Source organism: Melospiza melodia, chromosome 29 (assembly GCF_035770615.1).
Source record: "Melospiza melodia melodia isolate bMelMel2 chromosome 29, bMelMel2.pri, whole genome shotgun sequence".
Lineage (NCBI taxonomy): Eukaryota > Metazoa > Chordata > Aves > Passeriformes > Passerellidae > Melospiza > Melospiza melodia.
In genome coordinates, this window is record NC_086222.1 from 2,552,829 (window position 1) to 2,694,516 (window position 141,688).

General features: G+C 45.1%; 3 protein-coding genes across 6 annotated transcripts; all 3 read left to right on the plus strand.

Annotated features, from left to right (window-relative positions):
- The first annotated feature begins 2,851 nt into the window (after nucleotides 1-2,851).
- On the plus strand, nucleotides 2,852-6,634 carry LOC134430654 (TLC domain-containing protein 5-like). The gene is made up of 3 exons (XM_063178474.1): nucleotides 2,852-2,895; nucleotides 3,176-3,372; nucleotides 4,775-6,634. The coding sequence occupies exons 2-3, from the start codon at nucleotides 3,177-3,179 to the stop codon at nucleotides 5,275-5,277; spliced, it is 699 nt and encodes a 232-aa protein (XP_063034544.1). The 5' UTR covers nucleotides 2,852-2,895; nucleotide 3,176; the 3' UTR covers nucleotides 5,278-6,634.
- Nucleotides 6,635-11,275: 4,641 nt separating this feature from the next.
- On the plus strand, nucleotides 11,276-17,457 carry LOC134430619 (TLC domain-containing protein 5-like). 2 transcript variants are annotated; one of them, XM_063178411.1, is made up of 4 exons: nucleotides 11,276-12,505; nucleotides 13,737-14,524; nucleotides 14,591-14,661; nucleotides 14,732-17,457. In XM_063178411.1, the coding sequence occupies exons 1-2, from the start codon at nucleotides 12,307-12,309 to the stop codon at nucleotides 14,273-14,275; spliced, it is 738 nt and encodes a 245-aa protein (XP_063034481.1). In that variant the 5' UTR covers nucleotides 11,276-12,306; the 3' UTR covers nucleotides 14,276-14,524; nucleotides 14,591-14,661; nucleotides 14,732-17,457. The 2 variants fall into 2 exon arrangements, with proteins under 2 accessions (XP_063034481.1, XP_063034480.1); XM_063178410.1 differs by having other exon boundaries at nucleotides 13,737-14,661.
- A 5,914-nt stretch (nucleotides 17,458-23,371) lies between these two features.
- ARHGEF12 (Rho guanine nucleotide exchange factor 12) lies at nucleotides 23,372-109,645 on the plus strand. Of its 3 annotated transcripts, none has more exons than XM_063178476.1 (41): nucleotides 23,372-23,851; nucleotides 61,859-61,882; nucleotides 62,531-62,619; nucleotides 64,025-64,081; nucleotides 70,849-70,947; nucleotides 72,408-72,457; nucleotides 73,173-73,230; nucleotides 74,430-74,608; nucleotides 75,550-75,627; nucleotides 75,844-75,963; nucleotides 77,127-77,261; nucleotides 78,440-78,511; nucleotides 79,250-79,342; nucleotides 81,084-81,194; nucleotides 81,981-82,079; nucleotides 82,751-82,793; nucleotides 82,914-83,019; nucleotides 84,028-84,165; nucleotides 85,107-85,139; nucleotides 86,045-86,159; nucleotides 86,861-86,966; nucleotides 87,878-88,093; nucleotides 88,472-88,601; nucleotides 88,909-88,944; nucleotides 89,533-89,687; nucleotides 90,910-91,056; nucleotides 92,042-92,127; nucleotides 92,881-93,006; nucleotides 94,172-94,286; nucleotides 95,511-95,611; nucleotides 95,943-96,020; nucleotides 97,199-97,274; nucleotides 97,683-97,850; nucleotides 98,324-98,411; nucleotides 99,162-99,251; nucleotides 99,396-99,472; nucleotides 99,786-99,995; nucleotides 102,894-103,382; nucleotides 106,470-106,789; nucleotides 108,086-108,158; nucleotides 108,822-109,645. In XM_063178476.1, exons 1-41 carry the CDS (start codon nucleotides 23,820-23,822, stop codon nucleotides 108,830-108,832), a joined length of 4,629 nt encoding a protein of 1,542 aa, XP_063034546.1. In that variant the 5' UTR covers nucleotides 23,372-23,819; the 3' UTR covers nucleotides 108,833-109,645. The 3 variants fall into 3 exon arrangements, with proteins under 3 accessions (XP_063034546.1, XP_063034547.1, XP_063034548.1); XM_063178478.1 differs by lacking the exon at nucleotides 23,372-23,851 and adding an exon at nucleotides 47,450-47,577; XM_063178477.1 differs by lacking the exon at nucleotides 64,025-64,081.
- The last annotated feature ends 32,043 nt before the right edge of the window (nucleotides 109,646-141,688 follow it).

The window sequence follows — 141,688 nt, forward strand, 5'->3', positions numbered from 1 at the left end:
AAAACAAACTGGGAGGGAAACCACCAATGTGTTAAAAGCTGAATAACAGCACCTGCACGTGAATATTTCCGCTGAGATCAAGGCCAAGCTGTGCCAGGCGTTGTACAAAAACATCCTGAGGGTTCATCTCCTCCCCAAAGTTTACAAACACAATGACAAATCCCTGGGATTTATTGATAAACTGGCCCCGAGTGGGAAAACAAACAGCAGCAGTTTGTTTGCTCCGCACAAAGCTCCAGCTGGAAGGGGAAGAGCTTCGTTCCCCTGGCACCCAGGAATGATTCCAGAGAGCATCTGAGGGATTCCAGAGCAGCAGAGCAGGAAATTCCAGCTTTCCAGGAGCTGGAGTCACCTCCCACAGCCACAGGAACATTGCAGGGAGCAGATGGTGCCTGTGGGAACTCAGTGACCTCCTGAGCTGAGCCTGGAGCTTCTGCCCCTCTCCAAGGCTGGGCTGCCTCATAAATTGACACTCAGCAGTGCCCAAGTCCAAGCAAGGCTGGGGAGAATTGGAAAATGAACAAAGTTTTTGTTGGCATTTAATTTTTTTTATTGTCCATTTATTTCTTTCCACCTGTGAGGGGAGGGAGTGCAAGCTGGGGGAATATTCCCCATGGAATGTGCCTGGAGCATCCCCGTGCCTGCCCCTCTCCAAGGAGAGATGCTGTGGCTCATAAATTGACATTCAGCGCTTCCCAAGTCCAAGCAAGGCTGGGGAGAACTGGAAAATGAACAAATTTTTGTTGGTATTTAATTTATTTTATTGTTCATTTATTTCTTTCCTCTTCTGATTTCCACCTGTGAGGAGAGGGAGCGCAAGCTGGGGGGATATTCCTTGTCCTTCCCAGATTTCCCTGTGGCCTGAAGGGAGATTTTGAGCATTTCTCAGCGCCCAAATGATGCCACCAAGGTCCCTCATCATTCCTGATGCTCACAGCCTCGGGATTTCCAGCTCTGGTAGAATTGGAATGGATCCTAACAGTCCAATAAACATTTTAGCTTAAATTCAGGCTCAGCTTTACAGAAGCTGAAACTGCTGTGGGATCCCCTTCCCCCTGCTTCAAAATGGTAGAAAAGGAGGCAAAAATCAGCAAGTTTTAGCTCAAATATAAGAACAACCTATAAGCTACAATCCAATTAAAAGGATATTTGTGTGTATAACTCACAGGAGCATCCTGTGCAGCACACATGGCAGATCTCACTGGGAAGGGCTCTTGTGCTCTCAGTTGTTTCACTCCCATTTTCACTTCAAAATGCCAGAAAAGGAGATAAAAATCAGCAAGTTTTAGCTCAAATATAAGAACAACCTATAATCTATGATCTAATTAAAAGGATATTTGAGTGTGTAACTCCCAGGAGCATCCTGCGGAGTGCAGCACACAGGAGATCTCACTGGGAAAGGCTCTTGTGCTCTCAGTGGTTTCACTCCCATTTTCAATTCAAAATTGTAGACAAAAATCAGCAAGTTTTAGCTCAAATATAAGAACAACCTATAATCTATGATCTAATTAAAAGGATATTTGAGTGTGTAACTCACAGGAGCATCCTGTGCAGCACACAGGAGATCTCATTCTTGTGCTCTCAGTGGTTTCACTCCCAGTGCAGAGCTCTGGCTGCAGGGGAAATTTGGGTTGTTTTGGGGACACAGCATCAGATTTTAAAGCCACCTGAGTCAGGGATGACACAGTGCTGACACCGAGTCCTGTTACTCACTGCCAGCCACGAACTTGGCCCCAGCTCAGCTCCTGCCTCACTCGTCCTGTTCTGCACGTTCTGTGTCACATCACCCGAGTGTCCAGCGCCACTCCCAGCCCGGCCTGAACCCTCCTCATCCTCCTCATCCTCCCCTCCCTGCAATCCGCACAAAGGGAGAGAGGTTGGAAGAAGACTCCAGGACACTCAGCAAAACAATAGAAAAACAAACAAAAGGAAGAAAAGAAGATAAAGAGCACCAGCACCTCCCATCCAGCCTCATCCAGCTTTATTTTCCATCACCTCTGAGTCCCTCCTCACCCTCCTCATCCTCCCCTCCCTGCAATCCGCACAAAGGTGCTCCCTGTACTCCCAGCTGAGAGAAAGATTGGAAGAAGACTCCAGGACACTCAGCAAAACAATAGAAAAAAATAGAAGTAAAGAAGATAAAGAACGCCAGCACCTCCCATCCAGCCTCATTCAGCTTTATTTATGTGCAATCTGCACAAAGGTGCTCCCTGTACTCCCAGCTGAGAGAAAGATTAGAAGAAGACTCCAGGACGCTCGGCAAAACAATAGAAAAAATAAAAATAAAAAGAAGATAAAGAGCACCAGCACCTCCCATCCAGCCTCATCCAACTTTATTTATGTGCAATTCGCACAAAGGTGCTCCCTGTACTCCCAGCTGAAAGATTGGAAGAAGACTCCAGGACGCTCGGCAAAACAATAGAAAAATAAATAAAAGGAAGAGAAGAAGATAAAGAGCACCAGCACCTCCCACCCAGCCTCATCCAGCTTCATTCCCCATCCCCAGGGAGGAACACGCCCAGCCAAAATAAAGTCTGGGCTCTCCGGGACGGCTCCAGCCGGGGCTGGGCGGAGGTACCGAGCGCCTGTTCCCGCTTCCCCCGCCCCGTTCCCCTTCCCTGCCCGGCCCTGGTGCTGCCCCGGGGCGGACAGGGATGCTCGGAGCGGAGCTGCGAGCCCCGGGGCAGGGACAGCGGGGCAGGGACGGCGGGGATGCGGCGGAGCATCCTCGGGGGATGCGGCGGGGCGGGGCCGGGCCGGGCTGGGTGGGCAGGGCCGGGCAGGGCTGGGAAGGGCCGGGCAGGACGATAAAAAGCTCCCGGAGCTCCGGCACCGCCTCCCCGCCCGGGCAGCCCCAGCCGGGCGCAGGTGCCGGGAGCGCGGAGCCGGAGCGGGGTGAGGATTTGGGGTTTTGGGGGATCCCCGTGCTGGGATGGGGATGGGGTCTGGTCCCTCCCGCTGCCAAAGCGCCTCTGCCCTCGGAGGGAGGGTTGGGGTTGTGGTTTGTTTTCCCGCTGGGGAAATTTGGAGACGGCGCTCGCGGCAGGGGGACCGGGTTTGTTCTGCTTTTTGCGGGGTTTTTCCCCACGCTATCCGGGATTTCCGTGGGTGGGCTGGGTGCTCGGCATGGGCACGGCTCTCTGCCCTGCTGACGCTGTCCCTCCGTGCCCAGCAGGATGGTGCCCATCGCCCTGGAGGTGAGCTGCAGCTTTGCCGCCTGGCTGTGTCTCTACAGCTGCCTCTGCCGCTGGAACGGGCAGCGCTCCTGCAAGTGGAGCTGCCGCCTGGTGACCCTCCTGCACGGGCTCCTTGTCACCTGCCTCTCGGGCTACGTCCTGTTCCTGGATGGCCCCTGGCCCCTGACCCACGCAGGTATGGCTGGAATCTCACCCTCACCTGTGCTCACCTGCCACAGGTGCAGGAAGGGGATGATTTCCTCTCCTCTCACCGCTGTGTGTTTGGGGCCAAATTTTAATTCCATTGCTTCTTTTTCCACCACTTCTCACTGTTAATCCTTTTATTATTTTTTTTTTTTTTTGGCTAGTCCACGTACAAATTGAAAGTTTCCAGGTTGGCAGCTTGAGGTTATCGCAGCATCAGGTGTAGCGAGGCATGGAGAACAAAGTGCTCTCACATCTTGAAGGGTCCAATAACTCCTGAAATTCATCTGCAGGGTTTTGCTGTCCTTAAATCTCAGCTGCGGATGGAGATCTGGCTGTCCTCAAAGGCTGGAAGGAGAAAGGAAGCAGCGGTGGGGCAGGATGGGATGGGTGTGAAGGGGAAGCAGAACCAAATATTGGCACCTAATTCCTGGCACTACTTGGATAATGTTGGAAATTCAGGAGGAGAGAAGCACAGTCGACCTGTACTGATCTATAAAGCAGAAAAATAGAAAAAAGACTTAAATAAAACCCCAGGCTTATGCACACTTTCCATTCCAAGTTCACCAAACACCCCTCTCCAGATCCACGTGCAGGGCAGGATGGGGTGTGAAGGGGAAGCAGAACCAAATATTGGCACCTAATTCCTGGCACTACTTGGATAATGTTGGAAATTCAGGAGGAGAGAAGCACGATTGACCTGTACTGATCTATAAAGCAGAAAAATAGAAAATCTTAAAATAGAAAAATCTTAAATAAAACCCCCAAGCTTATGCACACCTTCCCTTGCAGGTTCACTGAATACCCCTCTCCAGATCCACGTGTGGGGCAGGCTGGGGCGTGAAGGGGAAGCAGAACCAAATAGTGCCACCTAATAGTGCCACCTGATTCAGGAAATTCAGGAGGATAAACACACAATCAACCTGTACTGATCTATAAAGCAGAAAAATAGAAAACCTTAAAACAGCCTGGGGTTTTATTTAAGATTTGTCTTTTACACACCTTCCATTGCAGGCTCACCAAACACCCCTCTCCAGATCCACCTAATAGTGCCAAATAATTCCTGGCACTTGGATAAGGCTGGAAATTCAGGGGGAGAGAAGCACAATTGACCTGTACTGGTTTATAAAGCAGAAAAATAGAAAATCTTAAAATAGAAAAATATTAAATAAAACCCTGAGCTTATGCACATCTTCCATTCCAGGTTCACCAAACACCCCTCTCCAGATCCACCTAACAGTGCCACCTAATTCCTGGCACTTGGATAAGGCTGGAAATTCAGGGGGAGAGAAGCACAATCGACCTGTACTGATCTATAAAGCAGAAAACTAGAAAACCTTAAAACAGCCTGGGGTTTTATTTAAGATTTTTCTTTTACACACCTTCCATTGCAGGCTCACCAAACACCCCTCTCCAGATCCACGTGCTCTCCCTGACCTTGGGCTACTTCATCTTTGACCTGGGCTGGTGCCTGTACTTCCAGACCGAGGGGGACCTGATGCTGCTCCACCACACGCTGAGCATCTGCGGCATGATCCTGGTGCTGGGGCTGGGCAAATCGGCCACGGAGGTGAACGCCGTGGTGTTTGTCAGCGAAATCACCAACCCCCTGCTCCAGACCCGCTGGTTCCTGCGGGAGATGGGCTCCTACCACACCGCCCTGGGCAAGCTGGTGGATTTCCTCTTCGTGCTGCTCTTCCTGGCGCTGCGCATCGGGGCGGGCGCGTGGATCGCGTACGGCATGGTGACGTCCCCAGAGCCCAACTGGCTGCTCAAGGCTGGGTGCCTGGCCATGTACGTGGTGTCCTTGGGGTTCATGGTTGAAATCTGTCGCTTTGTGAGGAGGAAATTGTGGAAAAAAGCCCCTTCTGTGGATGCACCATCCCGTCAGGAGTAGGAGCGCGCCTGTGGAAACTGCTTGGCTGCTCGTTAATGGGCTGTAGAGGATGATCCCCTGGCTGCTGGAGCTTGTTCCTGTGAAAAGAGCTCCTAAAATGACACAGAACTGACTTTCTGCTGCCCCTGGAGGAGATGGATCAGTGCTAGGAACGTGGACAAGCTGAGAGATTTGAGTGGGAACTGAGGAGCCTGGCACTGATTCCCTGAGTTCTCCAGCAACACCAGAGATTATCAACCTGCAACCAATAATTGCACAGTTTGTATGTTCTGTCCTCATTTCCAATGCAGAATAGAGAAAAATATGAAAAAAATCCCATTTTCCTGCCAGTGGGACTGGGTAAGGGGCAAAGGTTTACTGAACCTCACCCTCCTTAATAATCCTGGATTTGGACAATGTGTAAATACTCGAGCGAAAGATTCTGAACAAGACTGAAGTGCTTGCAGGGTGTAGTGGAGTTGTCCTTTGAGTGTGAAGTGATGGTACTTGAGGTGAGGCAGTGTTTTACCTCCTGTTGTTTTTAATGACACATTTCCTTTACTGCTTTTTTAACACTTCCACTGGGTGCTGATCTCAGAGCAGAGGGATTTCTCTGGGACTGACTCAGGCCCTCACAAACAAGAGTCAGGAATTAGAATTGTGCCAATAAACTCCACGAACAGGTGCTGGCCTGGGCTGGGATTGCTTAAGAAGAATAAAAGAATAATCAGGGTTTTTGTGGGAGAGGGAGGATAGTGAAGGTCCCCCTGGATGCTCTTTCTGTTCTGGGGTTGGCTCATTTTTAAGCCATTTCAGCTGAATTCATGGCAAATGAGTCAAAAGTGTGATTATTTCCAAGAATGTTTAGGCACCAGCAGGTCTCAGTGCATGGAACAGTTCTCTCATTTTCTTTACCTCTCAGAATCGTGTTCTGACCTTTTCCCTGGGGTTTTAATGTGAATTTCCCTCTGTTCAAGGCCACAGTTCAGATTTAGCTCCTCCAAAAGCCTCGCTGAGAGCTGAGAAGCGAAAGCAGAGGTGAGGCAGGGCAGCAGTGGGGACGCGGCTCCTGCACTGCCTTTATCTCGCTGAATTTGGCTCTGTTCAGGGCAGATACCAGCCTCTGGCTGGGGCTCCTCAAGGTGCCTGGAGAGATTAAAAAACAACCTGAAATAACCTCGCTTTGGGCACGTCCCCTGAAGGCACTGCCGCTGTGAACCCGGGCAAGTTCCTGGGCCGATGTTTTTTTTGGGACAGCAGGAGCCAGAGTGGCCTCCTGAGGTGTGGGCACCTGCCAGGCTCTCTCTGTTCCTTCCAAAACCTCCCCTGAGTCGTGGAACTTTATTCTAATAAAGTCATGTCTTCCTTTGAAAAAGAACCGATGGCCACGATGTTCTTTTGTTCTGGGTCTTGAGGGGAGGCTGAGGATGCCAAAGCCACTGGAGCGTTCTCTGTTCCCAGCTCAGGAACAGAGAGGGGCTGAGGAAATGAGCCCAGGCTGGAGCTGTGGGGCTCAGCTGGAGCTCAGGTTTGTGAGAAAGGCACCCACAACCTGCTTTGCCAATTAATCAGTGATGCAGAGGGATTGGGAGCCCCCAAACTGAGGGGTTTGTTCCCCATAAATTATAAAAATAATAATTTAAATTCTGGCCATGGCTTCTCCATCCCAGGGTGCTTCTGGTTTTTTCCCTGCCTCTCTGGTTTCACTGGGGCAGTGCCCAGTTCATAAGAATTGCAGGGTAATTGTGTTTTTTTTTTTTGAGAAGCAATCAAAAGCATCTTGGGGGTTATAAGATGCCCTAACTCACCACTGAGTGGCGGTTTCTGGTAGTTTCTGCTCCTGCTGGGCCAGGGCTCTGCTGTGTGGAGTTGAGGAGAGCCTGGATTGGCTTCCAATGAGAAAAAAACCTCTTCTTTCAACTCAAAAACAGTGCTGGAGAGTATCCCAGGGCACCCAGACTGCTTGTGTACAACCAGAGTTACCTGGGGAGGGTTGGTGTAAAATAAGTGCCCTGAGGTTCTCATCTGCCACATCTCACCTAAGGATAAGTTTAGTGCTGAACCCTCTAATGTGATGGTAGAAAATCACCCAGCTCCACTAGCCCACTGTATTTCTTATTTCAAATAATGTGATTTTTCATGCTTTTAATCTGTCAGATATCCCTGAGGGCTTTTATAGCCACAAAAGCTGAGTTTTAGTAACGTGCTGTTGAACTCCCAGGTGTCCAGCTCTTGTTTATTCCCAGTTTAATTGTGGACAAGGAGCTTCCCAGTGTGGGTAAGACAATAAATACATTCTGATAAGATAATAAGTACATCCTGTGATGCTTTTCAGTGCTGTGAGCTCTGGTTACAGCTCCAGGAGGGCAGAGGGAGGCTGTGGCTGCACTAAATGAGGCAGCAGCGTGCAAACAACCATCTGCAGAGGCTCCTGCCCTGAGCTGTTTTGCTGAACTCTGTTCATCCAGTGCAGCCCATTGAAATGGCTGACTCTGCACAAAGCAAACAGGAAATTTGGTGTATGAAGCTGCACCTCACTTCTGGTACAATCCACAGGGAGAGGGTTTCACTTGCTGCCTTGCACCTCACCGTGCAAAGTTTACAAAAAAAAAAAAAAAAAAAAATCCTGCACAATTTCTGTGTGTCCCGCGTCCTGCATGAAATGATCTGTGCCTTGGTAAAACTCTGAGTGCTCCTCTGTGAACATCTCTGGTTTTCTTCCTGGCTGCTCACAGGATCCCACGGTGCTTTGGGTTGGAAGGGACCTTAAAGATCATCTCATTTAATCCCAAAAATCCTGTTTCTAACCCAGGTTGCTCCCATCCATGGCCTTGGGCACTTCCAGAGCAGGCACAGCTTCTCTGGGAGTTCCCTCCTAGCTCCTCATCACCCTCACAGCCAAGAACTTTATTTTCCTAATATTCCACCTACCCATGCTCCTAATGTGAAAATGCCCTATAATCTCCTGTCTGTCCACGCTTTTCTTTTTCCTAAGCTAAATATCAAAGCAGCTCCATCTCAGGTGTTACTGAGGCTGCTGGAGGCCCAGCAAAGGTGAGGGAGGCACGATGAGACCTCAGATTTGTCAGAGAGGCAAATGCACTGTAAATGGTCACCAGGATGTGCTGAAATAGCAGGAGGATGAGCGTTTTGGAGCAGCAGGAGCCTGCACCCAGCCTGAACTGGAAAAGTAAGATCTGTATCTTGGTGAATACCCAGCTGAAAGCACTAATTATGAGAGCTGTAAAAGGCAGGTCAAACCACTCCCACCCTGTGCATTTCAAAAGGTAAAACTTGACGGGATGAAGGAAAAAACCAACCCTGCGTTTTTGGGCGTGAGAGGTTGTTTTGACTGTAACTCATGAAAGGCGGAGGAACTTTTGTAGCTGCTTTAGTGTCCCGCTTAAAGCCTGAGTCTGGGAATTTGGGATGTGGAAGGCAGCGGAGAGAATGGGCAGTGCTGAGTGCCTGCAGTGAGGAGAAGCACCAGGATGTGAATGGAGATGCCTGCCCTGCCAGGGAGCTCTGCAGAGGTTCTGTTCCCATCGGCAGTGAGGAGAGCCAAGGCTGGGCGTGCTCTGTGCTGCATCTCTGGGGCACACACAGGTGATTGCAGCGGGTGTGGCACCGGCTTCTGTGTCCCCGGGCTGCCCCGTGGGGACACGACCTGGGGTGGCAGCTGGGCTGAGTACCCAGGCTCTGGGTATTTTCACCTGGAGGAGACAATCTGGGGTCTGCAGCTTCCTCTGTGATCAGGGACAGGCTGGAGCTGTGCCAGTGGAGATTTAGGCTGGAAATCGGGAAAAGAGGGTGCTGTGTGACCGTGTTCACAGGGGTCTTAGGTTGAGGGAAGAGATGACAATCTGGCTCCATGTTTCAGAAAGCTGATTTATTATTTTATTATATATATTACATTAAAACTATACTAGAAGAATAGAAGAAAGGATTTCATCAGAAGGCTGGCTAAGAATAGAATAGGAAAGAATGATAATAAAAGCTTGTGTCTCGGACAGAGAGTCCGAGCCAGCTGACTGTGATTGGCCATTAATTAGAAACAACCACATGAGACCAATCCCAGATGCACCTGTTGCATTCCACAGCAGCAGATAACCATTGTTTACATTTTGTTCCTGAGGCCTCCCAGCTTCTCAGGAGGAAAAATCCCAAGGAAAGGGTTTTCCATAAAAGATGTCTGCGACAGTGCTGGGCACTGCCCAGGCTCCCCAGGGAATGGGCACTGCCCCAAGAGCCCCGGGAGCTTTGGGACACCGCTCCGAGGGACAGAGTGGGGTTGTCGGGGCGCAGGAGCAGGAGCTGGGCTTGGTGGATCCCTTCTAGCTGAGGGCACCGCAGGATGCAGCAGGGACGGCAGGGATGCGCGGCTTCCCCAGGGATGTGGGGATTCTCTGGGGTGTGCCCCTTCCCAGGGATGTGCGGGTTCCAGAGAATGCGCCCCTTTCCAGAGGTATGCGAGTTCCCAGGGATGCCCCTTCCCAGGGATGTTGTGTCGTCCCGGGAATGTGCGGATTCCCAGGGATGTGCCCCTTCCCAGGGATGCTCTGCGCTGCCGCGGGTCGCCTTCCCTGCCATCGTGCCGCCCCTATTCCCTCCTCCCGTCCCTCCTCCTCCTCCTCCTCCCCATCCCCGTCCCTGCGCTCCCTCCTCCCGGCCGCCAGGTGCCCCTCGGCCGCCGCCGCTCGCTCCGTGATCCGGGGCGGCTCCGGCGGCGCGGCCCGGCAGGTGGGTGCTGGGCAAGGGTCCTGTCCCCGTCCCCGTCCCTGTCCAGGTGCCATGGATGGGGCCGGGGCCGCTGCATCCCGCGGGTCCGGGGACGGGCCGGGAGTGCGCAGGCGGTGCCCGGGGCTGCGGTTCTGCTCTCGGTGCCGTCCGGGAGCTCCTCCATCTTCCCGCCGGGACTGAAAAAGATGTGGATAACGGGATAACGGGGCTGGGCTGGAGGTGCCCGTGTGGGTTTTAATCGTTTTCAGGGTGTTCTGCACACAGGGTTTTTAGGCATGTGTGTTTATTGTAGAGGCTGCTTTCATTCAGGGCCTCATTGCTGCCGGTGATACAAATTATATATATAGATATGTGGATATTAGATACATGGATACATAGATAATATAGATATTATATAATAGATATAGTATTATAATAATAATTGTATAGTGCATATATATAAAATTATATATGCATCTGTATTATAAATTATAATATAGATAGATATCTATATTATAATTTATAATTATAATATAGAGATATAATATTATAATATAATATAGATATTAGATAGGTGGATACCTAGATAATATAGATATTATATAATAGATATAGTATAATTATAATTATATATAATATATATTATATAATGTATATATTATGCATTATATATTATACATTATACATTATATATAATATATAATATATTATGTATAATATATTATATAGTATATATTATATATTATATATTATATATTATATATTATATATTATATATCATATATCATATGATATATATTATATATTATATAAATATTATATATCTAATATAAATATATTATGTATTATATAAATATATAAAATATATTATATATTATATATGTTATAATTATATGTTATATATAAAATTATATATCTATCTATATTATAAATTATAATATAGATAGATGTATAAATAATACATATTAGATACATAGATAATATAGGTATCATATAATAGATATTGTATAATATATACATATAATTATATATGTATCTGTCTATATTATAAATTATAATATAGATAGATACATAGATAAAAGATATTAGATACATAGCTACATAGATAATATAGATATTATATAATAGCTATAGTATATCTTATAATAGATATTATAGATAGTATCACATATTTTATTATGTATAGATACATAATAATATATGAGATAATACAAAATAATATATAGGGAAATACATAATTTTATGTGTGATTGCATGTTGTTCGTTAATTTATTGTGTCTATGTATATTATATAGAATTATTTGTTATTTATTATGTATGATTTTTTGTTATTTATTGTTCTATAATTATTGCTGCTTTTTAAATTATATTGGCCTTCCTAGCATCAGTCCCTTTTGTCACTTTTCCCTTCCTCATCTGCTCTGAGTCTGGAGCTGGAGCAGCAGGGATGTGAATGGCAATGCCTGCTCAGAGCAGTGATCCCATCCCTGTTTCACCTCCCCGTGTTCCCAAGGCCCATTGAAACATGATGGATTTGTTTACCCAGCCTGCAGTCATGCCTGGGAATGCTCCAACAGGCCCGACAGGAAGGTTGGGCTCTGCAGCTCTGACTCCTCATCCCGTGCAGTCCCTCTGGTGCTCCCCAGAGCTGGGCAGCAGCTTTGGCACGACTGGAAACTCCTGTACCCCAAAGCCTGACTCAGCTGCACTGCCCTGACTGCTCATTTCATGGGAAGGCATTGTATGAACACACTTCATGGGAAGGCACTGTATGAACGAGGTGTAGAATAGAGTAATGTGTATTTGGAAACTCCTGTATCCCAAAGCCTGACTCAGCTGCACTGCCCTGACTGCTCATTTCATGGGAAGGCATTGTATGAACAAATTTCGTGGGAAGGCATCGTATGAACGAGGTGTAGATTTAAGTAATGTGTGTTTGGAGGGTTTCAGCAACATCCACAAGTGTTTATGTGCTGTAGTTTTGTTCTGGCAATTTGTCTTTTGCTTGTTTGAGAGATTATTGCATAAAGGGAAGATGTATAAAAGAAATACTGCTGAAAAAGTGAATCTTTATAGGCATAGGTTCTTATTCTTTTGTATCCAAAAGATTGGAGGTTTTGGTGCTAGTAAGGATGAAATGAACCCCGCAGTGAGGAGAATAAAGTGGTTTTCACACAGAGAAAATGAGCCAGGAGCAAGCAGCTCCCTCAGGAGCAGCTCTGCACACTCAGGGCCGGGATGGTTATGGAGCAAAGCTGACACTGGCACAGGCTCTTCCTCCTGCTCACTCTGTCCTTCTGATCCCTCGTGTCCCGCTGTTCCCAGGCCAGGATGCTGTTCCCGCTGCCCCTGCGTGCAGCCTGCAGCCTGCTGGCCTGGTTCTGCCTCTACAAGTGGTTCTGCCACCGCTGCCGGCACCGGAGCCTCGAGTGGAGCTGCAGGCTGGTCACCCTGACCCACGGCATCCTGGCCACCTGCCTGTCCGCCTACATCGGCTTCATCGACGGCCCCTGGCCCCTCAGCCACCCAGGTGAGTGAGGAAATCAGTGATCCCACCTCCCCTGGGCCTCTCCTCAGTCCCCAGCCTGCTGGAGGGTTGGTGCCTGCAGTGATATCTCAGCCCCAAAGCAATGGAGAGCCTGGTACTGCATCTTGCTGTAGTAATGTTCCTCACTCAGGGTCACCAAATGTGGAATTTGCAGGCAGCCCCGACAAGGGAAGTGATGAGGAATCTTGACTCTATGTTTCAGAAGGATGATCTATTATTTTATTATATATATTATGTTAAAAGAAAATTATGTATTAAGAGTATGCTAAAAGAAAAGAGAAAGGAGATATCAGAAGGCTAGCAAGGAAAAGAATTGAATGATAATAAAATCTTGTGACTGACCAGAGAGTCCGAGACAACTGGACTGTGATTGGCCATTAATTAAAAACAACCACATGAGACCAATCACAGATCCGCCTGTTGCATCCCACAGCAGCAGATAACCATTGTTTACATTTCATTTCTGAGGTCTCTCAGCTTCTCAGGAGAAAATCCTAGCAAAAGGATTTTTCATAAAATCTGTCCATGACACTGCCCTTCCCCAGCTGCAGTTTGGCAGAGCGTGTGACCTCGTGTGTGGCCATTACGTGTGTGCAGCTGCCAGACTAACAACTGTGGCATTGTCACAGGGAGGTGACACCCCTGCCCCGTCTCACATCCTGCTGCCTCTGATTTATTAAAAATATGGATATCGATCTAGTACCAATATCCAAATGTGACAGACAAAAACTCTCTAACAATTTAGAGTTAGAAAGTGTGTGTTTATTGTGGGATAGCTCTCAAATACATGCCGCAATTTACAGGTGATTACAGAGTCCTTTTATCTATAAAAGTATTGAATACCCAAAATACAAATGCATATTCATAACTTTGGTACATCCCATTCTCAATATGGATATTGATCTATGGATTTTGATATCCAAAATCTATGGATTTTGATATCCATAGGTATCAATTCAATTCAAGTATTAAATACCCAAAATACAAATACATATTCATACCTTTGGTACACCAATATAAATTAGAAACAACCAACATGAGCCAATCACAGATGCACCTATTGCATTCCACAGCAGCAGATAACCATTGTTTGCATTTTGTTCCTGAGGCATCTCAGATTCTCTCAGGAGGAAAAATCCTAAGGAAAGGATTTTCCATAAAAGATGTCTGCGACACACCTCCACGCTTTAAATCTCTATTTTTTACCTTTCAGGCTCACCCAACACGACCCTTCAGGTGCACGGGCTGTGCCTTAGCTTGGGCTACTTCATTTTTGACCTGTGCTGGTGTGTGTACTTCCAGACGGAGGGTGCCCTGATGCTGGCCCACCACCTGGTCAGCATCGTGGGCATCGCCGCCTCCTTGGCGCTGGGCGAGTCGGCCGGCGACGTCAACGCCGTCATCTTCGGCAGCGAGATCACCAACCCGCTGCTGCAGGCCCGCTGGTTCCTCAAGGAGCTGGGCCGCTACCACACCTTGGCGGGCGACCTGGTGGATTTCCTCTTCGTGGTGCTCTTCACGGGCGTGCGCATCGGCGTGGGGGCCTGGCTGATGTACTGCGAGCTGGCCTCGCCCCGGCCCCGCTGGTACATCAAGCTGGGCGGGGTGGTCATGTACGTGGTGTCCTGGGTGTTCATGGTCAGCATCTGCCGCTTCGCCAGGAGGAAGAGCATCAGCAAGTACCAGGCCTGGAGGAGCCGCAGGAGCCGCGAGCTGGGCTGGAAAACCAACGGGCACCTCAAAGGGCACTGATGGAGGATGAGCAGAATTGCTCGAGTTCACGGGCTGGCAAGGAGGGGTTCGTGCCTGAAATGCTGCTGGAGGGAGAGGAGCCAACGCACGTTAGCAGATCTGGAGCCAAATTTATCCCTGGCCTAACTCCACTGAAAGCCATGGAGCTATGCCATGGATTCACTGGGCAGAGCTGGCACGGTGTGCACAGCCTGAACGAGGAGGGAAAGAAGAATTTATAGACTAACCATGGCTAGTCCAGCAGTTCAGGTGTAAATGGTGATGTGGAGGGAAAGAAGAATTTATAGACTAACCATAGCTAGTCCAGCAGTTCAGGTGTAAATGGTGATGTGGAGGGAAAGAAGGGCTAATTTTATAGACTAACCATGGCCAGTCCAGCACTGCAGGTGTAAATGGTGATGTGGAGGGAAAGAAGGGCTAATTTAATAGATTAATATGGCTAGTCCAGCAGTGCAGGTGTAAATAGTGATGTGTGTAGCCAGCTCCTTCAAATCTTGGAAGAGAGGAGGAGGTAACACTAGGTCTCCGTGTCCTGTGCAGTCTAGGCAGCTAGAGTTCTAGAGTTCTCACCAGAGTTTCATGCTGGTGGAGGAAGTGTTCTAGTGTTGCATCCAAGCTGGGATTCCTGGCTCTTCCACCATCTCGTTGGTGTGCACAGCCTGAACGAGGAGGGAAAGAAGGGCTAATTTATAGGTTAAACATGGCAAGTCCAGTAGTGCAGGTGTAAATAGTGATGTGCGTAGCCAGCTCCTTCAGGATCTTGGAAGAGAGAAGGAGGTAATGCTGGATTCTCCATGTCCTGTGCAGTGTAGGCAGCTAGAGTGGCTCTTCATGCTGGTAGAAGTGTTCCAGTGTTGCATCCAAGCTGGGATTCCTGGCTCTTCCACCACCTCGTTGTGTGACCTTGGGCAAGTCTCACAACTGGAACTCTGTGCCTCATTCCCCCTCTGTGACTTGGGGGAGATGGAGCTGCTCCATCTCTTATGCACTTTCAGATTTTTACTCGAGAGGTGCTATATGAAAAAAGTGATGGTTGTTATCTGTACTTGGTTCATCATTCCCGTGTTTCCCTTGGGAGAAACGACTTTGGTGGTCGAGCTAGAGCGAGACTCTAGAAAAATCAGTATTTTAGGTAGGTTGTTGTTTCCTACCCTTTCTAACTCCTTTCAATAACTTATTCATTAACTTATTAATAACTTATTTTCTGTAGTGTCCAGAACCTAGCTCTAATCAGCACTGCCTAATTACAGGACTAGGTGCTCTGTGAATACACCCAAAGACACAGACCCAGAAGGTAAAATTTTTCCTGATTTTTCCCTCTTCTTCCCTGACTGTTAAAACTCCCCTACAAACACTGCTTTTAGCTCCTTGGGTAACCAGCACACTCCACTTTGAGAAGCCCCATCAGGATTTGCCAGTCAGGGGTTTTCTTGCTGATGAGCCAAGCCCTGATTTTGTCTCCAGAACACCAAATTCTGGAGAATTCCCTCTGCCATGCCCCAAATCCAAATTGGGATTTCTGGTTGCCCAGAATCTGCCCTGTGGAAGCCACAGACTGACCTTGGCTCTCCTTCATCTGAACTGATGCCTTGACCCCTGGGCTTTGATTTCCCTCTGACTGGGTCTGAGTCACTTTATAAAAGTGAACATTTAGAGGGTCAGAGAGAATTATTTTACAGCTCAGTGAAGAAATGAGAGGCCCAGAATCTGATCTTTTTAAAGCAAAAAATTAACCTGCCTGTGAGAAAAATAAGCAATACTTATCCAGTCCCATTTGTAGGGAAAAACCATGCCCAGCTGGCAGCTCCTGGAGTTGATTTCATTGCACGTCCTTAAGCTGTTCCTTTGTTTTTGCTGCGATTTTGAGCATTTCCTTTGAGCCTCCAGTGCAGCTCAGGTGCCCCCTTTTGCTTGAGCCTTGCTTGCTGCAGCCAAAGACCTGAAGAAGCCCCAAAAAACCCCTTTAGATGAGCAGGGCCAACTGATGAGCTGGTCCTGGAGAGCAAATTTGACCCATCCAGCACTCTCAAGCCTTGGAAGGAGACCAGAAGGGCTGGTTGGGGCTTGCTTCTTTTTCCCAGCTCTGCTGCTCGGTTGAGCACATCCAGGAGCCTTTTTGCCTCAACTTAACCCACTTTGGGAAGTGGGTGCAGTCTTACCTACCTCATGGGGTGTTTCCATTCAGCACCAAGCCACCTTTGATGGATTCTGGGTGGTTTGTGTATAAAAGTTGCTTTGAGTGTTGTCACCTGAGCTGGGCACTTCCCAACATCCCAAAAGCAGGAGTGAGGTGTTTGGCAAAGGTGTTAAAGGGCAGGAGTCACAGGGAGTGAGCTGGACGTGCTCATAAAGGTCAGAAAAATATTATTTTAGTCTGCTTCATCCTCACAGGGAGCCCCAAGCTGAGGAAAAGGGGTTTGCTGGCTTTTCCCTGGTCAGGATTGCAGGAATCTGGAGCCAAAAGTGTCTCAGCCACTGGCCTGAGCAGGGAATGAGGGCTTGCAGCAGCATCTCCTGCAGAAATGCAGGGGAAAACAGGTCCTGGGGGTGAAAACAAACAGGTCCTGAGGGTGAAAGCAAACAGGTCCTGGGGGTGAAAACAGCCTGGTCCTTGCTGCTGAGCTGCCCACCATGAAGAGTTTCCACCAGCCCTGGTGGTTTGGGCTCTGAGTTTTGCTGAGGGTTGGGGTGCAGCTTTTTGGGGTCGCCTGCCCAGGTGGGTGAGGATGGCAGTGAATCTGTGAATCAACTGTTTGAAGAGATTTTGAAATACAATGGTTTGAGTTTGGGAAAGCAGAAAAGGTTTCCCCCCTTTTCTGAATGTGGTTGGAAGAAGGAGAGCACTGCTCAGCTCTGAGGCTTTGGGAAGTAAGCAAGGAAACAAAAGGACAATTAGAAATGGCTTTATGAGGCACAGCAAGGCCTCACAGCCCATTTAGTGGGCTCCAGCATAGATTTACAGGCCCAAAAGTACAAATTCCAAGCTGTGGAGCACAGGGTGGGACCTGTCCTCAGGCTAGTCCATAGTGGCTAGAGCAAACTGTGAGAGGAAACTGCAGAACTAGTGTGAAATAATAACTTGTGTCTGAATTACTGTGTAATAGCAACTAATGTTCCACCAGTGAATGGTGTAGATGCTTTGTATAATGTTTTATAAAAATAAAGATTATTTAACTACATGAGGAATTGGCTTTCTCTGCTTGGGTGCTGCTCTTAAGTCACGGGTTGCACTGGATGGTTCTGGAGGGCTTTTCAGAAAATCTTTTCAGCTTGAATCAAATATTCACTGGTTCAGAGGGATGGAGCAAAAATATTCCCTTTGTTTTCCATGCCCTGGATGCCATGGGAGAAGAATCTCCTGTGTTTCCACACTGTGATCCCTTCCCCAACCATAAATTAATATTATTGCCTAGCAAAGCCCTGTGCTGGTGTGTTGGTAAACAGCTTCTCTGCTTGCTGATGGCCACAGATCCAGCACACCAAAAGTCCTGGCTTCTATAAATAGTTAAGCCAATTTAGTTGTTTGCATGTAACCCTTAAGTCCAGCTTAAACCCCTCCAGCACTGGGGAGCAGCTGTGAGCAGCACTGAGCCCTCTGGAGGTGTTTTTTGTCTCAGAACCTCCAAGAATTTGTGCTGGGATTTTGTTGAACCTCTGAGGTGGCTCCAGAAGCAGAGAAGAAAGTACAGCAGAGTTCTGGAGCTTTGCTTCAGAGCTTCAATGTCTCACAGGTCTGGTGTCCTCAGAAGTGACGAGATCTGGCATTGTCAGTGGTCAGATGTGCTTTGTCTGTGGAAAGTGAGATCTGCCCCTCTACACCCAATTAATTTCATTCTTTATCATCCTTTTATTTCTTTACAGGCAACCCTGTGCCTGCCTTTTGCTTCTCCTGCTGGCCCTGCAGTCGAGCTTTGTAAAATTAACCTCCCTTATCAGTCCTCTGCCTTCTCTTTGTAGCTGAACTCCCTATTTCTACTTGAAAAAAATGGATTTTTTTGATATTCACAGCTTTATTCCCTTGCAGCAGTAGTCCAGGCACTGATGTAAGAGCAGCATTTTAAGTCTTTGAAATCTGCTTTTTCATTAATACCAGGGGGTTTGCCATGTCCAAAGAAGTCAATGCCCTCAAGTTCCAGGGGCAGCTGGTAAGTCAACAATGTAAAAGATCCTTAGAAAATGACTAAAAGAAGGAATATAACAGATCAAAGTGCATGGAAAAGCTTCTGTAAAGTAATAAAGGTTTACAGGTAGATATTTTTTGTTTGCCATGCCCAAAGAAGTCAATGCCCTGTTTGCCTCAAATTCCAGGAGCAGCTTGGCAGCTGGTAAGTCAACAATGTAGAAGATCCTTAGAAAATTGCTAAAAGAAGGAATATAACAGATCAAAGTGCATGGAAAAGCTTCTGTAAAGTAATAAAGGTTTGCAGGTAGATAATTCTGTATGGGAAGAAGGAAGTTTCAGCTTCTGCAGCTTCTCAAATGTTACAGAACACAGATTTTCAGCAGTGCTGTTTGAACCGTGTCTTGTGTCAGAATGAGATCTCTCCAGTGCCACAATCCTCGAATTATATTCTCTATTTCTTTAGATTTTACCTCATTCTTTTTAACCCCAGACAGAGGATGGAGAAAGAGAAGGAGACTCAGGGCAGGATGTGCAGCAGATTCCTCTGTCCTTGCTGCTTTCCTTATGCTGATGTGCAATGAAAGCTCAGTGCTATAAAAATGCTGACTGCCCCGTGGATTATCCAGGTTTAGGAGCTGTAATAAGCTGTCACTCCAGAAGCTTTGCTAGATTAGGCTCTCTGTGTCTCAAAATCAGCAAAGCCTTGTGTCCCACAGCCAGCATTTCCAGAGTGCAGGATTGTAGGGAGAAAAATCTGGTGCCCATTTTAAGGGGGGAGATGAAATTGCGCAGAAACGTGGAACGCAGCACAAATTTATTTGTGTTTTCTGGATTAGGTCCTGTGTTCCTTAGGAGTCACAAATTTCTGGGAATATTTGGGAAATGAACTTGGGAATTGTTTCCTCTGTGCTTTTCCCCTCCAAGGTGTAAAGGTTTGGCAGCTGGCTTCCAAAAGCAGCAGAAAAACAGGAGCTGGCTGAGCAACTTGCAGTGAGCATAAATAACAGCTCAAAATCCTGAGTATTCTCACACTGGCTTGAAATTGATTAATTTTAAGGAGCAAAAGCATCTTTATGCACTTGAATTTTGTGGTGGAGCTCAGTGAAACTCACCTGATCATCTGAAACACAAACTGAATTTTTTTTTTTCTAAAAGAGAAATACTCCCAGGCTCTGTTTATCCACACTTAAAACCTTAAAGCATCACTTTTTGCTGATTTTTATCTCTGTTTGTGCTGAGCTGACAGCGGTGCAAATCGGGAATGCTCCTTTTTTCCCAAATTTTACCTTTTACCTGCCCGGGGCTCAGGTTAGAGGAGCCATTCGAGGCTTTCCCAGCAGATGGCAACAGCTCCTCGGTGCGAGCCTGGAAAAGGGGATTTGGCCAAAGGAGCCTCGCTCAACGCTTTCTCTATAAATCTGATTTTACAGGAGCCCCTCTAAAGCACCTTAAAGGATGTGACCTTTATTTTAAGGCAAAATAAGAATTAATCTATAGGAATTAATCTCCTCCACTTCGGGGTCCTGCTTAGCTCTGTTGTGGACTAAAAAACAGATTGAGGAGTTTAGCTAGAGAATCACAAAATGGTTTTGTGTTGGAAGAGACCTCAAAGATCATCTTGCTCCAACCCTCCTGCAATGGGATGGTTCTGTGTGTAAAGTCACAACTTCAGAGCTCAAAAAAAAAAAAAAAAAAAAGATAAAAATTAATGGGCACACTGTAATTGCTTATTGATTTCCCCACCTTATATTTCAGGTTGTGAAACAGAATTATCATAAATAGACATCTATCTTAATCTAAGTATGTAACCAGCTCCCACAAAAAAAAAATTTAAAAAAAATCAGCATTTGCAGAAAAGAGAAGCAGTTACAGTTTCAGAATCTGTCTTAGGATTTCCTCCAGCTAATTGTTCTCGTTATGTTGTCATGCACAATAAAATATAATTAAAGTAATAAAAAAGCATCGAGGCCTAATATGCAAATGCTGGGCCTGCCAGGAATCAGATCTCCCAGGAGCTTTCCCCTCTCCAGGCACAGTACTCGATGTTCCCAAAGTTCAAAGCAGGGAGGGATTTATTGCAGAGGAGATGCAATAAAGGGATATATAATAAATAAATATAGATATATGGAGGCATTCAGTCACTTCATCAGCACTGATGACTGCATTGCACGCAGCTGCAGAAGGACAGGCAGACGCGGCTGCTTGTCTTGCATTCCCACACTTCATTTATTTATTATTTTTTTTCTCCCCAAGCGTCTCTTTTCCCCCCCAAAAGGAAGCCAAAAAAGGAAGCACGAATGCCCTGCGCATGCATGCGAAGCACCGTGTAAAAAAAGTGATACCATCCCACGCTTCCCCTCTTTGCTGCGAACTCCAACAAAACAAGAAATTCTTCGGGTGCTCAGACAGTCTGCCGGCTTCCTGAGGGGCAGGACACAGCTCGGTGGAGCAGAGCAGCCTGGAGGTGCCCTCGGGCAGGGTCTGGTCCTGTGTGCCCAGCCAGGAGCCCACTCCCCACCTCCCAGTGCCCCTGCTTTGAGGAACAACCCGGCAAGGTTAATGCAAGGGAAGGAGCGTGCTGTCCTGGATGATTGGGATTAGCTAATAAGGTTGTTTTAGTCTGCTGGCGGTTTGCTCTTGGGGGGGAGAGTGGTGTTCCACAAGTTCCTTTGTGCAGAGGGGGCAGGAATTGCTGGCAGTGGAGACATCCTGCTTTTCACTGCGCAGCTGTGCTGCTCACGGGCTGTAACTTCTGCAGGAGCAGCGTGGAAGTTTCCTGAAGTTCTCAGGTATAAATGTTATTTCCAAGTGGCTTGTAACATCTGTGCTGCTCACGGGCTGTAATTTCTGCAGGAGCAGCATGGAAGTTTCCTGAAGTTCTCAGGTACAGATGTTATTTCCAAGCGGCTTGTTATGCCAGGACCAGGGGGAATGGTTTCACACTGACAGAGAGTAGGTTTAAGTGGGATATTAGGAAAAAAAATAATTCTTTATTTGCTGTAATTTCTAGAGGAGCAGCATGGAAGTTTCCTGAAGTTCTCAGGTATAGATGTTATTTCCAAGTGGTTCATAGTGCCAGGACAAGGGGGAATGGCTTCACACTGACAAAGAGCATGTTTAGGTGGGATATTAGGAAAAAAAATATTTGTGAGGGTAATGAGGTTGCCCAGACATTGCTGTAATTTCTGGAGGAGTAGCATGGAAGTTTTCTGAAGTTCTCAGGTATAAATTATTATTCCTGAAGTTCTCAGGTATAAATTATTATAAGTTATTTCCAAGTGGCTCATAGTGCCAGGGCAAGGGGGAATGGTTTCACACTGACAGAGAGTAGGTTTAGGTGGGACATTAGGAAAGAAATAATTCTTTATGCCCAGAGAAGCTGTGGTGGGTCCCTGGAAGTGTTCAAGGCCAGGTCTGAGCAAGCTGGGATAGTGGAAAGTTGGAACAAAATCATCTTTAAGGTCCCTTCCAGCCCAAACCATTCTGGGATTCTGTGCAGATTCCAGGCAAGAATTTCTCTCTCAGACTGTGTTGTACACGGCATGGACAGCAGGGATTTACAGCAAGGCTGAGTTTGTGTTCAGGCTGGGCTGAGGAGAGGGAAATCCGCTGAAATTTGCCAGCTGAAATTTAAATGCCCAAGCACCCCGTGTGGCTCATGTGTTTGTGTTCAGGCTGGGCTGACAGAAAGGAAATCCACTGAAATTTGCCAGCTGAAATTTAAATGCCCAAACACCCCGTGTGGCTCATGTGTTTGTGTTCAGGCTGGGCTGACAGAAAGGAAATCCACTGAAATTTACCTGCTGAAATTTAAATGCCCAAACACCCCGTGTGGCTCATGTGTTTGTGTTCAGGCTGGGCTGACAGAAAGGAAATCCACTGAAATTTACCTGCTGAAATTTAAATGCCCAAACACCCCGTGTGTGGCTTATGTTTTGCTACTTTTGAAGGGTCGCAGGAACAGGCCCTCGGCCGCAGTGTTTCCGGAATGAACAGGGAGGGATCAATTTCTTGGATTTATGCTGACCTTAACCTGAAATGAAATTTCCGTGCGTGGGAAATGCGGGACTGGACAACAGAGCCACGAAAGGCCTGGGAGCAAACAGCACAGCCGCTCTGCACAGCTCCTGGCACTTCTACTCTTTTCATTCGCTGCTTATTTATTTTCTTTCTGCTCCAAGTTTCGCCTGTGTCATATTTTCCATGGAGATGGAGGCGCGGGCGCTCTGGGCGCTGGTGACACGGCAAAGTGTCGAACAGAGAAGGGAAAAAGGGAAAAAAGGGAGAGAGAAAAGGGGAAATCTCCTCGGGTTAGGGACGCAGGGGGATGGAAAACTGCTCGGCAGGGACGCGGGGTGAGGGAGGAGCGGAGACGGGAAGGGAAGGAAACAGCCCGCGGGTCTGGAAAACGCTTCCCGAAGGGAAAAGGCCTCGGCAGGCACCGGGGGAAGGGCTGCGAGCGAGGAGGAGGAGCGGGGGAAGAGACGGGGGAGGAGGAGAAGGAGGGGAAAGAGGAGAAGGGAAAGAGAGGGAGGAGGAAGAGGAGGAAGAGGAGGGCGGCCGGCGGAGGGATCCGGCGGCGGGGCGGAGCGGCCGGAGGTACCAGAGCCCCCCGGGAGGCGCCGGGGAGGAGCGAGCTCGGCCCAGCCCGGCCCGGCCCGGCTCGGCGCAGCGCAGGCTCCTCGGGACGCGCCGCTCCCGCCTCTCCCAGCAGCGCAGCGGGGCCAGCACCGCCCGGGAGAGCAGAACAGAGCAGCGCAGCGCAGCGCGGTGGGGCTCGGCCCGGAACGCGGAGCGGAGCCAGCCCGCAGCGCCCCGCTGGGTCCCGGGCCGGAGCGAGAGGCGGAGCGGCGGGGGATGGAGCCCCGGGCCTAGAGGCGGCCGCCCTGCCCGACCCCTGCGGGCGCTGCACGGGCGGGGGTCGGGGCGGGCGGGCAGCGGGGATGGGCCCGGCCGCGGGCGGGGAGCGCCGCCCGCCCCCCGAGCGCAGCCCCTGAGCCCGGCTGGACGGGCACGGGCACCATCGGCCGCTTCTGAAAAGGTTTTTCTAACCCCGCCGAGTCCGCCGAGATTGTTTTGTTGTTTCTTGTTGTTGGAGTTTTTTTCTTGCTGGAGTTTTTTTTTTTTTTTTCTTTATTCCCCACGCCCCACTTCCGTGGTTTGGATATTCTGGGTGACTGCAAAGAAGAGTTTTGGAGTTGTTTTGGATTGGGTTTGGTTTTTTGTTTTTTTTTTTTTTTTTTTTTTGGTTTTTTGTTCCCTTCTCCTGCCCTTGAACTGAGTTTGTCCTCTGTGCATGCCTCTTGTGGAGCAAGGCTGGATCCTGAACCTCGGTGCATGTAAGGGACAAAGCCTCCTTCATATTCCTGCAATAAGAGTAAAATGTAAATTGGATAATACGACTTCTTGCCAAAGGCTCCAATGAGTGGCACACAGTCCACAATCACGGACAGGTCAGTATAAAATGGGATTTCTTGATTTTTTTATTTTTTTGAAGTATGACTATTCGCAGAGCTCACGTACTTTTTGTGTTCTGGCTTCAGTGACAGACAGGATCTCAAAAGCAGGATTTCATCAGAGGTTCTGGGAACCAAGGGTGTCCTGACTGTCAAAGCAACTGGGTTAACTTTGAAACTGACGCATTTTAAGTCCAGCAGCTTCCAGGCCTGCCAGGCTGACTTTGTAGGAGCCAGGGCGGCAATTGAGCTCCCAGGATGGGCTGGTGCTGCGGGGAACACCGAAAGCGAGGGTTCCTGCAAGGGGATGGAGCAGCAGAAACCACCAGAATTCGGCATCCAGCTCAAACCTGAGCTCAGAGAGAGCGTTGAGGATGCACTTGGGTCTCCTTGGGTCAAGTACTGCCGGGAGGTCACTCCAGGTGAGGGCAGGAGGGATAGTTGACAAGCAGGAATGTCTGCTGGTGTCTCCCTGAGCAGGAACCTGCCTTTGGATACCTGCTCGGGCCTCTGGGCTGCTCTGCAGGTGCCTTTCATTACCTCTGGAGTGCTCTTGTTTGTGCTTGGGTGGTTCAGAGGAAGGGAGAAAAATGTGACAAAAAAAAAAAAAAGTTAAGTAGGAAACATTTTAACATGCGCGTGGAATGAGTGTCTTCAGATTTTTTTTTTTTTTTTAATGAGAAGAAAAGATACCTTTTTTGACACTGTATGCTGTGAGAACCATTGAATGTATTTTATTGTATCTCTGTGGTGGCTGTTTGGTGGTTAAGGGGTGAATGTGTGTGGCCAAGGCCTTTCCTGACCAAGCAGCGAGGATGGGGCTGGGATGGGGCAATGATGCTTTGGGTGCTTGAGTTTACCAATTTTAGGTTCCAGGTGTGGGCAGGAGAGAGGCTGATGTGGTTCTCACTTAAACCCAGACTTTTTGTACTCCAGAGATCCTCACAGCACAGTCCAAAGGCTCTGGGACAGCTCAGAGTTGTGTACAATCTGTGTTTACAACTCTTCACACAGTATTAAATCTCGGCAATTAATTTTGTGGTTTGTCCTAGCAGAATTCTCTCTTCTGCAGTGCCTGAATGATTGTTGAGTTGCAGGGTGTTTTTGCTGTGTAGCAGGCAAGGCAATGACAGTAAAAAGGCATTTCAGTGGATTTGTGAGGATTTTGTTACGTACTTCAGGCCATATGTCTTGTGGCAGTTGCATGATATCAAAAAGAACGACAGGATTTTCATCCCAGGGAGCAGCTGAGTGATGCATGGAAAGGAAAAACACGAGAACAGGGAATTTAATTTACTTGTTAGTAAAACAAAATACTTTCCATTATTGAATTGGAGCAGCCAAATCAAAAAAAAAAAAAAAGTCTCATTTCCTTTTGCTCTCAGTCATGTCAGGAGGATGTTTCTGTTTGGTGTTCCATTAAGGTTTTGGATCAAAAGGCTTTTAGTGGCAGGTGAGGAGCTGTCTCCACAGCCCTGGGATTTCTGGGGGAATGTGGAGGAACTGGATCTTTTCTTGTCACTGTTTTTCACCTCTGGCCTGAAGCTCTGGGGTGCAGAGTCATGGTCGTGGTTCTGCCAGGAGAGGAGAAGCTTTGGGGTGACCTCATTGTGGCCTGCCAGGACCTGAAGGAGCCGACAAGGAAGATGGAGAGAGGCTATTTTAATGGACCTAGAGTGACAGGACAAGGGGGAATGGTTTCAAACTCAGAGCGGGGTTAGGTTGGTCATTAGGGCAGAATTGTTCCCTGTGGGGATGGTGGTGAGGTGTCACCATGATGATGGTGGTGATCCCTGGAAGTGTCCATGCCAGGCTGGAGCACCCTGGGACAGTGGAGGGGTCCCTGCCCATGGCAGGGGATGGGAATGAGATGGGATTTAATGTCCCTCCCGGCCCAAACCATCCCAATCAGAGAATCTCTGGTGATTCTCTGATTTATTCCCTGGCTGAACCTTTCAGCAGGAGCCCAGACCTGGTGTTTGTTCCCATCTCTGCCATTCCTCTCCATCCCCAGCATTGTGCAGGGTTTGCAGAGGATGGATTTTCATCACTCCTGTCCCTGCAGCATGTTGCCCTTCCCTTCAGGCCTGGGGAGAGTCTGTGTTGCCTCTTTCACTCTGCCTCTAGAGCTCAGAATGCAAAGCAGGTGCCATAGAAATAATATTGATGCTTCCAGTGTCATTAGACCTCCATGGTATAAATCATCTGACATGTCCAATTCCCTTTGTGTTTGTCAGTCACCTTCCTTGGTGGGATTGAGATGGGAATTTCCTTAAACCAGGAGAACCCAGCCTGCATCCGTGCCAGATGGCATTAGGAATATAATAGGGCAGCTTGGGCCTGGATTTTCCTCCATATTAGCTTTACATATTTGCATTTTGCATATATAGAGCTGCTTAAAGCCACATTGCAGTCAGCAGATATTTCCTTTGCTATCCCTGCAGTTTAAGGTGGCAGTGATTTGACAGCTGTCACATTTCCCTCGTGCAGGCTGCACTTCTCATCCTTGACATATTTTAGATCTGTTGATGATGTCATGATTACCATTAAATACATAAATTTACATATAATTTTATACATGTTTACATAAAAATTTACATACACATATATATAATATATACTATAAACAAATATATTTATAGCTAATAAATATAAATATAAATATATAAATTAAATATATAGAATATATAAAATTATAAATATATAATATATATTTATATAAATATATAAATTAGGAGTGTATGAATGGCCATTTCTAATGCTGTTTTGGAACCAGGATGATAAATGATGTTTTTATTAAGTCCCTTCCTTTCCTTTTTATTTTTTCTTTTTTTTATATATAATATTTTAAATTTTTTTTTTTTTTTTAATTTTTGTTCTCTTTCCCAGGAAAGTTGAATGGATTTTAATGTCTGGCACTGCTGAAACGCAGTCAGGCCAGCTCATATCTGAGTGTGTCTGGGCTCATTCTCTCTGTGGACTAAACCTTAACCCAGCTAGTTTTGGTAGTGGTTATGCTCACATTGTGTTATCAGAACTCCCAAAGCAGGATTCTGTTATCAGAACTCCCAAAGCAGCATCGATTTCTGGTGTCTTTTTCTTCAAGTGCCTTCAGTCTGGAGGCAAGTGAGTGCCTGGGGAGTGGGGGGATATCAGGCATTAAATAAAAAAGGCAGAGCAGATGTTGAAGGCTGTTCTGAGTTGGTGGAGGAGCTCCTGACACACACTGCACCCAGCAGCGTTTGGGGAGCACCTAAAGGATGCAGAAACACAAAAAATTATCTCCTAAAGAGCACTTGAGGCTTTAAAACACATCAGCACAGCGTTCCCCAGGAGAGCCGCGGTGCCTCGCACGGCTGCTGGGCGATCTGAGAGAGTTAAACACCGATTGAACTTCCCCTTCTTTCCCTCAGGATGTTCTTTTACTTTGTCAGCTGCTTTTTCTTCATAGTCCTGATGCCCATTGGAGCGTATCAAACTCTTCATCTGCAGCCTTATTGCTCTGCTCCTTTATGTTTGTAAACATTTACACCCCCTTCGCTTAATCCTCCCTTAGCCGGGCTGTGTTTGTGCAGAGGCCTCCTAAGGTGGCATTTATCTTGCTGGGCTGAGGAGCTCTTTGAGGTAGACACCCCTGAGCTGCTCATCTGGCTCGACTTGCTCGTCAGTGGAAGGAAATCTGCACATCCAGGGGACCTTTTATTATCCTAAAATGGGTCAGGTGACTGAGCTTCATCCAGAGCTTCATTTAGGTGAGACTTCCCGAAAAAAAAAAATAAAAAAAATCTATTTTTGGCCGCTCGCTGGTGCTGGGTTGGATTTTTGTTGCTGGGTGCTGTCTTTTGGTGAGGGGATTGCAGGTTTGTGAGCAGCTGGGGGGTGGCAGGGTTTATTGGAGGAGCTTTCCTGTTTCTGCTGCAGGGTGCCCACATTCCCTGCCTCTGGAGCCCTCCTGGCCAGCTCTGGGCGTTGCTGTGTGCTGTGCATGGCCGAGTGAGATAAGGCCTTTATTCTTCCCAAGGCCACGCTGGGGCCAGGCTGGAATTCTGAAATTCAGCCATTTCCAGCCTCTGCTTGGCCACCAAAGGCCGGCCCGAGCTCGGCTGTATCCTGTTATGACACTGGAGAAACATTTGTGCGCCATTAATTTCTTTTCACTCGCGGAGTTAACTGTATTTTTCTTCCTGTCACCGTTCCAAACACACTTCAGGGTTGAGCAATGGCACGGCTGCAGGACTTGCTTTATGTTTCTTTCTGTTTATTAAAGGCCAATAAAAGAAAGGAGGCTCTTGCTTTTTGCAGGACCTCGCTGAGGAACTGGTGGCTCTTCTCTGCAGTTGCTTGCAAATGAGTTTTATTTATAACCCTGCTGTAGTTTCTGTTGCTATGATTGGAAAACAGCAGAGGTAGAATTTACACATAATTACCCTTGAGAAGTTTTAATTGGTGATTTGCTCCTGACTTGGTATTAAAATAGACTCTAATTGTTTCTTATCTGCCTCAGATGCACTTTCCCTGTCTCTGGCTCTTTGGAAGTCCCTGTAGTAAATGAGAGTTCTTGGACTCTGTGGTGGGGAAAAAAAGAGTTTTATTTCTTCAGTTCCTCAGCAGGGTAAGAACTGCACAGAAAGTCACACCTTAGTTAGATGTCATTGCCGTGCATTTTTTAAATTAGCAGAGTTAGTAAAATCCAGTATTTATGGAAAATGGGCTGCAGCATGGCATCTAAGGATTAAAAAGAATAATAGTCTTTGAGTGGGGCTTTTCATCATTGTGCCTTGGCTATGTTTGGAAATTAGCAGTTGACAGAGTCTGTGCATAAATTCCTGTTTTATTCTGCTGTCCTTGGGGCTGGCAGAAGCGAGGGACTGTCTGGGGTGTTTGCTGCAGGCTGGGACACAAATGCTACCACTTGATGTTGCGTAGTTTATTAGGGCTTTTACTGGAGACAGGAGCTGAGGTGAGCTTGATTTTCTAGTTTTGAGTGGAGCTGTGGGCGTTGTGATTATTTGGGTGGAGGCAGGAATGATATTTCATCTGTGAGCCCAATTGTATAATTCTCCCTGTGCACAGAACTCCTGTTAATGGCATTTTAACATTTCAAATGGATTAGGAAAGAGACCGAGATGTTGGCTCCTTCAATTTCAGATTTTCAAAATTCTGGTCCACATCTACAGGAATTTAGCTGAAAAAAAATTGAATTTTAACATTTCAAATGCATGGATTAGGAAAGGGACCGGGATGTTGGCTCCTTCAATTTTAGATTTTCAAAATTCCGTATCTACAGGAATTTAGCAGCAATAAAAACGCACTTCAACATTTCAAATGGATTAGGAAAGGGACCAGGATGTTGGCTCCTTCAATTTCAGATTTTCAAAATACACAGGAATTTAGCAGCAAAAACAAATGCACTTTAACATTTCAAATGGATGGATTAGGAAAGAGACTGAGATGTTGGCTCCTTCAGTTTTAGATTTTCAAAATTCTGGTCCACATCTACAGGAATTTAGCAGCAAAAAATAAAATCGATTCAGTGCTGTCTGTCCTAGCTTGAGAAGGAAAGTGCAGCTTGCCCTTGGAGTTTATGGGTGTTCACTGGTGTGCACAGAACTCCTGTTAATGGCATTTTAACATTTCAAATGGGTTAGGAAAGAGACTGAGATGTTGGCTCCTTCAATTTCAGATTTTCAAAATTCCATATCTACAGGAATTTAGCAGCAATAAAAATGCACTTTAACATTTCAAATGGATGGATTAGGAAAGGGACCGGGACGTTGGCTCCTTCAATTTCAGATTTTCAAATTTCCGTATCTACAGGAATTTAGCAGCAATAAAAATGCACTTCAACATTTCAAATGGATTAGGAAAGGGACCAGGATGTTGGCTCCTACAATTTTAGATTTTCAAAATTCCGTATCTGCAGGAATTTAGCGGCAAAAATAAAATAGACTCAGTGCTGTCCTGGCTTGAGAAGGAAAGTGCAGCCTGCCCTTGGAGTTTGCTGGGGTCACTGGTGGGGTTTGTGGGTGTTCACTGGTGTCCTTTGACTTCCATGGCCTGTGTGGGAGGAGAGTTCCTCGGTCCTGCAGGGTGACAGCAGCGAGCACAGTTGTCCTGCTGCAAATCAAAGACTCCTCTGTTCCCTCTCACAACTGCTCTGGACCTTGTTGTACAAGTGATGGTTTTGTAGAAGTGGTGTTTTATTGTAGAAGTAGTGATTTGGGCACTGGAGATTTCTGCAATTCATCCTGAGGCTGTAGAGGACATTGGTGAATTTGCCTGGGGAAGGTGGCACACACACCTGTACCTGTTGTTTTCTATATTTCATGGCTAGACACCAGAATTCCTGTTATTTTCTATATTTCATCGCTAGATTCCTACCAAGATTCCTGTTATTTTCTATATTTCATGGCTATCCACCAGGATTATTTGATTCTTTCCTGCATTGGGGTCTCCCAGTGAATTTGTGCCTAAAAAATTTGAGCACCTTCACTGACAGCTTCTGTTTTCCCAAGAGTATAACCATCAGGAATTTTGACATTAACGGTTGCTTTCCCATTTTCCCTGCAGTATTTGGAGCAGCATCCTTTACCTCTCACGGTTGAAATCCTCAGCCCCACCTGGGCAGCTCTGTGTGCAGTTCTGCAGAGTGTCTCAGTGTTTGCTTTGGTCTGGAGATTGGATTCTCCACTCCTCCTCCTCGAGGTGGTCCTTGGGGTCACCAGGGAGATCTGTTGGCTGTGCTGCTTGGAAGATAAGCTCAGCTTCTCGCCTTGAGCCTTTATCCTCCAGGTTTCTCCCTAAAAACCTCTCCCCTCTGAAAATTAGCAGTTGGAGATTTATTAATGAATCCCATTTGTATTATCCTGGTGTTTCTAGTGGATATATTGCTGTAAAAATGCTCCTTGTAGCATTCCGGATATTCCTCTGCCTAAGCACTCCCTCTGATATTTTATCTGCTTTGAGATAAGCAGATTTTCCTGTGTGAGAGATGTCAATAGCACTAAGAGAAAATAGATTTCAATGCATATTTTCAGGTAGGTGATGCTGTGTTCTGTGGCCCTGCTCTGGATAATTATTAGGTTTAAAGAATAAAAGTCTTAGTTCATGTCTCAGCTTGATTAAAGGAAGGGTCAGGAGCCTGGATGTTGGTAATATCTCAACATCAGAAGAGAGAGCTTAAAATAAGGAGCAGTAAGGGAATCAGTAAAATGAAAAGGGATGTAAAACGTGCAGTGTTTGATTAAGAATGCATAAGGGATAAAATACAAGACAGGATACCTACAAAATAGTAACAGCACACTTAGAAAAAGACAGGAAGAAGCAACGTTTACTCGTTTTTCTTTGAAAAGAAAACATGTAAAAATAAATACATTAAAATGACAGGAAAAAACAGCGTCCTTATGTTTCAAATGTAAGCATAAGTATAAATAGTCAAAGCCAAACAAACAGTGTTCAGCCTGTGACATTCACAAATGGTCTGGATGTTTTGTTATCACCCTGCATCCTTTCCTTGAGGATTTTCAGTGTTGTGTCTGTTTGACTTCTGAGGCCCATGGGCAGGAACCCTTTCTTGCAGCCTGATGGTAAATAAGAAACATTTCTGTTTACATTTGTTGGCAAACACTTCAATGTGATCCTCTGGGGTTATTTTAAGCTCTGTTTTGACAAGGCTGAAAGGTCTGGGCTGGGATGTTCAGTGGCAAAAGCGTTTTCATGGAATTGCTGTGGCACTGGCAAAGATCACAGCACAGGTTTCTGTACTTGGAATAATCCTGGTGTGGTGTCCATCCATTGTCCTGTCCATCCCTGGGATGCTGTCAGCTGTCCTGGCATGGGGGGCATGGTCACAAGTGGCACTGGGGCTCAGCCCTTCCAAAAAATAAACTTTTTATGGGCAGGGAGCAGAGTTGGGTAAAAATTGGGCTGTGTGAATCAAGCAGCAGGGCCTCTCTTGGTGCTCCAAAGAAATTGAAATGATAAAAACAGCACAGGTTTCTGTACATGGAATAATTTTGGTGTGGTGTGGGTCATTGTCCTGTCCATCCCTGGGATGCTGTCAGCTGTCCTGGCATGGGGGGCATGGTCACAAGTGGCACTCTGGCTCAGCTCTTCCAAAAAATAAACTTTTTATGGGCAGGGAGCAGAGTTGGGTAAAAGCTGAACTGTGTGAATCAATCAGCAGGGCCTCTTGGTGCTACAAAGTTGAAATGTTCAAAACCTAAGAGATAATCTCCATTTGGCAGCTCTGGCAGCTCTTGGTTGCTCTCAAGGGCTGTGGCTGCAAGGGCAGAACTCAAACTGGTTTTACTCCTGAGCTCATGAAATGTGTTTTGGAAATTTTCAGGGATATTGGTGGCAATCTGAATTTTGCTCAGGTGCTGTCCCTTATTGAACCTGTGAGTAGCAGCACAGCTGACTCTGGTCAGTGTGAGAAGCTGCTCCTGAATTTATTTGCAGGCAGTGAATCCTGATTTGTGCTACCACCTGCAGCCCTGGGTGACTTCCCAAGTGGAATCGATAAGCTGAGAGGAATTCAACACTTTTCTGGAGTGAGCTGCAGTGCTGGAGAGGGGCTGGAAAACTTAGGTGGGATCTGGATTGACCTGAGCAAGCATTTCCCAGCGTGGAGGAAAAGCCCCATGTATTTAATAAAGCGCCAGACCGGTGTGAGACAGGCAGAGGACTGGGAGTCCACCACTCCCATAAACATACAAGCTGCAACCTGCAGGCTCACCTGAAGCATCTGATGGCTGCTTGAAAGTCTTTTTTAGCCTGTTTTGATAGTGGCTGTTGGTGCAGCTCCTTGGCAGCACTTCAGACAAGGCGTCTCCTCCGAGCGTGGCACCGCTGCCTTTCTGCTGTGCCCACATGCAAAAAGGGGATTCTGCTGCCAGAAAAGGGATGGAAAACGTGGAAAGGCAGAGAATTCAAGGAGGGAAGCCATAACGAGCCAGCAGAGAGAGGAAATAGGAAAAAGCTGCAGTGCAAGACAGGAGAGATCAATAGGAAGTGAGTGAGAGGGAGAGAAACGGTGGCAGCTGCCAGATAGGAGAGAGGTTTCCTGCCTGCCCCGGGGCCAGGAGCTGCTGCTGGAGAGCAGAACGGTCTGAAAAGGCAGGGCTGGAGCTCGGGGTGCTGGGGAGGGCTGGGGGAACCCCTTCAGAGCCTGGGAGTGCCCCTCTGGCTCTGGGTGACAGCAGCTCCCATGTGGCAGCATCTGAGCTGTGTCCGATAATTCCTTTCTTCTGGGAGCAATTCCTGTTCTTCTTTCAAAGCTGCTCCTCACAAGCACCAGCACAACCTTGTTTTCTGCTCTGTGTCGATAGGATTTTTATTTTTTGTTTTGCTTAATTATAATTATTATGGTGTCCTAAATGAGGCAGTGACCTCAGCCAACAGCAAGCTGCTGTTCTGGGGATTTAAAAGAGGGATTTTCCCTGCTGCTGCAGACTCTGTCCTGGCTGAGGCAGCAGCATCAGCTCTGGCAGATATCCAGGGGGAGCTGCAATAGGAGAGAATGAATTTACATCATTTATATCATGTGGGCTTCCTAAATGTGAGGATGGGGGGAATCCTGGTGTGCCAAGGATGAATCTCCGGGCGCTGAGGTGCAGCTCTGCAGTTTGCTCCTGCAGCCTGTCAGGAGGCACCAAACGATGGGCTGTGGTTTGCCCTGTGGTCTGGGGAGTGGAAGTGGTTCCTGTGGGCACAGATGTGATCTGAACACACCAACAGCCTCGGTGGCTGTGCTGGGGAAGGTGCTCAGGGATCCTGCACAGAGCCCTTTGCTCTTCTAGGGGGGTTTGGTTTGCTGGGAGGGCGTGCTAAAGGCTGGGGGTGCCCAAAGGAGCGGCTGAGCAGGTGCTGCTCTGCCCTCAACCATCAGCAGTAAAGGAAAATATCTTGCAATAATTCAGAAATAAAGGCAAACACCTTGCAACAATTCGGAAATAATGATCTAAAAGAGCAGAGCTCTCTAGATCATTACTCCCTAGAAATATCTGGATTATCTATCTAGGTATCTGATCTCTAGATTTAGATACTTCAGTGCTGGGTGTTTTGATATGATACTGGGAATTGGTAAATATTATTTTCCCTTTTGAGTACAACTGGAAGCCCCAAAGTTGGTCACTCACATTATGGAAACTGCTGTGAAAATGAAATAATGAGGGGGAAAAGAAGGCAAGCACATGTTTCTTGCAGTATATCTTTTTGATATCTAGATATCTGATCTCTTCAGATACTTCATTGTAAGAGTTTGATAATATTGACAATTGGTAAATATCATTTGCCCCTTTAAGGACAACTGAAAACCCCAAGTTTTACACTCAGGTCACTCATGTTATGGAAACTGTTGTGAGAATTAAATAGTGAGGGGGGAAAAGGATGTACTGCAAGAAACATGGGCTTGCCTATCTGATATCTGATATCTACTTATCTGATCTCTTTAGATGCTTCATTGCTGAGTGATTTGGAGTAAGAGTTTGATAATACTGGGAATTGGTAAATATTATTTGTCCCTTTGAGGACAACTGGAATCCCCAAGTTTTACACTTGGGTCACTCACATTATGGAAACTGCTGTGAGAATTAAATAGTGAGGGGAAAAAAGGGGAAAAAAAGGCAAGCACGTGTTTCTTGCAGTAGTTCTTTCTGATATCTAGATATCTGATCTCTTCAGATACTTCATTGGTGTAAGAGTTTGATAATATTGGGAATTGGTAAATATTATTTGCCCCTTTGAGGACAGCTGAAAGCCCCAAGTTGGTCACTCACATTATGGAAACTGCTGTGAGAATTAAATAGTGAAGGGAAAAAGAGGCAAGCACGTTTCTTTATCTAGATATCAGCTTTCTGATGTCTAGATATTTGATCTTTTTAGATATTTCATTGCTGGGTGATTTGATGTAAGAGTTTGATAATCCTGGGAATTGGTAAATATTATTTGCCCCTTTGAGGACAATTGAAGGCCCCAGGTTTTACACTTGGGTCACTCACATTATGGAAACTGCTGTGAGAATTAAATAGCAAGGGGGGAAAAAAGGCAAGCACACGTTTCTTGCGGTAGATATTTCTGATATCTGATATCTAGATATCTGATCTCTTCAGATACTACATTTTAAGAGTTTGATAATACTGAGAATTGGTAAATATTATTTGCCCCTTTGAGTACAGCTGAAAGCCCCAAGTTGTTCACTCACATTATGGAAACTACTGTGAGAATTAAATAGTGGGGGGAAAAAAGGCCAGCACACGATTCTTGCAGTATATCTTTCTGATATCTAGATATCTGATCTCTTTAGATATTTCATTGCTGGGTGATTTGATGTAAGAGGTTGATAATCCTGGGAATTGGTAAATATTATTTGCCCCTTTGAGTACAGCTGAAAGCCCCGAGTTGTTCACTCACATTATGCAAACTGCTGTGAGAATTCAATAGTGAGGGGAAAAAAGGGGGGAAAATAAAGGCCAGCACATGTTTCTTGCAGTCTGGAAAGCTGCAGGAATGTTGGTGCTGGCTGCAAATGCTGCAGTGCTGTTTACTTTGGATGCTACCCAGTGCAGCTTCAGCTGAATGTATGGCGCACCAGGCCTGCCCTCCTGTCCCTTCCCTCCCAGCCCATTATCGGCTCCCACACTCGGGCACATCCAGCAGTTGGTGTTTGGTGTCTGCACCTGCTCAGCCCCTCCTCGGCCTCCCCGGGGCTCCTGGCCCTGCCCGTGAGGCCCAGCCCCGGGTTTGGGGCAGGAAAAGCCCCTGGTGCTGCCAGGGCAGATGGGGGTGAGCGGGAGGGGACAGGCCCTGGGCGCTGCTCTGCCTCCCCCAGAAACAGAGAGTTCGCTTTAGCTGGGAGGGGAGAGGAAACAGCTCTGCAGCAGCTTTGGGCTGCCTGGAAAAATCTAAATCCTCTCGCTGGAATTCAGCCAGATGAAAAGAACCTGTCCCTTCCCACTCCCTTCTTTTAGTTGTTTTTATTTTTTAATTTTTAAAATATTTTTATATTTTATTTCTTAATTTATTTTTGCATTTCTTATTTTTTTAAATGTTAATTTTCAAATTAAGTTTTTTTTTGATTTTTAAAATATTTTTATATTTTTATTTTTTATTTCTTTATTTTTTAATTTTTGTTTCTTATTTTTTAAATATTTAATTTTTTTAGTTTTTATATTTTCATCTTTAATTTTTCTTTAATTTTTCTTTAATTTTTCTTTAATTTTTCTTTAATTTTTCTTTAATTTTTCTTTAATTTTTCTTTAATTTTTCTTTAATTTTTCTTTTCTATTTAATATTTTTTATTTCTATTTAATATTTTTTATTTCTATTTAATATTTTTTATTTCTATTTAATATTTTTTATTTCTATTTAATATTTTTTATTTCTATTTAATATTTTTTATTTAATTATTTATTTCCATTTAATATTTATTTATTTATTTCCATTTAATATTTATTTATTTATTTCCATTTAATATTTATTTATTTATTTCCATTTAATATTTATTTAATTATTTATTTACTTTTTAATTTTTGCTTTTTAATTTTTACGCTTCACTTTTATTTTAAAATTTTTTTAATATACTTTTTATATTTTTATATTTAATTTTTAACTTCTAGATCTGTTTTTATCATCATCCCAGCTCCTGGGAGGTGGCTCAGCTGAGCCTCCCTCACAGGAAAATCACAGCAAGTCAAAAAAATCTGCTGAAAATTTTTTGCTCCATCTGTCGCTTTCCATATCCGGAGAAAATGGCTCCTTCCCATCTCCAGATTGATTCTTGGGATACTGATGGGATTTGATCAGGAAAGATCTCAAGGAACTTAAAGTTTAACCTTGAAATAATTTGATTTTTCTGTTTTTTTATTGGGGAATCTGGCTGTGTTCTGGCCCTGGTAATCCAGGCACAATCCCTGGGAATATATATTATATATTTAATTTTGTGGAATATATTCCCCTCAAATAAATATTGCTGTATAGTGTATATAAGGATTTAGGGTTTTCCTTTCTTTTATCCTTTTTGTTTAATTAAATGCCTTTTAGATCAAAAAGCTTGCCCCAAAAGAGCATTTCAAAGAAAGAGAAAAATAACAAAGAACATGCAAATCATGAGGTGGGGTTTGTTGTTCTTTTTTTTCTTTTAGTTAAATAAAAAAGGTAGTTTGTAATTGGCTTTGGGGATGAGCACAAAGGGACTCTGGACACTTCAAACAAGAACTACGATTTGTTTATTTAAATTGTAAATTTCAATGTGAAAATCTCTGAGTTGCATTTGGATCCCTTTGCTGTGGCAGTAAATTAGAATAAATGTAAAATACGGCGAGGAGCTGTGTGGCAGTGAGGAGCCCTCTCAGGTACCTGGGATTTCAGGGAATTCTCTCTCAGCTGGGCTGAGGTTGGTGGCACATCCCTGGATCTGTTCCCCAGTGCCATGAACACGTGCAGGAGGAAGTGCCCAGCAGAAATGGATTTTATGGAGCTCAGGAGCTGCCTGGGCTCTCCCCCTCTCTCTGCTCCATCACGTGGAGATGTTTGCTTTAGATTAAAACCCTGCTCTGGCATCCTGGTGCTTTCCCTGCTGCAGCAAATGCCTTGGGAGGAGTGATGTCAGTGAGCTGAGAGAAAACTGCATCTCCCTTGGCTTTACTGCCCTCAGCACTGGCATTCTGCTGCTGACCAGGGCTAAATTTAATATTTGCAGCTTTGTGGCGTTTTCAGAGACCCCTGATGAAGGCAGGAATGATGAATCTGACTCCATGTTCTCAGAAGGCTCATTTATTATTTTATGATACTATATTACATCATATATATATATATATATATATTATATAATATAGTATATTAAACTATACTAAACTATACTAAAGAATACAGAAGGGATGCAGACAGAAGGCTAAAAAGATAATAATGAAAACTCGTGACTCTTTTCAGAGTCTGACACAGCTTGGCCCCAATTGGCCATTAAATAAAAACAATTCACATGAAACCAATGAAACGATCACCTGTTAGTAAACAATTCCCAAACTACATTCTAAAGCAGCAAAACACAGAAGGAGTAAATCAGATAATTATTATTTTCATTTTTCTCTGAGGCTTCTCGGCTTCCCAGGAGAAAATCCTGGACAAAAAGATTTTTGGACTATCTCAGTTCCTTAAGCTCTGGTGCTAACACAACATTTTGTTCATCCTGTGCGACGTGGACAGCTGATGGGTGATGAATGTGCTTGGTTGATGCAGGAAATTGGAAATTAAGGGAGGTTTGGGCATTTAGAGTTTGCCAGGACAGCGAACAGGGAGAGAGTTGTGGTTTCTTTCAGGGATGGGTGACTCTGATCTAGCTGCTAACAGCCAGCAAAATTCAGCTTTCTTTAGCTAAAACAGGAATTATAACACTTTATCTTATCTATTTGATGGATAATTCAGCTTTCTGTAGGTGAGCTGTGTGCCTGCTCTGCTAAAACAGAAATTATAACACTAAATATTGTCTATTTGGTTATCAAATGTTACCTGCACAGCAGTCACTGGGTTAAAATTTCCCTGATTTCTGTTTGATGGATAATTCAACTTTCTGTAGGTGACCTATGTGCATGCTCCGCTAAAACAGAAATTATAACACTGAATGTTTTCTATTTGATAGATAATTCAACTTTCTGTAGGTTAGCTATGTGTATGCTCTGCTAAAACAGAAATTATAACACTTTATGTTATCTATTCAATGGATAATTCAACTTTCTGTAGGTTAGCTATGTGTATGCTCTGCTAAAACAGAAATTATAACACTTTATGTTATCTATTCAATGGATAATTCAACTTTCTCTAGGTGAGCTGTGTGCATGATCTGCTAAAGCAAATTATAACACTTCATTTTATTATTTGATGGTCAAACGTTACCTGCAAAGCAGGCACTGGGTTAAAATTTCCCTGATTTCTGCCCTGCTGAGGAGCAGGAAGCGCCTCATGTCCAGCACAGTACAAATATATGATGAGTAAATAATAAAAAATCCAGGTGAATCAGCTGCTGGAGGAGGGGCAGTGAGACCTGTGAATGTTCCTGCTGTGGAATCTCAAACCAGGGGCAGATGCAGGAGTTAAACAATAAAATTGGAGTTAAACAATAAAACTTCCTGGCAAGGTTTGAAACCTTCCTTTCCTCCCTGTGTGTGCTGGGCTTTAGGGGAAGGGGAGATGGAGAGCCCTGGAAAGGCTGTGGGTTATCCCAATATCGCATGGAGGACAAAGTCAGAAATAAAGTGAATTTTGGGGGACATAAATTGATGTTTGGCTCATTAACAGTACCTGGGAACACTGGCAAATCTATATTTGTGTGGTTTTTGTTGTACTGAAGCAGTGAGAAAATAAAAGTGTGTTTTAATGCTATAAAAAAATGGATTTATTCCTTTTCAGGGCTGTGAGTACAGGTATTGCTAAATTGCATTTTAACTTGGGTTTTTCTCCCCTGCTTTCTGAATTTGGGTCTGTAAAGCTGCAGGTGTGGGATGGAATAATGATAAAGCCAGCCCTGACTTGTTCTGGGGTCAACATTTTGGTGTTTGATCCTGTCCTTGAGTCTGTTGATGTTTCGTACTGTAAAACTGGGCTGGGATGAAATTTATGGTGAATTAAAAAGGGACCTGCAGAATTCTTTGGAAATAATAAATGAAGCTGCGCCCCTCCCTCCCTGCTCCTTGACAAATAGTGAGCAGTTCATGGAGTTTTATAGGCCTGCAAGTATTTATTGCTGACAATTCCCAGCCCTGGAGTGAAGCAGAACAAGGTATTGAGTGCTAAATCCATGGAGTTGGTGCTTTGTTTTTTCTCTCTCTCTGAATTATGACACAGATTTAACAGCTCTGGTCAGTTTGCTGTGAATGAAATGGACTTTGCCTTAGCAAATGGAGTTTCCCAGCTCTCACTGCTCTCTTTTCAAGTTGTCAGCTATAGAATAATTACTTTTTTCTAATTTGTGCTGTTTTGGCATGGACTCAAGTTTGCATTTAGTGGCTGGCATAAATATTACATTTTAGAGCTGCTTTGGGAGGGGGCTTTTGTTTTTTTGGTCAGACTTACTGGAATTGGTTGAACTTAATTCAATGACAGGATAAGCAAAAATTTGTTTAGATAGGCTGTTCTGAAATGTTTAATGCCTTCTAAAATTGTTCATGGTAAAAGATCAAGGAAGGAAACTCAGTGACCTTTTCAGTGCAGCTCCATAGAACTCATTTTCCTATGCCAGAAGTCAGCCCAGACAATGAAACTGAAACAGGGTTCTCTTTCATAAAGGATCTTTCATGTTTTGCTTGTGCAGATTTATTTTTTTTTTAATCACAGATTTAGCAGACTTCACAGCTGTCTTTTAATCAGTTTCCATATTTGTACCAGAACTTTCTTATTTTAATTACTGTCTGTAGAAACCATTCAGCTGCTTGTTGGGTGACACAGTCGAAAATGATAATTTTCTGTAATTGTTTTCTTGGCTTAGATCACTCCAGTAATATCTATTAGCAGCAAATGCTCGGAGTTAAGATTTTGTGCTGAAAGTTTGAATGATTCAGCGTGGGGGTTTTTTTAGAGCTGATTTTAAAGCAGTTTCTCCCCTGTGTAAATCACTTTTGTTTTTTTCCTTTGTGGGTAATACTTCTGCATGGGATTTGATCTTTTATATCTTTTATGCCAGCTTTAATTTGAATTTTCCCTGGCATGGTACAGATGCTGCCCTCAGGTTTCACTCAGTGACTGTTACAGCCCATGATTGTACTTGATTGTACTTGAAAAATTGAGGATTTTTCTTAAGGCATTCTCATCTCCATCCTAAAAACATTTGCTTACCTCTTATGTAATGTATAATATGCAATATATAATATGCAATATGCAATGTATAATGTAGAATATATAATATGCAATATATAATATGTAATATGCAATGTATAATATGTATTATATAATATGTATTATATAATATGTATTATATAATATGCCTTATACAATATGTATTATATAATATATAATATGTATTATATAATATATAATATGTATTATATAAAATATAATATGTATTATATAAAATATAATATAGAATATAAGTATAATAATATATTACATATTCATATTATATATATTCATATATCTAAAATGATTCATTATTTATATTTACAATTTCATATTTTATATAAAAGTATTTATTATATAAGATGGAAGTATATAGCAAAATAGTTGAAAAATATAGCAAAAATAGTTCAATAGTATATAGCAAAATAGTTGAAAAATACTGAAAGTTTGCAGGAGTTCTGGCCTGTGCATTGCCTTCCCAAATAAGTTGAATGTGCCAAATATGTGATATTTTTTGTGCACCTTTTTTTTTTTAAAAAGGAGTTCTGGTACTGATGTAAGGCTGATCTGAGCAGCATTCCCACATCAATTGTCCATCTCCTTTTTTCCTGCAAAAGCAATTTCCTGTTTCTGTAGCTCAGTTTTTTGTTTTCCCAGCTAAGTTCCAGTAATTGAAGGAGCTGAGGTAATGAGGGGTTGGTCTGTGTGAAGCAGTGGGTTTGGAAAATGATGATTTTATCTGCTCTAAGCTGTCTCCTCTGACTTACAGAAATCCCTGAGAGGAAGCTGCTGTGTCTTTAACTTTCACTGTCTCTTATGTAACCCAGCATGGTTGGGGTACTCACATCAAAAATTAACTTATTTCTTCATCAGGTTGTCTCCTGCTCTCCGTAAAACATACCCAGAGAGAAAATTTCATAGTCCTCTGCTGCTTGTAGAGCAATAAAAGTTTTTGAGACAACACACAGACTCTTTTTTGATGGAGAAAAGAAAATATAAAATTCCCCACGCTTGATTAAAGTGCAGTTCTGTGCCTCTAACACCTTTATGGCTTTTTGTGGGATGTGCTGACAGAGCAGGGCAGGATTTTTGTGCTTGAAAAGACTCAGGTGTTTCTCAGATGTGTCTGAAAGGTGGAGGTCATGGGGTGGACTCTGATCCTTGCTGAAATATATCAGATTTCTTACATTTCTTCTTGTCTGTGCTTTAATATTTACATATTCTCTCAAAAAACCTCCATAGCAGTCTTCTGCTAGTTCCTGTTTATTTAGGATGTGTGGATTGGACTTTGTTCCTTGATATAAAATAGGAGAAATGAACATTCTGAGCCTAAAGGAAAGGGAGGGAATGAGGATCAGTGCTAATGTAAAACTCTGTGGAGTATTTGCATATTCTGATGGGGGAACTGGGCAGCCATTCTCTAACTGGTGTTTTTTGGGGCTAATAAAAAGCGCTGGAAAGTTTTTTATTTATTGATGTGATGTGTGGGGTTCAGTGCTAATATAAAGCTCTGTGGAGTATTTGCATATTCTCATGGGGGAACTGGGCAGCCATTCTCTTTCTGATAATTTTTGGGGCTAATAAAATATATTGGCAAGCTTTTATTTATTGATGTGATTTGTATAATATTAAGGATTCACTGCTTAAAAATGCCTGTGTCCATCTGTCCCATATCCTGGTGGTGCCTGTATGGAATTTTTTGTCCATAACAGATTATTTTCATCCATAAAATTGAATGGATGAATTCAGTTGAATTTCCCAACAATTCTGAGTGAGGTTTGGTCTCTCTAAACTACAGATTCCACATGATGGAATCGCAGCCTGGGGTGGGATTGGAGGGACCTTAAAGCTGATTTTGTCCCATGGGCAAGGGACACCTTGCACTATCCCAGCATGGCCTTGGACACTTCCAGGGGCAGTTCCCACATCCCAAACAGGATCCTGGAAGTTTGGGGAGCTGAAGGCCGAGGATTTCCTGGCAGGGCTGCCCCAACCCTGCAGGATGGGATGCTGGATCCTCCTGGATCCTTTCCACAGGGGTGGGGACTCCGTTCCTTGGGGAGCGTTGCCTCCCGCCCCGTGCGGCTCTGGGAAGTTCTGCTTTTACCCAGGCCTGCTCCTTGCTGGGGGAAAGGTCTGGAAATTGTGTGTAAATATTTACCAAAGGCCAGCCTGGCCGGCACAGAGCTGGGATTGAACGAGTGGAGGAGCTTTGCAAAGAGGAGAGAATTCCTTAATCAATACAGAATATTGGCGACCAGAATTGCTGTTCCTTGCAAAGAGGATGGAGCACAGAGATTGGAAAGTTTTGGGATATTGAGGCTTGGAAATGTTTTAGAAGCACTTAATTTAAATTATTTTTATTATTCTTTACTCTAAATAGGCAAAGACAACTCTCTAAATAGGTTTGTTACCATAGCCCAGCCTGGCCAGCACAGAGCTGGGATTGAACGAGTGGAGGAGCTTTGCAAGGAGGAGAGAATTCCTAAATCAATATAAATATATAATCAATAATAAATATATAATCAATAATCAATATTGGGGACCAGAATTGCTGTTCCTTGTAAAAAGGATGGACCACAGAAATGAGAAGATTTTGGGATATTGAGGCTTGGAACTTGTGTGAAGTTTTAGAAACAATTTTCATTAATTTTATTATTCTTTAAATAGGCAAAGACAGCTTTGTAAATCACTACTTATTCCTACTCCATCTTTCTCATGTTCTTAGGAGAGATTTCTTTTATCATTATGTATTTTTTCCCTACTTTTTCCTTATCTTCCTTCCCTGCTGTTGTGCAGCACTGTAGAAATCCCTGTGGATTTAAAACACTGATATTCCATTTCCAGTCCTCGCCATTTCTTGGCTATCTCTTAATTTCTCCTAAAAAACCTGATTGCATCAGACTTTTTTTGCTTTTTATGGTCATTTTTTTCCCCTCCTCCAAATTGTTTTCTTATTATGTCCTGTGACTGAGCGTGCTGGGGGAAGGAAATGTGGGAAATCAGAGTAGGAAGCAAGATAGAAGCTTCCATTCCTGATTTTTTCTTGTTTTTCCACTGTTTCCTGGCAGCTGTGTTGCTTTGCACTTGAAAGGGATGTATTGTGTTGCTTTCTCCCAAAAGCTGTTGATAAAATAGAAATAAAAATTAATCCTGTAATTTTTTTAAAGTTAAAAAATTACACAGTCATGTAAGACAACACAACTCTTACATGACTCTGCCCTAAAGTCCTTTTTTTAGATATTAAATATTTTTCCTGATGGACTGAAATTTCATTTGGATTCTTCAAAGTCTGTTTGACTTCTTTGTCAAAAAGAGGAGCTGCAATATCCATTTCTGACCCTTTTAAGCTTTGTTTTATGGTACAAATGCATTTATTTTCCCAAGTGCTCATGCCAGCAACAGAATTATGTTTGAGGGAATTGCAAATGTCCCTCTTGAGTTAAAAGCCTTGAAACATATTCCTTTTGTATTCCTGGTTCCTCCTCGCTGACTTTAATGGCTTCAAGTTAAAGATTTTGCATGAAAATTTAAAATGGATGGGGTTTCTTGCAAGGATATTTTATATATATATATATATATATATATGTATGTATATATATATATATGTATGTATATATATATGTATATATATATATAAAAGACATAAATATGTAAAAGACATCAATAAATAGATATAATATATGAAATAATACATAATACTCTATAATGTTTATGTATTTTTATGATTGTAAAGCACCCTGCAACCTTAAATTGGTGGTAAGGGTAAACTGAGGCAGGCAGCTGGGAAATGTGAATGAAGGAAATAGGAAATATCAATGTTTTAACCAAAATATCCTTTAGTAAATTAAGGTTTATTGGTCTGTCAGATTGTCCCATCTGTGTTTCTCTTGATGATGAGGAGCATTAGGGAGAAAAATGTGGAAATGTTTGATTTTAGACTGTAACCCAAGTTTAAAAATACTTCTGTTTTGACACCCTCAGCAGAGGCTGTTTGGTGCATGTGATTCTCACTCAGGCATGAAAAACAAACTGGGATTTTCAGCCCCTTTTCCCTGGTTTCATTAACTCTGTGATTCCGCAGAGGTTAAAAACCCCAATATTGATAATTCTTTCCCTTCCCAAGGATTGTGAATATTCCTGTGAGGATCTGAGCTGATCCTGGCCTGGCTTTCTCCTTCCCTCTGGTTCCCATTTTCTTCTGGACAGCTGACATTTTCTGATTCGTGAAATTCCTAGAAAATTGAGGAGCTGGGCAAACGTTTCAAAACAGGAACCAATGAGACGGAGCCCTGTGCTATTTCAAAAATGATAATGCATGCCACTGGGAAAGGGAGAAGCATGGAAAATACAAGTTCTGGCTGGGAAATGATTGCATGGAGCAGGGAGATGGAAGGGTAGGAGTTGATTTCTTTGGCTTCCTGTCTTTTGGGTAATTGCAGCCTTGCTGAAGTTGTGGCTTGGAGATGGTGTTTGGTACCAGCATCCTTTGGACAGGCTGAAAAATTTGGTCATGAGAACTGAGGAAATCTGAACAGAAAATGATCTGAGAAGAAAATTATCTGAAAAGAAAATAATCTAAAAAGAAAATGATCTAAAAAGAAGATAACTCTTATTAATATATTAAAGTGGTTTGCTGCAGTTTCATTTTTTAATTTGGGGAAGGGGAAAATAAAAAAGCAGAATTTCATGAGGAGGAGTGTAATTCGAATCAACTCACCAGAAATGAGTTTGGTGGAGTTCTCTGGGGTTTATGGCAAGGACTAAAATAGAGCTCTTGGTTTTGCCCTGCTCAGTCTGTACGTGGCACTTTGGCTGGTTAATGGAGAGCTGGAGCCCGGGGCGTGCTCGGCCCTGGGAAGATTTACATTAATCAAACACAAACAGACAGTGTAGCGTGAAGAAATTTCTGTCCCGCCAGCACCGCTCCCAAACTTCGTTAGCTTATTGGGGCAGAAAAAGCAAACAGCCCCTTCACCCTGCAGCCCTTCCCTGGGGCTGCAACGCTCCAAAAAATCCTCAGAGCCCCCCTGGTCTGAGCTCTGGGTTCGCCTCTGTGCCCGGCAGAGAGGGGCACTCTGGTGTTTGCTCATAGGGAGGAATGATGGACCTGACCCCCTGTTCTTAGAAGGCTAATTTGTTATTTTATGATTCATAATATATTAAAGAATACTCTACTAGACTGTGCTAAAGAATACTGGAAGGATACAGACAGAAGGCTTAAAGATATGAATGAAAAACTTGTGAATTTCTAGAGCTTCGACACAGCTTGGTTGGGATTGGCTAATAAGTCAAAACAATTTACTCTATAACTAGTGTTAGATATGAATGTCTATAATATTATATATTATTTATATTTACAATTTCATATTTATCAATTCATATTTTATATACAATTATATATACATATATATAATATCTATTTATACTCTATATGTAATAGACTATTGCATAGTCTATATATAATATTATATATTTACAGATATATTTTTTATATATATATATATATATGCACACATTTATATGCATGCATATAGATGCACACAAAGCAAACATATCCAAATATATAGAAATATAGATAAATATTTTTCAGCCCCCAGGACAGCTGGAAATGCTGAATTTTGCTGTCTCAGCTCTCTCTCTGTTGCTCTGGGCTGCCCTTGCTGCTGCTGCCTGGGAGGTGGTGGGAGAAGAGAGGGTTAGGTTAAATATTAATTAGAAATATTAAATAACTATATATATTTTTAATGGATATAAAATACATATAAATAAATTTTTCTATATAATAAATACATAAAATATATTAAATAGGCGATATATTAATATATTATATTTATATAATATATATACATTATAAATATATTATATATTTACATAATATATACTTGTACATATATTATGTTTATATATATTATATGTACATATTATGTATGTATTATATATACATATATATGTGTATATAATAATTATATATTGTGTATGCACATGTATACACATGTATACACATACATACATACATGTATACATACACATATACACACATATATATACACACACATATATACATACATGTATATATGCACACATATATATGCACACATATATATATGTATTATATATACATATGTATGTATTATATATACATATGTATGTATTATATATACATATATTATATATAATAATTATATACACATATATACACACACATACACATACATACATACATACATATATATACACATACATATATACATACATATATACACACACATATATACATACATGTATATACGTGTATATTTACACATATACACGCACACATATACACGCACACATATATATACACATATATACACACACATATATACATACATGTATATACACACATGTATATATACATACATATATACACACATATTTATACACATATGTATATATATGTGTGTATATATGTAGTATATATATACATGTGTGTATATATGTGTGTGTATGTATATATAATATATAATTATTATATATTATATATATGTATATATAATACATACATAATATCTATACATATACATGTATATATAATATGTATATATAAAATATACATTTATACGGACACATATAGATGCTCACAAAATAACAAACATCTCCCCAAATACAGCAATAGCGATAAATATTTTCCAGCCGCGCTGCCGTGCCCACGAGCAGCCCCGGCTGGCGGAGGAGGTGGGACAGGAGAGGAGGAGTTTGCTGTTTGCTGCCTCCCGCCGTGGTCGGTGAGCGATCCGCGGTTCCTGCCCGGGATCCCGAGCCCCGGAGCTCCGGCAGGGCAGGATTTGGGATCGGAGCCGAGCCTGCCATGGCCCTTTGGGATGCGCCCGCTCTGCTGCCTCTGGCGTGTGGAACAGGTAACGCTGAGCCTTTGTTCCCGTTCCCCGAGCCAGGAGTACCTGCCTTGGGTGCAGAGCAGAGGAAAAGGAATTTTCTTTTAATTTCTACTGGGAGGGGAGGTTTGTCTCTTTTTATTTTTTTCTTCTTTCACCTTTTAATAGCTGCTGTATGAAACCTGAGTTACTCCTTTGTGTTTTTGCTGTGAAAATGGCCAGTTTAATGTGTTTGCTGTGGAAATCTGCGTCTTGGTGGCTGAGCTGAAGAACAAAGGTTCTGACAGCCTGGAAAGATGCTTTGGATGTAGATGCTGGCAGCTCTCCCTTCTTTCCATTTCCCAGTAATTCTATACCAGAGCCTCCTCACCAGCCACAGGGAATGTGATTTTTGATAAGTTGATATTTTATGCATGTTGATGTTAAATTAGCTGCTGGTGCTCAAGCAACCATCTCTGAGTGTTCTGGGTGGGGTTTATTTTTCCTGAATGCGTTTTTCACTGTTTTATTTCTGTTTTATTATTTTATTGTGAAGTGTTCTAAAATTTAAACAAATTGTATCAGCCCCAGTGGTGTTGTGGACAGATTTGATGCAGGGTTGATACAGTGACAGCCATCAGCAATGAGAGAAAATGCAGTGTTTTGTACTAATATATGAGATTGTGATGTAGAAAGGCTTTGAGATGCTGAGGGGGATTTGTTGTTTTTTTTAAATATAAATATAAATACAGCCAGAGAGGGCTGGCAGTTGCCATCATGCTGCATGATGAGGGGGAGGCACCAAGAGCTGGAGGTGTCACTGAACCCAGTGGGGGAGCAGCTCCAATCTGCTGCCTTGGTTATCTCCAAACCCCCTCCACACATTTTGGACAATTTTGCTGCAGTCATCTTTTAGCAGCTGGGAGCTTTCCTGACTAAATATTTGTTTGGATTTTTTTTTTCTCTTTCGCTTGTATTTTTATTTATTTTACAAGTCCCAAGAGGCAAATACTAATACAAACACATCCAGAGGCCTATTAATAGCTCTGGGTTTGACTCATGGGCTGTTCTCAGGATCTTGAGCCATTTTACAAAGAGCTTCACTCCTGGATTTTTATCTTCCATTTTACAGTGGAAAAAACAGGGCTTGATGTTGCTGAGAAATCCTAATCCTGTGTTCTGCTCCACTCGTTCCCAGTCGGTATTTCTGGATTTTTGCTGTAGTTTAGATGGAGGGGAGATGAAATGGGAAGGAGCAAAGCATGCCACAAATGCCTGTGTACATTTTTTCCCTCCTCATGCAATGTGTGCTATGTGCATCTTTCCTCTTGTGTTTTATGGCAGAAATAATAGGTTTGCATATCCCAGAAGCCTCTTTATGTTTTCTTAAACAACTGAGATAGCTCCAACTCCACTATTCAGCACTGCTAATCTCTTTATAGCTCAGCTGACATAACTTTTTCTTTTTTATTTGGGGAACTGCAATGTATGGTGGAGAAACTTTCCATGGATGTTTCTAAAATCTGAGTTAATGCTGGGACACAAACCCTGCTGGGAGGTGTGGAAACCAGCAAGGTGAAACGCTCATTTAGTTGCATACTTGGAATTTAGGCTCAAATAGTTTGGTTGCCCTTGGTCTTTGTATCTACAGGAGTAAAACTTGAGCAGAATTAGCTGTGAAGGACTGAGAGCTAAAAATACACTGTACAGGTTAAGCAACACTGTGGTCACGATTTCTTGATTCTCTGTAAAGTTGTGGATCCAATTTTTCCCTTGGTGTAAATGATGCCACTGGGAGCACTTTGCCTTTGGGTGGTTTTAGACATATTAACTGTAAATTAGTTTATGGCAGCTGGGAAATATTTAGAAGCTCTGCAGAGGTCAGAGGGGTGGATGTTGTCTGCACATCCCATGCAGGATGGGTGTAATTTGGCCAAAGGTTCATCACTGAGTGGGAGAAGGGAAGGCAGGGCTGGAAATGCTTTTGGGCTGTGTCTGCTCAGCTCTGAACTCATAAACTGCTGCTCCTGATGAGCAGGCAAGTCTTGGTTTACATTTCCAGAGCAGTAAAAGCACGTGAACCTTTAAAACAGCAAACGAGGGCTGAAGGGAAATTTCAATTAAGGCAAAGTGCCTGCTGACCTCGTTTGTCAGAGGGGTAACTTAATGAAAGTTTTGGGGTGTGCAGTGGGGCAGAGAAACTGATAATGCCTCTGGAATGTGTAAATCCGTGGGGGAAGGTGCTGCTGGTGTTGTCAGGGGAAATCACAGAATCCCAGGGTGGTTTGGGTTGGAAGGGACCTTAAAGGTCACTCAATCCCATGGGCAGGGACACCTTCCACTGCCCCAGGTGCTCCAACCTGGCTTTGGGCACTGCCAGGGATCCACCACAGCTGCTCTGGGCACCTCGTGCCAGGGCCTGCCCACCCTCCCAGGGAACAATTCCTGCCCAACATCCAACCTAACCCTGCTCTCTGCCAGTTTGGAGCCATCGCCCCTCGCCCTGTCACCCCAGCCCTTGGAAAGGGTCTCTCCATCTTTCCTTCAGCTCCTGGAAGGCCACAACGAGGTCACCCCAAAGCCAGGCTGGACAATCCAAATTCCCCCAGCCTTTCCCAATTTTGAAGAATCCAATTCTTTTCCAGGCTGGACAATCCCAATTCTCAGCCTTTCCCAGTTTTGAAGAATGCCAATTCTCGTGCAGACCGAATAATCTCAATTCTCTCAGCCTTTCTCAATTTTGAAGAATCCCAATTCTTCGGCAGGCTGGACAATCCCAGTCCTCCCAGCCTTTCCCAGTTTTGGAGAATCCCAATTCCTCTCCAGCCTGGACAATCCCAATTCTCCCAGCCTTTCCCAATTTCGAAGATCCCCAATTCTCCCAGCCTTTCCCACTTTTGAAGAATCCCAATTCTTTTCTAGGCTGGACAATCCAAATTCTCCCAGACTTTCCCAGTTTTGAAGAATCCTGATTCTTCTCCAGGCTGGACAATCCCAGTTCTCCCAGCCTTTCCCAGTTTTGAAGAATCCCAGTTCTTGTGCATACTGAATAATCTCAATTTTGAAGAATCCCAATTCTTCTCTAGCCTGGACAATCCCCATTCTCCCAACCTTTCCTCTGCTCACCTTGGTGGCCACATTAAACCAGGCAAAGCTGACAATGCTGAGGAGCACAACAGCTTGGCCTTGTCACTTCTTTAAAACATCTTTTGAAAGACACATAGGAGGAATAATAAATGTATTATTATTTATATTATGATTTTTAAAATACATTTATTATTATTTATCTTACTGCAGGTTCTTTAGTACACTCCCAACACTTCCAAGCCATGGAGGTGTGGTGTTCCTGTGCCAGGGAACTGCACTCACTCCCCAGAAATGTGAACTCTGGGCCAAATACTCCTCTGTGCCTCTGAACCTTGTACATATATTTGCAAAACTTCAAGCTGCCTAATTGGAGGCAGCATCGTGCTATTTTGAAAGCTACATTTCCAGTTGTATTACGTGCGCTCTGTGTTGGGGATGGGTTTTTTTTTTTTTTTCCTCCCTTTCTAATTGCTGTCTTTTGCTGTTTTTAAGGACTGTTTCCACACCAGGCTCGTTGCTGGTTCATAACAACCACAAGCTGGGTATGGCATTAATAAGGAACTAGGCTTGGTGCCTAATGAAATGCAAAAGTGATCCCAGCCCTGGGTGTGTGTGTGTGTGTGTCAGGTGAAAGCAAAGAAAACCCCGTGGCACTCCCAGCTTTGGGTCTCTCTGCTCTGTTTAAGAAAAGAAAATTGCTTTATTCCTTTATTTTTTGGGGCAGTTCAGTGGGAAGCTGTTGTGGAGGAGGAGCTGCCGCCGAGCCAGCTCTGCGTTCTGCAATTATTGGCAAGCAAAGCAAACATTTCATTTCCCTGTAATTAGCTGCAGTTTAGGGAGGGCAGGTTAATTTGGACTCCACGCCCTGTCTGTGCAAGAAACGCCAGTGCTGGATTGGATTCTTTCAGGCTCTGGGCAAAGGGGTTTAAAGGGATTTTTTCAGAAGTGAAAGCTGGAGGAATGAATCACAACAAATGTGTTCTACCCCTCTTCCTTCCCTCCTTCCAAATAGCAAAAGCTCAGGATGCAAAGATGGTGTGAAAATGTATTTATGAGATGGTGTGAAAATATAATTATTATATTAAATTTGATATTATGGGGCTTTTCTATATGGCCAAACCACATATTTCAGCTTTTTCTTGCTACAGGGAAGCTTGAGCTCTCTAGGCTTGGGAATATTTGTCTATGGCCTACTTCAAAATAAATAAATGAGTGAGAAAATTGGGTCATAACTTCTGAAATCACAAGCTTGACCTTTCTCCTGTACCTGGTCACTTGTATTAAATGAGTCATGCAGTCAAAGCTTGGAGAGGAACAAGTCCCGAATGTTTCTTTTCATGATGCTGGGGGCTCATTTTGTGTAAATTTTTGTCATGAAAAATTTTTCTGGAAGCCTTTTTAGAAACACGCTTGGCCTCTTTCAGCATTTGTGGTGTTTAATATTTTGCATTCAAAGCTGTCAAATTTTTCTCTCCCAGAGGTGAAAACAGAGATTCAGTAATTTGTTGGGAAACCAGTAGGAAATCACCTGGGATTTGGCAGCCTCCATTCCCCACCAATTTCTGAGCGGGTTTTGTGCTTGCTCTGAGCTACATTCAGTGGCCAAACCTTCCCCCTATTACTCAAACCTTGCTTTTAGGCGGAATCTGAAGGCAGCATTAAGGAAACACGAGCAGCCTTGGTTTATTTATGTTCCCTCCAGTGCCCCCTCCCCAGTTTTCATTAATTTGGCTGCTTGCAGCCCCTTGTAGGGATATCCAACAATAAATGGCCTTGTGTGACAACTTGAGGGCCTGCAGAGGGAAAGCTGCTGCTGCTCTGAGCCTTGGAAATCAGTCAGGAGTGGAAGAACAGCTCTGGCTGCTGGAAATGTCCCCGAGCCCTCCCCTGTGGAGAGTTTCTTGGGCACTCAAAGTTCTTGCAGGGTGCTGGCCCGAGCAGCAGAGCGGCACAAAGGGCACATTGAGATGGAGCTGGGGAAGCCCTCCTTCCCTGCCTGCCCTGTAAATGCAGCTCTTTCTCCACGAAAAGCCCTGACATCAGCTCTTGGAAAAATCCAACTGCTTGTGTCATGGAAAATAGCTGAGGCACTTGCTTGGGCTGGGGGTGAATGGCTGAATGGATGGAACTTCTCTGGAGATGCTTTTCTGAGGGACTGAAACCCTTCCCACCTCAGGGCTTTGCAGGGGAGGACACTGAGCAAGGAGCTGCAGCTGGCTGTAGTAAACCCCGAGTAGCCTGCTTGTCATTTTTACAGGCCACAGAATGATGATGCATTCCTGTGTCATCAGGAAATTCCACGTGTGGAGGCAAATCTCCAAATTCCTGCTGTTTGTTTCATGGCGAAGATTTATCTTTGCATTCTGGTTTTCTTTCATCATTTTAAGCTGGTTTCTTTTCCCTCTTTTCTTGCTCCCTTCTCATGCTGCCGCCTTTCTCTTCACCCCTCTTGCTGAAGCCCACAACCACAAGAATGAGAGAGAAATTTGTATATAGATATTTAATTTTGTAAAGCTCAAAGAGGAAGCTGTGAAGGCAAGGCACCAGTGGAATTCTCCTTCCCTGGAATTCTCCTTCCCTTCTCCTCACCCCTCTTGATGAATCCCTCAACCACAAGATATATTTATAGATATAGATGTATATTTATAGATAGATATTTATATATTGATAGATAGATATTTAATTTTCATATAGATATATATAGATATTATATATAGATATTTAATTTTTAAAATATAGATAGATATATATATAGATATTTAATTATTATATAGATATAATATATGGATATTTCATTTTTTATATAGATATTTAATTTTTTTAAAGCTCCAAGTGGAAGCATCCTGTGAAGGCTAAGGACCAGTGGAATTCTCTTTCCCTGTAGAATTCTCCTTCCCTGGAATTCTCCTTCCCTACTTTTCACCCCTCTTGATGAATCCTTCGACCACAAGAATGAGAGATATTTATAGGTACAGATATATATTTATAGATAGATATTTATATATTGATATATAAATATTTAATTTTCATATAGATATATAGATATTATATATAGATATTTAATTTTTTAAAATATACATATTTTTATATAGATATTTATTTTTATATAGATATATGGATATTTAATTTTTATGTAAATATTTAATTTTTATATAGATATTTAATTTTTTTAAAGCTCCAAGAGGCAGCTGTGAAGGCACCAATGAAATTCTCCTTAGAAACACCTACCTCTTGGTGCCCTGACCCTCCCCATCATACAGATGGAACTTGCCAGCCTTCCAGACTTTGTTTTTTTATCAAATTCATCTTAACCCAGTTGAAGTGTTTTGCTCAGCACGTTGGTTGCCATGGCACCAGTCCCTTGCATTGATCCATCCCCTGATCCATCAGGAATATGCTGATGGGCTCTGTTGGCTACTCTGCATTTTCTCTCCCAACAGCAAAATGGAAAGGCATATTCTGGTTATGGCTGGAGACATTAGTGGCTGAAAAATGATGGAATATTGAGTGGGAGGCATTTGCTGATGTTTTATTGAGGCAAATGCAGCACTGGGGGTGTTCAGGGGGGTTGGCACAGAAGGTGTTGGCTCTGTGGGCTCTCCAATCCCTTCCCTACATTCCCCATGTTCTTTTCTGGAGGCTGCACTCCTGCCCATGAGCTGTCAGCAGTGCAAGGTCAACAGTGCCAGGGAGGATTCCTCCGTGAGTCACTGTGTCAGCTGTGCTGCCTGGACTCCCACAAAAACAACACAGAGCTCGCAGTGCCTCCCTGGGCTCTGCCTCCCTGCAGGTCCCAAAAATCCAACCCTGGGCTCTGCCTCCTTCTCTCTGCCTCCTTACAGGTCCCAAAAATCCATCCCTGGGCTCTGCCTCCCTGCAGGTCCCAAAAATCCATCCCTGGGCTCTGCCTCCTTCTCTCTGCCTCCTTACAGGTCCCAAAAATCCATCCCTGGACTCTGCCTCCCAGCAGGTCCCAAAAATCCAACCCTGAGCTCTGCCTCCTTGAAAGTCCCAAAAATCCATCCCTGGGCTCTGCCTCCTTCTTTCTGCCTCCTTACAGGTCCCAAAAATCCAACCCTGGGCTCTGCCTCCCTGCAGATCCCAAAAATCCATCCCTGAGCTCTGCCTCCCTGCAGGTCCCAAAAATCCAACCCTGGGCTCTGCCTCCCTGCAGGTCCCAAAAATCCATCCCTGGACTCTGCCTCCCAGCAGGTCCCAAAAATCCAACCCTGAGCTCTGCCTCCTTGAAAGTCCCAAAAATCCATCCCTGGGCTCTGCCTCCTTGAAAGTCCCAAAAATCCATCCCTGGGCTCTGCCTCCTTCTCTCTGCCTCCCTGCAGGTCCCAAAAATCCAACCCTGGGCTCTGCCTTCCTGCAAGTCCCAAAAATCCATCCCTGGGCTCTGCCTCCTTCTCTCTGCCTCCCTGCAAATCCCAAAAATCCATCCCTGGGCTGTGACACCTCCCAGGAATCCCATTTGGATCCTTGTTTTCCAGTCTGTTGCCATCAGTATGCAATGGGTTTGGGTTTGGTTTTTTTTTTTTTTTAATTTAGGGAAAAAACTCAGTGTTTTCCTGAGCTCCTGTGCTTTGATCCGTGGCAAAGATGCCCCAGCAGAAAGCTGCAGTTCATGCTGAGGAGAATGGAGGGGATGTGCTGGGTCAGGGCTGTCCCAGGACTTTTCCTTGGGACACAAAACTGCCTCCAGCTCCTGTTGGTGCTGCCCTCTCCCCTGAAACCTTGGTCAGGGCTTTTAGAATCCTGCTCTGGTGGATCTGTGCCTCTACAACCCTGGAAACAGATTCCCTTCCTTGTTTTTCCTTCCCTTTCCTTGTTTTTCCTTCCCTTTCCTTGTTTTTCCTTCCTTTTCCTTTTCCTTTTCCTTTTCCTTTTCCTTTTCCTTTTCCTTTTCCTTTTCCTTTTCCTTTTCCTTTTCCTTTTCCTTTTCCTTTTCCTTTTCCTTTTCCTTTTCCTTTTCCTTTTCCTTTTCCTTTTCCTTTTCCTTTTCCTTTTCCTTTTCCTTTTCCTTTTCCTTTTCCTTTTCCTTTTCCTTTTCCTTTTCCTTTTCCTTTTCCTTTTCCTTTTCCTTTTCCTTTCTTTCCTTTTCCTTTCTTTCCTTTTCCTTTTCCTTTCTTTCCTTTTCCTTTTCCTTTCTTTCCTTTTCCTTGTCTTTCCTTTCCTTTTCCTTCATTCTGTCTCCTCCATTTAAAACCTTCTAGGTTTAGACAAAAAATGCGTAATTTCTCTGAGTGCTGTCAGTGAGGTCCAGTCATGGTGTTGAAAATGAAGTTTAATGGGTATTAAAGGAGCTGGATGAATAGGAATAGTCGTGGAATTGTTCAGTGATTTTTTTTTTTTTTTTTTACCTGTCACCCAGGAACAGAATTTGGTTTTTCCAGGATGTGTTTGGGGATGTGTGAACAAGAGGAAAGAACAATCCTGCTCAGCATTCCCAAAATCCTGAGCACCCATCCCTGGCAGTGTCCCAGGCCAGGCTGGACAGGGGAAGGTGTCCCTGCCATGGCAGGGTGAGCTCTGAGGTCCTTCCAACCCAAACCATTCTGGAATTCTGACCAAGTTAAAATCATTTTTCACCAAAACCCATGGACCTGATGGTGGCCAAAGGCTTCTCATTGACTCCTGAGTTGGTGGAAACATCCTGAATTAGGATGAGATTTTAAAAATCCGGAATTTTTGGTTTTTATTGGGGGGAATTGGAGATAACCTTTGGTTTTCCTTTTCCCCTCCTAAATATATCCCTAAAAAAGATCAATGATCAGCCCTGGACTGTTTCTCCTCCTGAATTTGGCATGATCAGTTGTGTTGGCTGCTTTCCTTTGAAATTTATAATTCATTCAGAGGGTTTTTCTGCAACAAGCAACATCTTATTTAAATGAAACTAATAAAGCACTGAAGCAGCTTCTATTGCAACTGTTCATCTCCTAATTAAAGATTAGTTCTGTCAAGCAAGCACTTTTTGGCTGTTCTCTTCTGCATGGGTTTCACAACATTTCTTACTCATCTGGGCACAACTTGGAGTAATTTCTCCTTGCAAACACACACAGGCTTCATTTCAGGCATGTGAGCAGTCCTGGAACTAAAGTTAGGCACATGAATAAATATTTCCAAGGTTGAGGCCCTTGTCTGAATCTAAATATTTTTCTCTTTGATCAGTTTTGGAGATAGCAGATACTTGAATTCTGGTAATATTTTAGTAGGGGAGGGAAAATAAAAAAAAAACAAAAAACAAAAAACTCCCAACATGGTTATCTGGATGCTGTGCTATTTATGGTCAGCTATATTTTCATCCTCCCAGGCTAGAATGGAATGCTTTGTACTGCTGGAAGCTGGGAATCCTCCCTGCTCTCCTCTTTTTTGACACATTAAGTTATAAAATCACCTTTTTCTGCTTGACTTCAAGGTGGTTATTAGGCCTCTGTGTGAGCTAACCTGAAATCCAATGTTTAATCCATGCTGTTGCTACTTGTAGGTGTATTTTCCTCACTTAAATAGATTTTCCTAATGCAGCATGACTAAGAAGACACACTTTTAGTCATTTGATGCATTTAAATGACTCAAATTATTCAGGGCCCAGCGTTTTAAAAAACAAAATCTGCCTTGGCTTTTAATTGGTGCTGGTGTTTGGGAGAGTGGAACAACTCGTTTGAAAATGTGCTGATGTTCATCAGTTATCAGACAAAATGTCTACAGGGTTTTTATCGTGGAGCCTAAACTTGCCAGCTCCATTTGGAATGAAGGCTCCAGCTGTTCACCACACCCTGCTCTTGCTGCTGTTTACAGTAGGAGGTGAAATGTATTTTAATTTGAATTATGTTGTGCTGGGTGCTGTAGCACGGTGAGGGGATTTTTCAGGGCTGCTTTCAGATTTGATGTAATTTCCAAGTGAGGATCAGTTGCAGTGAGACGCAGATAAACTCCCGGGGGCTCCTCTGTGATCTTTGATTGGGTTTTGTCCATTTTTACTCTGCCTCCTGCTGTGGTGGCACAGTGTTTGGGAAATGAGGAATGGCTTCCAGGGGGTGTGCAGGGCAATGGGAGAAGGGAGGAATGTGGTGCTGAGTGCTCCCAGCCAGGATCAGCGCTGGAGCCTCAGCTCAGCTCAGTCTTCCACCTGAAACTTCTGTGATTTCATAACTCAGTGCCCAGGAACGATTTCAGATGCAGGAAGGGACATTTTTGGGGCCTGGAGAGCTTTCACCTTCAGCCTGGCTGGACAAAGCCCATCCATGGATTTTAGGGAATACCTGTGAAGCAAAGGCAAGGCAGGAGAGGGTGGGGAGTGGTGCTTGTGCAGCACCCAGAGGCTGTGCTGGGATCATCTGCTGCCTCCTTCCCTGCTCCCACCTGTCCCTGTGTCCACCCCTGCTCCCACAGTGTCTGTGCCTCCATCCCTGCTCCCACAGTGTCTGTGCCTCCATCCCTGCTCCCACAGTGTCTGTGCCTCCATCCCTGCCTCCATCCCTGCTCCCACAGTGTCTGTGCCTCCATCCCTGCCTCCATCCCTGCTCCCACAGTGTTTGTGCCTCCATCCCTGCTCCACATCCTCTCCCCATGTCCATCCCTGCTCCCAGCCTGTCCCTGTGTCCATCCCTGCTCCCACAGTGTCTATGCCTCCATCCCTGCCTCCATCCCTGCTCCCACAGTGTCTATGCCTCCATCCCTGCCTCCATCCCTGCTCCCACAGTGTCTGTGCCTCCATCCCTGCTCCACATCCTCTCCCCGTGTCCATCCCTGCTCCCAGCCTGTCCCTGTGTCCATCCCTGCTCCCACAGTGTCTATGCCTCCATCTCTGCCTCCATCCCTGCTCCCACAGTGTCTGTGCCTCCATCCCTGCTCCACATCCTCTCCCTGTGTCCATCCCTGCTCCCCACCATGCCCCTTCCTCCTTCTTTGCTTCCTAACCTGTCTCTGCTCCCAACCTCTCCCTGCCACCTTCTTTGCTCACCAACCTATTCCTGCTCCCCATCCTGTCCCGGCCTTCATTCTTTGCTTCCCAACTTGTCCCTGCTTCCATCCCTGCTCCCACAGTGTCTGTGCCTCCATCCCTGTTCCGCATCCTCTCCCTGTGTCCATCCCTGCTCCCACCCTGTCCCTGCCACCTTCTTTGCTTCCCATCCTGTCCCTGCCTTCTTCCCTGCTCCCATCTGTCCCTGCCTCCTTCCTTTCCTTCCCAACTTGTCCCTGTCTCCTTCTTTGCTTCCCAACCTGTCCCTGCCACCTTCTTTACTCCCCAGCCTGTCCCTCTGTCCGTCCTTGCTTCCAACCTCTCCGTGCCGCCATCCCTGTTCCCAACCTCTCCCTGCCTCCTTCTTTGCTCACCAACCCATCCCTGCTCCTCAGCTTGTCCCTGTCACCTTCTTGGCTCCCCATCTTGTCCCTGCCTCCATCCCTGCTTGCTTGGGACAAGAAGGAACCTCAGGAAGCTGAGCCAAGGGGCTCCAGCACTGCTTGGAATGGGGTCTGAGCCCTGGGATGGGGACGCAGCCCTGGAACGGGGACACAGCCCTGGGATGGGGTCCCTTCCCAGGCAGGAGGATTCCCCAAACCCAGCCTGACACCCTGTGCCATCCAGCTGTGAGCACAGCTGTGGGTTGGGAATGGGGATTGTGGCTCCCACCCCACAGGAATTGGACGTTCACCGGTAACGTCACAGCGCAGTAAAAGGTTCCGGTGTTTGCAGCGCTGCTTTGTTTACAAAAACTTTAAAGTTCCTTCCTAAATAATTAATCACCGGCCCAGTATAATAAGCAGAAAGGTTTTGCACAACTTCTGGGCCTGGAAAATAGGACATGAGTGTTTCACAGGTAATAAAGAGCTCTGAACCAGGCCAGAGGTCCAGCAGTGAACTCACTTTGGGTTATCCACAAGCTCTGCCTGGTGCTGCAGCAGTTCTGGGTGCTGATAAGAACCTCTCTAGGATCAAGTTGGTCACTAAAATGCTTCATTAAAATATTTACTAGTGGTGTTTTGTGCAGCTCAGAAGTTCAAATTCATCAGATAAAAAATTGGGTGTAATTCATCCTAAGCATATTTTCCTATCTTTCCCTGGATTCCTTTTTTTTTTTCTCTTTTTTGCTTTTCAGTGAAAGACTTGATTACTCTGCATCTGCTGGCTGCTCAGGGTTCAGGCAGGGTTAGATTGGCCTGAGATGACTTTTGTTTGCTTTCCTTGGGGCTTCAAGCTGTCTGTCCTGCACTGGGTCCTCCTTCCCTGCCTGCAGTTGCTAACTGGGGGATGGGATGCTGCAGAGATGTGGCTTTGCAGGTACAGCAGAACGAGGAGAGGATGCTTCTCATTTGAATCAGAGTGGATTTCCCAGGCTTTTAAGATTAAAATAAAGCTTTTGGGGGCAGGAGGAAGGAGGATTACCACTTCTTGCCTTTAATTAATTAACTTTTTGCTGCTTATGCAATCACAGGCCCTATCTACCCCCTTAATTGGGAAGCTGCTGTTGTAGTTCAGCTGAATTCAGTGCTGTTATCTGAAAGATGGCAAGTGTCTTGCTGTGGATAATTATTTTCCAGGAACAGGCAGACAGCATTTTAATTTCCCTTGCCTAATGTGTCATCAGATGCTCGTTCTGGAGTTCCATATTAGTGCATGTTTGCACAGGGGCTTGGCGTGTGGGAGCTGGCCAGTTTTGGGTGGATCCACCCTTGATGGCACAGCTCTGGCTCCCGGAGAGGGCTTGGGCTGGCTCTGTGCAGCCACTCAGGGGTTTCAGCTAATGGGGAGGGAGCTCCTGGAGCTTCAGGGCCGGGCTTTTCCTGCCTGGGCCACTCCAGGTGGAATTATGGAGGGGAGGAGGTGACAGGAGGAGCATTCGGGGCAGTTTTGTGCTGGAATCTTGGCTGGAATGGTCTGGAAAACTCTGGGAGAGTGGTTTGGTTGTGGGATGGGGCTGTGTTTCAGCTCAGGATCACAGAAATGCAGAGATGGGGGCTCCAGACCCTCCCAGTGTCAAAAAACCCTTTCCGGGGAGAAATTCCTGCTGTGCCCAACCTGAGGCTGTTCCCTCTCATCTTTCACTCATTTGGGAGAAATTCCAAACCCCCCTTGGCTCCAACCTCCTTTCCCCTGAGCCTGGCTTTGGAGCTGTTCATGAAATTTACAGAATTTACAGAAATTCACAGAATCACCAGGTTGGAAGAGACCTTTAAGATCATCAAGTCCAACCCAGCCCCAACACATCACCCAAACCCTGGCACCCAGTGCCACATCCAGGCTTTGTTAAACACACCCAGGGATGGGGACTCCACCACCTCCCTGGGCAGAACATTCCAGAACTTTATCACCCTTTCTGTGAAAAACTTTTTATTGATATCCAACCTGAATTTCCCTTGGTGCAGCTCGAGGCTGTGTGCTCTGGTTCTGGCCCTGAGACAGAACTGCTGTTCTTGTCCCTCTCTTGTTGTCCTTTTCTAATCCAGATTTGGGGACCATTTGTCACGAACAAATTGGTGTGTTTAACCTAAAAACATAAAATAAAATGTGAAAATAAAAGGTCATTTCTTGCCCTGGTCACCTCTGTGGTGTTCGAGTTGAATTTCTTCCCTCTAATCCCTCGCCCCAGCACTTCCTGAAAATTGTATATAAATAGGAGAAAATGCATTAAGAATAATTATTTTATATATAGGGGGAAATTATCAGCTATAAACCACCTGCAGAGCCTTCATTTAGAGCAAAAAGTGATTTAAGTTACCTGTTCTTGCCTTGCACAGCTCCAAATGTGTGTTTTGCCTTCCTGGTGAAGGATCTAAAGCACAAATGGAGTAGGAATGGAGCTGAGCTTTTGAGTCTGGGAAGGAAATAATTTTGTTTTATGAGAGTAGAAGTTTTGGTGGATGGCACCACCTTGTTCTGTCAGGAATTCAAGGAAAAAAAATCCTGGATTCAAAAATGCTGTGTTTTCCTCTGTTAAAAATGCAAATATAATTTGTTCTCCCTTCAGCTTTGTTCCTTTTGTTATCTGTGTGTATAATACTACTTGGAATAGGTAACTTAATTTCAACTTTGTTGCATTACCTCAAAGATGTCAAGTTTATGGAGTTCCATAAAAATAGAGATGTTTTTTGTGAAGGTACCACAGAAGTGTAAAATAACTGTTTGTATTGAAGCACTAATGCTGATATCAATATCAATATTGATATCAATATATCAATACCTAACATTGATAAAGAAAAGTTCATTAAACTTCTTTTTTTTTTTTCTTTTCAGGTTTCCTCTCAAAAAACCTTCGAGGTGAGTTCCTGAAATTTGCTTTTTTGTCCGTATTGTAAATTATGCTGCAGCATTTTTGCAGGAGGAATGCTTTTAAAAGTTTTTAAAATATATATATATACACAAACACAGCTTGTAGTGCCCATTACAGATGTGAGGAAATCAATATCCAGATGGGGATGAGGTGCCAAAAATAGATTTATTGGTGGTGTCCTTGGCATGGGGTGAGCATTTGCATTCTGTGACTTGTTACCTGAGCTTTGAGATGCTCAGGGAAGGAAAGGGACACTGGGTACAGGTGCTTCCGATTTATTTTGGCATGCTGGAATATTTAAAGTTTGCTGGGAGGGTTAAGATTTCAGGAGGGTTTTTTCCATTAAATTTATTCGGCTTTTAGGATAAAACATGGGCTGATGCTGAGTGCTAAAGAGAATGCACTTGCTGTTACCAAGGCTGTTCCTGGAGCCTTGGATGCCCTCCCAGAGATTGCACGGGAGATCATTTTCCCCTCTGAATTCAGCCTGGGAATTAATATTTTAAAGGCAACTCGATGCCCGCGCTTGAATGTGAATTTCTGGCGAGCAGGCAGAGCTGGGTGAGCTTTGTGCGAGCGCTCAGGCTGCTCCTGTGGGCTCTGGTGTGAGGATATTTTGCTTTTCTGTGCCCCAGACACGGCAGCATTCTGAGCAGAGAGTCTCCAGCAGACAAGAAGCAGAAGGTTGAACGCTGCAGCAGCACCCACGACTTCGACCCCACAGGTAAAATCCCAAAATTCCAGGAAAAAAACCCAAACAAAAGCACTGGGAAGTCGATTAAAAATTATTTTAATGTGGTTTTCAGAGCTGTGTTGTTCTGCAGAAGGCAGTGTGGGCATTGAAGTGAACGTGGGCTTGATTTTAAACACCCTCATGATCAACCTGGATTAGTGTATCAGTAAATAATTACAACAACTTCCACTTTCAGCAGAGTCAGGAGGCAAAGGCTGTAATTAGCTGTGAGGAGTTCTGTAGTGAAATCTGAATTTGGGATGTGGTTGGCCCAGCCAGGGCTGAGTTTCCCTGCTGGGGTTTTAATTTTGGGGGGTTTCTTTTGTTCTTGAGCCGATTTTGATCCCTCTTTACCCCTTGCAAAGTGAATTTGTGCTTCCCAAGGTGAAGCATTTGAAGATAAACATTTCATTTTAAAGGATTTGCTGTCCTGTGATTTAGCCTGGTTTTATTTTAGTTGAATTAGGGAGATGAGTGTGCACACAGGATTTTTGTTCTCTCTGGAGCACTCCCCCAGTGCCTGCTCATGGAATTCCTGCCTGAGCCTCCTGGCCCCATGCAAGATGCATTTTTCCTGTTTGTTTGTGCATTTGGGATTTTCCCTGGGGCTTAGGGAGGTGAATGGAAGGGGGGCACAGCTTGTAGGATGTGGGGATTTTTGTGCACGAGGCCGATGTTTATAAACCACCCTGGTGATGGTTTCTGCCACTGGCTGCGTGAGTCATTCCAGTGTGCACAAAATAAATTAAAAAGGGCTTTAAATGCTCATTTAAGGGGGAAAAAAAACTGGTTTGGTGCTCATCTTCTTTTCCTTTGTCCTTTGGGACAGGTAATGTAAAATTATTTCAGGCTGGGGGAGCTCCCAGGCTGTGAACTCATTTTGTGGAAGGAATTTAATTTCTCCAGAAACAAACCTGAGGAATGCTGTAATCTTAATTTGCAGGGAGTCACTCCAGAGTTGAGAGCTGTTACCTGACCCCGTGCTTTGATAGGGGAACTCTGCAGTGCAGCCTGCAGAAACCCCTTTTATTTTATTTAAGGGGTGAATTGAGGATGCTGAACTGCTGTGCCTGTGCTGGGTGTTGACTCTGGGGTGGGAACACTGCCTTGTGCTTGGACTGGTTTTTATCTGTTTTACTGCAGAGAGCTCCTGTGGTCGTGTCCTAGCTCCTGTAACAGATTCTGTGTGCTGTTACCTGTGTCTCCCTGTATTATTCACCCTTATTCCAAATGTTCCACCTGTGTTTTGTTCACATCTTATTTGTGTTTTGCACGATTTAACCCGAGAAATCCGAGTCTGTGTTGTTTTTCATGAAGTTTTTTTTTTTTTTTTTTCCTCATGTTTGGTCTCCATATTTTCTATATCTCTCTCTCCTTCTCTCCTGCTCTCGTGCAGATAGCTCCTCCAAGAAGACAAAGTCTAGTTCTGAGGAGAGTAGATCCGAGACGTATGGTAAGCCAAAGCTGCAGCCTCCCCCTGGGCAGCTCCTGCTTCTCCTGTCTGTGACTCCCAGGCTTCTCCCTTCCCCTGATCTGCATGGTTGGCTCTGCAGCAGGGACTGCCCTTCCATCCTGCTTCAGTTCTCAGCTCGTAGCGTGCTAGTGGCTGGAAAATTGTTATTTTTTTCAGTTTGGCACCTGTGGAGGTGTCAGGGTCCACCTGAGCTGCTCCTTCTGCCAGGTGAGCAGGGCCACCAGGCCAGGGTGAGAAACAGGGACAGGGTTTTGAGCTGGTTTTGACCCACTCAGGCACTCACTCCCAACCCAAGCAGGGTTTTCCTGGGGGTTTGAGCAGCAGGGACAGGGTTTGGAGCTGTATTTAAGGGGTTTGGCTCCAGCATCCAGCAGGGATTTCCTCAGCCTGGAAATGCTCTGCAGCCCAGGAGCAGCCAGAGCTGCCCTTCCATTCTGCTTCAGCTCTCAGCTTGTGGCTGGAAAATGTTCAATTTGGCACCTGTGGAGGTGTCACTGGGTGCTCCTGGCACTGAGGCAGAGGTCCCAAAGGGTTTTGTGCTTGTAGGAAAGTCTGGGCCATATTCTCAGTCATCGTTTGTAGGGGATCTCTGTCGGTTCCTTTTGACAGAAATGGAAAAATGTGTCTGTGACTAATTTAAATAAGTGGAAGGATGTGAACTTATTCCCTGTCCCTGAGAGAGGGAGTGACCCTGCACTCCTGGGCAGTAAACTGATATTCCCAGCCCCAAGTTTTTGATGGGAATATCCCCACCCATGCTGGTGCTGTCCCTACACCATGAGGGGCCTCTGTGCTCCCTCAGCTTCTCCAGCTCTGTCACTCTTGGGGCTGTGAAATCCCCCTGCTCTGGGGACTTGTTCCACTTCCAGTCCTGGAGATATTTGCATTTAGGCCTTAGGATCTAGAAGGCAGTAAGGATTCACAAGTTGTGTTTTGGATCCTATCAGCATCTTCAGCCCCTTGGACTTGGGCTGAATCTGGCTGCACTTCTTATTTCCAATTCTTATTTCCATGACTTCAGCCATAGGTTGTCTTTCTTTTCTTTTACTGTTTTTTTTTCTATTTTATTTAATTCATGTTTAAAGCACTCTGTGACACTTTCTGATTTTAATCTGTTCAGCAAATTGCTGCTGCTAAACCCTCTGTGGGATTTTGGATGCAGTGACTCCTCCAGAACCATCAGCTTTATCATTCCATTGCAATAAAACTGCCAGGTGTTCGTGGCTGTGCTCCAGCTCCCTAACCCACCTCTGGAATACAAAGTGATGCTGTCAGAGCAAGAAACACTAAAAAATAACCAAACAACACCAACCCTGAGGAGTTTAAACCAACACAGGCATGTTAGGAAAAGCTGGTGCAGCTGGGGAGGTGTGTCCTGTTCTTTCTGTGAGATCTCTTCGTTTCCCCTGGAATTTTGAATCACACAGTTATTAAAAAAAAAAAAAAAAAAAAAAAAAAAGGCAAAGTAATATGATAGTCACGTTGCTGAGGGTGTGAGAGTGTTCCTCCAGGAGCTGTAAACACCTCTGGAGGGTGCCTTGATGGAAACCTGTCTCGGGGAGAGCTGGCTTGCTGCAGCTTGTCATTGCTGCTGCCACCCTCGCAGGGAGCAGCAGGGACTGGGGCTGATTCTGGGGGTGTGAAGGCAGCTCAGCCACGAGAACCAGAGCCCTGTGCTCGTTTTGCCTGCTGCTGCTTCCCCACAGAGCGCTGGAGTGCTGAGGGTTAATGACACTCCTGTCATTAATGACATTTGCTGGGACATCTCTGTGTTTGTCCCTCTGCCCCAGCCTGGCAGTGCCAGAAACAAACAGAACTTCCTAACGGGAGTTTGGACTTCCCAAAACCAAACAGAACTTCCTGATGGGAGTTTGGACTTCCTAGAACAAAACAGAATTTCCTAATGTGAATTTTGACTTCCCAGAAGCAAACAGAACTTCCTAATGTGAGTTTGGACTTCCTAGAACAAAACAGAATTTCCTAATGTGAATTTTGACTTCCCAGAAGCAAACAGAACTTCCTAATGTGAGTTTTGACTTCCCAGATCAAACAGAATTTCCTCATGTGAGTTTTGACTTCCTAGAACCAAACAGAACTTCCTAATGTGAGTTTGGACTGCCCAGAACCAAACAGAACTTCCTAATGGGAGTTTTGACTGCCCAGAACCAAATGGAAGTTTCTAATGGGAGTTTTGACTTCCCAAAAAAAACCCCAGAACTTCCTGTGCATGAGTTCTGACTTCCTAGAAACAGACAGAACTTCCTAAAGGGAATTTTGACTTCCCAGAACCAAACAGAACTTCCTAATGTGAGTTTGGACTGCCCAGAAACAAACAGAACTTTCTAATGGGAGCTTTGACTTCCCAGAACCAAACAGAACTTCCTAATGATAGCTCTGACTTCCAAAACCAAACAGAACTTTCTAATGGGAGCTTTGACTTCCCAGAAACAAACAGAACTTCCTAATGGAAATTTTGACTTCCCAGAAGCAAACAGAACTTGCTAACATGATCTCTGACTTCCCCCAAGCTTCCTGCAGATGTTGTCCCCGTGCCCAGGATCCCTGGGAGCAGCTCCCACTCATCCTTCCTGCCCTGCCCTGCCTTTTGTCTGCTTTTCCCAGGTTTCTCTGGAATGTGTGCAGGGCTCTGCTGTTTGCTTTGGAAGGCACCAAACTATTCCAAGCCCTCCAAGTAGAAACACTGCACTGATATTTTCCTCTCTGCTGACTGGATGGGGGCTGGAAAGGGAATAATGGGGAGGGCTGGAGTGACAGCAGGAAGAGAGGAGTGGCTTTGGTGGCTGTTTGTTCTCACCTCTTGAAATTTTTAATTCAGGAGCCAGAGTTTCCTGAAGCCTGCGAGTGGCTTGAAAGGGCAGAGTGGTCATGGAGGGAATTGCTCTAATGTAAAGAAATTAATTTATAGTGACATAAAACTCTCAGTTTTTCATTCAGTAACTCAGCCATCTCACCTTTGTATATTTAACAAAATTCAGGTTATCGGGAGAGAGAATGACTGTAGTTTGTTATGCTGTAATTTTCTAATTAGTGCCATGACCTCCCATGATATTAAATATCTTTTTCTCAAAGTAGCATTTTCATCTCTTAAATGAACTTCAGACTGAAACTACCCTTCAGCGTGGTAGGTGAGGCATCAGCTTCTCTTTCCTTTTCCTCACAACTTCATTGCTCTCCAAAAATATTTTCCTTTATGTTTAGCAATCATCAGTTTCTGGCTTGAATATTAGCCTGGACTTGACACAAACTCTTTCACATATTTTCTCCAACTTTGTGATAAGTTTTTGGTTCTTGTTTTGAATTCCAGATTTGAAATGTTTTGAAATTGAAACTTACTTTCTCCAGGTTTTTTTTATTTTTTCTTTTTTTTTTTTTTTTTTTTGTAGTCCTTACCAGCTTTGTGTCTTTATGTTGTGGCCTCCATTTTTCCAGAGAAATTTGCCTTTATAAAAGTTCATTTTATCCTTGTGGAGCAGCATTTCTGACAATATTTCACGGACAAAAAGCTTCCCAAATGAAGTGGAGCATTTAGCCTCTCTCAAAACCCCAAGGGGTTTGGGTTTTTTGTTTACGGAGTGATTCATTTCAAATCCCTCTGTTAAACTGCATTTTCCTATGGTGGCCTCATGCCCCCAGGGGAGGTTTTGGTTCCCAAATCTCAGCTCCAGGCTTGGGCTGCACTTGGGAGATGGAATTCACATCCCATGGAATCCCAGGCTGCTTTGGGGTGGGAGAATCCTTAAAAATTATTTTTGTTCCAACCATTCCATGGTTGGGAACAGTGTACGAATCCCAGGCTGGTTTGAGGTGGAAAAATCCTTAAAAATTATTTTTTTCCAACCATTCCATGGGCAGGGACAGCTTCCAGTGGCCCATCTTGCCCCCAGCCTGGTCCATCCTGGTCTCTCCATCCTCTCAGTCAGGTTTTTAGAGTGAACTCCTGCTCTGTTTGTTGCTAAAGAAATTCCTGTATTGTTCAGTAACTTCCAAATAGGATGTAGGGAAGAGAAAAAAGAAAAATGAGCTTCCCAGAGAAGCTGTTGGGTGGCCCAGAAGTGTCTGACCAGGCTGTTTGGGACGATTATTTTGGCCCTGGGGTGTCAGTGACCTTGAGAAGTGCAGACTTTGTCCTTCCACCATCCCAAAGAGCCCTTGGAGAAGCGAGAGGGACGAGTGCCACCTACTGAAGCTCCTCTCAGCTTTCCTTGCAGCTTTTCTCTCTGCTTTCACTTTTCATTTTAACCTCTTTAACTCCAGCGTGGGTTTGGCTGCTTTGTTGTCCTCCTGGCTTGAGTGAGTTTGGGGGAAATTTCATCTCCATGAGGACAGAAAACGTTAAAATTGATGGTTTTTCCTCCAGAATTTTAGGAATCCACTCCAGACACAAACAGAGACTGATTTTAAAGCTTAGTTAATGATGTCTCTTCACTTCATAACATAAGGATATTGTTAAGGAAAGCAAAAATAAGGGAATAAGATAATTAATTATTTTATTTTGAGTACTATCAATGACAAAATCTGATGGCTTTGTAATTCTCACTGAGTTTCAGCTGGAAAAAGTGAGATATCCTGGTGGGATATTTCAAAATGAGCAGAGTAAAAGCACTTGAAGGTTGCTTCAGGCAGGGAGTGCTATCAGAGCCGATCTAGTTCTGCAGGTCACTGTGTTATCTCCAGAAAACTTCCAGATAACTTCATTAAAATCACTCTAAAGTGTGTCTCTGTCAAGTGTGCTATCTCCTCTGCCTCATTCCAGCCTTTTATATTGGATTAGGAGAAGGGTTAAGTGTCCCTTATCTGAAGAAAACAAGTACAGGAAAAAGCAATTATGGACTAATTTCAGCTCGAGTTGTCCTAATTCCAGTTGTTTCTCCATTCTAAATCTATGAGGTGGTCTTGGGTGAAACTGAAGGTTGAGGACTGAAGAGTTTAACTTGAATAAACTTGAATTACATTCAGTTATCCTCTGCCAGGTCAGTTTATGTGGTGTGGACACTGCTTTGGCATCAGAGGAAGTTTATCAGTAAATCCAAGGATTATTTCTCCTGGAGAAAAAGAAATCCAGCGGCAGAGCAGGCTCAATTTCAGACATTGAAATGAATGAATTAAATTAGCTACCCTTTAACCAAGGCCAGTCTTTGTGAGTGAAAAGCTGAGTTTGGTGCCTTGCTCAGGAGCTGCTCCTCTCAAGCAGCCCCAGTTCCCACACCCCAGCCCCGGGCAGCATTCTTGGGAAGTGAGACTTCAAGCAGCTTTGGTCATATAAAAGCAGGGGAGGTGCAGAGGGAGAGGCTCCTTCCTCAGTGCTCCCTGTGCACAGGGGGTGAAAGGTGGGGGGATTTTCCTGATTTTCCTTGCCATCCCCTCCCCAGCCCTGCAGAGCAGCTCTCCCCTGCTTTGTTGGCAGGAGGGGAATTCCTGGGATGTGATGGTGCTGCAGAAGCCCTGGAATATTTTTTCCACTGCTCCCACACCCAGTTTTCATCGGTGCCACGCTGGAGGGAGGGCAGGACTGGCTGGGCAGGCAGCGTTGGCTCTTGGGGCTGCTCATTTCCATGGGGAGTTGCTGCAGAGCAGTGAAAGGAGGTTTGGGAGCAGTGTGAGCCAGGGGATGACTCCCTGCTCTGCTCCCATTCATACCTTAAAGCTCATTCCAGAAAAGCCAGTCTGGCTGGGACAGCATCTCCCCAGTTCCCCCTGTTCCCTGCACACCAAACAGAACTGCTGCAGTGGTTTGGGACAGCTCTGATTCCCTTCTCGAGGTGCCAGTGTAGGAACTTTACCTGCTGTGCCTTTAGAAATAGAAAAGCAAAGCAATCTGTTAGAAATAAAGGTGATGGAAATCACCCTGGAAAGCATTTCCAGAGTTCCTGAAGTCACTTTTCAGGGTGAGGGCTCCATTGTGGGAGGATTTCTGCAGGTGATCCTAGGAATATGCCAGGACTGCTTTGTCTTGCCCTTGTTCCATTTCCAGGGGAACAAAAGACATCCCCAGCATTCCACCTGGTCCAAATGCTGCACCTACTCAATGAATTTATCTCTGCGTTTGTGTTCACGTTATGCTGAGTATACCAGGAAACAAAACAAGTTGTCTTTGATGCCTCACAGCAGATTAAAGGAGGGGCACATTCAAACTCATCTCCTGGGATTTTGGCCCTGGACTGGTCTTTATTTCAGAAATCCTGCCCAGGACAGTTAAATATGGCTTGTACTTACTCACTTCTGCTGTTCTGGCTCTGTGCAACATTTCACCTGGAGCAGAAGGTGCCCCAGGAGGAGATTTTGGCTGAGAATTGTGAGAATTGTCCTGATCAATAAATCTGTTTTAGCCCAACCTTTTCATATTACTCTGAGGGATTTGTGCTTCTGTTTTAGAGCAGCCTGCAGAACCTGTGAGGTGTTCCTGAACTATTAATGCAGACAAAAGAAATCCTGCTCATTGGTGTGGGTACTGCTGCTCTTCTTTAAAAGCTGCTTTTCCCTCAGGTTGTTTCTGATGTGCCAGAGCTGTCTGCATCTCTGTTTTGTGTAGCTGGAGCAATAAGCTTGACCTGTCTTGACATCCCTCTCCATTTCTGGACTGCCGCCCTGTTCCTGTCTCTCCTCTGTGCCGTGTTGTCCCCGTTCCTTTGAGCTCTGTGTGATTATCTGGGAGGATAAGGTTTTGGACTGATGCCTGGCTTGTGTCTCTGTGTGTTGCCCTCCCTGTGGTGCCCCTGTGTCCCCAGGCCTGGTGCAGAGGTGTGTGGTGATCCAGCGGGATGAGAACGGCTTCGGGCTGACGGTCAGCGGGGACAACCCCGTCTTCGTGCAGTCTGTCAAGGAAGGTGAGAGCAGCCCCCAACCCTGCCAGGACATCCTGAAAGTTGCTCTGAGCTGGAGCAGAAAACTCCCAAACTCCTGGAAATGGCTCTGAGCTGGGGCAGAAAACTCCCAAACTCCTGCTGCAGCTTGGGAAGGGATGTGCAATCTGCCATGGCCATCCTGGAAATGGCTCTGAGCTGCAACAGAAAACCCCCAAACTCCTGGAAATGGCTCTGAGCTGGGGCAGAAAACCCCCAAACTCCTGGAAATGGCTCTGAGCTGGGGCAGAATACTGCCAGGTTCCTGCCAGGTGGGGTGGCTGCAGTTTGGGAAGGGATGTGCAAAGGATGTGGCGCTGCTTTTACTGTAAAGGAAGGTGAGAGCAGCCCCCAACCCTGCCAGAACATCCTGGAAATGGCTCTGAGCTGGAGCAGAAAACTGCCAGGTTCCTGCCAGGTGGGGTGGCTGCAGTTTGGGGAGGGATGTGGCACTGCTTTCAGTGTCAAGGAAGGTGAGAGCAGCCCCCAAACCTGCCAGGACATCCTGAAAGTTGCTCTGAGCTGGAGCAGAAAACTCCCAAACTCCTGGAAATGGCTCTGAGCTGGGGCAGAAGACTCCCAGACTCCTGGAAATGGCCATGAGCTGCAGCAGAAAACTCCCAAACACTCCAGGTGGGGTGGCTGCAGTTTGGGAAGGGATGTGCAAGGGATGTGGCGCTGCTTTTACTGTCAAGGAAGGTGAGAGCAGCCCCCAAAGCTGCCAGGACATCCTGAAAGTTGCTCTGAGCTGGAGCAGAAAACTCCCAAACTCCTGGAAATGGCTGTGAGCTGCAGCAGAAAACTCCCAGATCCCTGCTGCAGCTTGGGAAGGGATGTGCAAGGTCAGGGTTGAGCAGTGAGTTTATTCCTCTCAATCTTCAGCCACTGAGGGAATGAGAGGACACAGCCCTAAGGTGTGCCAGGGGAAGTTTAGGTTGGACATCAAGGGAAAATTCTTCACTGGAAGAGGGATTGGGCACTGGAATCACCTGCCCAGGGAGGTGATGGAGTCACCATCCTTGGATGTGATTAAAACAAGACTGGACGTGGCACTGGTGCCATGGTTTAGGGGATGAGGAGGTGTCAGGTCACAGGGTGGGCTTGGTGATCTCAAAGGTCTTTTCCACCCTGGTTTATCTGGGATCTGGTGGGTTTGGAGCTGACATCTTTGATCATTCTGTGGTGATCTCAAAGGTCTTTTCCACCCTGGATCATTCTGGGATCTGGTGGGTTTGGAGCCTCCCAGGGGAAGAAATGCCTCCATGGGACATGGTGGGATCCAGTGCCAGGTGAAAGCAAAACTGCTCTAGACCCAGAGATTTTACTGAGAGAGGAAGCTTGGCTGAGTGCAGGAGTATTTTGCATGTTTTACAGAAGTCATAAAACCATTTTTGCTCTAAATGATTGTACTGAAACGGGAACTGAGTGATTTCTTGTCTCTCCAGATGGAGCAGCCATGCGGGCTGGAGTGCAGACAGGTGATAGAATTATCAAGGTAAGGACTTTGAAATGGGGAGAGAAATGGCTCCTTTGTCTTAAATGAGCTCTTTTTCTGAAAAAAACCCAAAACATTGATGTGTTTGCATTAGGAATGGTCTAAGCTCCAGCGTTCTGACTCTCCTTCAGATCCTCATTTCAGAATTTTTTGGACAAATTCTGCATCCTGCCAGGCTCAAATATCACAAATGCAATAAAACCAGAAATGGCAGGGAAGAGAAGCAAAGCAGAGTTGTTAATAATGATCTGTAAATAAACAGCCTGCCTGAATTGTTGTTTTCTCCCCTAACTGCTCCCACATCCATGTTCTTTTTTAGTCCCAAGCAAGTAAGAAATCAAGTCAGTGACTTAAAAGACTCTGTAAACTATTGCTGCAAAATGCTGCAGCAGCTCCTGACACAGATGGAGCTGGGATTGCAAGCAGGCATTGAAATTAATGAATTAAATTAGCTACCCTGTTGTTTTCCTGCCCAGGCAGAGATGGATTGCCCTTTTTTTGTTTGTCTGCCTGCTTGAGTTCTTTCAGAGCTTCCCTTTTGCAGAGCTCTGCTCACTGTGATAAACTGTTAGAAGGATAAATAATTTATCTGGTAATGTCTTGAAAGAGGCAGTAATGGAGATGGGGGAGAAGAAAATGCTGCTGCTCTTCTGGAATGTGTGGAATTGCTTGGAAACCAGGAGCCAAACGCTGAATTTTCTCTGCTCCCTGCCAGGTGAACGGGACTCTGGTAACGCACTCGAACCATTTGGAGGTGGTCAAGCTGATCAAGTGTAAGTAAAGGTGGCTCTTGTCACCTTCAAAGTGTGACAGGCGTCATTTCAAGGGCCCTGCCAAGGGTGAGGCCAGTGCTGAGAGATCAAGGAGTGTGTGAAACAGGGAAGTGAAATTGAAATGGTTTTGACATCCTGAATGTAAGCTGATACATTCTCCTGTAGCTTCTCCTTAATGTTGGAATTGCCACCAAACCTTGCCTGGGTGCTTTATTTTCACCTTAAATCCCACAGCTGGGCAGCACTTAGTGTGATTTCTGTGTGATACCTGCACAGAACTGCAGGAAATATGTTCGTGGTGGATTTTCTTCTATAAGGAAGGAGATATTTTCAACTTAAATACCACAACTGGACAGGCACTTAGTGTGATTTCTGTGTGATGTCTGCACAGCTCTGCAGGAAATATGTTCCTGGTGGATTTTCTTCTATGAAAAAGGAGATATTTTCACCTTAATTAAGGTGAAATAAATTAATTAAATTGGATTAAATACCACATCTGTGCAGCACTTACTGTGCATTGCTGTGATGCCTGCGTAGCACTACAAGAAATTCCTTCCTGGTGGATTTTCTGCTGTGAGGAAAGAGATATTTCCACCTCAAATACAACAGCTGGGCAGGCATTTAGTGTGATTTCTGTGTGAAATATGTTCGTGGAGGATTTTCTTCTATGAGGAAGGAGATATTTCCACCTTAAACCCCACAGCTGGGCAGACACTTACTGTGCACTGTTGTGTGATGCCTGCGTCGCTACAAGAAATTCCTTCCTGGTGGATTTTCTTCTATGAGAAAGGAGATATTTTCTTAAACACTTAGATTTTCTTAAATGTGGTCTCTCTTAAATACCACAGCTGTGCAGCACTTACTGTGCATTGCTGTGTGATGCCTGCATAGCACGACAAGAAATTCCTTCCTGGTGGATTTCCTTCCGTGAGGAAGGAGATGCTGCTGGTTTATTTTGTGCGTGTGCGCCGCAAATTTAACCTGCTGGGTTGGAAGTTTGGCTGCTTGCTTCATAAGGGCTGATTCTCATGGAAGTTTTGGGAATATCTGGAATTTCTGAAGCAGGCGGTGCCCCCAGGCTCAGCTTGGAGGAGGAATGGCGTGAGTTGTGTCTGCGGGGTGAGGGAAATCAAGAATCGCGGCAATGTCCCCGTGTGTGTGTGTGTGTGTGACCCGTGCCTGTCCTTGTGTCCCCACAGCGGGTTCCTATGTAGCTCTCACTGTCCAGGGGCGCCCTCCAGGGTCGCCCCAGATCCCCCTGGCGGATTCTGACGTGGAGCTGGCAGCTTTTGGGCATATGTCTCCCATCATGGCATCCCCCCACTCGCCTGGCACGTCAGGGAATGCAGAGAGGATCACCAGCCCAGTGCTCATGGGGGTAAGGTGGAGAAATGGACTCCGGGGGGTTTTGGCCTGAATTTTTATTTTTTTACACTTCAAATTGGCATTGGGATATTTCCCAGCCCAGTGTTGGAGCTCCCCTGTCCCAAGTGGGGACTCAGATCATTGGAGCAGAGGATGATGATGATTTTGACACTGAGCAGGAGCAGGTGGGGATGACTTTTAGCCTTTTTTCCCTCCACCAAGCAGAATTCTCTTCCCCTGTTCCTAAACTGCTGAGTGCTCCTTGTATGGTGAAATAAGAATTTGGAAATGGGATTCCTGTTGTCCTGTGTGTGGGTAATTAAAATGCAAGTAAAACTTTGCAGTTCTATCTGAGATTTTGCAGTTCTATCTGAGATCTGAAAATTTTCCAGTAAAAATATGCAGTTCTATCTGAGATAATAGAAATACAAGTTTTTATACTGTTAGAGCTGTTCAAAATTAAGAAAGAATACATAGGATAGGGTTGGAAATTTGGAGCAGAGGATGATGATTTTGACACTGAGCAGGAGCAGGTGGGGATGACTTTTAGTCTTTTTTCCCTCCACCAAGCAGAATTCTCTTCCCCTGTTCCTAAACTGCTGAGTGCTCCTTGTATGGTGAAGTAAGAGTTTGGGAATTCCTGTTGTCCTGTCGGTGGGTATTTCTTCACTTAAGAAAATGCAAGTAAAAATTTGCAGTTCTATCTGAGATTTTGCAGCTCTATCTGAGATCTGAAAATTTTCAAGTAAAAATATGCAGTTCTATCTGAGATCATAGAAATACAATTTTTATACTGTTATAGCTGTTCAAAATCAAGAAAGAATACATAGAATAGGGTTGGAAATTTGAATTGCTTCTCACAGAGATTTTCAGAGCCTGTTTGTAAGAAGTGGGTGAAAAATGTGCATGTCCATTTTGCTTTTCTGCCCAACCTTAATCTCTCTGTACTTCTAGGAGGAGAATAACATTGTCCACAACCAGAAGGTGGAGATTCTGAGGAAGATGCTCCAGAAGGAGCAGGAGAGGCTGCAGGTACTGGAGTTGTGCAGGCTGGAGAGACCTGGGGGAAGTGATGCAAAGAGGGGTTATTAATTTAATTTATTATCAGAGTAAACCAGACTTCATTTATTATCTGTTATTTGTTAATTTAATTATTATTAATTTATTGTCAGAGCAAAACAGACTCTGTGTGGCAGCTCTTTGGGTGTACAGGTGTTAATTTAAAAGACACAAACAATTCCTTTGCAGGACCTGCAGGAGGAGTACAGCCGGACGCCGTCCACCCGCCTGCTCAAGGAGATCCAGGAGGCAAAGAAACACATTCCTCAGCTGCAGGAGCAGCTCTCCAAGGCCACGGGCTGCACCCAGGTAATTTGGGCTCAGCCTGCTCTGGGGAGGGCTCCCAGGCATGATCCAGGGGGTTCATGCTGCTCTGAGGATGCCTCAGGTTTTGGGTTTTGTAATTTTCACATTCTGTGCTGCTTCAGTGTGTGGGTCTGGGTTCACATCAGGGGATGGTGAGCTCTGTGCACAGAGCAGGGACACAAAACCATTCCTGCTCCAGCTGGGCACCAAGGACAAATGATCCAAATCTCAGCCCAGGAGCACAAACACCGTGGGCTGGAGAGAGAAAAACAAGCAGGGTGGGACTGCCTGGGCTAAAGCTGGGATGGGACAATGAACTGCAAGGTGCAAATGGAGCAGAACTGATCCCAGGGAGAGACCCCGGGAGCGCTCGTGCATTTTGGGGCCATTTTGGTTCATCTTGGGTTCATTTTGGGACCATTTTGGTTCACCTTGGATTCATTTTGGGACCATTTGGGTTCATTTTGGGACCATTTTGGTTCATCTTGGGTTCATTTTGGGACCATTTGGGTTCATTTTGGGACCATTTGGGTTCATCTTGGGTTCATGTTGGGACCATTTGGGTTCATCTTGGGACCATTTTGGGTTCATCTTGGGTTCATTTTGTGACCATTTAGGTTCATCTCGGGTGCAGCCCTGGCTGGGCTCTTGTGCTGCCCAAGGTGGATCCACTGAGGAGATCCTTTTAATAAATCCCTGCTTTGTTCTCTAGCTCTGTCCAGTCTTCCCAAGCTGCAGTTGCTGGGACAGGCAGGCTGCTCCCTCTGCAGCTGGGATTTGAAGTTGGCACTGTCATCTTAATGTGGAGTGCGTTTTGCACTGGGCTCTCATCTCTGAAAAACCTGCTTTGAAGAACAAGTGCAAGCAATGATGTGTTTATTATCTGTCAGTGCAACTTAAAATACACCCATGAAGTCATTCTTGGAAGCTTTTTAAACAATTTTGTTTTCACTTTTGAAAAAGAAAAGAATTTAGGCTGTGTCATTTTTCCCTTTTCCCCTGTGTTAAAAGTACTGAAAATTTGGTGTGGTTGTTTTCTCTTAGAAAAGCACTGCAGCCTTTTCTAGATAAATTAAAGGTTTTATGAGTAATGTGAGCTGCCTGGCTTTTGAAGGAGTTGATTTTTAAGGATGATCTCTTGAAATATTCTGCTTTCATCTCTGCAGGATGGAGTCCTCTCCTCCAGGTCTGTGTCAGAGTCGCTGCAGATCAGCGAGGGCGAGGCAGACAGTGGGGACAGTGGCAGCAAACTGGATTTCAGTGGTGACAGCCCCTCCAGACCCAACAGTGACATTGCTGATGTGAGTCTGAAAAGATTTTCATAGGGAAAAAATTTCCCTGTGCTATTGGATTGGTGTTAGAGACTGGGAGAGGATAAATGTGGGGGTTTTATCCAGGATTAGATTGTCCTGGCATGAATCCCTGTAACCAGACAAAGATGGATGCCAGTGTGTTTCTCTAAACTCATTTGCCAGTTAGAGCATCTTTGAAGGGAATATTCCAACTGCAGCACTGTGACTCAGACCCAAGCTTGCCCTGAGAGTGGGAAAGATCCTTCCCTCCACCAAATCAGCTTCAGTTCCTGCTCCAGCCCAGGCTCCTGGTGTGCTCACTCATGATTTATCCATCTGTGTGCTCTCCCTTGGTGCCTGATCCTTAATGAAGCCACTCTCTGATTAGTGCAGGGGAATTGAGACTCTCTGCTTGGGTTTGGCCTGAGTTTGTTGATTAACTTAAGGATGTGGGAGCTAAATTTGTCCCAACAGTTGGAAGTGAAAGGGAGGTGGGTGAGATGGAGCATCCCCAGCTCTGTTTTGAAACATTGCAAATCTGACCAGATCCCCCTCAGCGCTTGTGTTTAATAAATGCAACAACAAAATTCATAATTATCTTCCTAATAATCATCATGCTGTCAGTTTTGGGATGGAATTTGATCAGTGCAGGTGATTGGCACACCCAACATTTCAGCTTTTCCATCCAGCTCTGACAAAATTAAGGATCAGGGGTGAAAAGAAACCTTTGGGAGTGGGAAGAGTTCTGCAGATGGGGAAGAGCCAGGCTGGAAAGCAGCTGCCTGAGCTGGAAAAACCTTTGGGCACACTGAAGATGAGCCAGCAGCACGTGGGTTTTGCAAATAAGGCCCTGCTGGGCTTCCTGAGCTAGAGCATTGCTGGCAGATGGGAGAGGAGAGCTGAGCTGTGAGAAAAGCTGGAGAGAGCAAGGAAAAAGCCAAGGGCTGGGGATTTTACAGCTCTGCTGTCGCCAGATTTCTGACCCAAACTTCTGCATTCACTCCAGTTTTGGGGTTTTTTTGTTTAACTGTGCATGTAGGCACAGATTTTACTCTGGTTTTTCACACCTCCTTTTCCTGTGAGAAAGGAGAAGTTTTTGGCTGCTGTGGCTGACAGAGTGCCCAGTGCAGTTCTCCCTTCCCTGGATCTGCTGGTACTTACCAGAACTGCACTTCCCTCTTTCCCAGAGCCCTCGCAGTGGCCTGAAGGAGAGGATTTATTCAGATGAGAGCCCAGAGAAGGCTGAGCTTCAAGACACTGTGAGTACAAAGCATCAAATGTCTGAACAGCACCTCCTCTAACAGTCCCATTAAAATCTTGCAGTTTTCCCTCACTTTCTAAATAGAGCATGCCTGAACTTTGCTTTAGAAAATAAAATGCAATTAAAGTGGTGCAGGGGAAGTTCATTGGCTGAGTAAATGTTTATGGAGCTTAAGAGCAGGGTGAGAAATACCTGATCAGCAGTGAAACAGCTGGGCCTGCAAGGAGAGCACTTGCACATGTTTTATCATGTGCCCAGCCCTTTTTTTTTGAGGATATTCACTCATTTGGGACCTGCAGGGCTACAAGTGGAGCTCAGAGGAAGGGCAGAGCTGTCTGAACCCATCATCACCCTCGGCATGACTCCTGGGCTCTCCTTGCCCTCCTCCCAAAGCCACATTTCCCCTCTGGGCAGGGATGGCACTGGCTGCAGCTGCTCTTGATGCACCTGATTTGATCTTTGGGAATATTTGGATTTTTGGAGGGGCATTTAAGGTGGAGTTTTTGCTGAGTTACAATGATCAGAGCATCTCCAGCTTTCCCTGTGAGGGACAATGATCAGAGCATCTCCAGCTTTCCCTGTGAGGGACAATGATCAGAACCTCTCCAGGTTTCCCTGTGAGGGACAATGATCAGAACCTCTCCAGGTTTCCCTGTGAGGGACAATGATCAGAACCTCTCCAGCTTTCCCTGTGAGGGACAATGCCAAGGTTGTGCTTTTCTCCTTCTCTCCCCAGGACTCACAGTGCAGTGTTGGCAGTCCCCTGTCCCGGGTGGGGACTCAGATCATCGGAGCAGAGGATGATGATTTTGACACTGAGCAGGAGCAGGTGAGTCCTGGGGCTTCTTCTGCTCACAGAGACCCTGAGTTGTTTTAGAAAGTCTCTTTTCCCAGCCCATCAGGCAAAGGAGGAGTCAGAGCTCTTCAGTTCCATTCTCTGTTTATTGTTTCTTATCTATAAAATTCTTTCTCTGGCCTGCTGAGGTCTGTTCGTTCAGCAGGTCAGACAGAGGCACTCTGACACCCTCAGAGCAGTGTTATCTTTTTATACTAAAAACTACATGTACAATATTTACAATTACTTCCCAATCCCTATCACCTGTGTTAGTGAGCTTCTACTCTAAACCAATCCCAAAGTGCCACCATGACAGCAGAAGATGGAGGCCAAGAAGAAGAAGGAGAAAGGCTGGACATGCCCAGATTCCTCCATCCTGCCCCCCTGAACCGCCATTCTAAATCCCCAAAAAATCTATTTTTTCACCTCATGACAAACTAATTATTATTCTGTTTAGACTTTTGTTGCTTGGTAATTTTTGTGGTTTGTAAATTTTGTGGTTGGTAATTTTTTCCATGGGTCATAACCAAAGTCACAGGGGGCTTGGGCTCTGTGCCAGGGTCTCTGAGCCCCCTGGCAGGGTCTGGGCACTCCAGGGCAGCCAGAGGGATGTCCTGAATTCCAAAAGGTGGGGATGACTTTTAGCCTTTTTTCCCTCCACCAAGCAGAATTCTCCTCCCCTGTTCCTAAACTGCTGAGTGCTCCTTGTATGGTGAAATAAGAATTTGGGAATTCCTGTTGTTGCTGATCTTTCCAAATAGAGATATTTGGGGAATTTATGAAAATATCCATCTCTGGGTCTGTTATTTTTCTTTCTTCTCCAAACTTCAATTTATTATTTTAAAAATTCTATATAATTAATTAAATTATAAAATTAAATAATATATTTTTATAATAAATTTAAAATTTATATATATAATTGTATAATTTATCTCTATATAATTATTATATATTGTATATATAATTAATTTATATCTATAACTATATATAGTTAATTTTTAAATATAATATTTATAATTATTTTATATATGTAAGTTTCTTATTTATCTCTATTTAATGATTATATATAATTATATACAGTTATATATATACATTTTAATATTTATATATTTATTTTCAATATGTATTTTCATATTATATATTTTATATATATATAATATATATAATATATATAATATATATAATATATTATATATAATGTATATATTATATATATTATATATAATATATTTTAATATTTATATATATTTAATTAATATTTAATCTAATTATATACATATATTTAATTTTATAATTAAATTATAAAATTAAATGATACAATTTTATAATTAATTTTAAATTTATATATAATTAAGTAAATTATAAAATTAAATTATATAATTTATAACTAATTTTATATTTATATACAATTAAATTATATCATTAAATTATATATTTTAGTTAATTTTAAATGTATTTATTTATATATAATTAATATATATAAATATATATATAAATATATATAAAAATATTTTTAATTAATATTGATTTTTATATACACATATATATAATTAATTAATTATATCATTTTATAATTCATTTTTAACCTATTTATTTATAATTCATTTCATGTTCTTTACTTTTCCTAAATCCCAAATTTTTCCCGCAGCAGCCCAGCTCCCACATATCCCCTCTGCGTTATTTTAGCCGTCATTTCTGCTATTCGTGAATAATTCCGTGATTCCTGTGCCTGCAGATCAATGGGCAGTGCAGCTGCTTCCAGAACATCGAGCTGCTGAAATCGCGCCCGGCTCACCTGGCCGTGCTCCTGCACCACGTCGTGTCCCAGTTTGATCCTGCAGCCCTGGTGAGAAGCTCTGCCCTTGTTTCCCTGCCTCACGTTTGGGGATCTTCACCAGAATGTACCAGATCTTGTGCAGCGCTCACTGCAAGGAGGGAAATGCAGGCTCTGTGCAGGCCTGGGGTGAAAAATCCTCATTTATCTCCTCAGATAAAGGGAGAAACACAAAAAGAATTGATTCATTTCTATTTGGCTGCTTACAAATAGTTATTTATCTCCTGAAAGTCTCTCATTCCACCCCAAGGTGTGGGATCAGCTGTCTGCTGGGAAATTTTGCCCCCTCTGTGCTCCTCTTCCAGCTCCTTCCATTTCAGATAGAGAGAAACACAAAAATAACTGTGAAAATAACTTACTCTTTATGTTTGGCTGCTTACAAATAGTTATTTATCTCCTGAAAGTCTCTCATTCCACCCCAATGTGTGAGATCAGTTGTCTGCAGGGAAATTTTGTCCTCTCTGTGCTCCTCTTCCAGCCCCTTCCCTCTCAGATTAAGAAAATAACACAAAAATAACTGTGAAAATAACTGTTCCCTTTACATTTGGCTGCTTACAAATAATTATTTATTTTCTGCAAGCCTCTAATTCCACCCCAAAGTGTGGGATCAGCTGTCTACAGGGAAGCTTTGCCCTCTCTGTGCTCCTCTCCCAGCTCCCTCTCTCCCCATTTCCAGAGCACCTCTCTGAGGAGCTGGGAAAGCTTTCAACCCAGCGCTGCTAAATTCCTTCAAATCTGGAAAGAAAGTTGGAGTTTTCATGGTTTTCACCTCATTCCTTGCCCTCCTGTTCCCCACAGCTGTGCTACCTTTACACAGACCTGTACAAACAGACCAACTCCAAAGAGACCCGCCGTGTTTTCCTGGAGTTTTACCAGTTTTTCCTGGACAGAGCTGCAGTAGGTTCCTTTTGTTTTCCTAATTTTTACCCATCCAGCAAGTTGATTTTGACCTTTCTCCACTCACCTGAGCTGTGAAAAATTAAGAGGGTTAAAGCCCTCCAAAAGAAACAGTTTTAAAAATCAAAATCAGAATAATGTTTGATAAATATCTTCATAAAATGTAAAAATGCAATAAAAATTTGGAGTATTTTTGTTACCGGGGAATGAATGGCCTCAGGTGCCTGGTAACAAGTAAATCCCAGGGGATTTGTTGTTGATAGGAGAAATAATTTAATTCAGCAAGTTCTGCCTCTTCTGTGTTACTTTTTTTAGTTAATAATTGCTGTGGGTATTGATGTGGCTGCTCCAAGCATTGGGAAATTTTATGTCTCTGTTGGAAAGCTGAGAAAATTCTTTGCTGTCATGAATTAAACTCCCAGAAACTGCAGCAGAGCTTTATGTACCCCATGTTCATCTTAAATAATCCTGTGATAAATGATAAATGATAATGATAAAATGATAAAATATTCATGAGAGTCTTCCCTTTTCAAACCAGCAATAAATGGTTTGCTCAGGTGCTCAGCTTGGATGATTTTGGCATTTTAGGGAATTTCTTGGAGTGATTTGTGTGGTTTTTTTGGGGTGCTGGTTTCTCTGTGGGTTCTCCCATCCTTTCCTTCCTTTTGCAGAACCTGAAGGTCCCAGTTCCAGAGGAAATCTCCTTGGAATTAGGTAGGGTGGGAATGAAGGGCAGAGGGTGGGTTAATTCATTAATTAATGACTTTATTGAAGTGATTTATTGAAGGTGGGGGTGGCTCCCAGAGGAATAATTGTGAATTTTCTGCCTCCCAGACAGGAGAAGGCCAGAGCTCCTCCCTGAGGAGCTGCACCGCCAGTTCATCCAGACCATGCAGGATAAAGTCTGCCCAGAGGTTCAGAGGAACCTGGAAGATTTCAGGTACCAAAAGCTCTTTGTGGAGTTTCCTTTTCACTCACATTTGATTTCAGTCAGTGTTCCAGCACAGGGAAACCTGAGGGAGATAAAATTCCTCTTGGATTGGATAGGAGCATACCAGGAATACACCCTGTGGCCAATCCTTAAATCAAATCATCAGCTGCAATCCTAGAGCTTGGATCCTTCATTCCTGGAAGTTCCGTGAGGAAATATTCAGAGTATTTTTTCTTAGGTTTTGTTGTATAAATCTCTCTCACTGATTGTGTTTATAATCAGCTTATATCTTTCTTTTTTTTTCCTGTCCCTATTTTCCTTTGGGCAGGGAATAATCACCTTTACAGAGCTCAAGCTGGGCCAAGGGAAATTTAGGTTGGATATTAGAAAAAAGTTTTTTTCCAGAAAGGGTCTTTATAGATAAAGGGTGTTCTGCCCATGGAGATGATGGAGTCCCCATCCCTGGGTGTGTTTAACAAAGCCTGGATGTGGCACTGGGTGCCAGGGTTTAGTTCAGGTGCTGGGGCTGGGTTGGACTCGATGATCTTTGAGGTCTCTTCCAACCCAGTGATTCTGTGATTCTGGGAATTCTGTGAATTTGGGGGAATTTTGGGAATTCTCAGGGATGAGGGAGGTGGTGGAGTCCCCATCCCTGGGTGTGTTTAACAAAGCCTGGATGTGGCACTGGGTGCCAGGGTTTAGGTGAGAGGTTGGGGCTGGATTTGACTCGATGATCTTGAAGGTCTCTTCCAACCCAGTGATTCTGTGAATTCTGTGAGTTAATTCTGTGAATTCTGTGAGCTCTGTGAATTCTGTGATCTCTCACAGTCATGGAGTAGAAGTTGATAATCAATTTGCTTTCTCATGCGGAGTGCTAAGAGCTCCATGCCAAGCTCAGCGATGAATTTTCCATACCTAAAAACCTCACGTAGATCCTCCAAACACCCCCAAAACCCCTCTGTGCCACACCCTGAGCAATGCCCAGCTGCAGGTGATGCTCCCTGTGCCCTTTTGCAGGCAGAAGAGGAGCATGGGGCTGACCCTGGCCGAGGGGGAGCTGAGCAGGCTGGACGCAGAGCGGCTCCGCGACCGCAACGCCGTGGAGAAGGAGAGGAGCTGTGCAGAGCAGATCCTGGCCAAAATCGAGGAGGTCCTGTAAGTGACACCAAACAGGACAATGGGGCGAATAAAAATAACCTTAAAGGTGCTGGGGAAAACAGGGATGGAGGAATTGGGGAGTGGGGTTTGGTGTCACTGTGTGTAGTTGGAGTGTTTGTTTCGGGTGGTGGCAGCTGGAAGGAAAAAGGAAAGGAAGGGGAAAAGGGAAGGGAAGGGAAGGAAAGGAAAGGAAAGGAAAGGAAAGGAAAGGAAAGGAAAGGAAAGGAAAGGAAAGGAAAGGAAAGGAAAGGAAAGGAAAGGAAAGGAAAGGAAAGGAAAGGAAAGGAAAGGAAAGGAAAGGAAAGGGGAAAGGAAAGGGGAAAGGAAAGGGGAAAGGAAAGGGGAAAGGAAAGGGGAAAGGAAAGGGGAAAGGAAAGGGGAAAGGAAAGGGGAAAGGAAAAAGGAATGGAAAGGAAAAAGGAATGGAAAGGAAAAAGGAATGGAAAGGAAAAAGGAATGGAAAGGAAAAAGGAATGGAAAGGAAAAAGGAATGGAAAGGAAAAAGGAATGGAAAGGAAAAAGGAATGGAAAGGAAAAAGGAATGGAAAGGGAGGCTGAGGAGGGAAAGGGAAGGAAGGGAAGGGAAAGCTCAGGATGGAATGGAGGGATCAGGAGAGAAGGGGAAGCTGTTTTGTCCAGGAGGCTGCTGTCAAATATTACAGGCAATGCTTCTATTGTCAGCTGTGCATTATTAGATCAGAGCCCTTTTCCTGCAGAAACAACAGCTTCACAACCTATTTTCCCCTTTTTAATGTGGGCTGAATCTAATTTCCACAGCTGTACCTTCACTTTTGATTCTTGATTTTATTTTTTTCCCCCTGCTGGGACTGCTGAACATTCTAAAGGACGCTTCAACACAACTAGTGATGCTCTGGGTGGATGGGACCGGGTGTTAATTGGGTTTTGAGCTTCATTTTAAAAGCCTTTCTTGTTTTTAGGATGACATCTCAGCCTCTGGAGGAAGACAAGAGGTAATGGGAGCTGGGGAGCTCGGGCTGTGTGTGCAGATGGAGCGCGACAGCCCTCTCCTGGCTGCTCTGCAAACTCCTGAATCCCCTGGCACAAACCATTGAAATTCAGAGCACCAGCCTCTTCTCTGCTGATGTTTGCTGCCTGTGTTTCACATCTTAAAAATTACTGTCACTGAGAGTTTGTGTTTATTTTTGTTTTGTGTTGTAACTGCGTCCATCTGCTCTAGCATTTATTTTCTGTGTGTGCCTTGTCCTGTTCAGTTTTTATCTGAGCAGCTTTTCCTCCTTTTTGCAGTCACCTTTTACTGTTATTTCTACCATAACTCAAAGCTATAATGTGGCATCAAATATGGTTTTAGTGTAGAATTTTAGGACCTTCTGTGTAATTCTCAAAATTGTATTTTCACCTCCTGGGCTTCTGTGCCTTTTATCATGGAATGATTTGGGTTGGGAGAGACCTTAAAGATGATTTAATTCCAACCTCAGCCATGGGTAGGGACAACTTCCACTATTCCAGGTGCTCCAACCTGGCCTTCGGAACTTCCAGGGATCCAGAAGCTTCTCTGGGCACCTGTGCCAGGGCCTCCCTATCCATATATTCTATCTTTATTTACTCCATAATTAAAAAAAAAACCAAAACCCGAAACCCCCTATAAATAATAAAAATAAGTAAGAAAATATTAATAAATAATAATAAAAATATTTTTAAATTAAAAAATTATAAATTCTGCTGTTGGCTGAGCCTTCCCGTTATCTCTGGGAATTTATTTCCCTTCATTTCATCACTTTAATATAAAAATGAACTTCTCGACAGAACCTTGGCACTTGACCTTAGTTTTATTGACTCAATGTATTTTCCCAGTATTTTCCCCTTAAAACTCCCTGGTTTTCTCTGTGTTTGGCAGCTCCACGATGCAATATGTGATCCTCACCTACATGAAACACCTGGGAGTGAAAGTGAAGGAGCCTCGGAACCTGGAGCAGAAACGGGGCAGGATTGGGTTCCTGCCAAAGATCAAGGTACTGCTGCCATGGCCACAGAGGATTTGTGTGCAATTCAACCCCAGTTTTGCAGGAAAACAATTAAAAAAATTAAAAATGGGTGTGATTTTTGTGTTTCAAGAGGATCTGGGGTTGCTGAGCTGCACAGCAAACCTAAGAGCTGAAATTGGGTTCTGCATCTGTTGGTAGAGGAGTGAGTTGGAAATAATTGGAATGATTTGTTTTATCTCTACCCCTGATTCACCTTGTTTTGGCTGTTATTAAAACTTTGGATGAGGAATATTTCATAGAACACAACCTTGAACCACAGGAGGCTCTCATTAAAGCTGTTGCCTTGTTTACTTCACTTTTTTCTGGAGAAATTTACCCAAACCCTCCCGGCTGGTGAAGCAGGAGAGCTCTTCTCCTTTCCACCTCCACTTTTCCAATTATATAATGAGTACTTCCACCAAAACTTCATCCCTGTGGGTGTGATCCCTTGTCTCCCACAGCATGGGGGTGTATCTGGTCACAGTAGCTGCTTATTTTCATCAGCATTTCAGCTTCCTTTGAAACATTAAGAGAATTTCAAGCAGTTCTGCGCTAACCAAAAAGGTGAAACAGTGTGAAACCCTTTTGAAGCTTTGTGTCCTCTCCCTTAAAGAACTGATTAAAATCTCAGCAAACAGCTGGATTTGGAGCAGTGAGTGATGACTTTGCTTTTCTTTTTTTTTCTGCAGCAAAGCATCAAGAAAGAGAAAGAGGGAGAGGAGAAAGGGAAGAGGAGAGGCTTCCCCAACATCCTGGGGCCCCCGAGGCGACCGAGCAGACACGACAGCAGTGCCAGTATGTCACCCCTGTGCCCTGAGAGCCACAGAAAATCCCTGCTGCCTTCAAAATCCCTGCCAGGATCCCTCTTCCCCCCTAAACCTCATCCCACCCATCCTGCCTCACCCAGTCCCAGCCCTCACAATTTGGACCCCACTTGTCTCAATTCCCTTCCAGCCCTGTCTCACCCTGAGGGGCTGTGGGATGGAATTTTGGCTGGGATTGAGGCATTTTGGGGTGGGATTGAGTGATTTTCAGTAAGATTGAGTGTTTTTCATTACAATTGAGTGATTGTAATTAGGACTGAGTGATTTTCATTAGAACTGAGTGATTTTCAGTAGAATTGAATGATTTTCAGTAGGACTGAGTGATTTTCAGTAGGACTGAATGATTTTCAGTAAGATTGATTGATTTTTCAGTAAGATTGAGTGATTTTCAGCAAGACTGAGTGATTTTCATTAGAATTGAGTGGGTTTTGTTAGGACTGTGTGATTTTCAGTAGGATTGTGCGTTTTTCAGCAGGACTGAGTGATTTTCAGTAGAATTGTGTGATTTTCAGTAAGATCGAGTGATTTTCTCTAGAAGTGAGTGCTTTTCATTAAGATTGAGTGATTTTCAGTAGGACTGAGTGATTTTCTGTATAATTGAATGATTTTCATTGGGACTGGGTGATTTTCAGCAGGATTGAGTGATTTTCAGCAGCATCGAGTGATTTTCAGTAGAACTGAACGATTTCCAGTAGAATTGAGTGATTTTTCAGTAGGATTGAGTGATTTTCAGCACCATTTAATGATTTTCAGTAGAACTGGGTGATTTTAAACTTCTCCTTGTTAAACCCCAGCTTCGAAGGCGCGCAAACCCCGCACTGCTGCTTTCCTCATCGCTGCAGGGGTGTTTTCAGCAGGGTGGTGATGATTCTCTCTGTGCAGTTGGCAGGGCCATGGAGATGCAGAAGCCCAGGCACCCCAAGCACTCGCCCACAGCCTCCTCTGTGAGCCCCGAGCCCCCCGAGTGCAGCAAGGCGCGGCAGAGCGGCTCCTCCAGCGATGGCACCGACGGCACCCCCTACCCCCCTGCCAACCCCATGTCCCCCCTGGCCACGGGGCCCTTTGCCTCCCCAGAGGGCAGCAAGGACAGTGACGCAGGTAGGGTGGAGTGAAGAGTGGGTAAAGGTTGTGTGCCGTGAGCAGGATGTGCAGAGCGCTGGTGCAACGAGCTGGGCTGATTAGGCAACGCTTTGATGTCATTGGAGCTGTTCTTCCTCACCTTAATGAGCTTTCCTCAATTAGGGAACCTTCCCCACGAACAGCAGGGGTTGTTAGTGGGTTCTGCCAGCGTGGCGTTGGATCGTCCAACAGGAAAAACCCAGCAGAAGCTTTTGTCACTGAGATTTGTTCTCAACCACCCTGGGAATCGAGTTGCTCCAGCTCTGAAGCTGGAATCAGGAGGCTCTGGAGAGGCTGGGAGGTTCTCTGGTGTCCTCTAACTGGGTTCCTCACCTTTCACATTTCTGCTGTGTCCAGGTGTGAAGCAGCCTGGGGAAGCCCCACCTGCCAGCGAGTCCATGGATGGCACCCCCCGCACTCCCAACAACACCTTTGAGTTCCCATCTCCTCTGGAAAACCTGCAGGAGGAGGAGGGAGAGGCTGAGAGGTAACTCTGGCTGCTCGGGGGAGCCTCGGGAGAGAGTCAGGAGAGCTTGGAATGGGTTGGAAAATAAAATGGTAGAGTGACCTTTGTCATTGTGACAGTGGCTGCTGGAATTTAGTGCGTAAAATGATAGCGGCATTCTTTGTGTTAAATATTGTTGGTAGAATTAGGAAACTTTGGTTTCGTCTCTGCTGTGATAGAAAACTGTCAGGAAAGGGGACAGAATGCTCTGCCTTGGAGCTCAGACCTCCATTCTGAAGTCATTCTGAGCAGGGAGAAGCCCCCTAATGATTCCTTTCCTTCCTTGCAGGATGGTTGACATGGGAACACCGAAGCCTTTTCGCAAGTGAGTGTGCTTAGAAATGTTTGAACTTGAGTGAGTTTGTTTGGATTTCAGATGGTTGTGAAGCAGAATGCAGCAGTGCTCTTTGTTCTGAGGCAGCACAGTTGTCCGCATGGTCTCTTTTCTTTAAGAACACACGAAATCAGACACTGCAGCCATTTGTAGGGCAGGTGGAGTGAATCAGATGCAAAAATACCCCTTTGATCTGTGAGTGGAGTGGAATGATTGCTGTATGCACTGATTTGAATGGATGGCAGTTGGGTTAGGGAGTAGAGAAATCCCTATTTTCCTTTTCAACCTGTGTTGCTGTTGGTTCTGTACCTGCAGATAGACTGAGGCAAGAAACTGTAACCTGCCCTTTTCACTGCCTTGCTAACTGACTGCAAATGATTTGATCTTTGTCATTAAAAGGAGGGTTATGAAAACACTGTCAGAACAGTCAATCTGGAAAGGGCAAAATTAGAGAATGTGCCCAGAGGTTCAGGCATCAAACAGCCCCCAGCTGGCAGGGACAGTGTGTTCATAAAGCTGATTGATGTACTCAGCTTTTCTCTGAAATGGGAATTAATTCTTTTTTTCTCCTCCCGTCAGGATGGACAGTGTTGGCTTTGCAGATGTGCAGAGTGAGGATGAGCTCTGTGACTTCGACATGGACATGGACCCTCCCAACTGGCAGCAGCTCGTGAGCAGGGAGGTGCTGATGGGGCTCAAACCCTACGAAATCAAACGTCAGGAAGTGATAAATGGTGAGATGGGGGTTCTGTCCTACCTGGCCAAGCTCAGAGCTGAAAAACCTTCCCCTGGAGCTTTGAGGTTCTTAAAAATTTACAATTAGAGTTTTTGGTTTTTTTTTGTGAAATAATGGCTGGAGAATTGTAGAACTTTTGGTTCTGTGAAACTCATACTTGTTACTCGGAAATAACCTGAGGTGAGATTGATCCAGTGAGAAATGACCTGAGGTGAGATTGATCCAGTGAGAAATGACCTGAGGTGAGATTGATCCAGTCTTTAGAGGAGAAATAAACAATATCAAGTGGTTATTAAATATTAAGGCGCTGAACGGCCAGGTTTTTAATATGTTCTGTTAAAGACAACGAGAAAAGCTTGGTTTTTTGGCAAGCAGGTGATGGAAATGCTGCTCCAAACTTCAACAGAAGCCCCTGCATGGATTTGTGAGCTCAGAGCTGTTTGTTTGGGGTAAACGATGGAATTTTCCAAACATGGAATTACAGCAGGGGCTGGGATATGGACCAGGGAGGGAAATGCTGCAGTCGAACTCATTCAGAGACGCCACTTGCTAGTTTCTCAGTTGTTTAAATAACTTAAAAAAACCCAAAGTAACCTTAAACAGCCCACACTTCAAAAAATAAAAAGAAGCTTCAAATCTTTTCTCAATCTCAATGTTTATTAATTGTTTATCTAAAAGATTTTCTCTTAGCCCAACAGAAGTCTGCACAACAACCAACTATGAGCACACTCTAAAAACCCCCAAAGCAATTACTTATCTTTATACTCAAAATTGCATATACAATATTTATCATTTTTCTCCAATACTTTTTACCCTTATTAACTAATACACTTTTAGTAATAACCAATCTCAAAGTGCCAACATCACTACAAAAGATAGAAACTAAGAAGAAGAAGAAGAAGAATAAGACACGCCTCAATTCTTCTATCTTACTTCTTTAAACTCTCTTGTACAAAAATCTTAAACTCTGTATCTTATAGTCTAATTAACTTATCTCTTCACCATTCACCTCAGTAAAATCTTCTTATCTTCATACAAATGTCATCTCTCTTGTAAAATCAAAATCTAACCACCAAACACTTCTAACAACATTCTAAAACTCTCGAGCCCCCCAAGGGTGGTCTCAGTCACTCTGCACCTCAGTCCTGAGGTGCTGAAATCTCACAGGGGCCCTGCTCTGAGCTGCCCTGTGACACATCCTGCTCTCCCTGTGTCCCCAGAGCTGTTCTACACGGAGCGAGCCCACGTGCGCACACTGAAGGTCCTGCACAACGTCTTCTACCAGAGGGTCACCAGGGAGGGCATCCTCAGCTCCAGTGACAAGAGGAAAATCTTCTCCAACCTCGAGGACATCCTTGGGCTGCACGGTAGGAGCAGCTGGACGCTGCAGTTTGGGCTTCCAGTGGCTGAAAAATTGAAGCAAAGGGACCCTGGAATATGAGGCAGCTTCGCTCAGTGCTTGAGATAGAGCAGAATTCTTCAGGATTTTTTCAACACTGCCCTGGGCTTGATTTTGTTCACACTTGTTCCATCTCTGATTCACAAAGATATTTTGATAAGGAATCATGTGTCCAGTGTTCCTTTTCTGTGTTGATTCATGCTTGATAAAAGAGCAATGAGCTTTATGAGCCAGGGTTTGAGATGGTACAACTGCTCCTGAGGAGAGCAGAAAACAGATTTATAAAGATTGATGTCTTTTTGTTTCTGAAGGGTGGTGGAACATGAGGCAGCTTCACCCAATATTTGAGATGGAGCAGAATTCTTTAGGACACTTTGCTGGGCTTGCTTTTGCTCTCACTTTTTCCGTTTCTGATTCACAAAGATATTTTGATAAGGAATCGTGTGTCCAGTGTCCCTTTTCCTTATCTGTGTTGATTCATGCTTGATAAAAGAGCAGTGAGCTTTATGAGCCAGGGTTTGATGGTACAACTGCTCCTGAGGAGAGCAGAAAACAGATTTATAAAGATTGATGTCTGTTGGTGAAGAGTGGCCCTTCCTCGTTGTTTAGGACTGCTCACAGTAGGAATTTCAGCCGCTGAATCATCAGTTGTGTGGTTTTCTGGCTTCCTAATTATTTCTGTTGATAGAAAAATGATATTGAGCCTCAGAAAAGATGAGTTTGGAATGGTTCTTAGGGGTCCTTTGAAGCCAGGTGAGACACAAGTGCTGAGGAGTTACATCACATTTCATTAGATATCCTAAATTTATTAAGTTGCAGGATGCTGTTTATTAGCTAATTAAAATTATTTCAAATCTGATCTCCTAGAACAGCTTTTATGTTAATTGCTGGAAATTAAGCCAGCATTTTGACCACTATTAATAAAATTTACCTTTTTTTCCCTTGTTTTTAAGTTGCACTGAACGATCAGATGAAATCTGTCCGAAAACGGAACGAGACTTCTGTCATTGGCCAAATTGGGGAAGATTTGCTCTCCTGGGTAAAATTCTTTTAATATTTCTTACATTTGAAAAAATTATGTCATGGAATGACCAACAGAGCCAGAGGTTGGAGGAGGTAATTCCCAGCAATGGGAACTGAAGGGGCTGTGAGTTCTGGAGCCAAAACAGAGCTGGAGGATGAGGGGGGAAGGAAAGCAGGAGGAGCTCAGAGGATTTTCATCTGACTGGAATAGGAGTCATTTAAGGCACAAGAATAATATCCTAAAGATGTGTGGGTAGAACAGAAAGGTACTTTGGGTACATAAAGGTGAGAGTGGGATTTTGAGAAATGTAGTGGCACGATTTATTTCGGTAACACTGAAGTGTGAGCCTGGTGTTGCCTGTGGTGCAGTTTAAAAAAAATCAGAAATACTGATTTCTAATCTTAGAATGTATAAATTTGGAGTTTGTAGTGCTGCTGCAGACTTCACTTTTGAGATCTTTATGGAGTGATTTGGCTGCCCCAGTCCTGGAAGTGTTCAAGGATGTCCTGGCCCATGATGGGGATGAGCTTTAAAAACCCTTTGAACCCAGACCAGGCTGGGATTCTGTGATGTGGGAGGGCTGGATTCAGGAGAACTGAAGAGTTTGGGAAGACAAACCCTTAAACCAGGGCAGAAATGCCTCCTCATTTTTGTCAATAATTCCTTTGTTCCCTGGTGACCCCAGTCCCGTGTGGCTCTGCCTGCTGAGGGCGCCTCGTGCTGAGCTCCAGCCTGTCTAAACTTGGCTTTTTTGGCTTTCTGGCACAGTTTAGTGGAGCAGCAGAGGAGAAGCTGAAACTTGCCACTGCCACCTTCTGCAGCAACCAGCCCTTCGCTCTGGAGGTCATCAAGTCCCGCCAGAAGAAGGACTCGCGCTTCCAGACCTTCGTGCAGGTGGGTTTGCCACAGGGCTTGGAGTTTCTCACCAGGCTTTGAGTTTTCTTCTCCAAGCCTTGAGTTTTTCACCACACTCTGAATTTTTTCCCCAAGTTTTCTTCTCCAAGCTTTGAGTTTTTCGCCCCCAGGGTTTGAGTTTTTCACCATCAGGTTTTGAGTTTTTCTCCACCAGGCCTTGAGTTTTTCACCAAACTTTGAGTTTTTTCCACCTAAGCTCTCAGTTTCTCCACTGGGTTTTTGACTTTTCTCCACCAAGCTTTGAGTTGCCTCCATCAGGCTTTGAGTTTTCTCCTCCAGCCTCTGTGTTTTTCACCAGGCTTTTGAGTTTTCTCTACCAGGCTTTAAGTTTTTCACCAAAATCTGAGTTTTTTCCCCTAAGCTCTGAGTTCTCTCCACCAGGCTTTTGAGTTTTCTCCGCCAGGCTTGGAGTAACCTCAGCACAGCCCAATGAATCCTCCTAGATAAAATTCTGATAATTAATTACATTAATTAATGACGTCATGCCTAACAATGCCTTCATCTGAGGACCACGTCCAGCACTGTATTTATCTCTCCTGGTGGTTTCTGCAGGGAGGAGCCCTCAGTTCTGGGCGGCACGGATGGAATGCAGGGCAGCACCGTGTCCCAGGCAGGAGATGCCACCTCCCCTGAGATTCCTGCTGCCCCAGGATCCCAAATCCCATTGGGCAGAGTGCCAGGAGCAGGAGGCAGATGCTGCACAGCTGCTCTGCCTGCCAGGGGTGGGATTTGGGTCCGTGTAGCATTTGCAGAACGTTATCTCCATTAGCACAGCCTGGGAGGAGCTCTGGGAGTACAGGGCAGATTATCTTGACGAATATCCCGAGTTTTGCTGCGCTGTGAAAGCCCAAAGTGATGTGTTCCCTGGGAGCTGCTGACTGAGATGGATTGGGGATGGGCCCATGCCCATGGGGAGTAATGAGGGGAGGAAGGCACTGCTGCCGTGATGAGCTTTTCCTCTGGGTAATTGCAGATGGAGAGGGGATGCGTTGTCTGAGTGATAGATCTTGGCATCTCTTGTCTTGTATTTAATTACTGGAAAGTGAAGCAATAGATGTTTAAGTGATGAATAGATGTTGTGCATTCAGGTAATTATGGCCTTAATAAAAATGACAAATGCAGATATTGTGCTGTTGGAATTTAGGATGCCGAGAGCAATCCCCTGTGCCGGCGGCTGCAGCTCAAGGATATCATCCCCACAGAGATGCAGAGGTTGACGAAATACCCCCTTCTGCTGGATAACATTGCTAAATACACAGGTAAAGCCTTGCCACTGGGGTTTGGGCACCTGTGATGGTGTTCACAGGGGTCTGAGGATGAGGGAAGAGACGAGGATCTGACTCCATGTTCAGAAGGCTGATTTATTATTTTATGATATATATTAATTAAAACTATACTAAAAGAATAGAAGAAAAAGTTAATCAGAAGGCTGGCTAAGAATAGAAAAAGAAAGAATGATAACAAAGGTTTGTGGCTTGGCTCTTTGTCCAAGCCAGCTGACTGTGATTGGCCATTAATTAGAAACAACCACATGAGACCAATCACAGATGCACCTGTTGCATTCCACAGCAGCAGATAATCATTGTTTACATTTTGTTCCTGAGGCCTCTTAGCTTCTGAGGAGGAAAAATCCCAAGGAAAGGATTTTTCATAAAAGATGTCTGTGACAGACACCCATCTCAGCAGGTTTTTTAGGTAAATCTGTTAAATAACACTTTAATTTTATGTGTCTCTGTTTGCATTGCGACCTCACTGCTGCTGTCTGCACAGGAGGTGTAAAAATAATAATAAAAATAAAAAACCAGTGTTGGTTCCTCCTTAGGAAAATAAAAAGGACATTCAGTGTGAAATAAGTGACTCTATCAAAGCTCTAAAGCAGCACAGAATGTCCCCATGCTCTTGCAGAGGGTGGGGTTTAATTAGGATCTGTTACACTGAAAGATACTTCCAGCACAACAGGTAAAAATGTGATAAATAACAGCACAAAATGCCTTCCCAGCTTTACTATCTGATACCTGCTGCAGGGTAATTTCATTACTCATAAAAATAGACTGCAGCTACAAGTTCCCTCTAATCCTAATTAGGAGAGCATGTGATACTCCATTATCTTTGATGTACTGGGTGATGTTCCTGTTAAGTGAATTCTCAGTGTGCCTGCTGCTGCTGCTGCTGGGGAGAATTGATGGGTTCACCTGTGCCTGCACTCTTAGTGAGGATTTTATAAGGATTTTATAAGGATTTTAGGTCTCTCCGATTATTGTGAGTAGTTGTCACAAGGCCCTAAAAAAGGGAGAGGAACAATTGCAGTGTGTTGTAATGATGTGCAGGTCACAATCAATTCTCTCCCGACAAATCTCATTTTTGTCATTATTGCACTGCTTTTGTTGGTGACTCCTCTGTGAGTTTAACTCCTTTTTGTCCAGTTTGAGGACAAAATGCAGGCCTGGCTGGGAGCACCGTCCCACTTTGTGTTGTTCTTGCAGAGCTGCCTGAGGAGAAGGAGAAAGTCAAGAAAGCGGCAGATCACTGTCGCCAGATCCTCAACCACGTCAACCAGGCTGTCAAAGAGTCAGAGAACAAACAGGTGAGGGGCCAGGGTGAGCACCCAGGGCTGGGCACAGCAGGGCAGCTGCACTCTGGGTATTTCTGCTGCTCCAAGTGATATTTCCTTGCATTTCCTGCATTCTTTTCAGTTCTGCTGCTCCCAGTGACATTTCCTTGCATTTCCTGCACTCTGGGCATTTCTGAGATTTCCTTGCATTTCCTGCACTCCATTCTGGGCAGTTTTGCTGCTCCAAGTGACATTTCCTTGCATTTCCTGCACTCTGGGTATTTCTGCTGCTCCAAGTGACAATTTCTTGCATTTCCTGTGCTCCACCCTGGGCAGTTCTGACATTTCCTTGCATTTCCTGCAGCACCTGGAGGATTATCAGCGGAGACTCGACCTCTCCTACTTGAAGCAGTCCGAGGATCCCATGATGGATGAGTTCAGGGTGAGTGGGAGCATTGAATCCAGCCCTGTTTGAATGGAGTTTGCGTTCACTTTGTGCTTCTCCTGGTGCACACTCGAGTGGTCTTTGGAGATAAATATTTCTGTTTGAAAATGAAAACAATTTAGTCTCAGAAAATGTGAGTTTTCCCACCTTCCTGAAGATTGCTGTGGCTCTAACAGCTCAGTTCTGCACATCATGGTGCTGATGGAGCTTGTCAGCTCTGTGCAACAAAGCTTTATGGCCTGCAAGCTCAAGCACTGTATCCCAGAAGAGATTTCTGATGGATAATGAGATTATTGTGGGTATTTATCTCATGTGAGTGCATCTCTTAGTGGTGCTGTTGGAGCTGGGGAGGCCTTGGAGAGCCCTGAGGTGTAACAATGGAAATGGCTTTAAAAGGAGAGCTTGTACAAAAATGTGTGAGTTCCACACAGCCAAATAAAGCCTGAAGTCCAGTATTAAAAATATTCTTTTCCATGGCTCCTGTAAATCTTTGCAGTTTTGTTGGAAGCTGGTCACCTGCTGGTTTATTCCCCATCTCCCTCAAAGTCAGTGTGAATTAAAAAAACCCCAACTTTTCTATAAAACTGTGTCATGTATCCTTCCCCAAATAAACCTGCAAGCATTGAGCAAGGGAAGGAAGAACTTTTGGCAGCTCCAAAATCTCGCTGTCATTGATTGCAGACTCTGAGACTGGGAAGGGATGAATTGTGAAAATTGTCACTTCTGCTTGCCTGCAGATCTAAATGTCACAGGCACTGAAGTGCCTGAAGAATCCATTGACATTACAAAGCCTGTCAGATCAGGGGGATGATTTGTAAATAATTTGTAGGCACACTTGACTTGCAAATCTAGTGCTGCAGCATTAATCAGTTGTAATGCTGGAGCTGAGTGTGGGGGATTGGAAAAACTCCTCCTAGGAAACAGGTGACATCCCAATGCCCCAGGAGCTTGACTTGGTGGCAGAATTCCCCTCTCTGTGGCACTTGGCGTGTGGAAAAGAGCAGAGGAAGAGGAAAAGTGATAAACAGCATCTCTGACAGGATTGTGTGTTCCCTGCTCTGTGTTTCTGGGTTTAGCTGCTTAGCTCCAAACTGGAGTCCCTCTGGCATTCCTGTGTTTTATCATGACTTGCTTCCATGGAAATTTTAATTTTATTTTCTTTCCTCTGGTGACAGAACCTGGATCTAACAAAGAGGAAAATGCTCCATGAAGGGCCCTTGACCTGGAAGGTGAATCGTGACAAAACCATCGGTGAGTCTGGGCCATCCCCCGTCCCCTGGCTCTGCCTGAGTTTGCTGGGAAGGAGAGCAGGGAAAAGCTCTGCTGCAGCTCCCAATTATGCTTCTTGTGCCACCCCTAATAATGCCTGTGTGCTCCTCTGAGCTGATTAAATTATTTTTGTCAGTTGTGAAAAGTGCTGGAGTATCATTAGGGCCGTGCAGGGACACAGCAGTCAGTCATGAGCTGATCCAGTTCCATCTGTAGCTTTCTGCTGGAGTTTTCACCAGGAAGATTTGCAAGCTTTGCCTGGAATGGCACAGCACTGATTGCTGCCTCTGCATGAGCAATCAGAAATGCAGCTTTCTGCTTTCATCTTTTAACTCATTCTGGGCTTTTTTTTTTTTTTTTTTTTTTTTTTTTTTTTTGCATTCTGGGCAGATCTGTACACTCTGCTGCTGGAGGACATCCTGGTGCTGCTGCAGAAACAAGATGACAAACTGGTGCTGAAGTGCCACAGCAAGATCCTGGCATCCACAGCTGACAGCAAGCACACCTTCAGCCCCATCATCAAACTCAACACTGTGCTGGTTCGCCAGGTGGCCACAGGTCAGTGCAACCCACTGAGGAAGCAAAAAGAGAAGCCAAAAATAAAGATTAGCTCAGTTGAGGAAGATGATTTTGTGTAGATTCGCAGAGCAGAACATGGAAAACTGCGTAGGCTTAATTCTTGGTTGTCCAACATCGTGCTTAGTATGGATGAGCTGTTTAACTTCTTTGCATCAGTAATAGGCATTTGCTTGAGTTTTAAATAGACTTCTAAATGAAAGTACTCTGATTGTGTTAGAGGAAAAGCACTTTGGAAATTATTAGAAGGAAAAAGAGGAGAAATGGAGCTTTTTCAAAATGGGTTTTTTCCCTTTGAGGGCACATTTTGATAGGACAAGGTCAGTGTTTTTGTATTAGTGTTGGCAAGTTATCTCAAGGACTTTTTCCTTGCTTTGGGCTGGGGTTTTGGGGAAATGAGAAGTGAATTTGTGAATTTTTGGGAAGTTTCAGTTCCCTTTTCTGTGTTGGTGCAGATAACAAAGCTTTCTTTGTCATCTCCATGTCGGCGACGGGGGCTCACATCTACGAGCTGGTGGCACAGACTGTCTCAGAGAAGAATGTGTAAGTCCTGGGCAAATTCCAGCTGCTGCTGGCTGTGTTGTACCTCAGAGACCTTTTACCCCATGAATTCCCTGAGTTCCTTCTCTAAATTCAGCTGGAATCTCGTGGTCTCTGTAAGTTGTAGGTCTTGTGGCCTCTGTAAGCATCTGCGGATAGTCCCTCCCAGCTGGCTCACTCCAGACTGTCCTGACCTCCAAAATGTTTTTATTTACCCTTAAAATTCTGGTTTTTTTGGCCCTGACTGCCAGATCAGCCACAGAAATAATCCTGCATCTCCATGCAGCACCAGAGATCTTGGCAGATTTACATTCTGGCGTCACAAACACCCCAGTGCAGGAATTGGATTCCATGGCTGAAAGCTTCATTGGGAGAAACTCTTTTCTCCTAAAGAATACCCAGGCACAGATGTGTTTATGGGATACATGCCTGTTGTTGCATCTGTACCCTTCAGTGATGAAATAATGCTTTTTCATGTATTTATATATCAATTAACTGCTTGATCTGACAAGTGATAAGGTCCTGTCTATCATTTCTGTCTGCTGAAGAGCATCCAGGTGAGCTGAGCTTTCACCTGTGGTGATTTCAGGCTGCTCCTGAGGGGACTGAGTGTAACAGAACTTAAAAAAAAAAAGACATTTCTTTTTGGTAAAAAAAGCAATGATAATATCAGCTGGGTTTAAGAGGATTAAATAGAGAAATTCTCGTTCTGCCTCACTTGCTGCATGGTTTTATTTGCTGTTTCTGCTGCAGCTGGCAGGACCTTATAGCTCAGATGGCAGGAACTGTGAAGATGGGGAGCAGCAGGAGAGTGATCCCCCTGCCTCAGTCAGGCCCTGGCGAGTAAGTCAAATCTGCAGGAGGAAGAAAAGCTGATTTTTCCTTCTCCAGCACCCCTTTTCCTGTTTAAAAACTGCCCTGCAAAGCATGGATTGTGCTGCAGATGAGGCTGACCGAGAGGATGTGTTTGTGCTTCCCTCCCTGCAGAGAGGAGCGTGAGGAAGAGGAGCAGCAGAAGCTCAAGGAGCAGCATGACATTCCTGCCAGCAGCCTGCAGAGCCCAGGTAAAGCAGGAATTCAGGGAAAAGGAGCAGGAGATTTGCTCCAGGGAGTGCTGATGTGCCCAGCCATAGTCCTGAGGCATTGGGGATCCTGGGGCAGCTTTGAGATTGTTCTGGAAAGGGATGATTTCTTTATAAGTCATTCAGAGAAGCGATGCTGAACCTCTTGGAAATGCATCTTTTACCATTCCCGTCTGATTTATAAACCCTGGCAAGAACTGGCCTTGTAGCTGAAGAATCTTAGTGTTTCCAGAGTGGAATTTTCTGCAGCTTTACCATTGTTGCTTCACCTGAATTTTTGTTTTCTGTCCTCCAGACAAAGACCTGGGCCTGGAGTCTCCCTTGATACTGAACCCTCAGTCCTCCTCGCCCATCATGTCTGAGAAGGCCAAGGTGGAGGGGCTGCTGGGGGCTGAGGGGCAGTTTGAGAAGGGGCAGCAGGCAGAGCTGGCACTCAAGGACTCCTCTGGCTGCAGCTCAGCCTCGGTGCCAGAGGGGCAGTGGGCACGGGATGCCCTGAGGAACTGTGAGTACCCCCCTGCAATTTCCACCCATTTTCCACCCCCCTGGGCTGGGTTTCACACAGAAGGGATGTGGCAGCCAGGAGTTGTGGATTCATGCACTCTCCCTTCCCTGGGATTCAGGCATCTCCTGGTTTTTCTGGGGTTTTCTGTATCAAACGAGGCTGATCATGAATTTCTACCATCCATGGAGTGCTCTGATGGCAAAATTATATTGCAGAACTCGGTGCACAGTGCCATTGCTGGTCAGCAGTTTTTAAAGGCAAGGCACTCAGCCCTGGCCTTATTCCTGTAGCACTGGAGCAGAACTGGAGAGCTTGCTTGTGTTGCAGAATGCAATTTTCCTTTTTGTTTTCTGTAAAATTCTGCAAATTGTTCAGCTCACTTACATCCAAAGCCCAGGCTCAGATTTCCTGAGTTTAATTTGGTTTAATTTAGATCAACACTTGTGTGTGTTGAGAACTTTTCCTGATGGACAAATCATTGTTTGAGATTGTTTTTAAGGTTTTTTATAATTTCTTCTGCTCTCCTTTCAGAGGAGGAATGCAGGGCTGTGCAACCTGCTGGATCAGCTCTGGCAGTGCAACTCCTAAATATAACTCCCTGAAATTTCAATGAATTCATTAATGCACAGATCTGTCCTTGGCAACTCTGGAAGGGACACAAAGTCCCTCAGCTGTACTTGGAGGGAAGAGTCTGTGCAATATTTGCTTTTACCAAAATGCAGAACTCTCTCATCCTTGGCCCCAATTGCCTTTTCCATCCCTCTGTCCAAGCAATGACAGTTCCCAGAGTTATCTCAGAGCTTTAATTCCATTGATTCTCCTTCTCAGAGGATTTAAAGTTCTTTTCCAGTTCTGAATATTGCCCAGATATTCTTGGTACTTGTTTTAAGAGACCAGAACTAAAATAATCTCAGTCTGGGGGTGTGTAAGGACAATTTTAGTGACCCTTCAGCGTCTCCTGAGTGCTGAGAGTTAAAAGAGCAGCTCTCCAACATTGTGACAGGAGCCTGAGCTGAGTGACAGCTCTGCTGTGTGACATCACTGCTTTTTTTGGGTGTTGCAGGAGCGTTTTGTGGTGAGGAGGAACAATCTGTGGCTCTTGACAGCAGCACGTTTTTGTTTGGAACAATATGTCCCTATTATGAAGTGTTTGCTTGGGATAATTTGGGAGCTAAAGGAATGTGGGTTGAAGTTCAACCAGGCATAAATTTGCATTGAATTTTAGGGAAAAAATGTTTCTTAGATTTTTTTCCTTTTTTTTTTTTTTTTTTTTTTTTTTTTTGCTGTCATTTCAAACCTGAGTGGAATATTCCCAATTTCCTTGAGGTGGGAATCCCCTGAGCTCCCGTGCAGGGTGAAACTCAGGATCATTTTTGGAAACAATTTCTTTGGTTTTCTCCAAGGAGATGCAACTTGTCCTGACATGTTGTAAGGTAAAACAGGGCAGTGAGGCTGGAGCCTTTAATACATTTATTTTTATCCTTGTTTTCCCTACCCCGAGCAAGGAGTCACACCTCTGTCAGAGTGACCTTTGTGTCTGCTTTAATCCCTTCTGTGCTCTGTGAGCTTTGCCTGCGTTTGTCAGGTGCCATTAGTGCAGGAGCAGGATTTCCAGATATTATGATAAAAACAGAGATTTTGGGTGGGTAGGAAGGGAGGTGATGAGCTCACAGAATATCCTGAGCTGGAGAGGAGCCAGAAGGATCATTGAGTCCAGCTGCTGTCCATTTAATTATGTTTTTTTTTTTTAATATACAGTGTAAAAACCATCCCTGATCTCTGAACCTGTTCAGAACCAGCTGAGTCTGACAGCACCACTGATCTTTGGAGTGTTCACAAATGGTTTTTCTCAGGAGATGGATGGGCTATGGGACTTCTTTTCTCAGGAGATGGGCTCTGGGACATCCCCACCAAAAATCTGCTCAAACCCCCTGAGCCCTGAAGCTTTTTGGGGACGGTTGAACCAAACCCCTTTCTTTTTGCAGGAAATTATTTGGTTTTACTCAGGAGATGGGCTATGAGACATCCCCACTTCTGTCTCTTAAAACCTGCTCAAACCCCCCTTCTTAGATTTTTTTCCCTGTTTTTTTTTTTTGCTGTCATTTCAAACCTGAGCAGAATATTCCCATTTTCCTTGAGGTGCGAATCCCCTGTTATAACCACTGTGAGCTCCTTTGTAGGGTCAAAATTCGAGTTATTTGGTCACTTTGAGCCCAAAGTTGGAATCCTCTGCTGTAACCACAGCTCTGAGCCCCTTTGTAGGGTCAAAATTTGAGCCATTTGGTCACTTTGAGCCCAAAGTGGGAATCCCCTGCTATAACTACAGCTCTGAGCTCCTGTGCAGGGTCAAAGTTTGAGTTATTTTGGTCACTTTGAGCCCAAAGTGGGAATCCTCTGCGATAACCACTGTGAGCTCCTGTGCAGGGTCAAAATTTGAGTTATTTGGTCACTTTGAGCCCAAAGTTGGAATCCCCTGCTATAACCACTGTGAGCTCCTGTGCAGGGTCAAAATTCGAGTTATTTTGGTCACTTTGAGCCCAAAGTGGGAATCCTCTGCGATAACCACTGTGAGCTCCTGTGCAGGGTCAAAATTTGAGTTATTTGGTCACTTTGAGCCCAAAGTTGGAATCCCCTGCTATAACCACTGTGAGCTCCTGTGCAGGGTCAAAATTTGAGTTATTTTGGTCACTTTGAGCCCAAAGTTGGAATCCTCTGCGATAACCACTGTGAGCTCCTTTGTAGGGTCAAAATTTGAATTATTTTGGTCACTTTGATCCCAAAGTTGGAATCCTCTGTGATAACCACTGTGAGCTCCTTTGTAGGGTCTAAACTGAGTTATTTTGGTCACTTTGAGCCCAAATCCTGTCCCTCCCACCTGACCCTTGCCTGTCCTTGCAGTGGGGCTGCTGAAGCAGCTCTTGGTGCAGCAGCTGGGCCTGGCTGAGAAGGGCACCCTGGAGGACAGACAGCGCCTGCCCAGGTTCAGGAACGTGTCCCAGGAAGCCCAGAGGGAGAGTGGCACCGAGCAAACTCCAAACGCTGAGAGCAAACGCCAGCAGGCTGCAGAGGACAGAGCCCTGGGCAGAACTGGGGAGGAGGAGAGGCGCGGCGCCCGGACTGCAGCGCGGTGCCCGGCCTCGGGGGATGCCCTGCAGCCGCCGGGCACCGAGCCCCCTGCCAGCGCCGCCCTGCCCATGGACAGCACGAACCTGGAGGGCTCCAGCTCGGAGCTGGAGGGGCTGGGGGCTGACGAGAGCGGGGAGCATTTCTTCGATGCTCGGGAAGCTCACAGCGACGAGAACCCCGGCGAGCTGCTGGACAGGAAGGAGGAGGAGGAGGAGGACGAGGAAGAGGAGGAGGAGGAGGAGGTGCAAATTCGGATCTCAGGTGAGCCTGGGGCACTCCTGCAGGGGGTGAGTGTGACAAGTGATCACAGGGGTCTGAGGATGAGGGGAGAGACGAGGATCTGACTCCATGTTTCAGAAGGCAGATTTATTATTTTATGATATATATTACATTAAAACTATACTAAAAGAATAGAAGAAAGGATTTCATCAGAAGGCTGGCTAAGCTAAGAATAGAATAGAAAAGGAGTGATAACAAAGGCAGCTGAGACTCTCTGACCGAGCCAGCTGTCTGTGATTGGCCATTAATTAGAAACAACCACATGAGACCAATCCCAGATGCACCTGTTGCATTCCACAGCAGCAGATAATCAATGTTTGCATTTTGTTCCTGAGGCCTCCCAGCTTCTCAGGAGAAAAAACCCTAAGGAGAACATTTTTCCTGAAAAGATGTCTGTGACAGGTGATGGCCTGGCCAGGTCTGTTTAACTTCACTGTTTGTTTGTCTGGGGCAGGACATCAGCTCCCAGCTCTCACCAAGTCATTTCAGCCCTGTGCAAACAGGACCTGGCTCATTCTTCATGGAGAAACTGAAGGGCTGGGGGACACAGGATGCACCCTGTGACAACTGGAATTGCCAAGCCCTCGATTGTGGCTGGCCTGGACCACTTCATCTCTCTGCTCCCTAAAGGTTTTCCCTGCAGTCAAAGCCCTTTTTAAAGCTCTTTTCCTGATCAAGCTTCAGGAAAGAAACACAGAGCTGGTTCATTCTTCATGTGCTACAGGAGAAGCTGACACAGTTGTCCCTGTGAGAACTGGAATTGCTAAGCCCTGGATTTTGGCTGGCCTGGACCATTTCATCTCTCTACTCCCTAAAGGTTTTCCCTGCAATCAAAGCCCTTTTTAAGGCCCTTTTCCTAATCAAGCTTCAGGAAAGAAACCCACAACTTTCATATTACACTGTAATAGCCTCCTGTAACCTTGCCACACTCTGAACCTCTGAAAAGTTTATTATTTTATTATATTTATTGTTGTTGCTGCTCATGGACTATTTGACGGCTTCAAATTATTGACAGCTACAAATTATTTACAAATCCTGAGAACACCAAACTTAGTAGAGAAACTGAGGTTTGTCTCTGTGCATTTTCTAGTAGAAGCTGCTGCTATCAGGTGGATTCAGCACTAACAGCCCCACAGAAGTCTCTTTTCCATTAATATGCTCTTATTTAAAAATTGGATTATATCCACGTGGATAAGCCAATTTATGACTGCCCCAATGCTGCTTTCCAAATACATAGTGCAAATAATTTTTCTCCCCGAGACATTTTGAATTATTAAAACTGAGCCAACAACTTGAAGCATCTAATTTATTTGTCACCTCTTCCACTGTTTACTTTTTTAGCTGTATGGGGACATCAAAATGAGATGGATCTGTTTTTAGTCAATTCTGAGTCCCCTGTGCTGGCTTTATGGAGAAATTCATTAAATGGATTCCTGTGTCTGGGTGCAGGTTGTGAAAGCATTTTCTGTCTGTAATTACTTGATTTTTTAGTATATCAACAGGCTCTGCTTTAAACCTCACCCATCTAAAAGCATGGGTGCAGGAGCAGTATTTTCAGATATTATGATAAAAACAGAGATTTTGGGCAGGCAGGAAGGGAGGTGATGAGCTCACAGAATATCCTGAGCTGGAGAGGAGCCAGAAGGATCATTGAGTCCAGCTGCTGGCCATTTAATTATGTTTTTTTTTTTAAATATACAGTATAAAAACCATCCCTGATCTCTGAACCTGTTCAGAACCAGCTGAGTCTGACAGCACCACTGATCTGGGAGGGTTCACAAATGGTTTTTCTCAGGAGATGGATGGGCTGTGGGACTTCTTTTCTCAGGAGATGGGCTCTGGGACATCCCCACCAAAAATCTGCTCAAACCCCCTGAGCCCTGATGCTTCTTGGGGACAGTTGAATCAAACCCCTCTGTTTCTGCTGGAAATTATTTAGTTTTTCTCAGGAGATGGGCTGTGAGACAGCCTCACTATCTTTTAAAATCTGCTCAAACCCTCCTGAGCCCTGAAGATTCTTGAGGGTAGTTGAGTCAAACACCATTTATTTAAAATTATTTGAAATTATTTGGCTTTTCTCAGGAGAAAAATCAGATGTGGGACATCCCCATTTCTGTCTCTAAAAATCTATTCAAACCCCCCTGAGCCCTGATGCTTCTTGGGGACAGTTGAATCAAACCCCTCTGTTTCTGCTGGAAATTATTTAGTTTTTCTCAGGAGATGGGCTGTGGGACTCCTTTTTTTACGAGATGGGCTGTGGGACATCCCCACTAAAAATCTCCTCAAACCCCCCTGAGCCCTGAAGCTTTTTGGGGACGGTTGAATTGAAACCCATTGTCTTTGCAGGAATTTATTGGAGTTTTCTCAGGAGATGGGCTGTGGGACATCCCCATTTCTGTCTCTAAAAATCTGCTCAAACCCTCCTGAGCCCTGGAGCTTCTTGGGGATGGTTGAGTCAAACTCCATTGTCTCTGGAGGAAACAAATTGATTTTTCTTAGGAGATAGATGGGCTGTGGGACTTGTTTTTTTAGGAGATGAGTTGTGGGATATCCCCACTAAAAATCTGCTCAAACCCCCTGAGCCTTGAAGCTTTTTGGGGACAGTTGAATCAAACCTCTTTGTCTTTGCTGGAAATTATTTGACTTTTTTTAGGAGATGGGCTTTGGGACATCCCCATTCTGCCTCTAAAGATCTCCTCAAGCCCCCTGAGCCCTGAAGCCCCAATCCCATTGTCCCCACAGGAAATTATTTGAGTTTTCTCAGGAGATGGGCTTTGGGACATCCCCATTCTGCCTCTAAAGATCTCCTCAACCCCCCTGAGCCCTGAAGCCCCAATCCCATTGTCCCCACAGGAAATTATTTGAGTTTTCTCAGGAGATGGGCTTTGGGACTTCCCCATTCTACCTCTAAAGATCTCCTCAAGCCCCCTGAGCCCTGAAGCCCCGATCCCATTGTCCCCACAGGAAATTATTTGAGTTTTCTCAGGAGATGGGCTTTGGGACATCCCCATTCTGCCTCTAAAGATCTCCTCAAAGCCCCTGAAGGCCCGACGCCCGCTGTCCCCACAGGAAATTACTTGATCCTCGATGGATACGGAACGGTGCAGGAGAGCTCCACGGACGAGGAGGTGTCGGCGCTGGTGCTGCAGTGCACCTCGCACAGGCAGCCCGCGCTGGGCTGTCCCCAGCAGCAGCAGCAGCAGCAGCCCCTGTCCCCCGGGGAGCCCCGGTGTGGCGGGGACAGCTCGCCCGTGGCCGACGAGGAGCTGCGCTGGGCGGGCCTGGAGGAGCCCTGTCCCTTCCTGGGCAGCGCCCAGCTCCCCCTGCAGAGCCGCGTGCAGCTCATGCAGTACATCCACAACATCCAGGATGCCCTGGAGAAGCTCAAGGTGCGTGGCTTTTGGGATTTTTTATTGGTGTTTCAAAATTATTATTATTATTATTATTATTATTATTATTATTATTATTATTATTATTATTATTATTATTATTATTATTATTATTATTGTTGTTGTTGTTGTTGTTATTGTTATTATTATTACTACTATTACTATTACTATTTTTACTATTATTACTATTGCTATTATTACTATTACTATTATCATCTAAATGTGCATTGTTTTTCTTATATTGTTATTTTTAATTATTAATATTTATTATTATTAATAATATTAACATTATATAATAATGTAATTATTATTTATAATTATAATGTAACAATTATTATAATATTGTTATAATATATAGTATTATTATGTAATTATATACAATATAGTGTTATTTTTATTATTATTATTACTATTACTATTGTTACTGTTATTACTGTTATTACTACTATTACTATTATCATCTAAATGTGCATTGTTTTTCTTATTTTATTGTTATTTTAATTATTAATATTTATTATTAATAATATTAATATTATATAATATAATTATTTATAATTATAATTTAACGATTATTATATTATTATAATATATAGTATTATTATATAATTATATATATAATATATAATAGTATTATTATATATGTTATATATATTATTACATAATATAGTATTATTATCATCTAAAGGTGCATTGCTTTTCTTATTTCTATTTTATTTATATTTATATTTATTTTAGAATAATAATAATAATAATAATAATAATAATAATAATAATAATAATAATAATAATAATAATAATAATAATATGCTCGTGGTGTCAAATGAAGATTCTGAGTTGCACCGAGGATATCAGGCCAATATTGAGGCTTTCAGGCTCTCTGTATTCCAAATTGTTTTCCAACTATGTTCCAATATATTCCAAATTATTTTTGCATGGGACAGGGATTCTCTTTATAGAATAACTACAGAAAGTTTATTTTGTGAAGCACTCAGCAGCCAGCCTTGAATTTCACTGAAATCAGAATATTGCATGCAAATGAAGCTGCTGATGAAGGAGTTGAGGGGGCTCACTCCAATTGGGTGTTTGCAGTGGTGAAACTTCTCTTTTCCTTGTTTGCCTGGTACATGGAGATCCACGTTACAAATCTGTGAAAAATATAATAATACGCTATTATTAAATACCATTTATTATTATTTTCAGTAGTAGTAGTAGCATTAGTATTAAATATCACATAATCTCTTTCAAATAGATGGAAAATCTAAACCATTGAGTTTTGGGGCTGTTGCTGTTTTGCAGGAGGTGGAGGAGGATTACAGCGTTCTGCGGCGCCAGGGGCTGGCTGGCTCAGCCTCCTCAGGAGAGCACTCAGGTGGGACCCCAAAATTTTGATTTAAAATTCCACCGTTTCAAAGTGGATATTCTGACTTAAAATTCCAGCGTTCAAGTGAGATATTCTGATTTAAAATTCCAGTGTTTCAAAGTGGATATTCCCAGAGCACAAAATCCACTGGTTGGGCCACCCAAAAACAGAGGCCAGGCAGGATTAAAAGAATAAAAACCAGTTCTGTTCATTGAAGGGCCTTCTGGGACATTAAGGGCAACCAAAACCCACCCAAAAATGGACTCGCTGGTTTCACGCTTTTATTTTGGTGATTTTAGAAGGTTTAACAAGATAATAATGAAAAACTCATGAGTGACTCCTCAGAGTCCAACACAACCTGACCATGATTGGTCATTAAGTAACAACAATTCACATGTTGGATAAACAATGTGCAAACACATTCCAAAGGGGAAGCAATCAGATAATTATTGTTTTCATTTTTCTCTGAGGCTTCTCAGCTTCCCAGGAGCAGAAATCCTGTGGAAGGGATTTTTCAGAGAATTGTGACAGTGACATCTGACCAGGGGCTGGGGGTGAAGCTCTCAGTGAGCAGCTCTGCCTGTGCGAGTGCTCAGAAATGCCACTCACTCCTCTCTCACCACCTTTTTTTCCCTTTTTTTCCCTTTTTTTTCCCTTTTTTCCCCTTTCCAGACAAAAGCTAGTCGTGTTTCCAGGAGTGGCTGAAGATTGGAGGAAGAGAATCAGGACCCAGCACCCGCTGTCTCCCCTGTGGACTCTGGGATGAGGGTTTGGAGCATCCAAACAGAACCATTCTCTAGCAAAGTGGGCATGGGGTGCTTTTCCTGTGGGGCATCTGCACTATCTTGTCAGTGAGGGAGTCTATTCTATTCTGCTCCTCTCCTTGCTACCAGAAATTCAAAATTTTTTTTTTTTTTCAGAACAGGAAAAAAAAAAAAAACCAAACCAAATGTACAGAGCTTTGGGTGTAGGATATAAAAAAAAAATGTATTTAGACATTTAAAAGAAAAAAAAATCAATGTATTTATTTGACTTCATTCCGTGTATCAAAAGCACATTTTAATTTTTTAATCTGCCTTTTTTTTTTTTTTGTTCTATTTTTTTTTTTGGGTAGTGACAGTTCTGGCCCACCCTGCCTGGTGAGGGGACAGGGGGGATCTGTGTGCAGGTGATTCCTCACTGGACTGGACTCTGCACTCCCTGCTGGCACCAAGAGCTACTCATGAAGGTGTTAGGATGGAATTTGTGGCTGGGATTTGTCTGTATCCAACCAACTGCATGGGAATTGCTCGTGTCACCACGTGTGCAACAGGAATTTTCCATGCACTAAACAGCCAGGCACTTGAGATGGGCAAATTTTCCTTTTCCCCTTTCCCATTCCTTTGCTGGGAGAGGAGAAAAAGGGTTAATTTTGGGTTTTTTTTTTTCTTGACTTTGTTGGCTTTGATCATTGTCTCCTTTGTAAAGTGATAAAAAGAAAAATACTTGGACCTGCAGCACTTTTGTAACTCTTCTCTGGATCATAAAAAAAAAAGATAAAAAAAGATAAAAAATGCAAACCCAGAAGTGTTTCAAAGATGTGGGGCAGCTGTGCCCCCGATTCACTACTGAATGAAAAAGGGCTGCCATGGAGTTAGCCACAGGTACTGCTGATTTTAGGGCCAGTAAGTTTTAGTACCTGGAGTATGTCTTGCTGAGGGCTCGGGGTGGGCTTTGGGGTTGTTTTTTTGGGGTTGGTTTTTGTGGAATTTTGCTTTTTTTTTTTTTGGTTTTTGTTTTTTTTTGTTTTGGAAATCATTCGTGCCAATGAGAGGGAGATTGGTGACCTGAGGAGGCTGGAGCAGCTCTGGGTGCCTCCTCAGGCCTGTCCTGCCAGGGTGGGAATTGGGGTGACCCTGGGCACAGCCTGAGCCCAATTCCATTCATTTCCCATCCCCTGGGCTGGATTTCACACAAGAGGGGTCTGACAGCAGGGACTTCTGGATCCATGCCCTGCCCCTTGAGCCATCTCCTTGTTTTCCTGCTTTTCTCTATCAAATGAGGGGGAAAATGAATTTTTACTGTGGTGGTTCAAGCTGTCCCCATTGTCACTGGGCTGGGCTGCTCCTTTCAGGTTTTCAGCTCTTTTAAGGAAGGCAAACTGAGCATCCTGCACATCCCGTGGACTCAGAGCTTTGCTCAGCACCAGGATCCTCCAGCTCCTCTAAAACAAACATTTTCCCTTTGGCTACTGGCAAGAAATCACCTCTGTCCCCTGTCAGAGGAATCCCAGCTCTTGTTTTCGCCCCAGAATCCTGTGGGAAATGAATTCAGGTGGCAGCAGAGGCAGCAGAGGGGATTTTGCTGTCCTGCTTGGCAGACGGTGCTTCAAACTGTCCCCAGTGCCGCTGGGCTGCTCCTGCCAGGTGGGTGAGGAACACACACCCTCTTTTCAGATTTTCAGCTCTTTAAGGGAGCCAAACTTCTTGTCTGCTGGCAAGAAATCACCTCTGTCCCCTGTCAGAGGAATCCCAGCCCTTTTTTTTCCCCCCAGAATCCTGTGGAGGATGAGTTCAGGTGGCAGCAGAGGGAGCAGAGGGGATTTCACTGTCCTGCTTGGCACAGGGAGGAATTCAAGCTGTCCCCAGTGTCACTGTTGTTGTTTTTCCCCCAGAATACTGTGGAGGATGAGTTCAGGTGGCAGGAGAGGGGATTTCACTGTCCTGCTTGGCACAGGGTGCTTCAAGCTGTCCCCAGTGTCACTGTTGTTGTTTTTTCCCCCAAAATCCTGTGGAGGATGAGTTCAGGTGGCAGCAGAGGTGATTTTGGTGTGGGAGTTGGAGCCAGGAGCCCTTGCAGGGAGGGAAGGGAGGAATTCCTGTTGTTTGAGGAGCATCACCACTGCCAGGAGCTCCCTGGGGTTTTTTTGGGATGCACCAAATCCTGCAGTGTGGGATTACTGTCAGTATTAACCCAGCACTCGGCCCCTCAATTCCCTGGATTTTAAACATCCAAATTCCCTCTGAGACCCCCTCAGCCTGGAATGCTGCCAGGAGGAAAACTGAAAACAGCCCAGACCTGGGCTTGGACCCCTTTATTCCCCTCACACTCCAAAGCCAGGAGCAGTTGTGGTGACCTTAAAGGGTCTAAAGTGATTAAAAGGTTCCCAGATGCTTCCATGGAGCTCCAGGGCAGAGGGAGCTCAGTGTGGCTTTGGAGAATGTTCTGGAAGGGCAGCACAGGTGGGGTTTGGGGTGGTTCCTGCTCTTTGATTGTGGTTGAACACAAAATCCTCGCCGGGGCTCTCCAGGTTACAGAATTCTGTGGTGGTCCCTGGCGTCACCTCTGGTGTCCCCTCTGGTGCTTGTGGCAGCAGTGGAGAGAGCTGGCAGTGTAAATTCACATTTTTGCCTCTTTTCCCAGAGAATTCCTTTCCAACAGAATTCCTTTCCCAGGGAATTCCCTTTCCCATGGGATTCCTTTCCCGGGTAATCCCCAGAGAATTCCTTTCCCATGGGATTCCTTTTCCCAATGAAATTCTTTCCCCAGTGAATTCCTTGTCCCTCCCTGGCACACCCCAGACCTCAGGCTGCAGCTCACATGCACTATCCAGGATTCCCACTGGTATTTCCTCCTTGAAGCCATAAGATTCCCCCTTATTTGAAAATGGATTTTTCATTTTCATCTCCCCCTGATTGGTTGGGCATTCCCTTATCCAAACATTTCTCCGGAGTTTTTTGTCCCAGCCCCTCATCCCAAAATTAATATTTTTTTTTTCCCTTCCCCAAACAGAACAAGGATTTCTCCCAGTGTTTAAAATGGGATATTCTGATTTCAAATTCCATTGTTTAAATTGGATATTCTGATTTAAAATTCCAGTGTTTCAATTTGGATATTTTGATCTGAAATTCCGCTGTTTAAAATTGGATATTCTACTTTAAAATTTCCAGTGTTTAAATTGGATATTTTGATTTGAAATTCCGGTGTTTTAAATTTGATATTCTAATTTAAAATGCCAGTGTTTCAAATTGGATATTCTCATTTAAAATTGGATATTCTGATTTAAAATTCCAGTGTTTCAAATGAGATATTCTGATTTAAAATTCCAGTGTTATTCTGATTTAAAATTCCAACGTTTCAAATTGGATATTCTGATTTAAAATTTAAAATTCCAGTGTTTAAATTGGGATATTCTGATTTAAAATCCCAGTGTTTCAAATGGGATATTCTGATTTAAAATTCCAGTGTTATTCTGATTTAAAATTCCAACGTTTCAAATTGGATATTCTGATTTAAAATTTAAAATTCCAGTGTTTAAATTGGGATATTCTGATTTAAAATCCCAGTGTTTCAAATGGGATATTCTGATTTAAAATTCCAGTGTTATTCTGATTTAAAATTCCAGTGTTATTCTGATTTAAAATTCCAGTCTTTCAAATTGGATATTCTGATTTAAAATTGGATATTCTGATTTAAAATCCCAGTGTTTCAAAGTGGATATTCTGATTTAAAATCCCAGCGTTTCAAAGTGGATATTCTGATTTAAAACTTAAAATTCCAGTGTTTCAAATGGGATATTCTGATTTAAATCTCCCTGCTCTCAGATTTCATTCTCCTGGATCCAGTTTTTTTCTGCCTGTTCCCCAAAGAAATCCCTGGGTTCCCTCCCCTTCCCCCGAGGTGCCAACTGACGAGCAGATGTACTGCAAAAGGGATCCTGCAGCCAAAACACTGCTGATTTATTTTCAATTAAGTCTTGTGGAGCTCTCTTCATGCTAGAATATTTTTATTTTCTTTGTACAACATACAATCATGTACTCTTAACAGAGATTTACTTTAAAGAGAAGAAGAAGAAAAAGAAAAAAAATCTGGAAGTATTCTTTAAAAAAAAAAAAAATACGCAAAAATCTTTATTAATAATCCTGTATTTTTACTGATCATGTTTGAATGTCTAAAAAGACTTTATTGTTCTAATTATCCAGATGTATGTTTGTAAAATAGCTCTTTTATGACTTAGCTGATCGGGTTGTATGTTTCTGGAATTAAATATTGGTCACTTAAAAAAAAAAAAAGAAAAAAAAAGAAATCTGTTTTCAGGACCTGGGAAATAGAAAATTTAAGCGTTTCAAATATCATTAAATAAGCTTAAAGGAAAATCAGCTTTGTCTGGTGAATTTTTTGGGGTGGTTTGGCTGTAATTGCCTGGAGTGTTTGAAGGATAAATGATGGAAAAGGAAATTTTTCTAGAGATGGAAGTACCTTGATTGTATTGTTGCTGCTCAGAGCTAATGAATTATTAATTAATTACTTAATTAATTAATGGGCAGAGCACCCAGTACAGGAAAAGAAATCCCCCCTTGTTCCATCAGGACATTCCTGCAGGAATTGGAGCCTTGGCGGGTCCTGCACACCCCTGGCAGGTGAGACCAGAAAGGGAATTTCTGCCCTTTTTAAGGAATTTCTGGTCGCTGAAAGAAATTTAATGATTTTTGGAGCGATTTAATGAATTTTGGAGCAATTTAATGAATTCTGGAGCAGTTCAGAGGAGCTGCACTGGCTCTGAGACAATTCAGCCTGAGCAGGGAGTGCTGCTCTCAATCCCAAATCATTCCTGGCTTCTTTTTCCTTTTAAATCCAACCAGAACCATCATTCAGTTAAATTAATTAATTGATTCTGTTAATTTATTGTTATTTTTAAAAGGAAATTTGTTTTGAAGGTTGGTGTAGAACCCTTACATGTGATATTTCACCCAAATATTTCTTCATTGCTGTACAACCCCTCCATGTGATATTTCACCTAAATATTTATTTGCATTCCCATTTTTTCTGCTGGATCTTTTTTCCCTCCTCTGGGACCCACCCAGAACTGTAAAAGAGAAGTGAAATTAAAACTCAGCTGTTGAGGGAACCTGTGAATTTTGGAGCAGGGAACATCTGTGCTGAGAGTTTGGTGATTTCCAAGCAGAGGCTGCTCCCCCTGAATCCCTGGATTTAGTGACATTTCTGTCTTTCCCTTCCCTGGAAGGTGATGACAAAAATAAATCAATTAAAACAACCCCAAAATAGAAAAAAAAATCAGTTTTATTCCTAAAATCTCGGGAGCTTTTCCTTTTTTTTTTTTCCCTTTCTCTGTCTGCATCATGAACATGAAGCTCCTTGAGAGATTTCTTTATTACTTTATTATAATTGGTAATCTGAGCTCTGTTACACTTTCCTAATGATGCTCTTCGTGTTTTGCCTGTTTAAATGTTATTTTATATATTCCCTTTACTGCCTTGCTGTAAATAAATGATTCAAAAACCCTCAGCAGCTCCAGAGAAATCGCAGCTGGGGCTGGGGCAGGGCTGGGCTGCAGATTTGGGGTTGTTCCACATCCCAAATCTTGGAATTCATCTCTCTTCAGGCAGGGGAAATTCAGGGAGTCATTTTTGGGTCTTTTTGGGGTCATTTTTGGGTGATTTTTGAGTCATTTTTGGGTCATTCATGGGTCATTTTTGGGTCATTTTAAGTCATTTTGGGGTTATAGGAGCTTTAAGGTCCCTTCCAGCCAAACCAGTCCATGATTCCATGGGGTTTCTGAGCAGTCAGGATGGAATTTTGTCCATCCACCTCCCCAAATGATAAAAAACCCTGTTTAATTCATTTGTCCTCTCAACAGAGATCCCTTTGGTATTTGCTGGAAAATATCCATGAATTCCCCTTGTTTTTGTCAGCTCCTCAATGGATTTTAGGTTTTATTTCAAAATATTGATGGGAGCCTGGTGGAGGATGGAAGTGGTCCAGTCCTTGGCATGAATTCTTTGCCAGTTGGGTTGAGCATTTTGGGGAGAAATATTTCCCATCAGAGCTGAGCCCAGCACTCCCAGAATGGAAAAAATTAAAAAATTTGGATGTGTTTCCTTCAAAGTGTGATCCAGAATTAAAGGAGGAAGAGCCTGGGGTTAACACTGAGCATATGCTTGCGTTAAAATGTTGGTTTGAGAAATCTTGAGAAAACAGAGACCTGTTGTTATTATTAATATTTTAAAATTATATATAAAATATATAATATTTTATATATCATTATATAATTTGTATAATGTATAATATATATAATTTATATATTATATAAACGATATACAATTTTATTATTATATATTATTATAATTTCTATATATTATATAAATTGTATATAATTTATATAATACATAATACATAATATATATATATTATATTTGTAGAGTATATAATATAATATATATAATATATAATATATGTTACATATTTGTATATTATATATATTCTATATTCTATATTATATAATATATATATAATATATTATATAGAATATATAATATATATAATATAATTTTTATATATTATATATTACATATTATATTATGCATATGTAATGTATATTATATATAATATCGATAATATATATATTATATATGGTATATATTATATATATAATATATATATTTGTATAATATATAAGATATATATACTATATTTTATATATTATATATACAATGTTATATTTTTTATATATAACTTTAAAGATAATAATAACAGGTGTCTGTTTTCTCAAGAAAATTATATATATTCTATATATTCTATATATTCTATATATTATACATATCTATATTAAAAATACTGTTAAAAGAAGGAGGCTGATGGGTTGATATTTATAATTTACTGATCTTAAATTTTACTGATTTTCCAGCCTTAAAAATACTATTATTCCATTTATAATTTTATTATTCCATTATTAAATGCCTCCCAGTGCATTTCCTGCTTGAGCCCTCCTGCATTTCTCGCCATCCCAAACCAAAACTCCACCATCCTTTCCTTGAATCAGGAAAATAATTCATTTTTCCCCCCTTTTTTCCTCAGCTGCTGGGAGTTTACAGCTGCAAATCATCGAGTTGGGCTTTTTGGCAGAACAAAAAACCCCAAAATATCCCAGCCTCTCCCTTTCTTGCAGCATTTGTTTGTTTCCAGATGCCTGCAGCTCGTTCAGCGTGGAGCATCTCCCCTGATCAATATTTTAACCTTCTTGTTGATATTTACTCAGAGCTGCTGAATAAACTCCGTGGAGTGGAGCTCCAGAGCGAATCTCCGTTTCTCTCAGCTCTCGGGAGCTTTGGCAATAATTTGCATTATCCGGGGTTATTGTTATGCTGGGATATTAATGAGCACATCTCCCTCCCTTCTGTCTCTCCAAAATTCAATTCAGAGCCCACTTCTGGTGCTGCAGCAACTTCTCAGCTCTGAATTAGCACAGAGAGGAGAGAGCTTTGTGCTTTCCTTTTGTCAGCTCGCTTTGAAAAAACCCTTTTCTCTCCAGTTTTATGAAGATGGGTTTGATGCAGCTCCAGCTGCTTGGCTTGTGATGAGGGGGAGGTTAATCCCTTCTTGGTGGCATTTTTAAATCCTACCATCTTTATTAAGTTTTCTCTGAAAAACTCCACTCCAGAAACATCCCATGTCCCCCTGTGCCTGCCCTTAACCTGTTCTTTCACCTCCAAATACTGATTTTTTTGTTTTTGCTTATTTGTTTTTTTGGGAACTTCTCTCCTGGATTAAATGGGTTCACAACATTTCAGGAGCCCCCCTGAGTGATTCATCACCATCATTTTGGGGTGTGCATGCAGCAGAAGTCAAATAGCTTTCCTTTTGTCATCTCGCTTTGAAAAAACCCTTTTCTCTCCAGTTTTATGAAGATGGGTTTGATGCAGCTCCAGCTGCTTGGCTTGTGATGAGGGGGAGATTAATCCCTTCTTGGTGGCATTTTTTAATCCTACCATCTTTATTAAGTTTAATCCCATTTCTCTGAAAAACTCCACTCCAGAACTGTCCATGTCCCCCTGTGCCTGCCCTTAACCTGTTCTTTCACCTCCAAATACTGATAATTTTTTGGCTTATTTGATTTTTTGGGATTAAATGGGTTCAAAACATTTCAGGAGCCCCCCTGAGTGATTCATCACCATCATTTTGGGGCGTGCATGCAGCAGAAGTCAAATAGCCTCGATTGCAGCTTCTATTGAACTCATCTTTTCTGCTCTGCGATTTCTTTATTGTGCCATAATAAAGCTGCCCCTGTCACTGCTGAGCTCTGCCTCATCCGTCTCCCTCTGCGAGATGGGAGCTGAGGGAAAAGCTCAGGGCTTGGGCTCTCAGCAGATCCAAATCTCCCTGTTCAGGTGCTCATTCCCCTAGGACTGAGCCTAGCCTTTTTCTCCTTTCCCTTTCCCTTTCCCTTTCCCTTTCCCTTTCCCTTTCCCTTTCCCTTTCCTTTCCTTTCCTTTCCTTTCCTTTCCTTTCCTTTCCTTTCCTTTCCTTTCCTTTCCTTTCCTTTCCTTTCCTTTCCTTTCCTTTCCTTTCCTTTCCTTTCCTTTCCTTTCCTTTCCTTTCCTCTCCTTTCCTCTCCTTTCCTCTCCTTTCCTCTCCTTTCCTCTCCTTTCCTTTCCTCTCCTTTCCTCTCCTTTTCTCTCCTTTTCTCTCCTTTCTTTTCCTCCTTTTTCCCTTTCCATTTTCATTTCCTTTCCCTCCATGGAATTATGAGAGCTGGAATTACAAGAGCTCCTCCAGGGGCTCCATGCTTGAAATTTCCTTACAAAATTTGGGATTTGGGCTCTAAGCAGATGCAAAAATCCCTGTTCAGCTGCTCCTTCCCCTAGGACTGAGTCTTGCCTTTGCTGCCTTCCTTTCCTCACTCTCCATGGAATTATGAGAGCTGGAATTCTGAGAAATTGAACTCTCCATGGAATTTTAAGAGCTGGAACTCCATGGAATTATGAGAGCTGGGATTTTTCCATGGAATTAGGAGAACTGGAATTCTGAGAGCTGGAATTCTCCCTGGAATTCTGAGAGCTGGAAAAAGCTGTGCTGATGGCAAAAATTCTGCAGGGATTAAAGGTGCCTCCACCCCTCTGACCTCTGCCTGGAAAATGAAGCTTTTATAAACTGCTGGAGATTTAAATTTGGGTGAATTTGCCCCAAAATCCCAGCCAGGGCTGGAATTCCCTGAGCCTGTTGCAGAAATGAGAGGTCTCCTCCCGAGTCCCTGTCCCAACCTGCCCATGACTCATTTCAATCTTTGTTCCTCCCTTCTCTTAATCATTCCTCACTTGAAAGTCTCTTCATCTTTTGTCTCTCATCTTTTGTTTTCCCCACATTTCAAAGGAAGGTTGGGCTTTGGTTGGATTTTTTGTTTCCTGCCTCCCTTAAATGACTGCTTTCCTTTCTCTTTGGGGTGTGAATGGAAGGCACAGAGCAGAAAACATCCTTTGATGCAGTAATTATGAGGAGGAGAATTTTAAAAGAAGAGCAAAGGGAAAGTATGCTGGCTGGAAATGATCAGTGCAATATTTATCATTGTCTGAGGGGATGTTCTGTGTGACCTCCCTGAGATCCTATCACTGCTGCCACCCTCTGTTCCTCATCTTTAAAGTGCCAAAAAAGCCCCAAATTTAATTCAATATTGCACCTTTTTTAATCCCTCTGCTCTCCCAGGGTCCTCTCACTGTGTTTGCAGCACCTGAGAGGGGCTGGGATCCATTTTTGGGAAGCTTTGGGCACTAAAATCCCCAATCCCACCTGGGATTAGGTGGCAGCTCCCAAATGGGGAATGAGGGTGTGAAGCAGCTGGGAGCAGGAATATCCTCCCAAACCCTGCATCAGGATCTGGAAATGATCAGTGCAATATTTATCATTGTCTGAGGGGATGTTCTGTGTGACCTCCCTGAGATCCTGTCACTGCTCCCACTTTTTGTTTCTCATCCTTAAATTGCCAAAAAACCCCAAATTTAATTCAATATTGCACCTTTTTTAATCCCTCTGCTCTCCCAGGGTCCTCTCACTGTGTTTGCAGCACCTGAGAGGGGCTGGGATCCATTTTTGGGAAGCTTTGGGCACTAAAATCCCCAATTGCACGTGGATTCCTGGGATGAGGTGGCAGCTCCCAAATGGGGAATGAGGGTGTGGAGCAGCTGGGAGCAGGAATATCCTCCCAAACCCTGCATCAGGATCTGGCAGATGCCACTCCTGGCTCCTTGAAATTCACCCACATTTTCCTTTTTGCATGGAAGACAAGGCAAACAAACTGTTCCACAGAATGTTCCTTATTTATCTAACTCATCCTACCAACTTCTTGGAGCTATCTAAATATATATTTATAATTAGCTGGGCTTTTTTATATAACTACCACAGGCTACTTGCTCCTCTCACTGCTTCCTTCAGAGCAGCTCTTATCTACAAAATTATCTCATTTGGATGCCTTCTATTACCAATAAAAACTTGTTATGAACCTGGGTGAAAAAAAATCCCACTCATAATAGATTTATTCTTTGTGTCTCAGTCAAATCTTGACTTTCAGTGCCTTTTATCCCCTGAAATCTCTCAGCTCTGCCTGAATTTGACTTTTTTTTGTTTTTTTTTTTTTTTTTGCAGAGGGGCTGTTATTTACTGTTCTGCTGAAGCACAGCCACCTATGAAGATAAATGTAGCAGGTTTTTTAAATGATTCACTGCTCACCTCCACGTCAGTCTGAGATCAGAGCCCCTCTCGGTGCAGCTGACAGGAAAAAGGGAATTTTAATTGCTTGGATAAATAACCTGCTAGGAGGGAAGCAGCGGGCACTGCTGGGGGCTCTTTGTTCCTCATGTCTGGAGCTGGAGGTGTAGGATTATTCCCAAAAAAAGCTGAAATTTGGGGAATATTGGGGCAGATTCATCCATGAGCAGCACCACAGGATTTCCTACACCCTGCTGGGGAAGGGTTTGGGGCTGGATGGAGGCACCAAAAAGTGTTTGGGGCTGGATTGAGGCCCTGGGGCTGGATTGAGACCCCAAAGTGTATTTAGGTCTGGATTAAGCCCCCAAATCATGTTTGGATCTGGACTGAGGCCTCAGAAGATGTTTATGACTGGATGGAGACCCCATAAAGTGTTTGGGTCTGGATTGTGGCCCTGGGTCTGGATTGAGACCCCAAAGAGTGTTTGGGTCTGGATTGAGGCCTCAAAAGGTGTTTGTGACTGAACGGAGACTCCAAAATGTGTTTGGGTCTGGATTGAGACCCCAAAGAGTGTTTGGGTCTGGATTGAGACCCTGAACTGTATTTGGGTCTGGATTGTGACCCCAAAAAGTGTTTGGGTCTGGATGGAAATCCTGTAAAGTGTTTGGGTCTGGATTGAGGCCCTGGGTCTGGGCTGAGACCCCAAAGTGTGTTTGGGTTTGGGCTGAGACCCTGAAGTGCATTTGGGTGTGGATTGTGAGCCCAAATAATGTTTGAGTCTGGATGGAGACCCCAAAAAGTCTTTGGGTCTGGATTGAAGCCCCAAACTGTGTTTGGGTCTGTATTGTGAGCCTGGGTTTGATTGAGACCCTGAAGTTCATTTGGGTCTGGATTGTGACTCCAAATCGTGTTTGAGTCTGGATTGTGACCCCAAAACAGGTTTGGGTCTGGATTGTGACCCTAAAACAGGTTTGTGTCTGTATGGAGACCCCAAAAAGTGTTTGGGTCTGGACTGAGATCCCAAAGTGCATGCAGGTCTGGATTGAGAACCTGGGTGTGGTTGAGACCCTGAAGTGCATTTGGGTCTGGATTGTGACCCCAGAACAGGTTTGTGTCCAGATTGTGACCCCAGAACAGGTTTGTGTTTGGACTGAGACCCCAGAACAGGTTTGTGTTTGGACTGAGACCCCAGAACAGGTTTGTGTCTGCTCTGACCTGGCTCCAGGCCCTTGTGCTGCTCTCTGGTACTATAAACTCAAATTTCTGCTGCCTCCCCTGTGCCTGGCTGACCTCAGGGAATTCCTGGCAGGGATTCCTGGTCAGGATCACCCCGAGCCCTGCCCTGAGCACCCCCGAGGGTTTTTGGGAGCCCCAGCAGCTCCTCCCCATCTCTGGGTGCCCCGGCTGTGAGTGGGATCCTCCCCCTCCGTAACACTTGGGATTTGCAGCCTCACACCAACAGCAACTCCTTCCCCAAACAGCATTTTCTGGGTCACCAAAGCCTCCAGCTTTGGCAGGGAACTGTGTCACATCACCTCATTCATAAAATGACCAAACTCTATTTTAAACCTCGCTGGGTGCCTCCCTCCCCCTCCTCTCCCCACGTAACACCTCCCAGCAGAAGGAACTGTGGAAATCTCTCTCCTGTGGTTGAATCCTGGAATTTTTCCCTCTCAAACCAAACCAGGTTTCTCTGCAGGCAGTTTCTGGAGCTGTCTCCTCTGGATTCCTCCTTGCAGCTCACCCTGTTGGCTGCAAAGGTGCTTTAACTTGGGATTCTGCTCTGATTTAGGCCATGCCATGGAAATTCTGGAGAAATTCTGGGTTTCCAGGTCCAGTAATTGCAGGAAGGACTCAGGCCATGGCAGAGATGGATCTGAACCACACAAAAAGATCTCTAAACAGAGAATGGGGTGCTGGCACAGACATCTTTTTGTGAAAATCTTTTTCTTGACATTTTTTCTTCTTGAGAAGCTGGGAGGCCTCAGGAACAAAATGCAAACAATGGTTATCTGCTGCTGTGGAATGCAACAGGTGCATCTGGGATTGGTCTCATGTGGTTTTCTAATTAATGGCCAATCACACCCAGCTGGCTTGGACAGAGAGTCTGAGGCAGCTGCTTTTGTTAGCATTCTTTTCTTTTCTATTCTTAGCTTAGCCGGCCTTCTGAGATGAAACTTTTTAAAATTTTTTTTAGTATAGTTTAATGTAATATATATAATAAAATAAGAAATCAAACTTTCTGAACATAGAGTCAACATTCTCTTCTTTCACTTGAAAACCCCTGTGAAAACCATCACAGGGTGGTGGCACAAGGCAGAGCCATGAGGAAAGTGCAGAACCCACCTGGATCAAGGTGGATGGGGGAGCCCTGCCTGGCCCAGGGGGGACCGTGTTCACAGGGGGCTTAGGATGAGGGAAGAGATGAGGATCTGACTCCATTTATTTATTATATTATGAATTTATTTATTATATTTATTTATAACCTGACTTGATTTATTATTTTATGATATATATTATATTAAAACTATACTAAAAGAATAGAAGAAAGGATTTCATCAGAAGGCTGGCTAAGAATAGAAAAAGAAAGAATGATAACAAAGGTTTGTGGCTTGGACAGAGAGTCTGAGCCAGCTGTGATTGGCCATTAATCAGAAACAACCACATGAGACCAATCCCAGATGCACCTGTTGCATTCCACAGCAGCAGATAACCATTGTTTACATTTTGTTCCTGAGGTCTCCCAGCTTCTCAGGAGGAAGAATCCCAAGGAAAGGATTTTCCATGGAGGATGTCTGTGACACCCAGGGGAGCTCAGAGCTGAGGGAGAGGAGGGACCTGCCCAGCTGCCACTCCTGGATCTGGCACAGAGGCTGCTCTGGGTGTCCCGGCTCTGTCAGCCAAACCTCTGCTCACCCAGGCAGGGCTGAGCCTGGACCTGCAGGGCCGTGGTTGTTAATTAACAGCCCAGATGAGGGGAATGCTCATCGCTTCCAGGAATAATAAATGCTGGGAATGGCCTGCTGGGCAGGGACGTGGGGACAAAGGATCTGCCACAAAGCCACTGACTTGTGGCTGTTGTCCTGAGGGAAATGATGTGGAAAAGGATGAGCTCAAACCCCCCATGCCTGTTACCTGTGTATCTCATGAGTAATTTGTCTCTGAGGCAGAGGCGTTTTATTTTTCTCCTCTGAAGCTGATTCTTTTCCTCCAGCTTATTTCTCCTCAGCAGGAGGGGAAGATGAATTCCTGTCAAATAATAGTTCATTGCTCTTAATGCAAGAGTCCAATTAACTGATGGTTTAGAAGCTTTGCTTTCCTCGCCATCACAAACAAACAGAACCAGGGCAGGGCTGCAGCACTGCAGGCAAGGCTGGAGCACCCCAGGGATCAGGATCCTGCCTGGAGTTCCCAGCCTCACACCGGGGATTCTCTGTCCCCCTCCTGCTGTCCTCCCTTCTCCCAGCCTGGGCTGCTGCTCAGGACACCAGGCTGAGCTTTACTATGAAGATTTCAGCAGCTGGGAGCAAAATTATCTCACTTGTGTCCTTCTCAAGGAGGGGAGAAACAGAGGAGAGGGAGGGAAACTGGGGGTGCTGGCAGGGAGTCCCAGAGCTGCTGAGGATTTGGGATGTGTGGGGAGCAAACACAGCTTTCCCAAACGCAGCTGTCCCAGTCGGAGGTGTTTAGTCTGAGCCTAAGGCTGGTCACTGTTGGCAGCAACAGTTCAGTGCCACACTGGTCCCTGCCCTCCCTCCATCCCAGATTCTTGTGCTCCCTCCATCCTTGGAGTCACCAAACCACAGAACAGGCTGAGCTGGAAGGGATCCCCAGGATCATCCAGTGCAGCCCCTGGTGCTGCCCAGACACCCCCAAATCCCACCCTGTGCATCCCTGGAGCTCTGTCCAACCCCTCCTGGAGCTCTGGCAGCCTCTGGCTGTGCCCATTCCCTGGGGAGCCTGGGCAGTGCCAGCACCCTCTGGGTGCTGAGATCCACCCCTTTCCCTGAGCTCCATCCCAAACCTCACTGGCAGATCTCAGTGCCACATCCTCTCTGCATCCTGCCTGCTCCTCCTTCATCCCTCCATCCTGCCTGCTCCTCCTTCCATCCTCGGTGTCCTGCTCTTCCTGCCCCTCTCCATCCTCTGTTCATCCCCCCTCCATTGCTCTCCCTGCGCCCTCCCATCCTGCCTGCTCCTCTTTCCATCCTCAGCCCCCTGCTGTCCCTGCATCCCCTGATCCGTCCCACTCTGCACTCGCCTGCTCTTCCCACATCCCTCCATCCCACCCTGCTCTCCTCTCATCCTTCCATCCATCCTGAATATTGTCCTCTCCCTGCATTCCTCCATCCCTATCGCTCATTCTCCTCTCATCCCTTTCTCTGTCCCGTTGCTCCTCCGTCCTGCTCTCCTTTCACCCCTCCATCCATCCTGGTCCCCTGCTCTCCTCCCTGCATCCCCTGATCCATCCCTGTCCCCCTCTCATCCCTCCATCCATCCCTGTCCCCCACTCGGATCTCCTCATCCATCCCGGATCCTCTCCTCTCCTTGCATCCCTGCATCTCCCCCTGCTCTCCTCGCATCCCCCGCTCCATCCCTGTCCCCGCTCTCTCTCCCCCTGCCGTTCCGTGCCGTGCGGTGCCGCGCGGTTCCGGGGGCCGGAGCGGTGCCGGTGCCCGGGCAGCGCCCCCCGCCCGCCCCCTGCAGTTCCCGGTGCCGCCGCCGGGGACCCGCGGCCGCCGCTGCCGAGCGGGGCCGGAGCGGCCGCGGGCAGAGCCCAGCCCAGGTACGAGCCGCGGGCAGCGCTGGGGGGATGCGGGGCGCCGGGGGGGCGGCGGCGGGGCCGGGGGGCGGGCACGGCTGCCCCGGGACCCCCGAGCGATGCTCGGCGCGGCCGCTGCGGAGCCGCGGGGCCGGGAGCGCTCGGAGCCGCAGCCGCCGCCGCTCGCTGGCTGCCGGCGGTGCCCCTGGCTGGCATCACTCGGTGCCCCCTCCCCGGGCACATCCAGCCCTCCTCAGCCGCATTCATCCCTCCCCGGTCACATCCATCCCTCCCCGGGCACATCCATCCCCCCCGGGCACAGCCGGTGCCCCCCGGCCGCCTCCCGCACTCGCTGAAGGACTTTGGGAGCAGCCCTTTGCGGTGTTTTAGCGCACCAAGAGTTGAAAAACGCCACGCTCGGGCTCTGAGCGGAGCTGAAGTTCAAAGAGCGCGGGGAGGGGACGCTCGGTGTGGCTCCAACTCGTGCGGATCACCTGGGAGCGGCTCCCGGGTGCGGGAGCGTGCGGCGGGCACGGAGGAGGCAGGGAGGGAGGGAGGGAGGGATGCTGCCCGGGGCTCGGAGGAGGCGAGGAGAACGCTCTTTAACTCGTATTCGCTCAGGCTCTGCATGGGGGAGGGCAGGGTCGCTGTTCTGGAAGGATTTGCGCGGAGTTGAGCCGGGGAACGATTCGCGCTGGGATCGCGGAGGTGCTCGCTGTGTGCGCAGCCGTGCGGGGCTGATGCTCGCAGGCTCCTCCGCTGGAGCGGCAGCGCCGAGCCCGGGCGGTGTGCGGGGAAAACTCCGCGCAGAAACCTCTCCCTAGGCCCAACTTTATTCCGGCTGATTGATGCCCAAACTCCGGCTCGGCTGCGGCTCGGGCTCTGCGTAGCTGCGGGATGCTGCAAGCGCCGCTCGGCTCTCGCCATCCGCCGGGCTGGATTCTTGCTCTGGCCAGCATTGAGACCGCGGGGTTGTGGCCCCGGGGGAGCTAACCGGACCCTCGTGGGGGTGGCTTTGTGGCCACACGCGTGTCCTTCGTGGGGAGGTGTCAGCCTGCCGGAGCATCCAGCGCCGTGCCCGCCTCCCCGGGGATGCTGAGGGACAGCTCCGCTCGCTCTGCCGCCGCATCCCGGCCGCTCTGACGGGGCTCCAGCAGCGCCCACCCCTCGCAGATCCCCCCAGGAGGAGCCAGCCCCCCTTTTGTCTCGGCTTTTCCCCCGGCAGCCACATCCCGGCGGGATGTGAGCGCTGCAGGCAGAGCCCTGCCCGCCTCCCTGGGCAGCGAGTCGGGGATCTACGGCATCGGAGCATCCCCAGGAGCGAGACAGAGCCTCTGCCGCCCGCCCAGCCCGGTGTGCTCGCAGGTAGGAGCGGGATGCGGCCGTGCTGGGGCTTCCCTGCCGCGCTCTGCTCGAGTCTCGCATCCCAGAGGGGCAGAAGCGATGCGCAGTGAGGCTCCCACCGCGCCGAGGCGTGTTTGAAGTGTCTCCATGCGAGCCTGCCTCGCTGTAGATGTGTCTGAGGCTCGGGGCTTGAAGGGAACCGTCTGCGTGCGGGAATCGGTGGGGAGAGGCAGAACCTGCCCCTCCCGGGTTCCATTTCAGGGCTGGGCCCCAGGAGCGGGGACAGAAGTTGGGAAAGTTGTGCTGTGGCTCTCTGTGGTTCGCAGGTGGTGCCTTCCCCTGCACCTGGGCAGGGATGAATGCCCTGGGATGAGACAGCTGGAATTTGGGGGAAGAGGGAGCTGCTGGCAGGCTGTGCTGAGCAGAGTGTGGCAGCACAGGGAAGGAAAATGTTCATTTTAAAAAATTTCCTTCAGACCCTTTGTGATCTGGCTCCTGGGTGGTGGGCACAGGCTGCCTGGGGAAGGTGAACCCCAAAATGAAGTGTTTTATCCCCAAAATCTCGGGATAAAGACACGAACATCTCCTTGAAAAGAGTGGTTCTCAATGGAGCAGCTGCTTGCAGCTTCCAGAGGCACAGAAGGTGAACCCCAAAATGAAAGGTTTTACCCCCAAAATCTTGGGATAAAGGCACGAACATCTCCTTGGAAAGATTGGTCCTCAGTGGAGCAGCTGCCTGCAGCTTCCAGAGGCACAGAGATGCTGCTGCAAGTTTCTTGCTGGAGGTTTCCTTTGCAAGCTGTGCAAGGAAAATCAGCCAAGGGCTGGCAGAGGTCTGGGTGCCTCGGTGCCAAGGAGCACTCAGCAATCTGGGGGTGAGGGGAGCAGGATTTGGGGGACCTGGGCTCCTGAGAGCTCCTCAGCGCCCTGGAAGCTTCAGCGTGCCAGGAAATCTCATCTGGTGTGTGTGCTCACAGCGCTTGCAGGAAAAGCAGAGAGTGAATTTCAAACTCAGCCAGGAGCTGGGAGGGTGCTCAGCTCAATCCTGGCTGGCTGCAGGGGAGATTCTGCTGGGAAATCTCCTGGCTGTGGTGTGGGAGCTCTGTGTTCCACGTGGGGTCACATCCCTGCTCCTCCTGCTGGTTTTCCACGTGGAACAGGGCCAGGGGAAAGGCTTGGCTGGAGGAGAAGCTGGAGGTTTTCACTGAGTGATGGGTGCAAGGGAAAGGCTTTGGGGGCAGCAGGGGAAGGAGGAAGAGCCGGGGAGAGGAGGAGGAAGGGCTGACATGAGAGATGAAGGAGCTGGCACATCCCCAGGGTCAGACAGTTTTCCTCCTCCAAGAAACTTCATTTTTTTTGAAGGCAATTTAAGCTTTATCCAGGTTCTGCTCAGCACTCAGCATGTGCAGACAGTCGATGTCTTGCCCTTTTTAAAGGCTTGCTGATGTTCCTGAGGTGTGGATATTGATTTTCACTGACTTTGGGGGGAGATCTTTGTGGGCAGCACTTGTTGGGGTCAGATTTTATTTACTTTTCATGCTTCTGGGCAGAAAGAAGGTGAGACAGAAGTTCTGCAAGGCTCCTCAGAAATGCTTTTTGTTCTGGGGCGTGAGGTTTCTAAGGCAGCACGTAAAAGGTGAGGAATCTGTTAAAACAAGGCACCTCTTGCTGCGTGTGAACAGGAGGAACGCTGAAATTGTGCTGAGCAGGATGAGAACAGCTTGGAGGGAGCAATCACTGGGGTATCAGCAGCTCCATGAGGAAAAATTTGTCCAGGAAGGAGATTTTGGGATTGCTGGAGCTGTGCCTGGGCTGTGCAAACTCCACTTTGTCACCTCAGGGCAGCCACTAATGCTGACAGGAAAATGGGGGACTTGGGGAGATAAAAGGAGGTGTAAAACCTGTGAGGAGCAATTTTAAGGATTCCTGTTATAACTTCATTTGTGGGATGGAGCCCTCAGGGGCAGATTGTGGGATTTTTCTCTTTGTCCTGGTGCCTCTGGAAGATTTGGTTTGCTGATGGATGTGGGACTTGGTTGCGATGAAGGAGGAGGAAAATGCAGTGAGGAGCAGACTGGGGAAGCCCAGAATGGTTTGGGTTGGAAGGGAACTTCAATCCCATCTCATTCCATGGACAGGGACACCTTGCAGAGGATAAACCAGGGTTATTTCCATGCTGGTCACAGGGAGTGGCTGCTGGGCAGGACAGAGCTGGCAGTGCCCAGCTGAGGGCAATTAATACTGATTGGCTTGCTCAGAGAGGGAGAAATGGGCCCAAGGTGTTCCAAATCAGTAGAATTGGAATAAATCAGGCATAAAATAGCAGCAGGTGTGAACATAAAGGGGAGGACTCCCCTTTTCTCCTCCTCCTCCTCCTCCTCCTCCCTGGCCATTTCCAGGGCAGAGGGAGCTGATGGATGCTGCAGGAATTTGTGCCTGTACAGAAACCAAACCTGAGGAAAAGCTGGGATATCAGGTAACTGTGTTTTTTTCTTCTGTGCTTGCTGGGAGGGCCTAATTATCCCTCAAAAACTTGGCTGGTCTATCCCTGGGGGTCAAATCACCACCGTTTGCATGCCCAGCAGGGACGCCTTCCTTCCTAAAGGCTGAGGAAATAAGAGTTCAACATCTTCCAAAGGGCCTAATTTATTTGGATGTTTCATTAAATCCACCCCAAAGAGACTATTTTTAGGAAATAAATAGCAGAATGTGGGCAATAAATAGCTGTGGGATAAGGGGCAGAGTTCAGTGCTGGCTTTCTTAGTTAAGCTGCAGAAAATAGAAGTGTAATGGCCGAGTGCTGATGGGAGCGTGGATATGTGATTATGTGAGGGTTCCTCACACTGAGGCTGGGCTTATTTATTATCCTTAATGATTTGGAGGTGGAAGTGGATCAGAGCTGGGTTAGGGAGAGTGAACATGAAGGGGAAGGGGCTGCTTTTGCAAGAATTCAGAGGGAAAGCTGCTGGGTTGGAGCGTGCGGCAGTTTGGCCGCTGCAGCAGCAGTCGGTGTAACTCAGATTTGAGCAAAAAAAAGGGAAAACCTGAGTGATTCCTTCCCTGATAACAAATCCTGGGTGATTCTGTGGGATTCCAGCAGGGACGTGAGGAGTTGGTGTGGTTTGTGTGCAGCTGAGCAGGTCCTGGGGCTGTGTTGGCAGCCCCGGGAGATGCTGTGCTGGTCAAACAGGGCTCTGCTCATCTCAGTGTGGCACAGAGAGGGCTCTGCAGTGAAATCTGCTCTTCCCAAAGCCCCCCAGCTCGGGGATTTGCTGCTCTGGGTGTCTGGGCTGTGCCAGCATCCTGCTGGATTTGCTGCTGTGGAATCCATCAGGGGAACTCTGCTGAGCCCTGAGCTCCTGCTGGGGCCGTCCCTGCCTTTCCCAAGGGGTTGTTGGTGGCTCAGGGATGTGCCCTGCATTTCCCAGGGGGTTGTTGGTGGCTCAGGGATGTGCCCTGCATTTCCCAGGGGGTTGTTGGTGGCTCAGGGATGTGCCCTGCATTTCCCAAGGGGTTGTTGGTGGCTCAGGGATGTGCCCTGCATTTCCCAAGGGGTTGTTGGTGGCTCAGGGATGTGCCCTGCATTTCCCAGGGGGTTGTTGGTGGCTCAGGGATGTGCCCTGCATTTCCCAGGGGGTTGTTGGTGGCTCAGGGATGTGCCCTGCATTTCCCAGGGGGTTGTTGGTGGCTCAGGGATGTCCCCTGCATTTCCCAAGGGGGGTTGTTGGTGGCTCAGGGATGTCCCCTGCATTTCCCAAGGGGGCAGATGATGGTTTAGGGACGAAGGAGCTCAGATCACCTGTCCTTCTCCACAGGTGATTTCCCCCAAGTCTGTGGTGCCTCCATCCCAGTTCCTTGGGGATGTTCCATGTTTGAAATTCAGTTTTTGAGAGGTCTGTGGTGTCTCAGTGCTGGGAGGGGGATTGGAGAGCCCAGAGGGTTCTGCTGCTGCTGGATTGCAGCTCTCAGCCCCAAACCAACATTTATTCCTTATCCCCATTGCACATGAGCATCTCTGTAACCAAAAACCCACCCAGTGCCTCACCTGCCTCATCCAGCACTGGGGAATTTTCATCTCTGGCTTCAAAGTCTGCAGAATTCATTTGCATGCTTCATGAGGGAGACAGCCAGGCACAGCATTTTGTATTATTATTTTTATTTTTTTTTCCCTCCTCCCCCTGCTTCCCCACTGGCTTTTTCAGTTTGTTTATTTGGTGAGCTCAGCATCAGCACAATGATGTGGAAATAAAGCAAAGGAGCTTCCTCTTGGCCTCCCTGCATATGCATAAATGGGAGACATAGATCATGCTGGCAATCCCCAGCCAGGCTCCAGTTAATGGAAATTCTCCTGTGACCTTACAAACCCCTCTTTGCCAGGGTTTGCAATGAGTCTGCAGAAACCCGTGCAGGGCACAAACAAGTCATCCGAGGTCTCAGCCCCTGTGAGCAGAGAGCCACAATAAAACACTAATTTCCCACCCACTCGCGCATGTGCTCGGCTCCTTGAAGACTTTGCTATTTTTAAAAAGCGGTTTTTTCCACCTTTTTGGGGGCTGTTAGGATGTGTTTGTCGAACGAGGCGTGGGGAGCAGCTCTCCCTGAGCTGTGTGACACCTGGAGCATCCCTGGCTCCTTGCTGGAGCAATTTCAGGTCAGGAATCTCACTGTGTGCTCACACCCCAGCTGCTCCAGCAGAAAATCAACTTCCCCTGCCTCTGCCCCTCTCCCCAGAGCTGAGCCTCACCACAGACATCATCTGTGCCCCCTCAGGAGAGAATGGATTCCTGGAAAAAACCCCCTTGTTCAGCCTCGACCTCTATGCAAACCTGCTGCTCAAACCACAGGGTTTCAGGTGACAGAAGCCGCTGGTTTTTTGATGATGTTTTTTTTTTTGTGGTGCTTTGATGCTGAGGGTTTGTTTGATGGCTCTGTGTCCCTGCTCAGAGGCACAGGGACTGCAGGGCTCCTCGTCACTGCTGCTGGGACCCACACAGGGCAGCTTGTCCTTTCTAAGCTGTGATGAAGCAGCAAATTGCTGCTGTGGCTGAGAGAATTGCTCTGAACCTGGCTTGGTTTGGGTGAAGTGGCTGAGCCAGGGGCTGCAAACTCAGTTCATCTGTACACTCTTAGAGCTGCCAAAACTGCTTTTTTCACCCCCAAAAATGAGGTTAAGCAAAGAATCTGAGCTTCTACCAGTGGTGTTTGCAGGGTGAGGTGCGAAATGAACGGATCTGACTCCATGTTCTTGAAGGCTAATTTATTATTATATTATATTATACTATATATTATACTATATATAGTTTATACTATAGATAGTTTAGTTATATTTATATAACCAAACTAAAGTTATAACTAAAGTTATATTTATATAACTACATATTTAGTTATATGTAGTTTATATTATATGTAGTTTATATTATATGTAGTTTATATTATATGTAGTTTATATTATATGTAGTTTATATTATATGTAGTTTATATTATATGTAGTTTATATTATATGTAGTTTATATTATATGTAGTTTATATTATATGTAGTTTATATTATATGTAGTTTATATTATATGTAGTTTATATTATATGTAGTTTATATTATATGTAGTTTATATTATATGTAGTTTATATTATATGTAGTTTATATTATATGTAGTTTATATTATATGTAGTTTATATTATATGTTATATAGTAGTAATGATATACTAAAACTATACTACAGAATAGAGAAAGGATAAATACAGAAGGTTTAACAAGAATGATAATGAAAAATTTGTGACTCCCCAGAGTCTGACACAGCTGATGGTGATTGGTCATTAAGTTAACACAATTCACCTGAAACCAATCAAACATTGACCAGTTGGTTAAAAACTGTCCAAATCACATCCCAAAGCAGCAAACACAGGAGAAGCAAATCAGATAATTATGGTTTTCATTCTTTTTTGAGGCTTCTCAGGAGAAGAAATCCTGGTGAAAGGGTTTTTCAGAAAATATGACAGTGACATCTGCCCACACTGGTTGTTTGCCTTTGCTGCTTTCTTGCTTGCTCTCTGCTTATTTCCCGTTCCCTGCTCCACCTCCTGAGTGCTGTCCAGGGCTGTGTGTGCAGCTCTGGCCATCACATCTCATTTTTAGCCCCAGAATCGTTTGGGGCAGAGCCTGTGCTGGTGCTCCCCGAGCATCTGCTCCTCTCCAGGCCCCATTCATCACTGTCTCACACGTTGCATTATTGTTCACACCGAGGGAAAGTGGGTGTGAAGCTGGAATAATAATGTTTCACACTTGCTTTGCAGTGGGTTTGACACCCAGCAGCGTTTGGACCCATCACAAAGGGAGGCACAGCTGACAAATAACAAGTTAATTACCTTCAGGGAGGAAATGACCACTGGGCTCTGTATTGCACCCATGACAAACTCAAAATCAAGATAGGGATTTTAAATTCTGGCTTAACAGGTTGGAAGGAATCTGCAGGTTGAGGGCAGAGCTCAGTGCAATGGTTCCCCCAACTTCAACCTTGTTCTTTCGAATGGAATTTCAGCAGGGATATTTTCCTGAATTTTCATAACACTGAAAATATCTCTTTAGTCCAATATTCCTTGCTCATTTCCAAAGGGGTTGGGAGTTAAATGATGGACACTGATGCTGTTGTTTTAATGACACAAACATGGAAAGAATTGAATGCTCGGTGGAGTATCAGGAGTTTGGTGTTTGGGAACTGGGGTCTCTTGGCAGCTGGGGTCTCTCAAGAGATGTGGCTCTCTCAGAATTTAAAATAGGAATTTTAAATTCTGGCTTAACAGGTTGGAAGGAATCTGCAGGTGAGGGCAGAGCTCAGTGCAGTGGTTGCCCCAACTTCAACCTTGTTCTCCCAAATGGAATTCCAGCAGGGATTTTCTTTCAAATGGGATTCCAGCAGGGATATTTTCCTGAATCGTCATAACACTGAAAATCTCTCTTTAGTCCAACACTCCTTGCTCATTTCCAGAGGATTTGGGGGGCTTAAATGATGGCCGCTGATGCTTTAACGGCATAAATATGGACAGAATGAAATGCTCTGTGGAATATCAGGGGTTTGGTGTTTGGGAACCGGGGTCTCTTGGCAGCTGGACCTCCCTCCCAAGGGTCTCTCAGGAGATGTGGCTCTCAGTGATTTGGGCTGACGTGCCTTTTGTTGTGTTCCTGCTGGGTGTTAAATAAGATTTAAGTCTCAGTCACCATTTAGCTCTTGAAGAACATCGCAGCCACCACAAGTGCAAACAAAACTGTCAGGATGCTTGTTTATGCAACAGATCATTAGAAAGTCTGTAGGAAAAAAACTGTTCTTGTCTGTTAGATAATTAATCTGCATTTTAAGAATTGTCTAAAGACATATTTGCAAGCCAGTCCATTGAGCTGCTGCTCATCTAGTCAATAATCCCATATTTAATAGTCCCTGAGAATGTATTTCCATAATGTGCTGTGAACAGTTGAGAAATCTGCATCTTTTTTTGTCTTAAGATGTCAGTGCTCGCACATTTTCTATGACAATTTTTTTTTTTCCCTTCCCCTGACTGTGGGTGAGAAAATCCAGCCATATGAACTCCCAACTGCTGGGGCTGGGGGCAGGGAAGAGGGAGAGCAAACCCCTGGGTGGGGATCCTGCACGAGTTTTTGCAGTTTCCAGCTGGCAACAAAAGGCACCTTGGGGCTGGGGGAGTGGGACCAGCTCCCAAAATGCCATTGGGGTCAGGGAAGAGGGAGGATGGCTTGGGAAGAGGGTCTGGCGTGAGCTGTGCTGTGTGTGGGAGATGTTCTGGTGTGGTGGGATTGGTCCTGGCAGTGCTGGGATGTCCTGGCAGGGCTGGGATTGGGGTGCTGGAGCTTGTTTGGCTCCCAGGATGCAGCAGGATGCTGTTTTGGGTTACAGCATGGCTTGGGAAGGAGGGTCTGGCATGAGCTGTGCTGTGTCATGGGGGATGCCCTGGTGGGAATGCATGGTCCTGTTGTGGTGGGGTTTGTCCTGGTGTGGTAGGGTTGGTCCTGGCAGGGCTGGGATTGGGGTGCTGGAGCTTGTTTAGCTCTCAGAATGCAGAAGGATGCTGTTTTGGGTTACAGCATGGCTTGGGAAGGAGGGTCTGGCAAGAGCTGTGCTGTGTCATGGGGGATGCCCTGGTGGGAACACCATGGTCCTGGTGTGGTGGGGTTGGTCCTGGCAGGAGCAGGAATGTCCTAGAAGTGCTGGGATGTCCTGGCAATGCTGGGATTGGGGTGCTGGAGCTTGTTTGGCTCTCAGGATGCAGTAGGATGCTGTTTTGGGTTACAGCATGGCTTGGGAAGGAGGGTCTGGCATGAGCTGTGCTGTGTGTGGGGGATGCTCTGGTGGGAACACCGTGGTCCTGGTGTGGTGGGGTTGGTCCTGGCAGGAGCAGGGATGTCCTAGAAGTGCTGGGATGTCCTGGCAATGCTGGGATTGGGTGCTGGAGCTTGTTTGGCTCTCAGGATGCAGCAGGATGCTGTTTTGGGTTACAGCATGGCTTGGGGAGGAAGGTCTGGCATGAGCTGTGCTGTGTGTGGGAGATGCCCTGCTGGGAACTCCATGGTCCTGGCAGGAGCAGGGATGTCTGGGCAATGCTAGCATGTCCTGGCAATGCTGGATTGGGACGCTGGATCTTGTTTGCCCCCCAGGATGCAGCAGCCCACAGGCACAGGGGTTATGGCTGTGCCTGGCAATGACTCCCCTCCTCCAGCCTGCATTTTGATACCAACCATTGGATTTTGGGGTGTGTGCAGCACCTCTGAGCTGAGGTTTCCGTGTTCCCACACGGATGGGTGTGGGGTTTAGGCAGTTCCCTGGGCTACAGAGGGCAAGGCTGAGTGCTCAGGTAGCCCCTGTGATAATTTACTAATCCACGCTAACGAGAGAGGGGAGTAAAACCCACACTTGGAGAGAGGAACCCCCGGGAGCTGCCGCATCAAGGTGAGAAGCAGGAGCTTAATTTCATTATCTTATCAATAACTGGCTGGTCTTGTGCTGTGCTGTGAATCCTCAGGAGTGCTAATGCTATCTCAGGCTGTCTAAGCAGAGAAATAATGAATACAAGCAGGAAGAGCATTGTGTGCAGCCTTGGTATCTATACCTTAAAAATGATGTTGGCAAACTGGAGGGAGATAAGGGGAGAGCCACGGGGATGATGTGAGGGCTGTAAAACAGGCTGGAGAGAGAGAGACTGAAGCCCAATCTTCTCCTCCTCACAAAAAGGAGTGATTTGATTATTGTCCAGCAGTACTTAAGCAGGGGAAGAGAGTTCTGCTAGGCAAAGGTTGGGAGGCAGGCCATGGTTCTGTGGCTGGGTGCTCAAGTTGGATAAACCCAGACAAGAAAAAGCCATGTTTTATTTTTGTACTGCTTTATATTTAAGCACAGGAGCAAATTACCCAGGACTTGGTACATTTGCTGTTCTTTAAATTGAAATGATACATCTTGCCAGCGTTCTTTTAGGTCAACTGCAGGTTTGGAGTGGGAAAAGCTCAGCATGAGTCAATCACAACTCAAACAAGATTTTCAAAATGGTCATTATTGCCCTTCAAATCTTTCAGTTGTGTTATGAATTTTTAGGTGTTTTTTTTTCTGGTGTGGGGGAGAGCAGGGATGTAAAATCCAGCAGGGCTGTGGTGTAGAAGGGATTGGGCTGCTGACAGCTGAGCCATGTGTAGGTCTTATCCAGTTAAAAAAAAAACCCCAAACCTTTTCTCAATGCTTTTAGGGTTGGAACGGGCCTGTTTGGATGTGTTCAGGGTGCACGAAGGGTTCTGCTTTCCTCCCGCTGTCCCATGAGGCTGACCAACCTCCTGCACAGACCCGGAGGATGCTGCAGCCACAAATCCCCTGTGCCACCTCCCCGAGGAGCTCAGCAGACCCAGGCAGAGAGATTAAGAGGCATCATTACGTTCAGTGGGTGGCTGGCATGTTAATTAGGGCACGGGGCTCGGGAAGGTTACTGTCACCTCTTACCTCACCAACCTTAAAGCTGCAGAGAGAAAATGAAGCTGGAATCCAAGCCAGCTTCAAGCAGGGATTGGGGATGGGGAGGTTTATCCAGTGCTGCTTCCCCTTTTCCACATGGAAATTGATTCCAGGTGGGAATCCCAGCCCTGCCCCGTCTCCATCCCCGCTCCGACTCCTCTCTTTGCAGAACTGAAGGATGTTCCCATTCAGAGGGTGGCTCCTCATTCTTTTTCTCTTCCATGCTTGATGCTGGCGCGCTGCAGAAAATTAAATTAGGGCTGTATCAGTACAAGGGAGAGATTACCATTTGCAAAAACATGTTTTGCTTAAGTTAGTAATATTGTAAGTGTTAATTGAGTGTTCATTGATTGCCTGTCACCACCCTGATGTAATTCTGCTCCTCCCGGGCGGGTGCCCTACCCCTGCTGAAGCGGAGCTGCTCCTGCACCAGGAGCTGGCTTGGCTGTTCGTTTCTTCCCCCCAGTGATTCCATTTTACCAGCTGGATAATTAGCGTCATCTCCTCCTCTTTGGAGCCTGCTCAGCCCGCACACCATCCTTGTTCTCTCCCAAGTGCCTTTAATGCTTTAATACTTCAGGGTTTTCAAGTGGCCCTAGACAAGAATTTAAGCAGGGGATGTGTTTGAACTCGGTCCAGGAGCTGTTGTCTGCCTGGATTTAGGGTCTGAGCTCCCCCAGCAATTGCTCTGTTCATTAGAGGTCCTTTGTTGCTGCAGGTTCAATTATGGGAGTGAATGGTGTTTTATGGCAGTAGAGGTGGGGAAGGAGAAGCCAAAAGCTCTCTGTGCTAATGGTGTCTGTGATGTAAATGGTTCCGCAATCAGGTAATCGCGCCGAGTCGTGCTGGTGGCAGGGCTTGTGTAATCCTTCCACTGGCGACCTTTCAGAGCCTTTTTGTGCTCTGGGGAAGCCGCTCCAGATCCCTGCAGGGGCTGCGAGTGCTCAGGTGTGGGAGGTTCCTGTGCAGGACACACCAAGGTGAGCAGGAGCACAGCACTGGACGCATCACGGCATCCACATGCCCTGGGGTCCTCCCAGTCCTATTTTAACCCAGCCAGATGCTGGCAGGACTCACCAAGGTGAGCTGCACACACCATGGCACCCGCATGTCCTTAGGTCCTCCCAGACCTGCTCCAACCCAGCTGGCTGCACACACCATGGCATCCACACCTCCTTGTGTCCTCCCAGCCCTGCTCCAGCCCAGCCAGGAGCTGGCAGGACTCACCAAGGTGAGCTGCACACACCATGGCATCCACACCTCTTTGTGTCCTCCCAGCCAGGAGCTGGCAGCTGACCCCAGTGATCCCCAGCACCAAAGGATCTCCTCTCCCACGCCCACCCCGTGATCTGGGATAATTTTTTCTGTTTTCTCTCCAAAGGATGAGGCTGGCTGCGCAGTTCTGCACATCCAATTATTCCTTCCCTTCCTGCCGGGTCGTGCAGCAGAGCTCTGAGATTTGTGCTGGGGCTTTCCTGGTGGGAAGGATCTTCCTGGTGTGTGTTTGGTGGGCTGGAGCACCTTTGGAAAGATTAATTAACCCTAGGTGAGAAACTGATTTAACATTCATAACAGGAGGGAGGGAAATTAATATTCCTTCTGCCATGCAGAATCTGTTTAAACTCCTGCCTTCAGCTTGTCTGACTGGGAATCTCCTCTAACTTGTACAAATGAAAGAACAATTTGTTTTAGATGATGAGTTATGAGAATATTGCTCATAGACCCAGAACACGGCACTTTCAATCACATCTTTATTGCATTGGTAAGGAAAAAAATGATTTTTAGGATCTTGACATGCTTATCCTTCAGAGACCAAGTCAATTATCATATCATATAAGAATTTACTCCATGGCTCTCTGGTTTCTGGGAATTTCATCATGTCAAGAGGAGAATCCTGCAGAGTTGAAAGGATTGCCCAAGTTTCTACCCACAGGTGGCCTCCAGGAATAGGAAAGTGGCTTAAGAAATGTGTGGTGGTAAAAAATGAAAGTTTAGAATTGTTTTGTCTATTCAGTGTTTGGCAACGTGCAGCTTTAACCTCGTCTTGAGGGCCACAAGAACCAGAAAATCATTTTCTATCAGCCTGGGAAGGTGGGGGGCTTTGAGCAACAGGTCAGAAATCCTGAGTTGGATGAGCAAAGACTGAATAAATCCTTCTTTATAGCCCTTAGCTGAGGTCATGAGTGAAGTTTGTGTGGTTTTAGTTGTCTGTAGGGCCCATCCTGCTGGGGATTCCTGTGGTTGGAGCTGTTCTCTCTGGGCTGGGTTTTTTTGGTGAGGGATGTTGTATTTGCAGAGATCCCTGTGGCAGGGAGGAAGGAATGATGAATCTGACTCCATGTTCTCAGAAAGCTCATTTATTATTTTATGATACTTTATTATATTAAAGAATACAAAAAGGATACTTACAGAAGGCTAAAAAAGCTAATAATGAAAACTTGTGACTCTTTCCAGAGTCCTGACACAGCTTGGCTCTGATTGGTCAAAGAGTGAAAACAATTCACAAGAATCCAATGAAACAATCTCCAAACACATTCCACATGAGCAAAACACGGGAGAAGCAAATCAGATAATTATTGTTTTCCTTTTTCTTTGAGGCTTCTCAGCTTCCCAGGAGAAAAATCCCGGGCAAAGGGATTTTTCAGAAAATGTGAATGCCACAGAGGGACACTCATCCTGTAAAGCATGGACAAGCCTGTGCTGCTGGGATGTGGCAGATGAGTATGGGATGATGCTCCAGGAGCTGGAAATGCCGCTCTGAAGGCAGAACTCAGAGCACTTTTCTCCTTGAGCAGATTTCCAGTCACAAAAATACCCGAGTCCCATTTGCAGGCAGTGGTGTTAATGCAGTGCAGCTGCTCAGCTCCATTTGCTTGCATAAATGCAGCTTTTAGAGCTGTCACATATGCTTGATGGAGCCACTAGCCCTCACCTGCTCCTTCCTGGAGAGGCAATTCCTGGCAGGGATTGCCAAGACGAGGGAGATGATGCTTTAGTGCATATGCCAGGGCTGGGATCCCACCATTTCCAAGCTGCTCTGGATGGCTGCAAAGCCCCAAAATGCATTTATGCAGATGGAATTTCTGGGCTGGATCACCTTGGCTCGAGCCCTCCCTGGTTCTGTAGCTTTGTTTTCGTGGAGGTTTCGTGCTGGGGTTTGATTCTCCTCTCACTGATGCTGTTATCTTTTTATGGTGTTGCATTACTCATTAGTTCCTTTTACTCCTTTCAAGTTTGCCATGACTAATGAAGAGTTTTGCTGCAGCTTCTTGTGGGGTGGACACCTAAAAAGGGATTTTTAATGTTTGATTTTTCCTTTCCCACAGTTGGATACTGCAGGGTTGGTGCTCTTAGTGGGAAGCTGAGCCTCCTTTTTTTCCCCCAGCCCAGGAGGGAGGGATTTGGGAGCTTCAGGAGTTAAAGGAACGATTCAGAGTTTAAAGCTGAGGTGGTGTCTGTAGTTTGGAGGGGTTTCAAGGGCAGGCTGGACATGCTTGGGGCAGCCCATGGGATGATCCTTAAATCCCTTCAAACCCAATTCTTTTGTTATTTAATGATCTTTCTAATTAGTGCATCCCCCTGTTGTCTCCTGGGAATCCTTGGCTGTGTTCTGTGGGACCACCAGGAATGTGCTGCTTTCCAGGAAAGTTTCAGCTCCTTTTATCCCCATTTCTGGGCTCTTTGTGCCTCAATAAACAGCTCCAGTGTGGGGAAGAAATGAATCCTTCATGGGGAAGGGAAGGACTTTTGCCCAAGGGAAACTCTGAAGCCTTGAACGTGTCAGGGTCTGGGCTGGTGTCCCTGTCATTGTCCCCGTCTGGGATAATTTCTGTGCTCAGTTCCACCCTGGGTGATTTCCTAAGGTCATAGGCAGGGCCCACACCTGTGCTGGGCTCCCTGGAGTTGTTTCTGCCTTGGCTTTTTTCTCTCTCCCTTGCACAGAGCTTTGTGTTCCACACCGAGGAGCTCAGCAGCTGACCCAGGGTCTGTCGTGCCATCTGCTTGAGCTCATCCCTGTGCCCCCAAACCCAGGAGAGAAACTAAGAATATTTTTAAATAAATAATTCTCCCTGGCTTCTGAAGCACAGCTGGGGAGCTTACTGAGCTAAATTCAGCTTAAAAAAATAATGAAATTCAGGTTTAGGGTGGTGGCCAGGCTGGGCTCACTGGGACACCCTTTGGGTTGGGAAGAGCAGGTGGATGTTTGACTTCCCTTCCCTTCCACTCCCTCCTCCAGGAGCACTGGATCTGTATATTCAGAAAGGATGGGTGAGAATTTGGGTTCCTGTGACCCCGTTTTACCCTTCTAAACTCTGAATAATTGGAGCTGTGGACACAGGTATCTTTGGATGAGCAGCTGTGAATTTTTTCTCTCAAAAATTTCAAATGCCCTTCCTAAAAAGAAGAAGAAGAAAAAAAAAACCACTGTGTAAAACAGATTGAGATGAATCTTTTTTTAATTAAAAGAAGCTGTTGTCTTGTGTACTTGGGTGTTCCCACGGAGATGACGAGCTGCTGAATTTTAATTCACTGCACATTTTTTTTCTTGTTCACTTTCCTCCAGCTTCTCCTCCTGAACTTTGCCCCGTGGGTGGAACCGGTGCTCCCCTTGTTAGAGCATCTAAAGCCTCTAATTATCAGGGAAATGGCTGAGAATTATCAAACCAGCTGCTGTGCATGTGCTGCCTTCTTGCTTCTTTTTTTTTTCTTCCTAGGTGTGGATGAAGCTCCTTAATTTAAGGAGCAGGGAGATGTGATTGGTGTGGTTCTGGTCTAGCAGAATGAGTTGTGCTGGGGTTTCTGTGTTTTCCTGTCATGTTTCTACTCCTGTCCAGGAGAATTGTTCTGTGTTTGGGGTATTGTTATTTTGCAACTGGAATCAAGTTACACAGATTTTTTATTTTTTTTTAATGTGGAGCCGCTGGGAGCAGTTAGTCAGTGAATACAAAAAGGCACCAGCCCTTAATGATGACAGGGAAAAGTTCTTTATGGGATCTGGGAGCAAAAGGCAGGCAACAAATGGGTACAGCCTGCAGAGGCTCAGCACGGAATCCATCAGGGGAGCAGTGCTTCCAAATAATTTGTTAATGCTGTTGTTAATGTCTCAGGTGATGAGCTGGGAGCTGCTGGCCCATCCTTCCTGGGAACTGCGCCTGCAAGGAGGGGAAAAAGTAAAGAGAGATAAAGGAGCACACCAGGGGTGTCACAGCGTGATGGAGAGGTCTGGAGGGATGAAAAAGGACCGGGAGGTTGTGCTGGAGGCAGTCCCTGATCCCAGCTCCCTGCAGCGCCTCTGGCACAGAGAGCAGGGAGGAAAATTCACTGTATTGCTTTTTTCCCACCCTCTGGGAGGGTGATGAGCTCCTGAGGTCCTTGTGATGCTGGATGTGGGACATACAGGCAGGGCTGGCTGGTTTAGGAGCACTGTCCCTGTGCCCAGGACAGGCTGGAATGCTGAGCAATGGTCAAAATTGGAGAATGCTGTAAGAGAAGTGCTGAGGGCAGCGCCCAGAGACGATCCAGGCTTGGCAGGGTGTGCTGGGGGTTTGGTGGGTGTGCTGGAGGTTTGTTCTTGCTCTGGGCTGATCCTGATGAGTTTTTTGGGCTCTGCATGAGCTGTGCTGGCTCCAGCCATGGCATGAGCTGTGTGGTGCCAGCTGGGCTGTCCCTGTGCCCCTGGGGATGTGGGGGTGCTGGGATGGGCTCCAGGGACACCCCAAACATGGCAGGACACACAGCTGGCCCTGCAGTTGGTGTCTGGGGCCAGCAAAGGCTGGAGCACAGCCGTGCCCAGTGTTGGAGCACACAGTGACCTGGACAGGCTGGGGGATCAGGGCAAGGGCCATCAGCAAAGCTCCCTTTCCCCCTGGATGGGGGGCAGGCAACTCCTTTCAGCACCTGCTGCATGTTCTGGGGTGGCTGGAGAGGGAAATCTGTGCGTGAGGAGGGGCTGGAGCAGA

Bases quoted from the DNA above. Each gene is read 5' to 3' on its own strand.
- LOC134430654 (XM_063178474.1), top strand. From the start codon at position 3,177: ATGGTGCCCATCGCCCTGGAGGTGAGCTGCAGCTTTGCCGCCTGGCTG. The intron at 3,373-4,774 runs GTATGGCTGGAA...CTTCCATTGCAG, and splicing joins CTGGCCCCTGACCCACGCAG to GCTCACCAAACACCCCTCTC.
- LOC134430619 (XM_063178410.1), top strand. From the start codon at position 12,307: ATGCTGTTCCCGCTGCCCCTGCGTGCAGCCTGCAGCCTGCTGGCCTGG. The intron at 12,506-13,736 runs GTGAGTGAGGAA...TTTACCTTTCAG, and splicing joins CTGGCCCCTCAGCCACCCAG to GCTCACCCAACACGACCCTT.
- ARHGEF12 (XM_063178476.1), top strand. From the start codon at position 23,820: ATGAGTGGCACACAGTCCACAATCACGGACAG. The intron at 78,512-79,249 runs GTGAGTACAAAG...TTCTCTCCCCAG, and splicing joins AGGCTGAGCTTCAAGACACT to GACTCACAGTGCAGTGTTGG. The intron at 83,020-84,027 runs GTACCAAAAGCT...GCCCTTTTGCAG, and splicing joins AGGAACCTGGAAGATTTCAG to GCAGAAGAGGAGCATGGGGC.